Source organism: Mastacembelus armatus, chromosome 8 (genome assembly GCF_900324485.2).
Source record: "Mastacembelus armatus chromosome 8, fMasArm1.2, whole genome shotgun sequence".
Taxonomy (NCBI): domain Eukaryota; kingdom Metazoa; phylum Chordata; class Actinopteri; order Synbranchiformes; family Mastacembelidae; genus Mastacembelus; species Mastacembelus armatus.
The window spans coordinates 970,431-1,113,182 of NC_046640.1; the positions used below are offsets into that span (position 1 = coordinate 970,431).

Sequence of the window (142,752 nt, forward strand, 5' to 3'; positions counted from 1 at the left end):
AGGTCAAAGGCTGTGGAGAAACAGCATGAACTGGGTAGGAATGCAGAAGGAGGAGACAAACAGCTCTGGGAAATGCAAAAGGGTTAATGTTTATCTTTTCTGCTACTTTATTCTCCATCCTCCTCATGTCTTATGTTATGTCATTGCATTTTGTGCAATATTAGATTGCTGCACATCACTCCGCTGTCCCTTCGAAATGTGTAATAACAGATAGCAATGATTTGGTGTGACTGGTAGAATAATAACCTTCAATCCAATAGTGAAAAAAACAGTCAGCTCTTTACAAGTAAAAGTAGCAAGGTGATGTGAAAATACTAACTACAAAAAAAAATGGCATAAAAATATAAAGTACTAAAAATAAAAGTACTATTTCTACAGAATGGGCCATTTCCAAAGAACGCACATGGATTGTAATTACTGATGCATTAATAGCTTAAACGCTGCCTCTGAATGTGGGATGTGGGCGTAATTTTATGACTTTATGTACTATTGCTCTCAAGCATCCCTCTTCAATAACTAATCAATAAAGTGTTTATACTATTATACTAATACGCTATTATAATACATAATACATTTCATTATTTATTAGTTGCATTAATAGAATTAATGGAAGAGTGAATAGAATTAGAAAACAACTTGTAACTACAGTGGCCTGCTAACATGTTGCTTCAACACACACATTGTTTAGACTCAACTCCACACACACGCTCCTGCTGCCACAAATACTATAGTGTTGTATTGTATTGTGCCACTCAAAACAAATGCAACAATTTTCTCCTGCTTGTTTGTTGAACAATAAATACAATAACTGACTAGGAAATTACTGATCCATTAAAAAAATACAGTATATTTAATTAAAAAGTACTATCTAATGGACATGGAGCTGAGAACCACCAAGAGCTGTTAAACACTTTGAGATCCAAACTCACACATCATGGTTGGTATTGTGATGGGATTTGTTGACAATAAGAAAATTGTAGGACCAGCCACCATCCTTTAATTTTCAGCATGCTGACAAGAGGAGCAATACATTATTAAATTATCAGAACAAATCGTGGAATGTTTTAGTTTGATGCTGCCAAGTTTTAAGTGATTGGATAACAAAGGTGTGGCATTTCAAGCAGGTAGAAAACATCAATGTCTTTCTGTGGAAACAGACTGAAAGGTACAGTCCTCATTAGACAGCCTATGCCGTAGTAATGAGCCAGCTCAGGCTGAAAAAGTCACTTAGAAAGACAAGCCTTGTTCAAGACTAAATAATGAGAAGCAGACATCCAGAAAATAATTTATTAATAATTTATTTTCGATACATAATGTATTTGAGGTTATCACCTCATTATATTGCAATAACCTGCTTATATACTGGCATCTTTGTTATTATTATACACAAAATATTGTTTCTAACTCCAGCATTTATTGTCCAAATGTGATTTTTTCACCTAAACACCATTCCTTTAACAAAGTGTAATGTGACAATTAATGGTTTCATTTCTGAATCCAGACTAAAGACATATTTATTTGTCCCAAAAGCAATCATTTCTTCCTCTTGTTGCCTCTGCTGCCTTTTGTCACCAGGTTCACTTATAATGTTGTGGCAAATGACGAGCAAGAACAACTTGATTGTTACTCATATATAAACATTTTTCCCGTCTGCAATGCAAACATCTAACTGCATGTATTTAAATCTGTATTTGCTGCTATAAGGACAGAAACAGAATGCCTGCTGCAGGACTAATGAGAACGCCAATCAGTGTGCAAAAACACATTGTTAGTGCCACTGTTTTATTCCTGTCCATGTTACCTCTTCTCCCCATCATTCCCCCTTTCCTGTGGGATTTCTCCATAATACAACCTGAAATCTGCTTTACAGCTGCTTTGACCCCTGGCTTCTTTGCTGTCGACTGAGTTTAATGTTTGCAGTCTAGAAAGTTAAGTTGTTTGACCTGTTGGTCAACTTACAATCTGAAAATGTAACTCTAAATGCCAGTAGATATAGTATTTACTACAGTAATTATTTTTCAGTATGTGTACATAACATGAGTGTGAGGTGCACGAAACAGCCACATTTTTCCTTGAAGGGAAAACACTACGTGAGTCAGAACAGAATTTCAGGGAAGCTCATTCTTAAGCTTCACTCATAACTCTCTGCTCTGGAGCTTTTGATCATATCACATGATCTAAATCAGCAGACGGAGATGACGAGCAGTAACTAAAATGCTCAGAAATAATGAAGATTTGAGCACCTATGGTTTAATATCTGGACTCCCTCTGACCGAGATCATGTGACTTGATTAGTTTTCTTTTTTTGTCATAAAGTGTTTATTCACCTCTCAGTCACACTACTGTTAAAATGAATCAACAAAATCTACAAATATGAAAGTGGAAAAAAATAGGACAATGGAGTTACTGTACTTTATGCTTTTTCTTCAATGCACAGTAAAAGGTCAGTCAGCTCATTAATCTACACCATCATATTACAACTTAAAAAGACTGTAATGAACTCATTTGAAAAATATTAATATTTGGTATTTTAGTTTTATATTTTAATTATTTTATGACAAAAAAAAACCTGTATTGGCTTTCTGTATTTTTAAAAACCTAAAATCAGCAACATGATTTATAAAGAATCGTTTCTCAATACACTTTATTAACTATTGAGCTGATTTTTCATTGTACATTCTTTTAAAAGAGAAATGCAGGACATGCGTTAAAAACTATAGCAAGAACAGCATGTAGCTCCAGGATAGAAGCTCATTTAGTCTTTAAAGTGACTTAGTTCTGCTGTTGTATTTCTGTGATGTGTACACAAACTCCTCACAGAAACCTTGTCATCTTTGGAAGGTGTAACAAACTAGTCTTGTATTTAAATTATTTTTTCCTACATTATCTGTCTTAATAATCTGTTCACCTAGTAGTACTTGGGAACCATGGATTCAAGAGCACAAACTACTTTCACATTTCTTAGTTGGAAATAAAGAGCAGAAAACGGTTTGCTCTTTATCAGGTTGGTTCTCTTACCTGAAATTCTCTTATTCCAGCTCAATAGCATTCACAGAAATTGGGCTAAATCACTTGTTATAGTTATATAAAAATATTTGTGTCTGATATCGTTTTATGTTACAAAACCTAAATTTCGTACAGGGCCACTGACTATCCAAATGTTTTTCATTTAAAATATGTACCTCCATTTATTCAGATTCTCCATAGAATATTAAATATTCTTAAACAGTGCCATAATAATACAAGATGACTTCAGCTTTAATAAAATACCCAATACCCACTGTCAGCCTCATGCTGTTGTAAGGCCACAGAATCAGCTGCCACATAAACATTTTAAACTGTGTGAGCACAAACTTCACCATTCTAGATCAAATCTCATTGAAACCACAAAAAGCTGGCTAAAGAGTAAATAAATCTTCTCGATATGACTAATAACTCTAGAAAAAGCTAGAAACTGAGCCTGAAGTTAGGATAGCTCTGTTAAACATCCATTTCTCAGGTCAAAAATGAACAGACAAATAAAATCATAAGAAAACTGGGCCTTTGCATTTTATTTTTTCATGTTTTATTTTCATTATAAACTGGGATAAATGAGCACTTCAATAAAATTCTGAACTTTAAAAAACTTGCCCCCTTTTTTTTACCTTTAGTTCCCCTAAAATGTGCATTTCCAACCCTTCAGATACGCTGTTTTCTCTGTAATTTGACATCAGAACTGTATTTGCATTTGGAGGATCCAAAACACTGTTTTTGTTGCGACTGTGAAATATTGTGATTGTGCCCTTAGTTATTCAATTTGCTGTAGGATTCAATAACTTTATTGTCACTGTGCAAGAATAACAAATCTAAATCTAAAGCTAAGGCTGAAGTACAAAGAACTATGGAGAATATTTCAGTAGAATGAAACGGTACAAAAAATATAATTTCATTCATTTTAGCCAAGCATAAAGACAGTGCAGAATAAAAGTGTTTCCTAAAAGAATTGTCTGCTGAATTCTAGAAACATTTTAACTCATGTAGAAAGTTTCAAACCAGTCCCATCATGTCCTGGAGTTCAGCCACATTTTGAATGATAAAACAACATGAGTAGGCACCTTATTGCATGGAGTCTTCACATCCTGCACTGCCACATAGGAACAGGATGTGCTCTAGGCAGCAGAAAGAGAAGCAGGCTAAAGATATTTAGTGAATAAAATCTGACTTTTTCATTTCGATGGATTTATAACACCATGATCCACCGTGGAGAAAAGAAGTGTATAAATGTGCTTCTTATAACAAGAAGTGGAGAAAATACTTGATGAAAGTAAAAGTAAAAATGTCATAGTGTAAAGTCAATTTCCTGCACTGAAAATGTAAAAGAAAAGAGTGTAGGTATTGGCATTTTATACTCAAAGCACACTAAAAAAAACTCCATGCTGAAAATCGCAGCCCTGCCAGTGTTGTTTTATATAATGGGATTATGATTACTGACTCGTTAATGTGTCCACACCATTGTCCTCCTGAAGTTGATTTCAGTTTGAGATGATTTTAACAATTTATTTACTATCATGTGAGGTCCATTCATTTTTAACAAGGTTTGTTTCTGTATGATCTCTTATTTTCAATGTGAAATATTAATTGGCAAAGGGGCCATTCATTGTAGCAGTCTAATAAATGTTGTGTAGTCATAATAGTTCCTCCAGAGTGCAGTGGAATAGAAAGTGGCAGAAAATGGAAATACTTCTGTAAAATAGACATACTTCAAACTGTACTTGTATACAGTAATCCACTAACCTGAGAGCTGAAAAACCTGTGGGAGCTGAAACAGTTTCACAGCAACACAACAGTTGTCACACTGGTTGCTGGAGAACACATGAGTTGATGTGAATGAAAACTGAGTCTTACAGAGCATTGGAGGTTTGGCTGCTGAGGGAGTTTCAGGCATCTTTTCAGATCTGACAAAACAAGCTCTGTCAAAAAGAATAAAATAAGAATCACACAATTTCTTCTGGTTCTCACTCCAATGCTCGTTTCCACATCTTGTTACCACTGTGTACTAACAGTTAGCCTATAATGCAATGAAGTAGACTAAAGAGGACTTTCTCAGTAAAGACACGTTATGGACGTCACCACGAAATATCAACATTTGGCTCCAAAAATATATTCCCACAGCCACACAAGACACATCTCTACTCCTGAGACTTATTATCAATGAGCTACTTACCAACAGCAACATGTGCGCTACATTATGATGATTGGTTCTTTTATGAAAACACAGGTGGCTTTTGTGTCCTTGTCCCACATTCATACATTTAGCCAGCTGTCAAAGAAGAAACTGGATTAACTGGAAAAAACTAATGTTTATGATCTGGTTCTAACTCCGTGATCGTGTCCACATTGTGAGTCTGGATCACTGGGCGCAGCCTGGAGCCCGCTCGGTTCGTTTGTTTCCTTCAGACAACAGGAACCCGTTTTCAAAAACGCTATTTCAGCGAGTGGAACCATTTGCGAATCGGACTCACGGAACCCGAGCTCGATCAGAAACACCGGTCCAGTATCCTGGGTGGGGGGTGCGTGAGGAGGCTCGCGCTGCTTTCACTGAGCACACAAAATGGAGCGAGAGCGTGCGGGGGATGGGAGGGGGTTCCTGTGAGAGAACCACAAAAACAAAGTCCAGGATCACAGGAACACATAAGGGCTTTTCCATCCAAACGAGCCTTTCTGTTTGCGCTGAGACCGCGGCAGAAACAGGAACTGACCAGGTTTCAAACGGCTCTAACAAGTCTGAAAAATTAGGTTCTCCTTGTAGACCCTGTTTCAAAGCGCATAAGGCCCAGACCTCAAAGAGGGAACAGGAGAAATGGGAACAAACACCTGGTATTGTTACATTCAGCAAGTTACATAAATAATTCAGCACACCTGTTTATTGAAATGTGAACTTTAAACTGCGCCTGAAATCAAAGACGCTGTTGGTTCTGGTTCCGGGGTGTAAAGTAAAGTAGTCCAGACTAAATCACACCAAGCCTCCTTCTCTCCTTCAGTCTGGGCCAGTAGCGCCACCCAGCGGTCGCTCGGCCCCACTACACCCGGGCCTGCGCTCTGGTGCGGAAGGGGAATCCGGGGCCTTGAGCCGTCGGGCCTGTGAGGCGCAACAGTCTGGACCTGGCGGAGAAAGTGTCCTCTCCCAGTAAAACCAGAACTTTCTGTATGAGACAGCAGTCTGGAAAATCTGTTTTAATCATGTTCTGACTTACTGCTCTAGTGACAGGACTTAGGAGTCCGTGTAAGACCGCGACGGGGAGCGTCAAATTGGGCTGCTTGTTATTTATTATGAAGAAAAGTTATCGAAACGAATGAGGCATATTATTTAAAAGTGACACACTTAAATAAAACCGTTTATCTTTAAGATTTCAGGACGTGTGTTGATAAGCGCCCAGTCTTCTCGCTCTGTTAAAATAAGGTGACCGGCCCGAACAGCCCCTAATTCTAGGAGCTCCTGATTCACGTTCCCGGTGCTGCAGGTCACCAGCCGTAAGAAACCCCTCACACCATCACAGTGTGTACCCGCTCCTCACGCCGTCCGGCACTCAGACTGGATCACCGAGGCCCGGGACCGCAACAGAAGAAGCCCGGCCATCGAAAAGGTAAACGATTTTTTCACCCGAACAACCGTGAGGGGGGAACCGAGGCTTCGACCGCCGATAAGTGGATATTAATTCACGGCAATCTGCCCTGGACTGGCGCGCAGTGCGTCACTTCAAAGTCTGTAATCAGCCCGATAAAGGCGCGCGAGTGGGCTCGTTCATTTCTGAAAAGTGAATGATAGTGCGCGTTCCCGACACATGCACGCCGTTTGAAGGAATATATTGACAGAGCGGGATTAAAGAGGGAATATCTGTTGACTTTAGTGTGTCACACGGTGTAATACTACTACTAATAATATAATATAAAAAACATATTAATAACAATAATAATAACTTCTTTGACCTGAAAGTTTTTTGCAGCACAGACAGATTAAACCAAACACATCACCCAGAAACCAAAATGTGTTGACCAGCCTATTTTATAATTTAATACAACAAATCAGATTTGACTTAATTATTGTTCAGCTTGAAAAGGATCCCTGTGTTGGTGTCATGTTGACCATTATTTTCTTAAAAGCTCCAGGAAGTGGCCATAGCCCTGCAGATCAGGATAATATTGATGACATTTTGAAATTAAGTTTTTTGCATATGTGATAGTTAGAGCAACGTCTGAACACAGAACTGCAAAGGATGGTTGTGATTTCCCGGGCCTACTTCTGTCTACACACAGCACTCTGAGACACTGAATACCTTTTCTGTATAATAACTATTCCATCAGTTCTTATTAAGACATGCAAATTGAAGTTTCATCCTGAGATTGAATGTTGCTCCAAATGTGAAGGATCTCTGTCTGACAACATGGCTTTCTTTGTTAGGGGGACAGGGGCAAAAGTGCTGTTGGGCCCTTCGTTACTCCTGACTTCTCATCTCCATGGACACAATTTCACTACCAACTAATTGCCAATCCATAATCTGGCTGTTTTGAGGCCCTTGTATGCTCTACCATGTTGGTAATCCTTTCCTGTCAGACATGTGCTTTCCTCTGTGGAGCCAGTTGCCCCCAATTTGGCGTGAAATATTGCTTGAAAGTAAATGTCAATAGAAAACCACAATCAAAATTCACATAACTAATTCACACAAGCCAACAGTGACAAGGTGCCCCCAAAAGAAACTGCTTTATGTCAGGCAAAAAGTTTAAGTCCACTTCCAATATGACATTAATATCAGGCCTGCATCTAAAGTATGCGTGTGACATACACATATTTTGTTCACTATAGTAACTAAATGACTGGGCATAGTCCCCTCACATATATCAAATCACTGACACAATTCACAGATGTGTCCTAATATCATATCATCACAGCACAGCTGTATGTGGTTGTCACTCAAGGTCTCACTTACCTGTTCTGGAGCTTTGACCATGTCACACATCCTTCATCAGCACATGACTTGCTCCTTGTCATGGAACTGCAGGTTCAAACATTCCTTTGTTCTATCCAAGCCTTGCTATCAAACTCAAATTACAGTACCATGTAATATATTTCCTTGTAGTTCAGGACATTTTCTTTAACCATGACAGAAAATGAATGGCCTACTGTTTTGGTTGAAAGAAAAACTCATTATTTATCAATTAATGATAAACTCCAGGTTTAAGATTTGAAATTGTGAGTGTGGTTTTTCTCAGATCTGTTATAAAACAATATTTTTGAGATTGGAACATTTGCTGAAATAAAACATATGAAATCATCTAATTATACACCAACACGGCTTCCTCACTTATTGTGACGTGTGGTAGTTCAAACAAGAAATCATCAGTACATTAATCAGTAATAACTATTCATTGCAGCCCTGAATCTACTGCAAGTTGAAGAGAAGCAGCAGTGATGGTGATAATAATAAAACATTTTATTTGTATAGCACTTTTCTAAATACTCAAAGACACTTTACAAGGAGAGAGAGAGAAAGCAACAATGAAAACATGAATAAAAAAAGAACAGCTTAAAAAGAGAAAATACAATGTCAGTAGAATTGTGGGTATTTCAATGAGCACCATGTTAGCAAGATAATCTAACAGAACTAAACTGTTACTCAATGACTGTTTGCAAAACACTTTAATTTGTGGATTTCTCCAGCCAACAATGACGGGCTGCTTATTGAAACACCCTGCATGTAGGTGTTAAATAGATCCATCCTGGGAGCAGTGAGATGCAGGCATGACATGTTTTTCTACAGAAAAAGCAACACTGGAAAATGTGCAGTGGGGCCAAGGAGGGTGGGCTCCAGAGCTGCAGACATACCGGATTTTGGCCACAGTAGCTTCCACATATAGCTATGTTATGGGCACAAATCACACCCAGATCTGCTGCCGGTGTTATGGTGATCATGTGAGTCGTGATGAGGGGCTGATGTAAGGCAATGTTACATCTTTACAGCCAACACAGCTACAGAGGGTGAAGGGCGAGTGACGGAGACTGTAACAGTAACTGTACAGCACTTTTCATAAAGTGCTTTAAAGTGAAAGGAACAAATATGTTAACAGTCAATTTGGAACAAAAAGGATGGAGACTAATTTTCTAGGTTCCCAGCCAACGGATCATTAACTACAATAACAACAAGCAACCAATCAGATGCAGAATAAAGTGAACTTTCAGCTGTGTGCTCAAACAAAGTAACTGCACCAAACTGTCCTCAATTGGTGCCTGTGGCTGGCTAAAGAAGAGGTCCGGTTCAACAGCAGGGCTGCAGTCTTTCCAACACAGGAGCCAAACTGCAACATAGGTTTTGGAAAACCTTTGTAGAACAACAATCAGCCCAGTTGTTGTGGTCCTTGCTGTTGGTGCTTGGAGACAAGAAGCCAGTGAGAACGGAAATGGTATTCTGAAAGTGTCATGACACCTCCTAATGGACAATATACACAACGTTCGTTCTGGAGCATGTTGAAAGGATATGTAAAAAAAAAAAAAAAAAAACAATACAGTCCACGTTCCCCCTTTCCCTTTACTTTCCAGAAGCCTTGTTAGACAGAAATGTTGGGTTTTATGTTCAAAAACATATGAGCCTGGAGGGAGAACCTTGTCATATTTACTTTGACAACTTCGTGCCCTGGAAACCCTCATCATTCAGGGTTTGGAATACAGTCTTAATAAAAAATAGCCTCTCATTTCATTTAACATATGGAAACGTGGGTGGGGGGGGGACACTATTCATAATGGGGAGGATAGATATTTTCATAACTAGAGCAGGACAGGAGGATAAGGAGAAACTTTTAGTGAGACGACAGATTAGGGGACAGACATTTTAACTTATATCCAGTACATGGCATAGATCATACATGAGGGTCAAGGCAACACATTTTTTTTTAAACCTAACTACTCAGTAATCAATCTCAACTAGTTCTCAATGGTGCCCTTCCCCATTCCCAAACACAACGTTCCAAAGAATGGGTGAGGTGGTCGAGGGGCGTCTAAAGTCCTCCACCTTTGACGGTGGATCCAAAAGGGCGGGGAGGAGGAGTGTGTGTTGGTGGCGGATACAACATGAGGGCTCTTAGGCGTCTCATTGATTGTAGAGGGAGCGCTGTTCCCAGGGCATGGTCTGGATGGTGCGTGGCACAGGGGAAGGCTTCAGCGTGGGTGCTCCGTTCGGATGAAGGGAGTGGCCAATGGGGTTGATGGTGGTAAGAGGCCGCTGGGGAGCCAGAGAAAAAGTGTCCTGGTGCTTTGGCTGTTGGGGGAGGTGGGAGGGAAAGGAAGAAGCAAAACAGAATAAAAGAAAGACCAAAAAAGTATAGTTAGAGAAAGGCAAAGATTTGAAGGAAGAGAAGGGATGGAGAGGAAAGAAAGGAAAGAATAATTTGTAAACTTGTGTCAGTAGAGTGACTTTTCACATAACACCAACTGATACCCTGGTTAAAGTCAGATGCACAAGGAAAAAGTGAATTCAGAAAAACAAAACAGCCAAGCATGCAGCTTTGGACACCAAGAATAATGCAAAAACACAGTGAAGATGTATGTTGACAGATACAGAGCACAAACCTGTAAATCTGCACAAATCGGAGTAATAAAGTAATACATTTTATTTTCCTATATGGTGATAAGGATCCAAATCCTCCTCTTTGGGCTTCACAGGATGTGAAGTGTGTGTACTTTAAGGATCAATAAAGGCCCTGCAATTAATATTTGACAGGTCATCAGACCAATGTCACCATGAACATCTGAAACTCACATCACATTTCTACAGAGCTCCAAACTACCGATACAAATGCTAATTATTCCACTTCACCTTTTATTTACTCAACTATTAGCAGAATGTTGACACAATATTATTATTTGAAAAATATGCAAAAATGTCCCATTAGTCTTGTCATCGCCCAAAAAGTAAATTAGCAAGTGATGTTTGTTTTGGGGCCAGCTTTCACAGTAGCATACAACTAGAGTTGACTTGTGTTCTCTTTGTTCTAACTATGTGGTCAGTTTTTTCTCTCTGCCTGTGTTGAGAACTACTGACCTTTACTACATAGACAATAGACTTTGAGTAAAGCTATACCACAGGTACATTTTTTCTTCATGCGGACCAAGAGCCAGACCTGACTAGACTTTTAACTTGAATGTTTAACGGATTCAAAAATGTAAAAGGACACAGCTACTGAACATTATAAACATCTGATTCTTACCCCTCCTTTTAGGCTCGAACAAACAAAAATGTGTTTCAGTACACGATAAATAGAATTAATGTTCAGCCCAAACTACAACATCAAGATGTGCAACACAAGCTGAGTGAATGATGACTGTGAAAGTGTGAAAGGCAGGACAATGATAACAGCACAGCCCCAAATTAGTAGTGTTAGAGAGCGCCCTACCGCCAAAGGAATTCAACCTCTGCCTCTCTCTTTTTATGGGCACTGTGAGAATTTCAACCTTTACCCTCAGACTGCTATGCAGTGGAAATAATGACATCAGTCGAGGCTATAAAGGCTAAAAATCAATTATTTTTTAGACTACAGCTCTTTAGTAATTGAGTGATTTTAACTACATTAGTTTTTAAGCCACTGCTCTCTAGCTTCCATGTGTGTGCATAGAATCATACACAGCGAGCTGGTGCTAGGCTGTTTCTTTTTGAACTGCAGAACAGACCATCCACTTGCTTGCCTTTGAAGCAGAAGAACAGTAGGATGGAATTTATTTGTGCAGTATTTCATTTGTGGCAGTGCCAGGTTTTGTTATATCCTTTTTGCACCAGTCTGCTCTGGATCAACCCCTGAATTCATGTTGTAGAAACATGGTTAAATCTGTGCAACAACATTTTAAATTAAAACAGCAGACTGAAACCCAAAAGACAGTGTCCACCAGGTGTCTCTACAGATAGCAGCACAACAGTTATCTTTTTCTTCCTCCTCAAACTGTTTTCTGTGGCTCTTCTACCCACAGGAGGAGGACAATGCGCTGGAAGTAGAGGCTCCCAGTGGACACACAAATCATTAAAACATTAGCTCCTCTCTCCTGATGTTAGTAGGCAGACAGGGAGAAGGCAGCTAGCCAGCAGACAGGAGACAACGGGTGTGTGGCGGTTCTCTCTCCTACCATGGGGTTGGCGCTCAGTCTAGTGTATCCCGAGCTCATCTCCTTTACCTCAGGCACCAGGGGCTGGAGCAGAGAGTACGAGGAGGATGGAGTGGCGCTGGAGGAGGCGACATGTTTGTTGGAGGATGAGCTCCTCATGCTCTGCTGGCTGCTCTGGGAGGACACAGAGCTGGGACGGCCCTGCTGGAACACACACAACACACCCTTTCACAGCAACGTCAAAACTAGAAACTGGTAATGATTTCCTGATAGTTCCCCTGCCCCTGAGATCAGAATTCTCTTTGTTACCTGGTGGGGGTCAGGCACAGACTGGCTGGCCACACCGCCGCCTTGCCCACCCTGAGACATCGGTGACACACAGTGGGAGGGCAGAGGTTCCTGCTGGCCGTGTCCTCCATGTTGCGGTTGCATCATGGAGTTAGCGCTGTTCTGCTGCTGCTGTTGTTGCTGACGGCGAGGAGTGGCAGAGAAATTAGAACGACGACCACCAGACTGGATAGAGGGAGAACGGCACCGAAAAAGACAGGAGGAAGAATGTTTTAAGCTAACCTGTGTCTCTATAAACACAGTTGTCACATTCATGCCAGTGATGCATACTGAGTTTGTGATAAGATACAGAGTGGAGCAGAGGTGACAGACGAATGTGATGGACAGTTGTTTTTCTCCATTCTTCAAGTTTCTTATGCAGTGTAACAGTTTATGTATTTCAGCTCTGTCATACATTATCATTACCTTTCACCACCCTAACTGCATTTGAACCTATTAGTATGAGGGGATGAAGTGATCAAGTTGTACACACACACACACACACACCAACACACGCTCATGAATATATAGGTCTATCAAATCTAGAAATCATAGCTATACAGAATGGTGACTGCCAACACTAAGATGAACCTATCTCTAACAACAACAACAACTCATGTTTCCCTTCTGCCTCAAAGCACAGTGGCTTCACAAAGTATGCAGACCGCTTTTGTTTTTACACACTTTGTGCTGTAGATGAAATTTTGCCCATTAATGCAAAGTGTGCAAGAGGAGAACAGGTCTTGTAGGAAAGTTCTGTTTGTGTCTTAAAACTTGGGTCACACTGGCATTGTTCCCACTTCACGACCAGTCTCCCTGCTAAGACCATGGCATATGGACCAAGTGAGGCTTGATTAATACAGATCCAATTAAACAGTTATGCACACACTGATAACTAAGTAAAAATAAGTGTGGCACATTAAAGTTGCAGTATGAAGTACAGCAGACTCTCAAAGACTTTTCCCATAATGCTTTAAAAGCACAAAATCTTTACACCCTACATTTTAAAAACAATCATTGCATTTGTTGAGGCCTCATATTAGCTTTCAGATTAACTGTGATATGGATTTTGCACAAAACAAGGACACTTTGTCAGCCATCAGCTAAAAGCAAGAAAGGACAAAACATAGACCTATTTTCACTTCCACAAGTAGCTTCAAACAAAACGGATGTGTTCAAAACCCATTCATGACCTGTGGACACCCATTTTAAAACTGTGCTGACTGGTTATTGCCTGGATTAACCTAATAGGGGATGCTGTGTAATTAGATTATAATAGCTCAATTTGATATAAATGTACACTAACAGAACATTTAAACAAAAGCAAGATTTTAACTTAGCACCCCGCTAAAAAGCAGGGCCTCCACATTAGGTAAACAAGATGCAAGCTGTAGGGAAACAGATTCTTCCTCCGATGAGCCTGAAAAGTTTTTTCAATGTGAGTTTTATATAACTCTGCCATCGGAGTGGTACGACTGCAATAGATGACAGCCCCCAGGAAAAACTCTGCAGCGAAAGAAGCAGTCTAATGACTATGTTCAAAAGCCACGCTGTAAAAGAGGTTTGACACCTTTTCATTAGAGGCAGACAATCACTAGTTAATTTGCTCCTGACCATCAAATCTAAACCTTATGTACAGGTTGGCTCTTCCTCAGTGCTAAACATCGATCTGCTGACTGTGTCACACACAGACACACACACACACTCACGCTCAAACCAACCTGGTTTTTGGCCGCGGCGCTGCAGCGGTGCTGGGCCAGGTCCAGCATGGTTCGGTAGCTCTTAAAGCAGGACGGGCAGTTGAACCGGTTCTTATGAACCAACCCCATGCACACACAGACACACAAACATACACATATAAATTTGGATTACCATACTTGTGAGGACAATCTCTCATATCTGAGCCCTGACCCTTTCCCTAAACTTAGCCTAACCCTGGTCTAACCCTAACCCCACAGCACACTTTCTCTACAGCAGGGCGACTGTAAAATACTGTAGCTGGAGAGAGAACAGAGGTCCAAGAAAAATGTCCTGCTTTATGTTACATGCACATACAATGCATATGCATCAGAGCAAATACAAAATATGTCTTCCTATATAAACATCTCTCACTCACACTCACTCACTCACACACACACACACACAGCCACTTGTGCAACAATTTTAGCATATAAACAATCAAATAAAATGACTGCAACTAACACTATTTTAATGAAAACATCTGATTATTGCAAATTGCAAAAGAAATCAGATGTTTATAAAAGAACACAAAGAAATAGGCTTTTAACAGTTTTTTTAAGCAACAACGCTTCTGCATCCGATATTCAGATTGTATTACTGAATACCTCGATACAAAAACACAGATCCACATACTTATACTCTAGTCTAAACTTGCACATATTGTTATATATAGAAGAGGATATAACCATATAACTCAGTTTTTTCTTCTTGTCTATGTCATATACAGGTTGAACAAGGATATCCTTTATTGTATGTATTAAATCAGTGGTTGAACTTAAGGCGTGTCAAGCACTGTATAAAATAATTTTCTTCTTTTATGCCTGACAAAAATTAAACGGGCTTGATATTTTATTGTACTTCAAAAAAGCCAGTCATAGTGCAGATTGTGTAATTTCTCACTGTAACAATCAAGGTATCAGCCACTGCACAGCACAAGAATTTTGCCCCCTACAGGCTAACGCCTCCTCTATTATATCATCAGTAATGGAGGCACAGGAGCCCACTGCCTGTTCAAGGTGGGGTTATGGCAGCACTTTGCCATCTCACCATTCTGCATAAAAGGTACATACCTGGGATGGGGCACAAGGTTGTTCACAAATTATACTGGTGGTATAAGTGGCATAATTACTGTGTCTGTGCTGACTTAACATCTGTGTCAAAGGGAAGACGCAGCGAGGGAGTGAAAGGATGGGATGTTTTGATGACATGCATTTTGTGCGACCAGGTTTGTGCCCTCCAACATATACCTTACCACACAAAGGTTGTGTTGTACATACATTTGCTTCTTGGATGCCAGCAGCTGTCTAAAAAGGATACTGGAGAGACAGTTTGCCCTCTTTGTTTTGTCTTGTGTAAATAAGCAAAGCTGGTTATAATGATGCATCAAATCAATGGTTGTTACCAAGATCCCTGTCAAATAGGACAGGACTGCAGAATGATACAGAAGATGTTAATCTTAGCACCACATATGTCACTGGGAGTTCAAATAGGAGTATGCTGAGGGTTTTTTCAAAAAAGCTCATTAACTAGTTAAAGGAAAGCTGTGATTTAACTTTGGTTATCTGTTTTTATGGTTGCAATCATTTCAGCTGCATTTCAACCAACATGATAACTCAGTGGATAACTTTTACCATTGGGACATAAAGACTCCAGCATATAGTGCTAGTGACACCACCTGGGATATCTGGGTGCCTTCAAGCAGGAAGTAGGAATTGACAAACTTTATACTGTTGTGCCGAAGCTCCAGCTGGCAGGGGCTGTTGATACTGCATGTCACAAAGGACACAGAGAGGACATTAAAAACTGGAGAAAGAAAAAAGTGATGACGAAAGTGCTCACATTTTGTTGAAAAACCTGCACAAAACCTGAATGGGATCTCAGAAGATGATGCACTTAAATACATAATAAATTCAGTGCATCTGACAACAAATTTGATTTAATTTATATTTTAATTTAGTGCATGCCATTGCAAATGAAACAGCTTAAAGCTTTAGTTACTGACTTCGAGGGGGTGGAGTTATCAGCTAATGAAAGTAATGAAGGTAATGAAAGCTAATGAGCTATCAGCCCTGAAAGTAGCTGCTAACACTGGCCCTATTACCTGCCCCCGCCTGACTGCTCCCACAGCTCACTGTGCACTGAATTGTCCTTTTTCCCCTCTTATTCAACACCATGTCTCATTTGTAAGTGATTTGTTGTACTTCAGTATGCTGGATGCAGGTGCTGCATGTTTTTAACACTTCACTGGTTTTGTCAATAGTCCTCCCATGTTTTACAGAAGTCAAAATGCTGCTGTGCTTAACATGGTGGCCTCAGACATGTTTTTGCTTTGTGGAAAAGGTTTTAGGTCTCTCATCACTGGACACTAGCAGGACATGATGCAACACATATATCGGACCACAGATTTAAAAAAAACAAAAAAACAAAAACCTTGTGGTTTTGAACCAATGCAGGCCTATCTTTGACTCGTCTATCAATTTTCTGACATTAGTTCACATGCATAGACCTAACATACATATACTGCCAAGAAAAACCCTTTAGTTAACCCAGTTAACTAACTTTCTGCATTAATTTGCCAAAAATATGATATTTTCATCTAAGTTACAACAATAAACAAACAATGTTTTTAAGCTGATAACACACCAAGAACTGTAATTTCTCATGTCATTACTGAACATACCCATTAAGCAGCCACAGTGCTGGAGGAAAAAGTAAGTGAACCCACAGACTAATGACTTCAAGCTAATTCGAGTCAGTACACCTGGAGCTCACTTGATGAAATGAGTTTGGAGGTGTGGTTTAGAGCTACTCTGATTGATATGAGAAGCATGTGCTGATGTGAACTATTCCTAATAAAACATATGATCTGCATAAGGCTGGAATAGAATACAAAGTCATCTTAAAGTGTTTAGGCATCCATCAGTCGACAGTTGGATAAATTGTCTATAAATGGAGACAGTTTAGTGCGGTGGCTACTCTCCATAGAAGTGGACACCCAGCCGATGTGAGTCCAAAGGCACAATGCAGAATTCTCAGTGAGGTAAAGAAGAACCCACAGTAACAGCTAAAGGCTTGAACACATCACTGAAACTGGCAAAAATCTCTGTTCATGAGTCTACCATATGTAAGTCTTTGAACAGGCAGGGTGGCAGAGCACCACAGAGAAAAGAGGGGGGGGGGGGAAAAAAAACATTCAGCACTATGGATCACAAAAAGGGCACAGCTTACCAACATCATCCCAACAGTGAAGTTCAGTGGAGGGAGCATCATGATTTCGGCTTGCGCAGCCTGGACCACTTGCCTTCATTAGGGGAAAATAAATTCACTCAGAATGGCTTCAGAAAAAGAAAAGTCCTTCTGGAGTGGCCCAGACAGAGCCCAGACCTTAACACCATAAAGATGCTGTTAAAGGACCTTAAGAGAGCCTTTTACACCAGACATCCCTTAAATGAGTCTAAAACAGTTCTGCACAGTGGAATGGTCAAAAAATCCTCCTGAACCTTGTGCAGGTCTGATCCAGAGCTACTGAAAGCTATTGCCTGAAGTCAAAGGAGGTTCAACCAACTATTAACTCCAAGGGTTGACACAGTGTGTTTAATGGGTGTGTTCAATAAAGAAATGAGAAATTATAACTGTTTGTGCGTTATCAGCTTAATCACATTGTGTTTATCTATTAGTGACTTAGATGAAGATCAGATCACATTTTATGGCAAATTAGTGCGAAAAAAAAAAACAAAAAAAAAAAAACAGTTAATTCCAAGGGGTTCACATATTTTTTCCACCACTGTATATTTGAGAAAAGCTGTCCTGTATAAGGCTTTTAATATTGGAGTCCCTGATGTTGATATGAACTAAAAGAGCAACCAAGCATATAGAAATATATAAAATATACAGTCTACGGCACATGCTACAGCTGTGGTATTGCTTACAAGTGCAGTGATGCAGCACACAGTGAACAGCACACCTCTCACGCAACTTTTTCCTCCACAGACTCACCTGGTTGGACGCAGCAGCACTGCACCGGTGCTGGGCCAGCTCCAGCATGGTCCTGTAGCTCTTGCAGCAGGAGGGACAGTCGAAGCGGTTAGGCCCATCATCGTGGATCCTCTGGTGGTTACGAAGGTACCGGGCCAGGCGGAAGGCCTTCCCACATAGGTCGCACATATAGCGCTTTTGACCATGAATTCGCATATGATTGCGCAGGGACATATAGTTGGTGTAGGGCTTACTGCAAAAGTCACACCTGAGGTTTGGAGACAGAGGTGTGAAGTGATTAGAGGTGAAAATGGTTAAGGCATTTCTGACATCTAACTCATTTTTTTTTTAAGTAACAGTGGACTAAACTGAGCTTTGGCATCTTTGTTTCTGGGAGGTGGAAATTCCTTATTTGTTTATCTAAAGAGTGGTCAGTCCCTACCTGAAGTCTCCAGTCTTGTGGGTGAGTTTGTGGTTGAGCAGGGAGCTGGCGTGCTTGTAGGCACAGTTGCACAGGTCGCAGACGTACGGCCTCTCGTCAGATTCCATATCGTCTGATGTTGTTGTTGCAGGTGCTGGCGCTTGGGACTCCATTGAGAGACTGGAACTGGAGAGTGATGCTGAGGACAGACTGGAGGTGGAGAGGGCTGCTGAAGATGAAGGGAGCTGATCACACCAACTGATGGTTGAACTTGGCTGTGACAGAGGAGAGGAACACATTGAAGCTGAGCACATAAAGTATATGCATATATCAAGTCATGTGCAGAGAGGCAACAAGCACTTCATTACTGATTGCTCGTAACTAGTATCACATTTATTACATTTTGTCCAATCCCATTTAAATATGAACTAAACACTGTAAAGATAAAAGATAAAGATAAAAAAAAGACTATGTGGAGGCAAATGGCCACCATTGTTGGTGTATCTGGGGGATCGCGGATACGTCAGATAACTGTTCAGCAGAGGATGTGAATTACATGCTCAATAACACACACCTGCAGATTCATGAGAGGATGGACAATGGCAACTATTTTGTATCCTGTGTAAATATACCATGAAAGCTTGTAGAAAAGCTGTTTAGCACTAGGGTTGGGTATTGTTAAGGACGTCATGTACATACCTTGATGTACCTCAAAACAGGGGAGCAGTCGTGGCCTAATGGATAGAGAGTCGGACTTGTAAGTCTGAGTCTCAGAACCGGCAAGAATTGTAGGTGGGGCGGAGTGAATAGCCAGTGCTCTCTCCACCTTCAATACCACGACTGAGGTGAGCAAGTCACCGAACCCCCAACTGCTCCCCAGTTGCCGCAGCAATGGCGGCCCACTGCTCCGGGTATGTGTGTTCACTGCTTCTAACCCAAACTTTGGGAATTTCTGAATAATGATGAATAAAGTAAGATCTTAATCTTAATACAGTTGGTGGTACAATACGATACAATTTGAAACAGTACAATACCAATATATAATGCCATATATTGAGTAGGGTCAAGCTTCAACTGTAGCCACAGCAACTGGCTGCGCCTACAATGGCACAGTTGGCTACGGTCACAGCCAGCTGGCTATTTTACAACTGCATTAAGAAAATCAATAATTACACACACACCCACAAAGACAAAGCAGGTAGCAAACTGTTGCTAGTTATGTTGTCTCTCACAGCAAAATATAAAGATTGTGGCACGACTTCAATATACAGCAAAGGCTTTAATTAAAATGCAAACACAACATTAAAGTTTGGATCATACATAGCCAAACGTTTATGTTTTGTCGCCAGCGCTGACTCAACCTGTCACAAATCCCTTAACATAAAGGTAATGGTCTTCAATTTGTATATGCAACAGTGCACGCCCTACCTCTTGGTGTTTGGACACCCATCCCACAGCTCACACAGCCAGCTTTAGCCATGCACACCTATAGGGCGCCCACTGCCAGTGGCTGTGGCTACAGCTGGAGAAAATGCCACCTGCTGTGTACCACTTAACCTAATAACAGGCAAACACATCTCAATATAGTGGCACCTGAGTTAAACTATTTTGATGAACTTTCTGTTACAATTTATCATTGAGCGCATAATTCTATATAACAGTATGAACTTGAAAATAAATTGCATATGTCAGTGTTCTTACATTCATTCATAAAAAAAGTGCCTTAAGCCTCAGCTTAGGCATAGAAGATTGCACATATTTGTGATCAAGTACAAGTCTTCTCTTACTGAAGTAAAACAGAGTTTAGTGCTTCCAACACAAAACTTGTCCAGTATCCCTCACTGCTGAACTAAGCAGTCACTCACTCACAGCTTACAATTTGGAAAATTCAGGAAATTAAACCATAGCAGTTCAGGAGACAAAATTTCCCACTATGTTGAACCCTGAATAACATGATGATAAATTACATGTAAAGATCATTCTTAGATTCATATTCACTATAAAAGTAGAAGTGCCTTGAACATCAGCTCATGCAAAGAAGATTACAGAAGAGTCACTTTTGATACTGAACAGAAAATTTAGTGTTTGGTGCTCCAGAAAACAAAAAGTGCACTGACTGGACTCACTGGTCAATGACTAGTGATTCACAGCTTAAAAGAATTTACCAGCAAGTTCAGCAACTTACTTATTAGTAAGTTATGCTTATTAGTTCAGACAAAAAACAAAACCCACTGTGATGAACAACAAACAGAACAATATATTAAGCTATGGCCCTTCCTTCCCCTCCTGGTGTAAATGTGGCAGCATAGTGTGTTAGCCTGATCTCAGCACATCACTCATGCTAACCTAGATTTTTGTTTAGAAACAAAAGTTGGTCTACATGGTGGCTATGTGTCACCAAGATGGCGTTCTAACATTCTCACTTCTCCAACCATCTTGGGCACTGCTACGTCTGTTATGTATCTGTGAGTTGATATATCGTAACACGGTTCCGTCATGTTCACCAACACTATAAAGATGTAGATGAAATGATGAAATGCACCCTGGAATCTGTAATCTTCTGTGCACGAGCTGAGGTAGATGGAAGCTTATAGGTGCCGTTTACCTCAGCTCCACATATTCTGTGGAGGGGGCGCTGCTAACTTTTCAGTGTGGTGTCTTGTAGGTGAACCTGCAAGTTGGTTCAAGCTCATGCACAGAAGATTATTTGGTTCTAAAGCCAAAATGTAGGCAAACATTGGCCTTTGAAGACGAAGGTGCTACTAAAATCTCCGATATTTTACTCATTGACTCGCTTCGCTTCCAGTCCGGAAAGATAAATGTGTGTTATACAAAATGGACTGGGCCCCATATACCACACTGGCCGGTGAAGCTACAGTCACCCCCCTATGGCCAGAAGGAGTATTGATATTAGGGGTTTGAAAATTAATAGTTTGTTTTAAGAAATTTCTATATAAATCTAAATATCACTTTTTTTGCAAGGCCTTATTCAGCACCACATGGCCTTAGATGCAAAGCCATATATTTGATTTATTTAAACCAGTATTGAATGTTTGTTCACAAGGCTGCAAGATACTGGCTATACAGTTTTTTTTTGCTTATTTCACTGGGCACCGTGTACATTATAGAGATGGGCATTTCAAGGTAAAATGCTATTTGATATTCGATGGTAGGCTCCAGCAGATCCCTGAGACCCTAAAGAGGACTAAAGCATGTATAGATAATGGATAGATATTCGTTGGGAACTACTGGAATGAAAAATCACAGACCCTGAAGGTCCCTCCCCCACTACAGACACACAGTGCCTGCTCCACACATAAATAAAGCTTGAGGCTGTTTCACTTGCACTGCGATGGTGCAGCTCACATGCATTATCATTAAACAATTTATTCAGTTATTCAGTTGTGCTGGGACTGTTTTTCTTGATGGGACCATATACTTCAGCCAAACTAATGCCTTTGCAGTTCAAAAACTCTCCTGTACACAAAGCATTTTTGTAATGAGGGGCAGTGGTTGCTCTGAACATGACTCATCAAACTTACTTCAGGTGGCAAAACTGTTTGACTGCTGATTTGCTGGACGTCTTACCTTCAAATGGCTGTGCATAGCTGGTGTTCTATGCTAACATAACCTGGCAGGGTTTGCACTACTTGTTTCTGCTGTTTGAAGTCAAATATATTGACCTTGTCATTGCATTTTTTCCAGGCACTTAAAAATGCAAGGGAAAACTGTAGCACTTTGTTTTTGAAGACAAATCCAAAGTTGCAAGAAATACCCAATTTTTTAGTTCTCAATTTGACTATTCAAATATTTGAAAAGGTTCCTCTGGTTTGAAAGTGCACACACATACATATATATATGTATACACACACACACACACTTGTGGCACACATGACTGGCTGAAGTTGTACTACACAGCTATCATTTTACTGCATCTTTTCAAACCTAAAGGCTGCTTAGTCTGTAGACTGAGTGCTCAGTGTAACCTAAGAACACAAATGCAAGTAGACAAAATTAAAAATTTTGACAGAATCTCCATGATGTCAACTCATGGAAAAACTGCTAAGAAACACACTCGGCATTTGGCAAACCACATGTGGCATACAGAATCATACTGGAAACACAAAACACAGACAAGCAAATGAGGAGAGACAGTGAATCAAACCAACAACACAAGTTTTGTAGGGTCACTAAAAGCTGATGGACATGTTGGTCAAACAGCCTCCTGCAATACTGACACTGTGATCTGAATGTCACAACTAAGTTTACCATTATCTCCAAAGGAGTCTGACTTTAATGTCCCGTAGAAAATGTTCATGGTGTGTTAAGACATAGTAAAAACAAATGTTACCCAATAATATACGGCATTACCCTTTTAAAACCCTAACTTACCATTCTGCTGGTTTTTTTTTTTTAAAAACACAAATGTGCAATTTTTCTACAACATATACATCAAACTTTGCTTGGTTACAGCTACAGACTTTTTGCCTGGAACAGAAGACACTGCACACACCCCAGGCTGAGTAGGATCACACAGCATTACCTAAAATGACATACTGATGATGCAGTGTGCACACAGAGCTCAGGTAAACCTAAGGGACACGGAGCAGGTGAGCGACACCTGGTAACTCACGCCAGCTGCCTATGACAGTTCATTCAACAGGGGAGCTAGTCAACACGCCCGTAATTATAGTGTAAATAAACGCCATGTGTGCCAGTGCACAGTAATGGTAGGCTACCCATATCTAATATATTAAATCATTAGTGTGTGGCCTGTGTGCGCTATGCTGACAGCATGGACGAGTCGCAGTCTGCCCTCACAAAGAGGTCTTTCAGAGTCCTCCGCGGGGCGTCTTCCTGTGGGCCGGACTGCTCGTGTTTACTTTGTGCGGTCCGCTAACAATATTGCAGGCCTCATGCAAACACTTCAGCTTTCGCAGCTCGAACAAGGTCCCTGAGGTGTATGGTACGGTCTCCGGCCACTCACAGCCCTACGCTCACAGCACACGCCGCCACCCAGGCGTGTTTTCCCCGGGCTGTGTGTTGGCCGTGGTCCGGAGTTAGCAGCAGCTCGGCCGCAGTGACACATCTCTAAACTCGGCCATGTTGGCCATGCACGTGTAGCGCCACCAAACACCGCGCAGCGACACGGCTCGGCGTGCACAGCTCAGAGCTCACAGTTACCACCAATTATGACCAATTACTCTCAGTGACTCTCCGTTAGCCACTTAGCTCAGCAGCTAACTCAGGCTAGGCCATGAGCCGCTCAGCGTGATGCTCGCTACGCTAGCTGCAAGCTAACGAAGCCGCTATCTGCCCCCTGCGGCTTCAGACCACCGGCTGCTACCAAACGGCAACAGACAGTCCGGGAACGAGAGCGTGAAAAATGTACCGAGGTAACGAGGAGCCACGGCTCCAGTGGCCGTGTGATGAAGCTGCACCTTGGCTGGACTCGCTGGCTTTCTTACCCCGGAGTCGCTGGGATCCTTTTTCCAGAACAATTGGGAGCAGTGGCCGAAGGACTCTGTCGATGTCACATAATTTACTCCGTTTCTGTCCTGAAAGTCTCCGTGAGTGTTGCCGGTATTTGTCCTGGCGTACATCGTCGTTTTCGGATTCTTCGACTTTTTGTGGCTGAAAAGAAACAGGGCCGCTTTGTCGGGATCTTCTTCCGAAAAGAAAAATATTTCTTCTGTGAAACGAGCATTTTGGCGGCGGACATATGGACACGTGCAGGCCATTACCGCCGCCTGCTGGCCTGGAGTGTGAAACGGCACACAGAAAGTATTGTGTTTTTTTTTTAATCTTCTAAATCCTTTAGTATCCCAGCCTGTGGCGTTAGCTCACAACCCAGAGTTTTCTCTATACACGAAGACGAAATCTGTACAACAGACTAATGTTTTTGTTGGGAGAAATTCAGCAGTGCTCTAATATAGTTTGCTGTAATAAATCCATCATCTATACCCTCTTACTCCTAACCAGCGACACAGGGATCTGCTGGAGCCTATCCCAGCTCTCTTTGTGTGAAAGGCAGGGGTACACCCTGGACTGGTCACCAGTCCATCACAGGGCCACACAGAAACCAGGGCGGTTCTAGACATTTTTTTAGTGGGGCGTCATTTCAGCCCCCCTAAAACGATCAACTATCAAACTATCAAAATTTATTGAAAGTATCATTTTTATTTTTTAAAATAAAAATGAAAATAACTAAGAAATGCAGGACATGTCGACTAAAAAGATGATCCGAGTTTCCTTTATTATTTATTTAATTATTTTATTCGCTTTGCTATTTTGCGCATGCGTGATAGAAGTGCAACAGCTTGTGCTGTGTCTGGAGGCGGGAGATGCTGAAACGTCTAGCAACGCATAGGTGGTAGAAGATATTTTCTATCATTTAAAAAAAAAAATCTTTAGCCTGTATTTGTGCATTCAATGTATACAGTGTCTACGGACATTTGCCATCTCAAATTAGCTGTCCATACATACATAGTATGCAGGCCAGCACATGATATGCGGACAAAAAATATAATAACATAGCAAACTAGCCACCAATTAAGAATTCGTAATTGTTTTCAATAAAATCGTGGGCCATGGCTATGACTTACTAAAATGAGGTAACGTTACATTAATAAGTTGAGAAGAATGAATTCTCCATAATAATCACCATCCAGTTCATAATTTAGCAATGTTTGGTCACGTTTTGCAAACTAAAGCAATCAAATTTTTTGTTGACTGTCATAAAATAATACATTTCTTGAATACAAAGTCTTTTTACATTTAGCTAGCTAACAGTAATACTGGTTGATGATAATAATGAGATTATGTTTACATTTATACATTTCAAAGACATGCTTGCTTTTTTATAGAGGGATATACGTTTTTTTTTTTAAATGCTGAAGGACAAGGAGCACAAACAGGTGGAGAAAAATAGTGAGGGCTAAGCACCCCTAAGGATGAAATCCTAGAACCGCCCCTGATAGAGACAAACAACCTCACACTCACTCCTATGGGCAATTTAGAGTCACCAATCAACCTGACATACTGTAATTCTTCTTTTCCTTTCGGCTGCTCCCTTCAGGGGTCGCCACATCAAATCATCTGCTTCCATTTAACCCTATCCTCTGTATCCTCCACACCCACACCAACGATCCTCATGTCCTCCTTCACTACATCCAAGAACCTCCTCTTTGGTCTTCCTCTAGGCCTCCTTCCTGGCAGGTGTAACCTCAGCATCCTTTTACCAATGTATTCACTGTCCCTCCTCTGAACATGTCCAAACCATCTCAATCTGGCTTCTCTGGCTTTTTCTCCAAAACATCTAACATGAGCTGTCCCTCTGATGTCCTCATTCCTGATCCTATCCATCCTCGTCACTCCCAGAGAGAACCTCAACATCTTCAGCTCTGCTACCTCCAGCTCTGCCTCCTGTCTTTTTCTCAGTGCCACTGTCTCTAAACCAGACAACATTGCTGGTCTCACCACTGTCTTGTCCACCTTTCCTTTCATTCTTGCTGACACTCTTTTGTCACACATCATACCTGACACTTTCCTCCACCCGTTCCAACCTGCTTGCACACGTCTCTTCACTTCTTTTCTACACTCTCCGTTGCTCTGGACTGTTGAACCTAGGTACTTAAAATCCTCCACCTTCTTCACCTCTACTCCCTGTAACCTCACCGTTCTACTTGAGTCCCTCTCATTTACATGTACTGTGCTTTACTGTGGCTAACCTTCATTCCTCTCCTTTCCAGAGTAAACCTCCACCTCTCTAGATTTTCCTCCACCTGCTCCCTGCTCTCACTACAGATGACAATGTCATCTGCAAACATCATGGTCCACGGAGATTCCTGTCTAACCTCATCTGTCAGCCTGTCCATCACCACAGCAAACAAGAAGGGGCTCAAAGCCGATCCTTGGTGCGGTTCCACCTCCACCTTGAACTCCTCTGTCACACCTACAGCACACCTCACCACTGTCTTACAGCTCTCATACATGTCCTGCACCAATCGAACATACTTCTCTGCCACTCCAGACTTCCTCATACAAAACCATAGCTTCTCTCTCGGCACCCTGTCATACGCATTTTCCAAATGTGCAAAGACACAATGCAGCTCCTTCTGGCCTTCTCTGAATTTCTCCATCAGCATTCTCAAAGCAAATGTTGCATCTGTGGTTCTCTTTCTTGGAATTAAACCATACTGCTGCTCACAAATACTCACTTCTGACCTCAGCCTAGCCTTTACTACTCTTTCCCAAAACTTCATTGTGTGACTCATCAGCTTTATTCCTCTGTAGTTTCCACAGCTCTGCACGTCTCCCTTGTTCTTAAAAATAGGCATCAGTACACTTCTCCTCCATTCCTCAGGCATCCTCTCACTCTCCAAGATCTTGTTAAGTAGCCCAGTCAAAAATTCTACTGCCACCTCTCCTAAACACTTCCATACCTTCACAGGTATGTCGTTAGGAACAACTGCCTTTCCACTCTTAATCCTCTTCAACACCTTCCTCACTTCATCCTTACTGATCTTTGCTACTTCCTGCTCTAGGAATCAACTCTTCAAAGTATTCCTTCCATCTTTCCATCACACTTGTGGCACCTGTCAACACATTTCCATCCCTGTCCTTAATCAGCCTAACCTGTTGCACATCCTTCCCATCTCTGTCTCTTTACCTCGCCAACCTGTACAAATCCACCTCTCCCTCCTTAGTGTCCAACCTATCATACAAATCCTCATATGCCCTTTGTTTGGCCTTTGCCAGCTCTACTTTCACTTTACGCTGCATCTCCCTGTACTCCTGTCTGTTCTCTTCTGTCCTCTCAGTGTCCCACTTCTTCTTAGCTAACCTTTTCCTCATAACACACTTCGGAACTTCCTCATTCCACCACCAAATCTCCTTATCTGCTTTCCTCTTTCCAAGTGACACATCAAGTCTCCCTGTCTCCCTGATCACTTTAGCTGTAGCTGTCCAGTCATCTGGAAGAACCCCTTGACCTTCCAGAGTTTCAGCTCCTCCCTGAAAGCCACACAACACTCTTCCTTTTTCAACTTCCACCACTTGGTCCTCTGCCCTGCCCTTGTCCTCTTCATCTTCCTCCCCACCAGAGTCATCCTACACACCACCATCCTATGCTGTCTGTCTACACTCTCCCCAGCCACTGCTTTGCAGTCACTGATCTCTTTCCAGTTGTAATGTCTGCACAAGATGTAATCAACTTGTGTGCTCCTGCCTCCACTCTTATATGTCACCCTATGCTCCTCCCTTTTCTGGAAAAATGTGTTCACTACAACCATTTCCATCCTTTTTGCGAAGTCCACCACCATCTGTCCTTCTGCATTCCTGTCCTGCATACCAAACTTACCCATCACTTCCTCATCACCTCTGTTTCCCTCACCAACATGTACGTTGAAGTCTGCCCCAATCACCACTCTCTCACAACTAGGGATACCCTGAATCACCTCATCCATCTCCCTCCAGAATTTCTCCTTCTCTTCTAACTCACATCGTACCTGTGGGGCATAACCACTGACAACATTCAACATCACACCTTCAACTTCCAGCTTCAGACTCATCACCCTATCTGATACTCTCTTCACCTCCAGAACATTCATAGCAAAATCCTCCTTCAGGATAACTCCTACTCCATTCCTCTTTCCATCCACACCATGATAAAACAGTTTGAACCCTGCTCCTAATCTATAGGCCTTGCTACCTTTCCATCTGGTCTCCTGAACACACAAGATAAGACCTGCCTGTAATACATTTCTTTATATCAATGAGATGAGATAAACTTCATTTATGGAAATCCAGGTAGACTTGTAGTTAATCAGTCAGTCAGTAGGCTAAGTTGTTGTAGAGCCTGATGGCAGTGGGGATGAAGAATCTCCTGTATCATTCAGTCCTGCAGCTCAATGAGGTGAGTCGTCCACTGCAGCTGCTTCTCTGCTCCATCAGAATGTTGTTAAGGTGATGGTCAGTGTATTCCAGGATGGACTCTACCTTAGTCTTGGAGAATCCGGGGGCAGACAAAGGTCTCTCTATCCCCTCCCCAGGGGTCCTCGTGGATACAGTCGGACTTGTAACCCAAAAGTTGCGGGTTCGAGTCTCAGGACCGGCAGTAATTGTTGGTGGGGTGGAGTGAATAGCCAGCGCTCTTTCCACCTTCAATACCACGACTGAGGTGAGACCCTTGAGCAAAGCACCAAACTCCCAACTGCTCCCCGGGTGCTGCAGGATTGGCTGCCCACTGGTGTGTGTTCACTGCTGTGTGTGTGCACCTTGGATGGGTTTAATGCAGAGCACAAATGATCTGACTCACTGGGAGGTGTGAAGTGATTTGTGGCCAAGTATGGCCACAAATCACTTCATCTCTCCACCACACCTCCCAGTGAGTCCAGCCTCATTCTAGTCACTGAACCAGCTTTTTGCACCAGTTTGTCCAGCTGCCTTGCATCCTTCTGCTTTATGCTGCCTGCCCTGAACATTGGACACTATTTCAGTATTTTATTTTATGTTGCCTTCTAACCTACTTCTACTCCACTATATTTTATAGAGATAATAATAATCCAAGTACAAATGTATTATATTATATTATATTATATTATATTACAAATGAGCACTAAGGTCATTTTTCTTCATTCTGAATATTTTTACTTGAATGAGTAAAAAGTACTCACTTTTGATACATTTTGCTAACACTTTTACTTACATGACATTTTGTGTACAGGGCTTCTAACATGCAGTACTGAACATCTCTCGTATTTTAAAAGTAGAAATCTTGTAATTGGTTCAAGTAATGGTCATTAAGCCTCTTACTACATAGTATACAGGTACATACAGTAAGTGCAGTACGACGACCAGTCAAAGCTCTGGAGGACAGCAAAAACATTATATTCAATGAGTAATAAGTTAGTCTTGGCTCATGTTGACAGGCTAATATTTGCTAATTGACATTGAAGCCAGAAGTATAGCTGGTATGAATGTGATGTGGATGTGACTTGGTTTGAAGGTATTCAGGCATGAACTACAGTACTGGAGAAACTGAAATCTTCACTCAGTGATGGCAATTGTGGAACAGTTGGTGGATCACTCAGGTTTTTACAGTTTTTGCTCTCAGGACTTTCTCTCCAAATTTCACAAGCTATAATGATGGTAACAGGACTATAGGGACAGTTTAGTTACTGTCATATTCACTGATATGACAGGATCTACTGTAGGACAACCGTCCATGCAGTGAGTATCTTGTGTTCAAGGACCGTTGCTCTGTCACACTATCAATGTACTTAATACTGTAGCCCTGTTGTGTAAAAGTTCCCTTTATCAAATTCTGCTTTTAATACTTTAATTGTTATTGTTATACCGCATGTGCTCATAATATTTAATTCATATTCCTAATCATAATGTATAGAGTTGTATTAAATAAACTTATTTTCTAACCAGTTGTTACAGATAACTGAGCCCTGATAGATCAAACAACCAGGGCCAACTTGGTCATGCCAAACTAAATAGATTTTATTTACACATCTAATTTGTACAACATAATCACCCATATTTTTGTGTATGTACACAATTAAAAGAAATCAACATGAGCATGTGTGTTTTTTCCATCATTTAATATCATTAATTCAGGTTAATACTTTGACTATAACATTTTAAGCATGCTATATATTATGTGTCTACTACACACAGTTTTGTGCCAAATCCTCACAGAGACTTGGTAAGAAGTGGAATGACCTAAACATAAATAGTACTTCAATTCTGTACAACATTTACAATGTATGAAAGCACAATCCTGTGTGAAAGAACAAGCAAATACACAATGAAAAATATTAGGAGGTGGACCATTTGTGCAATATTACTTAATATAGTGCTCACTATATTTAAATTCTGTTCTTCTCACTACTACAAACCTGTGGTCTAGCCTATCTAGTTCAACATGGGTGAAAAATGTTTAAGTTGAATATTTAGATCTAGAGGCACCCTGTGGAGTTTCTCTGTAAACAACACAAACTGTGTGTGTTTTTGAGGCCTAACAACATGGTGGATGTTGTTTCTTGATCATACAACAGTTCTAAAGCTGATTTTAAACACATTAAGTGCTCCACCTTTTACAACCACATTTGACTGGTAGTAAGTTGTTCAGTTTGTTGGCATATAACTGTCATCAACCAGTGTAATAGCAAGAAACTATGGTAAGATATGAATAGAGAGTATGTATGAGACAAAGTGAACAAGATCTGACCATACTCATAATAACACTACTTCATAGCACTACTGGTGGTAACTAACTCCACAGAGTACCTTTAGTGTTGTGTGACTAGCTAAAACATAATTGTCAGTGTTTTCAGCTCTTCACCTCAAGGTTTTGACATTTCATAGTAATAAATGTATTTCTATGAGTGTGAGCCATGTGAATATATCGATGACCAGCTATTATGAACCTCTCAGCACTTAAAAGCAATGAAAGGTTAAGATTTGGCACATACAAGTGGCTACTGGCACCTTTAAACACCTTTACTATGAGTAGTCTTCAGAAAACCCATATATGGTTAAAGTCTTTTGACACTGCACTGGATTGTCTGCTCGATGGAAAAATTACAGACATTCACATTTTGAAAACTACTAAAATAGCATATATTAATCATGTAGTCATTCAGTTCTGTTGAGACAACCAAAGGACACAATCATGTGATCACAGCTAAAAATGCATAACCTCGAGTGTGTCACTAAATCCCATGTTAGTGTTTCTTTCATGTACTACTTTACATGTCACAGGATAAGCTGCTCACAAGCACTGGGTGAAGAGATATTTCCTAAATCTACAAACAGACAATTTCTTTGTCAGTACAGATGGAACAAATGAGACATACAGTACTGTATAAAAGTTTTAGACACTAAAATACACATGCTATGCTTTTAATATAAATTACATAGACAATTAACCGTGTACAAAGTGCAGTAAGGGCAGCCAAACCTAAACCTAATCAGTATTTGCAACACTTAAACCAGCGGCAGTTCTTTCTGGTTTGACCTGCACCTAGTTTCTCCTGGTACTTTGCAGCACCTTGGAGAAGCTGTTGCAGTTCTTCTGTAGATTCAGGCTTACCCTGTGTTTCTGTCTCGTCATGTGATCCCAGATTGACTCCACACTGCCCAGATCAGGGCTATGGGGGGGTCAGACCATCTGCTGCAGGACTGCTGGTTCTTCTTGTCTCTGAAAATAGTTCTTCATGAACTGTAATGGGTACTTTATGGACTTCTTGTGCACAGTGAATCTGGGATCAATCAGACACCTGATGGTGTTGTGTGATAAGAATCTAAAACAACCAAAGTAGCTAAAACTTCTGAACAGTACTGTATATAAATTACCAAACTTTACAAGTATTTCTGGACAAAGCTGTTTCACCTCTGCTTCCAGTCTAAGCCAAGTTAAGGTAACCATGTCATTACTTGCAGAAATGACAACGATATTGACACTTCTCATGCAACTCTCACAAAGAAGCCAAATAAGTCAACTTCCAAAATGTTGAACTATTCATGTATTTTTCCCCCCTTTGATGCATTCATTCCCAAACAGTATGAAAATTCACATGATCAACATAATGTTTATAAGAATATCAAATGTGAGCAACTACATACAGAATGATTAGCATAAAAAAATAGTACCTGCCTCGAAGATGGTGACAAACAAATTCTAAAACAGTATGGACTCCTTGGGCAAATGGTTTGCAGTACACACACACAACACTGGTATGATCCTTTATGCCCTAGCTGGTTTATGTTCTGCACCATCTGTTTCCATCTGGAGCCCCAGACAGTGACAGCCCAGTTATCAATAATTCTAGTGCTGTGTATTTTAACAATTATTACTATGTCTACAAGGAAAAGTGAAAGAGAAGAAAACGATAAAACATTTGTAATGTAATGCAGGTTTTAAGATGTAATTCTGCAGTGACTGGCAGTTTCCTTCACAAATAAGTGTTTGGCTCAGTGGGTATGAAGAATGACTGTTGTGCTGATACTGCTTTACTGTGTATGTGTGCGTACATGCCTTTTTCTGGTTGTGTGGACAAATTTTAGTTCAGTACCATCATCATGAGGACATTTTTGAAAGGGCTGCTTGAGGATTAGATCAGAATCAGGTTTAGGCTAGGGTAAAGGCTGGGCTAGTTGTGGTGGTTAACGTTAGATTTGGGGCTTTACATCTGTTGATTGTCCTCACAGCTACAGAAAAACAAATGTGTTTGCATGGGATTGCGTGTGCACACTGTAGCCTCAGTTGTGAGTAGTAAGAAGATTTGGAATATTTATAATTTGGGCTCCAGTTAGAAAACCCAAATGTTCCATGAAATCAAAGCCTATTTTTGATATTATTTATGGTCAGCATTTTATTTCCACTGGATTCACAGGCAATGATGCAACATGTAATCCATGATTTGATTTTATCTTACTGCCTGTTGTTCATATATTCATCAAAAATGCATCTACAAAACACAATATGGTCATTTTCTGCCTTTCTTGACAGTAAATCAGTTTTAATTAGCATGAGAAGTAAGCATTATGGAAAAAGACTATTGACTGACGTCTTTTTTGAACAGTCAGTTTGGTTGCACTGTAACAGCTAGACCAGCTGTATTTCTGATAATGTAGCTGCTCAAAGTGTTTGCTGCCCCAGAATTCTGAGACCTGTGGTATTAAACTGCGACTGTTGTGACCCAGCACTAATGATGGTGGGGACTGAATTCTTAAAGATTACTGCTTTAACGTATGTGCTAAGAGTCTGGTAATACAAGATTCCCACAACTACAGTAATACTCAGGTGTGTGTGTGTGTGGCATTTAACTCTTGATCTCCAGAATAGAGGGGTTATGATCAAGAATTGCCAGTATGATTTTGTCCATGTATTGCCTCAGACGGAGGTTGATCTCTTCCTGCTCCTTCAAAGCATCTACCAGCTGAGAGAAATAGAGGAAATGCATCAGCAGAGCAGTCATGTCAAAAATGAGCATTACACCCACCCACCAGCAGAGGACTTACCTCATCTCTGGATGCATTGTCAATCTCAGCTGCTAGACACTGGGCCTTGGTATGGCAAGCAAACAGGTTCTTAGCCTCATACAAACTTAGACTGAGAATCTGAGCGTTCAGGTCATCATTCTGGTCCCGTAGCTTATGGTTCTCCTAACAAAGCAAACAGAGAACATTTCCTTTGAGAGCGCATTCTGAATGACAGTAGGCAGTTTTGCTATGGCCAGCATACTGTGCAGTATAGTTTCAAGAGAGTCTAAATATATGTGAGACAGATAATCAATTTAAGCTTTAATCAGTAAGCACATTTGTGTACTATAAATGACTCCAGCTGACACAACGATGAGACTGGGTATTGAATAATCAAATGTAAAACAACACCGCTCATTTCAGCCTTTGCACGCAATTTATGGCTGGGTGGAATATTACAAGAGTTGGTCATTGCAACTCAGAGCTTTCCGTTAACTAAGTAACTGCTTTTAAATTACCTCTAACAAATCCCTCTGTACCAATATGGGCCAAAAATATTATCCCTGACAACAGACCAGTAGAGCTCCGTGCAGCCCAGATGAATTTTCCTTTTTGTGTGGACTTCTGTATAAATGAGCCAGTGCAGTATATCAAACCTAACCCTTCCAGGAACAAAAGGTAGAGACGTGAAAGTCTTGTAAGGATGGGAGAACGTGTGTGTGTGCCGGGTGAGTGTGTGAACCTGTTTCAGTCTCTTCACTTCATGTTCCATCTCAATCTCCCTGGTCTTGGCGTTATACTCAGACAGCCCCTTGCCCTTTCCAGGGTGCTCCATCTCCAGCTTAAACAACTGTAGATATTCCAGCTCCCGGCGCAGATCATCAATCAGCTGCAGGGAGCAGATTAGTTACTTGGTTAGAAAATGTATTGAGTGTTGAGGAAATTCATCTTTTGCCTTACCACATATCAGTGAAAACAGTGCAACACAGTGGCATGACAGAACATGGGTGAGTACAAGTGTCAGGAATGGAGATTGAGCCGATTTTTGCCATCTTAACATCACTGACATAGCCAATGGCTGAGCATATTAAGCTGATTAACAGACAGATGCATCCGCAGGCACCCCAGTGTTCTTGGAATCCATTGAGCACATAAAAGCAAAAGAAGAAGAAGTACGAAGCAGTGGTGTGTAAGCCTGACGCACACCCCCTCTTGTTCCATGTCCTCACAAACAGTGTTCTGATGCCTTCGTATACTGGGATGACATTCTTTTGTTTTTGTCTGACCTTGAAGGTGCATCAAACTCAGGTACAGCAAGTGCTGCCGAGACTGCATGAGAACAAACTTTTTGAAAAGCAAAGATATGTTATGTCTCCTCAGTGTTCTTACTGGGGTTTATTGTCTCTGGTGGCAAGGTAAAAATAGACCATGAGAAGGTGAGAGCAGTTTTCAAGCTGCCTCCATCCTCCCGTCCTCCTGCTTGATGGGCATGTTCTCATGGCCTGCCTCCTTTGGGGGACAATGCTGTCATTTTCCAGCATTACAGTCATTTTACTTCCTAAGTAAATACTTTCTCAACAATGTAGTCAGTATTGTCTGGGAAATATTTAAAACCAGTGATGATTTGTAGATGGAATCCAGTGACTGCCACAGGATGCAGTTCATCAGAAGTGGTTAGTGCATTGCTGTGTTATGTATAATTCAGCGCACATGTGCGAAGAACGCTGTGGATGTTTTAGCACAGTCTTTTGCCAGTGGTTACTGGCTATGTATTCTGGTACTGCTGTGGTTGAACAGTTGATGGAAGTAAAGAGTGTTGTGCTAAGAACAGTGGTGGTTATAAAGCCAACAGCTGGATAAGAGAAATTACATAATTAAGATATGTGCGATCTCTTGCAAACTCTCTCTGTAAACTTGTAGCACAAATTCAGTGAAAGTTGAAACCACTGAGTATTAGCCTTAGTCATCAGGATGGTATTTAAGGACTTGCCTTTTCACACCATTTTCAAACAATTTAATCTTCCATAAGAACAACAGAGAAATAACAGGGGGTATTAGAGCACACTATCAAAATCTGTTTCTGTTTGTGTGTCCTCACAGTCATATCTACCATAGCATTTTTTTTACAATTATTCTTTTTGTTTATTGTTCCTCCTGGTTTTCAACCTTATTTTTACAATTGAACTGACATTACTCTACCTCTTCTTTTTCTTTCATGCAGACAGGTCTTTAGGTCTCTAGATAACCACAGTCATTCAGGATCCCAATTTTGGTTAAACACATTTACTTTGACAAAACACTAAATAGGATGTGATAGCAATTGTTAGTCCATGTAAATGATCAAATGGTCGTGCTTAAAGGTGAACATAATCCCAGCGTCGGGTTGTGTGCACTCTGGAACAGCGTTTCTTTACGGTTTTGGCTGCATTCAGAATTCCCTGTTGCCCCAGATTGTGGCGTAACCCTTACAGTAAGACATGGACATAGATTAAGCTGAACTCCTGTATCTTGCTATTTAGAACGTCTTACCTCCTGCATGGCTTCTTTTTCTTTCTGAAACTCATGGCGATTTTGCCAGAGCTTGTCCACTATCTTCCTATAGAGGTCCATCTCATCTTTTAGCCTCAAACTAGTGTCTTCTAGTTTGTCTGTCATCCTCTGTTTCTCCTGTAGAGGAAAGATGGCAGGGAACAATTTCATCACTTTGTTTCTTCTTGATTAAGGATTTTTAGACAAATAACTCGGGCTAGCATCTGGGTTTGTTTAAGGCATGTCTGATTATCTGTGTTGTACTATTTGCTCAGTAATTAACTTACAATTCACTACATTCTTACTGCTGATAGGAATTACTACATTACTACAAAAATAAGCCCAAAGTTGTAATACACTGGAAACATCCTTTGATTGAGTCATGCTCACCTGGTCCAGTTTCTCTGTGTGTGACTTGAGTCTGCACACATTTAACTTCATCTCTCTGTTCTCGTCTTCTAACTGCTGTACTCTGTGTATTCACCCACAGACACATTTGTACTTTTATGTTTGTGAGGCCCCCTTGACATAACAGAAATCCTAGCCCCGTACTCTAAGCCTTTAAAGCAAGTCTCAACCCTAAAACAGTGCTTCGTAGGTGTGTTAGAAAGTGTGGAACAGCCAAAATGTTTTCACTTTCTAAAAAACATCCTCACTCCCAAGGTCTAAAATTCAAACTGGTCCTCACAAACATAATCATACAAATACACACACACAGGCACAATCAATCAATGTGTCAACACAGCATCCATCAGACAGTGGAATACTGGATAGAATATCATTTAACAAATCAACCGATGAATGTATGTCAAGCCCTGCAAAGTCCTGGATCAGTCTGGCAGCCTGTATGATGGTGGAACATTTCACTGCATTGTGTATTGCTGATCAGGTTACCTGTTACAGAACAGATCTATCTGGATGTTTCTGTCCCTTTCCATCTTGATGTACACTTCCCTGTGCCGCTTTGTCTCTTCCTCCAGACTTTGATCTGCCTTTGCCTCTGCATCCTTGACCTGCTCTTCCAGCTCATGGACCCTGGCATAAAAACGCACAAATGCAGCACAATGTGGAACACAATTTCACATGTGAAAAATTCTCATATTGGTATGTGGGTTTCTGAAATTTCATATGTGGTAGATTATGTAGATTTACAATCATGGGGAATTTTCAAATTTGCATGTGAAATTCAAATATAGGAATAATGTGGTTTTGGTCATGTTACATATAAAATTTCACATGTGTAAATGAATTGTCATGTGTTATTTTTGGCTAGAGTTTCAGTCAGCATAAAAAACGACGATAAAACGATAAAAAAAAAAAAAACAAAGGAGTGGGTTTATTTTCTTACCTGTGTACAAGCTGTGTGTTTTCCTGTTTGAGTTTCGACTTAAGGTCACTGTTGGCCAGACTGTCACTTTCCAACTCTGTCACCTTCTTTTCCAGATAACTGACCTGAGGGAATCAACCAGGTTTTTAAGTCATTCTACAACACATGAAGGTGGGATCTCTATTGTCTGTACACTTTGTAAACACTTTTAGATCAGTAAAGTTCTCAAAAACAAAGAGCCCTCTCACTACAAAACAAGTGTGTAGAACAGTCTGTCAAATCCACATCTGTATCACAATATTCTTACAGTAAAGCCACTTATTGCAGCTGAAAACTACAGTGTGCCTAAACAGTTACTGACAAGGAGCATGGGATTTTTTATGTCAAACTGTCAACAGGATAATTAGAAAGAACAGATGCACTGAAAATGTCCTTAGCTACACAACGTTTATTCCAAGGTTTAAGCCATAAGACATAAGAACGTGTACTTTTTCTGTGATGTCGAGGTCACAGGAGTCAATACTGTCTGTGAAGAGATCCTCTGTGCTGCTGCCCTGACTGGACCCAAACACATTATGGTTGGCCTGGAACAACTGGCTGCAGAGAAGAGTGAACACACATTGGAAACAAAATATATTTAGAAATCATTTATAAACATCATTGCACCCTCAATGAGATGATGATATACAGGAGGTGTCAGCTTTAGAAGATGCTTTTCTACTACAGGACTCTATTTACTACCCTGTTAAATACCGAACCCCTCGCTGTGCTCTGTTAAAAGTGATCAGCTGGTCCTGTGTGTATATGCAAATGGAGATTCACTGCAGCTTTTTTATTTCAAAAGGGTATTAGTGGGAAAGTCAGGTCACTTACCGTCCAAATGCTGTGCTGGAAATTTTTCTATTAGGGCTGAAACACAAGAGAGAATCTTTGAGTCACACAACAAACCACATCATCTGTCATTACTAATCCAACTTCACCTTTATTACTTGCAGTTACTACTATTACTACTTCAGCCAACGACTCTGCAGTTAGTCCTGCTAGTACTAACCCCTGTTACTGTACTTTTGCAAACTCCACTTGCAATTTTGTCAAAAATGATTATGATCATTGAGTGTTTTGTTGTTGTGTTGTAGTAGCCTCACAAACACACAAGATTTGCAATCAGTCAACATTGCAAATCTGATCATTTATAAACCATATCCCATAGACTGGGATATGGTTGCTACAGTAACAGCTCAGGCTTTGATGAGGGTGCAGTGTGTGGTACCAAAAATGAGTAAGAGGGTCGGATTTGGGTGAATGTGTGTGCTTGTGTATGTGTGCGTACGGTGTGTGTCAGAGAGTAGTATTAGTGTAATGCTGATGCAGCAGTTCAAGAGTATCATTTTTTTCCCACCTCTAGTCATCTATCTCCCAGTTTTCTCCAGCTCAGTGTTTGTGACTACGTTTTTATGTGTTCTATGTGTTTATTTGTGGTTTACCTGTTTGCCTTTAGATTTCGGAGTCGAGCCTCCAGATCATTGAGTAGATTCACTTTCTTGCAGCACTGAGAACAATAGATGTCCAGCAGCTCACTATTATACAGCTGTCGCATCTTTTGTGGAGTCTGCCCTGCACTGCAATGACAAAGAATTTAAGAAAAATTTGGGTGTTCTTCAGAATTAGGACTGTCCTACCTTTGATTAACCATTCAGTGTGGGTCCCATCCGCTAGCAGCACTATATATATTAAGGGTGCTTTGATTGATTGGTCACCAATCAATCATTATTGGCCAATATTCCATCTAAATTGTTTGATCTGTGACCTCTATCATGGCCAATCAGTATGTATATGACAGCTCACCTGAAAGAGTGGAAGATTTGTCATGAAATCATTATGGCTCAAGGTGATGGATAATACCTACCATACCATTATATTACCAAGCTCTTAACATTATCACCATGTAATGTGCTGCTCTTTCTTTCTTAGCAATAGCACACCTCATGTTGACACCTCAGCTGGGAATCCAAATTAAATGTCAGCTCATTTTGTCAAAATGATAATTATATTTGTTAATTATTCATTAATTAATTGAGAGTTTCTACTCCTGACTGCAGCAGCAGCTGAGAGGTAGCATCTTGTGGCAGGGATCAGATCTTAGTGAACAGTGAACATGATTTTGTACCAAAGCAGAACAAATGGAATATATAAAAATCACAGAGTAATCATGTGCCTAAAATGTCAAGCCAAGTGTCAAGTCAAGTCAAGTGAAGTTTATTGTCATTTCAGCCATACACAAGTACATAATGAAACGAAACAACGTTTCTCCAGGACCAAGGTGCTACATAAAGTTTATTGTATAACGAGATACAACGAAACTTTAACAGCAATCTCCTGTAGCAGCTACAGCATCGGGTCTATGTATGAAATATAACAAAGTGCAGCGATAAAAACAATACTAAAATAAATACAAGATAACAATATTAAAATAAATACAAGATAAAAACAATACTGCCTAATATAAGCTAGAGTACAAATACAAGATGCTAGGGTACTGTGCATGGCTTGTAAAGTGCAAGAGCAGTTTTATTGTAGTGGTCTAGGTTATTGCACAGAGTAGACTGGGAGTCCTGATGTAGTTAATGTTCTTGAACAAATGGGTAGAAAACCTTACAGCAATTTCCATCAATCAATCACAAAATAATATAATGGGTACATATCCACACAATATAATGTCTGGATATGTCATGTAACCACAAACATCATACTAGAGTACATCTACAGAATGCAGCTGCGCTTAGGAATAGGCTGTGGGAGCATGGATCGCAATCCAGCAACTGGCTATAAATAGACTATGCAATCAGATTGGCATCAGCCAATCACGCTTTAGAAGATCAGTGATCAGCTGCAAAAATGCTGATTGGATCCCTAATATATAAATAAATAAACACATGCACACACATCAGCTTCATACGTTAGAACAGGAGCACAGTCTCCAGATGTTCCAGGTCACGTACAACACATTTGTGTGCTATCAATCCTAACAATATTTTAATTTCAGGTGGAGAATGAATGCCACAAGTGTGTAGGGAGTCAAACATTTTAACTAAGATTTTTAACTAACTGAACTTAGTTATTTAATCTCCAAATGTTTGTGTCATGCTTTAGTTTCAGACACTGAGGAAGAAAAACAGTAAGTGGAAATAAGTGTGTCTGTAAAGCCTGCCACTAACCTGGATGGCAGCGAGGATCCCAGGTCTGAAAAGCCATTTGTTCGAGTGTCATCTTCAGGGCAGGGGCTGCTGGGAGTGAAATCCACATCCTCCCCCTCACCATAGTCCTCAAACTGCTCCTCCCGGGAGATGACAGATGCAGACACTGAGCCAATCAGGCGGCTAGGGTTACAACTAGCATACAACAACAAAGGTGACAGATGAAGTAAAGTTAAAAATATTGTATCAAGGCCCACAAAGAATAAGGAACTTTGACTTTTGAGCTGGTTAAATTGTCACATAAAATCAATTACTACGCTGCATAATCCATCGTCACAACCTCTAATTTACAGAAGAAGGAATTAGCCCTTACAAGGCCACTGACCTGTCTGGCCGAGCAGGATCCAAGGAGTTGGTGCTGTTGCTGTTCTCATTGCTGCTGTCCATGTCACACTCCCCATCAGCACCACAACCTTCACCGTAAACATTGCAATCTGGGTAGGACTGGGTACACATGATAATGGAAGGACCTAGCTTGGCTTCACCATTCTACACATACAAAGAAAATTAAAGATTTTCAAGTCAATGAATGTGGATGTTCACACAAGGGCTTACATGTGCATGATAGGGAGTGCTGGATCTGAAAATGCTTAAATGTGTCGTTTTAGAAGGCAAAGACAAATGACCTGTTTTGTTCTTTAGTTTTAGATTGTTCGAACAATCTAAATGTTACTGAGAGCTTGAAGAACTTGAATTAAGATTTAAACTAAATAATGTGCACAACAGTGGCTACAGTAAACAAAAAAAATTGTTGTATAGAGCTGTACGCTACTTCATCAATAAATAATTGATGATTTGCTTCATACTTTACATTTTTTACCTACAATTTACTTAAAATACTGGTCATTTGTTCCTTTTTGCATTAAACTTGTCTTGCCTGAGGTTCCTGTCTGTCTTCAGAGTTTTAAATGAAACATTAAAGTACACACACAGTTGTTTACTTTAGACTTTGGTTTTTATTTTGTGGGCATACTGTAAATGTGAAATGTTAAACTGAAAAACAGCTGAATCAGAAGAATCCTTTGAGGTGAAGGGTGTTATGAGCCACAAATGCTTTATTAGCAATGACACAGCCTATTGTAAAACCAAGTTACGTGGCTTTTATACAGATAATGAATAATTCTATTCCTTACGTTATTACATTTGCTATAGTGCTTTCTCCTCATTTACAGAGCTGCATACTTGGAATTACCATCACGGTAAAAAACAGAAGAAAGAAGAATGCTTTCCCCTCAGCTAAGATCTTGCCACATAACCCAACACCAGTGTGAACCCCAAAACAACAACACCAGATGGCATAAATCAGTAACAATAGTAATGTCTTCAGTTGTGACAGCCACAGTCACAAGAAGAGATCTAAACAGCCAAGCTAAGTGAAAACATCTGTGTGGATGGACTGAATATGTACAGGAGCTTCAGTATTCTGAAGTTCATATTTTTTTTAAACTATCAGCACAAGGATGAAAACCCTAAAGAGAGAATATGCAAAACAAAATGATGACACAGTAATAAAACACATATTGGGGTACTGATAAAACAATTAGTCCTGAACAAAGCTAAACTAACAGCACAACCTGCAGACACTACATTCAGTCCTACACTGCCACCACTTAGGCTCTGCAGTGACAAAATGACAGACTGAGACAGCAGCGATCGTCAATTCCTCCGACCTCAAAGCAGGCAGTGTTAATTTCTTTAACGAAGTATTTTCGTTATAATTTTCGTCAACGACAAGTTTTCACTGACGAAAATGAGACGTTAACTAAATAAAAATTAAGTGATGACGACAATATATATTTTAGAGACTAAAACTAAAACAAAGCAGATGACTAAAATATGACTAAAACTAAAATTGCATTTTAGTGAAAAGACTATGACTACAACTAAATTAAAATCTGCTGTCAAAATTAACACTGAAAGCAGGAGAGCACAAAAACTTTGCCCTTCGCATCAACCCGCTGGTAGATTTACAGAATATGGCTGTACTCAGCTCATGGACACACACCAGTCAGGAGCTACAAAGCAGAAGCTTAGGAAGATTTGCATGTCCTGTAAGAGCATAAGCATTACTTGTCTCACTGCCCAGATATCGTCTGGTGCACACTGGAAGAGGTTAAGAAGTGGATATCAGAAGGCAAACACTGTCGTAACTGCGGGTGCACTTGGCACAGCTGGGAGGCGTGCACCTTAAAGAATGCATGTCAATCTCCTGCAATGTCAGGAGATTTACTTCAGGGTAATCCATGCCATTGCAAAGGGCCCCAAGTCTACCCTATTACCCCAGGCGAGAGAGCCACGCTTGCCAACTCCAAGCAAGGTGGAAAAGTGTATCTCAAGGTGTTACACATTGTTATCAGCCATGGGTACCCACTGAAAACCTACGCATTCCTGGGTGACCAATGTTGAACGCACTATCTGCAAGTGGCTGCCTGTCAAATAAGCCTGAAGTGTTAGGCTGAGATCCTCGAACTACCAACATTCTGCGAAAATGCTGCCCGTCTCTCTGTATCATCGGGCCAAGTCCACATCCCTGTCACAGCCTTCAAAGAAGTACCTCAAGGGTGCCTTCACAGCAAGTCAAATAACCCTGTCAGAGCAATCTTCTCAAGTCAGAGTGCTGCAGAAGCACCTCAACTGAGAGGCATCCAACTACAGGACCTTCTGTAGATACAGCCAATACTACTGATTTGGTCAGATTGTGTGGATTACAGCCCGGGAGACAATCAGATATGAACCCAAGGGCAGACCCGTAGCTATACACACTACCCCTGGAATGGGTGGTACAGGGTCCCAATGGTCGAGTGCCTTAAGCCAGTGCATGTTACTTCAACACCCTCAAGCTAGCATCAGACACCCTGTATCACCATTCCCAGTGTCTATACCAGCTTGACACATTACGCTTTCAGAGCTGGTGGATAGCAGTACAATCTCGGCTGGATCAACAAGCAGTCCTAGAAGCATGCACAGAGAGGGTGAAGGTTGGCGACACAATACAGTACACCATCACCGCCGCTGAGACCAACAACAGAGGTTGTTATGCTGTTATTGTGGCCCTGGTCCTTCAGGAGGAGGTCCTGCTTATGATTCTAATCGAAGTGAAAGGCATCCTCAATGCCAAGCCCCTGGACTATGTGTTATCAGATGTTACAGACCCAGATCTCCTGACTCCTAATATGTTGCTGATGGGGCGGAGGGGGACATACTTGCTTTAAATATCTTTGATTGCACTTACCAGATGATAGTTAATACCAAATGATGGTGAGGCACTTCTGGGTGCAATTTCTGAGGAATTACCATAACTTCAAGAGGCAGTAGCACGCTGAGCCCCGCCATCACCACTCTGTCATGGTGATTGCTGATTCTCAGTTGCCACGCTCCCATCGGCCTGTCAGAGAGGTGGCCAAGTTAATTCCAAGTGCCAATGAGTGTATTCAGACGGTGGAGAAACTAGTTGGAGACAGGACTTACCTGGGACCAGTAAGTCCTGTCCGGTAATTCCTGTAGTAAGTGATCGTAAGACACGTCACACAGTTATTGGCCATTCTGGAAGACGATGTCAACTCAGAGCCTGCAGTAGCACCTTAGGGAATTTATCTTTTTTGCTTAATGGCTATGCCATTGAGGGGATGACTGCTGTAAATTACCCATCGTCTGCTACTTGTTAGATGTTACCAATCATTAGTCAGGCACTCTCTTACGATAGCCCAGGGAGGGGGTTTCTTGGTGAGATTTTTATGGGGACTAGTTGTTTTTAGTGTCTGTGTATTGTACTGGCTGCTGACATTAATGTGAAGAGAGTAAGTTACAGTATATAATCGCTATTACTAAGTGAGATGATGTAGTAAACGAAGTGCACTGTTTAATGACGGTAGTTCAAGCGGATGTATCATGGGTTAATTTCTTTGTATGTGCCTTTTGGTTCATTCGCTAGTTGATCTAATGCTAGCAGGTTCCTGCATCGGACTGTCATGTTGTGTTTAAGTGCATATAGAGTGCTAGTTATGGTAAACGGTGAGCCCTTATACATATGCATATATAGTTCATACATCAGTGTTTGTGTAGCAGCTCCTCACTCATCCCTCCTGTGTCAATAAAAGGCCAGAGAACTGTTTGTAGGTTCTCCAACTGGAGTCACTGTGTGAGTGAAGCACTCCCAGCAACCTGCAGCATCCTCAGTGAACGCAGCAGTACCGTACCTCAAATTAACATTACATATAGTCTCAAGTGAGAAACTCCAGGACAACAGCTTCAAACACCTGCAGACGGATAAATGATAATAATAACACTTTAAGCGCTTTAAGAACAGCAAGAGCTGACACAAAGTACCATACACCAAAGAAAACAGAAAAACAAATACACATAAAACAAGAATAAATAAAAATGATAAAAATAGGTTATAAGTTTTATAAAAATAAAAACAGTCCATAATCAATCCATCACGCCGGTCCAAAGGCTTGAGTATAAAAATAAGTTTTAAGTTGTACTTTGAACATGGGTAAAGTAGGGGCTTGTCTTATGTGCAAAGGCAAATTGTTCAATAGCCTTGGGGCAGCAGTAGAGAAACCTCTATCTCCACAGAGCTTCCTTCTCGTTTTTGGCATGTCAAGAAGCAGGAGGTCGGCTGATCTAAGAGAGCGGCTAGGAGTATAAGGGTGAAGGAGTTCAGTGAGATAAGACGGGGCAAGGCCATTTAAAGATTTAAAAACAAATAATAAAACCTTAAAATGAACCCTAAAAAACACTGGCAGCCAATGACGTGCAGCCAGGATTGATGTGATGTGCTCGTTTTTTCGCATTACAGTTAAAAGACGAGCCGCCGCATTTTGGACCAGCTGGAGACGTGAAAGGGATGCCTGACTAACCCCAACATACAAAGCATGTAACAAAGGCATGGGTTACTAACTCAAAGTGCTGCCTAGACACTAGAGGTCGTAGTTTTGCCAAACGCCTTAAATGAAAAAAAAAAAACTAGATGTCAAAGTTCAACGCCCTCCAGGTTTTAATGTCATCAAGACATGCGAGGAAACATGCAACTGAAAAACCCTCCTGTTGTTTCAACGGAAAATAAACCTGGGTATCATCTGCATAACAATGGAACAATATGCCATGTTGTCTGAAGATGAAACCCAGAGGAAGCAAGGAGAGAGAAAAAAGCAAAGGCCCCAAAACTGAACCCTGGGGAACCCTGGAGGACAGAGGAGGATTCAAAGCCGGCAAGACCCACAGAGAAAGTTCTAGCTGCCAGGTAAGATCTAAACCACTCCAAAGCATAAGAATAAGAACCCCAAAATCACCAGTATCAGAACAAGTGAAAATATTAAAAACCTTGATTAAAGCTGACTCTGTGCTGGAGTGGTTTTAAACCGGATTGAAAGAGCTCTATGATCTCATGCCCATCCAAAAACGCTTTTTCTAAAATCTTTGAAAAGAACAGCAGTCTATAGTTAGCCAGCACAGATGGATCAAGACCAGGTTTCTTTATAAGCGGTTGCACTACCGCATGCTTAAAATTGGAAGGAACCACACTAGACGATAGACTACTGTTAATAACGTTAAGGACGAATTTGCCTATACAAGGAAAAACTTATTTAAAAAAAACAGGGGGGAGCTGGATCGCGAGGGGAGCCTGAGGAATTAAGAGAGCCAACAACATCCTCTAGTTGTAACATAGATATTGGTTGGAATTGAACAAAAAAAACAGCACAGCAAGGAACAGAAACAGAAGGAACAGAAATAGGCGGTGAAATGAGAGACCTAATGGTGGCAACCTTATCCACAAAAAACTGAAGGAAGTCATTACATAACTCAACAGAAGCTGCCAAAACACGTAGACTGTGGACCATGAAAAACAGAATCAATAGTATTAAAAAGTATGCGTAAGTTTTGACAGTTCGAGGAAATAATATTCGAAAAATGTAGGCTTCTGGCCTCTTTAACAGTGTTCTGATATTTATGCCAGCAGTCCTTCCATATTTGGAGAGACACTTGCAGTTTGTCCTTTCTCCACATACACTCAGCTTTGCGACACTCCTGCCTGAGAGCCCGGGTTCCATCATTGAGCCAGGGGTCAGATTTTACTTTAGGCCGCTTGGTCATAAACAGGGCCATAGAATCCAGGACAGACAGGCAGGAGGAATAAAACCAGGTAATTAAGTCGTCAGGGTGAGCGGACATGGAGGCAGGTGGGGGACCAAGGCACTCGAAAGCAGTAGAAAAGCAACCAGCAAATGAGGAGTTTAATGCCCGGCAGCGTCGAGCAGGAGCAGGGATCTTGATGGTGGGGCTGGAAAACCCCACCTCAAACAAAACCGACATATGGTCGGAAAATACTGGGTGGCCAAACTCCAAGTTGAGCACGAGCAGGCCAAATGAAAAAACAAGGTCCAACGTATGGCCTTGTTTGTGAGTAGGGCCAATAACAGACTGCACCAAATTAAAAGAGAAGTCAGAAAAGTCATTAATAAAATCCTTATTATATCTAGGAGGCCGATAGATGACAGCACAAAACACAGGATTAGACCCACCGATTTCAATAACGGCCAGTTCAAAACTGTGAAATGTAGATAAACCTGGTGGGAAATAGATTCTGGGCGTGAGATCCAACAGCTGGCGGGAAACGGGTAACTTCAGGTGTCGAAGATTTATTCCATGAAGGCAGAGTCGGGGAGCCGCCAGATACCGAAACCGAGGCCCCTCGTCCTCCAAAAATCCTGCAACTGGAACCAGACAGCCGTAGGTCAGGTCCAGAAAGCACCATGACACCGAAAACCAAGGGAAAAAGTCCATATTTAGTCCCAGAGGCAGTTGAGGCATCCAACAGACCGGCCCTCAATCGCACCAACCAACGCACGACATCCACGTCTCCGTCTTCGCCGCCTAAGTAGAAGCATGCGACGGCACGGGGAGGACGACGATCCGGAAAACAGCAGAGGCAGCAGGTTTTGTCTACAATGGTCAGACAACAACACTTCACGGGCAGCCGATCAAAGATTTAGCAGTGTTTGACAGTCATAAACCAGGACCGACGTAATCAATTGAGGGTAATACATTAAAAATAGCAACACAACAGACATGAGGAGAAGCGAGAGATGGCCAGTCATACACACCGGCGCCATCTTGTGAGTCATCTCTAAAATGAATCAAACTGAGGATGACAGAGTGAGGCAAATGATCCAGGTGTTGTCCAGCACGATTAGGTGTGATAAGGGGACAGAGGAAAGGACACCTCAAGTCTCTACAAACAGTACTGTACAAAGTTTTAGGCACTAAAAACACACAGGTGATGCCTTTAATATAAATGACATAAATAGTTTTTCATGTATCAGCTAACTTCATACAGAGTGCAGTAAGGGCAGCCAAACCTAAATCTAATCAGTATTTGCAACACTTAAACCAGCAGCAGTCCTCTCTGGTTTGACCTGCACATAGTTTCTCCTGGTACTTTGCAGCACCTTGGAGAAGCTGTTGCAGTTCTTCTGTAGATTCAGGCTGTCCCAGTGTCTCTTCATGTGATCCCACACTGACTCCATACTGCCCAGATCAGGGCTATGGGGGGGTCAGGCCATCTGCTGTAGGACTCCTGGTTTTTCTTGCCCCTGAAAATAGTTCTTCATGAACTGTAATGGGTACTTTATGGACCTCTTGTCCTGCACAATGGAATGCACTTTGAACCTGGGATCAATCTGACACCTGATGGTGTTGTGTGATAAGAATCTAAAACATCTAAACTGCCTAAAACCTTTGCACAGTACTGTATATCCCTGATTCCTCTGTCCTCACATTTTTTCACATCTTACATGGCATGAACTTAGACACATGGATAAGATTCAAGTGAGGAAAAGGAGGAGACAATTAAAGGTAACAGGGCTCATCCAGTGTAAAGATTGTACCTGGTATATGTAACCATTGTCAGTAACAGATGGCTGGTTGGAAACAGCATTCTGAGGGGTCATCGCCATCTTCAGTATCTCCTCACAACCTAGCAGCAGGAAAGAAAGAAACAAAGAAAGAAAAAGAAAGAGAGAAAGAAAGAAAGAACAAAAGAAGAAAGAAAGTGGGACCAAGACTGAATCAGAATGACACATTCAGAATGTAACTTCACAACCCCTAACTTGTATTAACAATGTGCAAGTCTGAGTACTGCTTGGTGCTCTGTCAGAACAGCAGCAGCAGATAGAAGCTGAACCGTCAGTAGCAGAAGGACAGAGATCTCATGATATTCCACCGAGTAGTAAAGGGCAGGTGGTGAGTAAGGGAAGTCAAAATAGCTCTGGCTACAGCACAGCAGCTGGTTGAGTAAGATAGCAATATAGCCCAAATGCATTGAATTGACATCAGTGCTTTTTGTGATACTACTGTATGTATGTATGCACACACACACACACACACACACACACAAGTCTAGCATTGCATGCTTGTGAATGTGAATTTTGTTGTGTTTAAAGGTGATAATGGTTACATAATGCACTGTAAGACCAAACAGTAAAAAATGGTTTAAAGAAACTGTGTTTTGTTAACTCAAAAAAATAAAACAGTTGATTGATCTCTAATATTCTGAGTCATTTGTGCTCATTTTTAGTTTTAAGTTTACAGAGCTCAGCTCTTCTAAGTCGTTTTTGTCCTTGTACTCAGAAGTGTTGATACTCAGTGTCTGATGTCACACACTTCGCCCGCGAGTTGGTGGAAACTTCCGCCATGTTTGCTCTGTTTGCATTGGAAGAAAAATGCGGAGAAAAGTTTGCAGCCTGTGAATAACTTGGATATTTTTCGCAACTGAAGCTGGAAATAGGCAGTGGAATTATAAGTGAGAACAATTGCGGCAAAAATTTGTGGTATAAATGTAAACGGGAAAATTGAAAGACGGTGTATCTAGCTAGTTAAAGTGTTACTTAAAGTGGAAATTTGGTGGTATTGAATCAACTGCTTATAATGCCTTAGATTTTTGTTAACTCTGAACTTAAAATTGTGCCTGTCTGACAGATGTTTAATGTTCATGCATGTTTGGACATGTTTTGGTTATGTTAGAACTTAATTTAAAGGTTTAATTTGATGCAAAAACATATTGTGCTATGGCATGTTAGTTAACCTTTGGTCTTAGTAATCAGTGCTGTATAATTTATATAACCTTGTCACAGTAAGTAACTTAAGTTTTACTAGAAAAAAAATGTGGTTGTTGCTTAAAAAAAATGATGGACCCTTTCTGACTATCTCAGTTCAAATTCAAAAAGGGTAGATTTAACCTTTTCTTTTTTATTGTTTTCTTTACTGATACATGGAGTGTGTTATTTGTTGCTACACATTAATAGCTAATAAAATGTATTAAAAAGGGTTAAACAGCTCAACATTTAAGTCAGAGCTTTCAATCTGGTATGTTCATGTTGAGCAATTAACATTAATAGACATACATTTCTTATTGTTAATAAAATGTCAATTAATATTTAGTGCACTACATTGAAATTAATCTGAAAGTTGTCTCATAATTAGTTTTAACTCTGCATGCTTACATTGTGGGTAAATATTGTACAGTTTTTAGATGGCTTGGAGGTGCAAACTTTGTACTGCTGCCTTTGATAAAAGGGCACAGTTGCTTGATCATTATCGTTTGCATCATAGCAATTTTTCTACAGTCAGTCCGTTGCCTTGTCTCTATGATGATTGTGTCTGCACATTTCAGTCAGTAAATGCTTTGAAAATTCACTTAACACGGTTGCATTCTGAAACAGTTTTGCAGAGCAAAAATCAGGTGGAATGTTTGTCATTTATCTGTCCAGTGTGTGGATTCAAGCAACCATTTAATGATAAAACTCTTTTCAGTCATTTAAGAACATATTTAAAACAACACGAAACGGTCAACTGTCCATTTAAAAATTGTCACTACAGCACTAATGTTTATTCCTCTTTTAATGCCCACAAAAGTAGGAATCATCCAGATTGTGATGTCTCAGATTATAAGAATGAGATTTTGATAGAAACCGACATCGACCCAATGCAGAGTCAAGGTGAATGTGATGACGCTGGTCCCTCTCAGAATTCTCCTGAGCCGAGTGCTCCTGAGTGTAGTCCTTTAGAATCTAAATATGACTCTGGTGAATTGCATGCTCATTTGAGAAAAAAACATGTCTTCTTTGTTCTTGAAAATGCACAGTGTGCTTCATGTATCAGAGTTGGCCATACAAGACATAGTTGAAAATTTGACACAAATATTTTCATTGTCCAAACCTCTTGTCAGAGACTCTATTTTTAGGGTTCTGCAAAACCATGGTCAGTCCATCAGTGATGCCTGCCTTAATGATTTAGTGGAAGCTGTGATGAAAAGTAATGTCTTTATCAATGCTACTTTGGAAGGTGCAGAGCTGTCCACTGCTAAGAGGAGGAAAACATTTGTGAGGAGTAACTACCCTCTGGTAATGCCAGTGCAATTTACTGTAGATTCCAGGGGACATACAGCAGTGTATGTTTCAGTCCTACAGATGCTTCAAACAATGTTCAGAAATACAGATGTTGACAAAATTCAAGAAGTCAAACCATCACCACCTGGGATCTACATGTCCCATGAAGATGGAACTTACTTCAAAGAAAATCAGTTATTATCAGCAGCTGGTTAGCTGAAATTGTCAATGATTTTGTATGTTGGTGACATTGAACTAGCTAATCCTTTAGGCACAGCTAGAAAGATCCATAAGCTTTGTGCAGTATATTGGTTGCTTGCCAATATACCCAGTCAGTATAGGTCCAGCCTTCACGTCATACAGCTAGCACTGCTATGCAAAGTCCCTGACCTGCAGAATTGTGGTTATGAAAGTGTTCTGAAGTTTCTGAAGGTGATTTTGGCATGAGAACAAGAGCCTGTCATGATCTTCATGTTCAGAGTGTTAACCTGAAACCTTGTAAACCACAACAAATCCCAAAGAACTTTTCAGCCGAACTAAGTATTGATGGAAATGGGCATGAAAATTTCACTTTGCTGAGGTTATTACCACTCATGGTAGGAAGTAAAGTTCCTGAAGGTGATCAAGCATGGGTTGTACTAATGGATCTGAAAGAAATTGTGCAGCTGGTGTTGTCTCCATCTTTCACAGAAGAATCTATCCAGTACATGCAGACTAAAATAAGTGAACATAGGCAGGGCCTCCAAACTGTGTTTCCTGACTTTAGGCTCAGACCCAAACATCATTATATTGAGCACTACCCAGAACTAACAAAGTGTTTTGGGCCTTTGGTTCACCTGTGGACCATGCGGTTTGAAGGAAAACATTGCTTTTTCAAAAGGGTCATACATGACACACAAAATTTCAAGAATGTCTTGAAAACTCTTGCTACCAGACATCAGCACATGATGGCATATCATCTTAGTGCTCCATTATTTTTTAGACCGCACACAAAGGCCTCAAGTTTCACTTCTGTCCAAGTTTCCACTTTGCCAGAAGTAGCGAAAAACTTCATAGAGACAAAGACAGATAGCCGAAACATATATACAGTGGGTACGGAAAGTATTCAGACCCCTTTAAATTTTTCACTCTTTGTGTCATTGCAGCCATTTGCCAAAATCAAAAAAGTTCATTTTATTTCTCATTAATGTACACTCAGCACCCCATCTTGACAGAAAAAAGCAGAAATGTAGACATTTTTGCAAATTTATTAAAAAAGAAAAACTGAAATATAACATGGTCATAAGTATTCAGACCCTGTGCTCAGTATTGAGTTGAAGCACCCTTTTGAGCTAGTACAGCCATGAGTCTTCTTGGGAATGATGCAACAAGTTTTTCACACCTGGATTTGGGGATCCTCTGCCATTCTTCCTTGCAGATCCTCTCCAGTTCTGTCAGGTTGGATGGTGAATGTTGGTGGACAGCCATTTTCAGGTCTCTCCAGAGATGCTCAATTGGGTTTAGGTCAGGGCTCTGGCTGGGCCAGTCAAGAACGGTCACAGAGTTGTTCCGAAGCCACTCCTTTGTTATTTTAGCTATGTGCTTAGGGTCATTGTCCTGTTGAAAGGTGAACCTTTGGCCCAGTCTGAGGTCCTGACCACTCTGGAAGAGGTTTTCTTCCAGGATATCTCTGTACTTGGCCGCATTCATCTTTCCTTCAGTTGCAACCAGTCGTCCTGTCCCTGCAGCTGAAAAACACCCCCACAACATGATGCTCCCACCACCATGTTTCACTGTAGGGATTGTATTGGGCAGGTGATAAGCAGTGCCTGGTTTTCTCCACACATACCGCTTAGAATTAATGCCAAAAAGTTCAATCTTGGTCTCATCAGACCAGAGAATCTTATTTCTCATAGTCTGGGAGTCCTTCATGTGTTTTTTGGCAAACTCTATGCGGGCTTTCATGTGTCTTGTACTGAGGAGAGGCTTCCGTCGGGCCACTCTACCATAAAGCCCCGACTGGTGGAGGGCTGCAGTGATAGTTGACTTTGTGGAACTTTCTCCCATCTCCCTACTGCATCGCTGGGGCTCAGCCACAGTGATCTTTGGGTTCTTCTTTACCTCTCTCACCAAGGCTCTTCCCCCACGATTGCTCAGTTTGGCTGGACGGCCAGGTCTAGGAAGAGTTCTGGTCGTCCCAAACTTTTTCCATTTGAGGATTATGGAGGCCACTGTGCTCTTAGGAACCTTGAGTGCTGCAGAAATTCTTTTATAACCTTGGCCAGATCTGTGCCTTGCCACAATTCTGTCTCTGAGCAACTTGGGCAGTTCCTTCGACCTCATGATTCTCATTTGCTCTGACATGCACTGTGAGCTGTAAGGTCTTATATAGACAGGTGTGTGCCTTTCCTAATCAAGTCCAATCAGTTTAATTAAACACAGCTGGACTCCAATGAAGGAGCAGAACCATCTCAAGGAGGATCAGAAGAAATGGACAGCATGTGAGTTAAATGTGAGTGTCACTGCAAAGGGTCTGAATACTTATGACCATGTGATATTTCAGTTTTTCTTTTTTAATAAATTTGCAAAAATGTCTACATTTCTGCTTTTTTTCTGTCAAGATGGGGTGCTGAGTGTACATTAATGAGAAATAAAATGAACTTTTTTGATTTTGGCAAATGGCTGCAATGACACAAAGAGTGAAAAATTTAAAGGGGTCTGAATACTTTCCGTACCCACTGTAGTACGTCGAAAGTCATCATAAATGGTACAGACTATACCAATGGAATGTTTGTTTCTGAGGACTTCCAAACTTCAGCAGGATTGAAAATATACTGCTTGTGAACAACTCTGCATTTTTTCTTTGCAGGAACTACGAGTGCTGGTACATTGAGCGTCTAAGGTCATTTGAGTTAACATCATCAGACAAGTTCTCTGTACATCAGCTGTCAGAGCTAAATGATACAGTAAATCTCGCAGCCTACAGTATTGATGGACATTTGATATTAACACAGAAACGATATGTGTTGATCAGAGACTTGCAAAATTAAAATCTTTCTTGAAGTGTGGATCTATACAGTCTCTTGATCATTGTGTAGAAAGAAATCTCAGAAATTTTACTGTATCACTGTCCACCACTGATTGTATGTTGCCAGTATACATGTAACTTATTCACCAGTCTCGTTTCTTCTTTTAATAGAAAATGGCAGCTCAAAACTTCCTTCTTCATGTCCATACCTCCACAGACATTGTCAGGAAGATGACTTTATCTTCACAATCAGCATCTGTGGATGAGCTAAAAACAATGATAAAAGAAAGATTTAAGCTAGATTTTGACTTTAGCTTATCATACCAAGATCCTGACTTTGACTGGCAGCTGTGTTCCCTTGTAGACATTGAGGAGCTTCCACAGAAAGCTGTACTAAAAGTTATAAGATCTGAGAGTGATGCCAGTTCAATAGCGTCAGACGACACAATAATATTGCCCCATGCCATGACTCCAGACAGAACTGAGAGATGGCCTGATGTTTTTCCAGACCCCACATTTTCCTATGAGGTAGAACTCATACTAGGTGAGGGAAATGTCACATATGAGAGACTGGGGAAAACTCTCAAATTATCTAGGGCACAAAAACATGACATTCTTGAGACCCTTGCAGCCAAAATGCACTGCTTCAAAGCATACCCCAATGATAGAGAAGTTTCAAAGGTAGCAGAAGCACAGGATCTCAGACAGGATGGTATGGTTGGAAAAATAGTCTGAAGTTTAAGATGGGAAACTACCGTGCAAAGTTAAGTCGGGCTGGATTTCACGAGGTAGCTGTCAATTCTGGGAAGAGGAGTAGAAACAACCCAGACAAACAAGCTCCCCACACTAACATAAAAAGACCAAAGAAGGCAGAAGTGAATTTTCTCCCTAATTTCCCAAGAGGTCAAGATGCTGCAAGTCTTGAACAATTCAGAGTACAAATTGCAGATGAAGTTAAGATGAGTGAGAAAAATCTTCCATTGATCACAAAGTTAATGCAGATGACGTTTGCCCTGCAGCGGAAAGAGATCGTCAGTGATGACCTACCTGTTGAGGAGATTCTTGAACGTTGGCCTGCCCTAAAATTGGAGTCACAGGTGAAAATATTTTTCTTAGTACATGTGCATGCCCTGAGACTTTGTTTTTTCATTAACACTGGTGTTACACCATTTGTAGATATTAGATTTTAGTTTTTCTACAGGGCCACACTTACATATACTTTGTTTGTGCAGATCTGTGCTGAATTTCACAGAATCACAAACATGAATCTGAAGAACCACTTCTATGCTGTGTTGGATCAACATTCCCCTCGCCTTCAGAGCTTGTTGAGGAAGAAAGCTGCTCGCTCAGGGAAAGTAGCTGAAGCTTTGAATCATCTGATCATCTGTTCAGGATTTATGACCTTCCAGGTACTGTAAGTTAGTTACACTTATTGGTGTATGACCAAGATGTTTGTGTTTTAGTTTACCATCTCTGAAGACATGGAAGGGCTCTTTCTTGTGATACATAGTATTGTAAACCGATCAGTCACAACATTATGGCCACTTGTACAATCTAATGCAGAAATCATGACAGAGCTATTGTATTGGATTGCATTAGATCGTACAGGTGGTCATAATGTTGTGGCTGATCAGTGTATGGTTGTGGTTTTCAGCATCTGTACTGAAGCTAAAATATTTTTTTACACTCAAGGAACAAGTTGACATCCATCTGAGACGTGCTGCTGTCCTCCGTGCTCTGCCTGCATAATCTGCATGAGGATGACTTGAGATTTCTGAGGCTGTGGGATGTAAGTCAGCACATTTATCGTTGCAAATTTGTTTGCCATTCATCAGTTTTTTGTGTTCTTTGTGTGATCCACCTGTGGATCCTAGGGTTAAGGTTACAGTTATTGATTTTATAATAGTGTTACTGACTACAGTGTCAGTTATTAAAAGTCTCCATAGCAATACACAGGATGTACAGGATTGGAATAATATGATGCATATCTGGACAAGATCAGTAATTGTAATTTTTTTTTTTTTTTTTTAGTTCTCTCCACTGCAATCATTGGTGTAGAGGCCAAGGATTTGACCTCTACAGCTACACCTGTGTTTTCTTGAAGTTGTCACCTGTCTGTCACAGGTACATCTTTTTAGCAAACAGTCTTTGGTAATAGCTTAGTCAAGCTGGACTAAGAGGTAACACTTCTCTGTTATTGTCTTCAGATGGTGGAGACTGATGAACCGAACACTGATGACATACCAGTGGGGCTTCTGTCAATCAGTACCACCACCAGTGCAACTGATGTCACATTTTTTGTCCCAGAGAGAACTGGAGTTGTGCTTGAGGGTAACATAGTTATTGAATGCACCACTCTTGCTGATGCATTTGTCACACATTTTGCTCTCATCTAAGTTACCCAAAAGACCTGGCCAACACATTTGACTTCATCCAGAAAGTTGTGATGGGCCTGGATGATGGGAAGTTGAGACCCAGGGTGTTGAGTCTTAAAAATGAACTTTTGGCAGTGGAGTAATCTCACTAGGGATGCACCGAATATTCGGCCACCGAAAATCTTCGGCCGAAAATGGCCCAAAGGTGCATTTTCGGTTTACGGCCGAAAGACTTTTATCACCGAAACATTACGGCCCGAAATGTTGTGATGACGCAAACAGAAACCGCGACCTGCACGTGATTGTCTGAAGCAACATGTCTGCGGTGTGGACGTACAGTGGGTACGGAAAGTATTCAGACCCCTTTAAATTTTTCACTCTTTGTGTCATTGCAGCCATTTGCCAAAATCAAAAAACTTCATTCATTAATGTACACTCAGCACCCCATCTTGACAGAAAAAACCAGAAATGTAGAAATTTTTGCAAATTTATTAAAAAAGAAAAACTGAAATATCACATGGTCATAAGTATTTGTGTGATTAAACAATTTATGTAATCAGTTTCAAAAGAAATTTTAAGTACTTTAATTTGTAATTATGAGTTGGAAGTAAGCAACGTTTTAAGTTACAGCAAAGTTTGTACAGCTTTCAAACTTTAAGTAAACATGACGCCAACAATTTATTACTAGGAAACTAAATATTTTTGTTAGATGTAATAAATATTTAAATACAGTAAAGTTACATATCCTTAATTTTGATTTGTACTGCAGAAACAAAATAACTAGTAAAAAGTACTTAATGCAGAAAGCTTCTGTAACTTACAAAGTCTAGTTACTGTCAATTAAAAATACCCAGTAAAAGCTACCTCATAAGGAGTGTTTTTATAACTTACAAAACTGAGTTATCATCACTTAAAGATTTTTATGTAATCAGTTTCACCAATTTTTTTGAGTTAAATTAACTTATCGGGTTTTACAGTGTGGTTAGACTATCTTCAATCTAATTAATAGTTTGTCATTTAGGGAAAACATCTATTGCTTCATTGCCAAAAGTGAGATGATACAGCTGGGCTGACTTTGTCCAAAGGACAAATAAAGGTTGGTATTCAGTGCACATCTACTTTTTTACCTTTGACAGCAAACACTCCATGGCAAAAGTCTTTGAAGTTGATTTTCCCATGAGCATTAGGATCCAAGTACCTGGTGAACTTCTTAACCTGAAAAAGACAGAAGTCAACTTAATTTTATTTATATAGCACAAAATCACTAGGTTTTTCTCACAGGTCTTTGCAATATGACACAGTATGGAAACTTCTATTCTATGATCCTCCAGAGAAAACGAGTCAGTTGAGCATGAATATTAGGTATCAGTATCAATAGAGTATAGGTACAGTCCTCTCTTTTCGTCCTGACGTAGTGCCTTGTAGGACCTTACACTGTGGGGATGGAAACGTGTACACTTTAGCATTAAAATTTAGGGTGAAGAGTTGTTTTAAGCTGAGGATAAGGTTAGGTTAGGTAAGGGATTTAGTTAGCAGGTAGCCATTAGGTCTTAGGAATATAAGTAAAAGTCCCTCCAAAGAATCAAGATCCGTGCCTGTGTGTGTGTGTGTGTGTGTGTGTGTGTGTGTGTGTGTGTGTGTGTGTGTGTGCAACGAGGGAGCAGCAGTGTGGATGCAAAACAATCACGTGGAATAAAGATGTTACTTCATTGTTAAATACTGTTTTCCAAATGAAACAAATGTAAATACAGGCCTAGGGCAGAGTACCATCTCATAGGCTGTTTTAGGCAGCCTGTCCATCTGGACCGTTTCATTATTTAATAACCAACCAGTTCGTCCACAGATTCCCCTGTGAAGTTCTCATCGCCATGGTAACAAAGAATACTGAGATGAGAGCAACTGCGAGAAGGGAGGAGGAAGAAGTAGCTTCCTCTCAGTATGACTGAGTTATTTTTAGTGGTGTATTAGCTCAGCCATGACAGCTTAAAGAAAAATCCACTCACACTGTTAGATATCATTTATATTGAAGGATCAGTGCATCTAGAACCTGCCTTATATGCTTCTACGTCCCATTTCTCTGCTGGGTTCAATTTCAGTCTTAGCAAAACACAACAATTTCCAAATAACATGTTAGAGCAAGTTATTTCAACGCAGGTAATAAGGTACTCAATGAATTTGTGTAGCATGTTAAGGAAATTAGTGTATCCCTTCCTGTGATACTTTATTTAAAGTGTATGTTTAGCCAATTTACTATAAATATTGTACACATCATTAACATTATTGCAACCCATTTCCCAAATGGTACCACAAATCTTATCATTAATTTCCAGTCCTTCCAGGCAGCCACTGGCTGTTTCAGCAGGGTAGCCTAGTAGCCTGACAAATATTTATGCCATTTACATGGCCAGACTTCTTCCACTAGGAAGAAGTGTGAACTTACAAAAAAAAAAACAGTATAATATTTTATTCATTTATTGGTAATATGGTTGAAACACCCTTCTACTGAATCTGAGGGAAAAAATGTTCATCTTGGGTGACAATGGTGCAATGGTTACCACTGTTGTCTAACACAAAAAGGTTCCCATTTGAGCAGGGGCCTTTCTGAGTGGACTTTGCATGTTTTCCCCACATCTGAGCGGGTTTTCTCTGGGTATTCCGATTTGCTCTCACAGTCCAGACATATGCAGGTTAGGTTAATTGGTGACTCTAACTTGCCCATAGGCGTAGACGTGTGACTGGCGATCTGTCTAGGGTGTATCCAATCTCACACAAGTTGGGTGATCCCACCCCTCATGTGACCTATAATAGGATAAGTGGTCTAGATCATGGATGTGTGCAACGTTCACCTCCACAGGCCTGTGGATCCCAAAAATAATGAAATGTTCCTACCAGACCAGAACATTTTCTTTCAGCATTGAATTTACAGTTCACAAAACACTTTTATGTCAAGCATAAACAGTGATATGTCTTTGCACTGAGGCAGCTGCACTAATGCACAGGCCCAAGTCAATAAATTGTGTTTTTAATAGTGACTATCTGATCTTGATATTTTCTTTATTTCAGTGTTTAGAGTCATCTCATGCTTGCAAGCTTCTAAAAGTGCAAATATTTATGCATTTCACCACCAAACTGAAATTCCCTGTAATAACTCAACAAGCCAGAAAAAAGTGATTATAATCTCTGGTAGGGTCCCCCTTAGATAAGTAGTCTGTACTTGGGTATAGATACAGACTACTAGGCATGAGTACAGTCAAACAACTTTATTATTGTTTTGTGAGTTCATGCAGTCGCAAAGGTGCAAAGGTTGCATGTCTTGCCCAAAAATGCTCTGACCTATGAACAGAGGAAGGTGGGGATTAACCTGTCAACCTATTGACTAGTGGACAACCTTAATTAAAAGGACACAGGACACTCATTTGAAGACAGTGATGTACATATTTTGGACAGAGAAGATAGGTGGTTTGAGAGAGGAGTCAGAGAAGCTATATATATATATACATATATATATATATATATATGTTCAAGTAGAAAAACCCTTCCTTAACAGGGGTGGAGGGCTCAGACATAACTTATGTTCAATCTACCAGGCTGCCCTTTCATCTGTTCCCAGGAAATTAAGGAGCACATCAAACGTCTTCCAGGGAGGACACACTCTGCAACAAGTGTAGTGGAACCCGCTTGGAGGATAAATATTGAGACCCCTAACCAACTTCTCTTTAGACTGAAGAAGGTACTCGCATGAGTAGTCAAACGTTTTGACTTAACTACCAGAAGTCCAGTTGCCCTGATTCAGCTTCTAGGGAACTTCACCTGAATGACTGAGAAGCTTCATAGACAAACAGCCAAACCTTCTTAAAACTTCAGAGTTGGCAGAAACAGCATTGTCTGAAACATTTGTTGCCAGGGCTAATGCAAACACTGTGGCATAGTTACAAAGTGCCTGCTCCACATGACAAGAACAAAACAGTGTGTGATTAATTGTAATAGACTCTATTCTAACATATTCATGGCATATTGAAAATCGTAAAATACAGAAAAATCCATCCACAGTGAATCAGGCCTAGACCAAATCACCATCAGTCACTATTCACAATTTAATCACGTAGTTGTGTTCATAAATGTATATACCCCATAACATAACATGTCAAACACGTGTCTGCCCTTTTAAAATCATAATGACCACTGCAATGACTAAAGACTCTATCTGACCACTTTACTTAATAAGAAATGTTTTCTGTGTACTCATTTTAAGTCAAAATGTGCCAGGGGTACGTAAATTTATAAGCATAGCTGCCTCTACTGTATATGTGAAGACTTTCACTCTTTAAGCAATCCATGAACTGGAACATGTTCATTAACACATGTTTGGAAGGAGCTCTCTCCAGCCACCACTACAAACACACTGGCCCTCGCACAGATGTAGAAAAAAACAAGAATAAAATAAAAACTAGTTAAGAAAAGTGCTTGGCTCCAAATCTACAGTTTTTCACAATTATTGTAGGCCAGAATATCAAATTGCAGAATCACAAGATAAGCAGTCAAATGATAAATCAAGAGTTATTACTGACCACTGGGACCCCTGCTAGTCCCATGTTTATTCCAATGTAAAGTGCCCCGGTCTCCATCAATCCATTATCTATACCTGCTTATTCCTAACCAGGGTCCCAGGGATCTGCTGGAGCCTATCCCAGCTCTCTTTGGGTGAAAGGCAGGGGTACACCCTGGACAGGTCACCAGTCCATCACAGGGCCACATAGAGACAAACAACCTCACACACTCACACTCACTCCTATGGGCAATTTAGAGTCACCAATCAACCTGACATACATGTTTTTGGACTGTGGGAGGAAACCAGAGTACCTGGAGAAAACCCACACAAGCACAGGGAGAACATGCAAACTCCACACAGAAAGGCCCCTGATGGGTTGCAAACCAGGAACCTTCTTGCTGTGAGGCAACAGTGCTAACAACCAAGACACCGTGTTGCCAATGCCCTAGTATCATTCCTGCTAAACCTATGAATGGCACTTCGCTATCCATGGTGCTGTAGCTAAGCTAAGAAATTAGCTGTAATCAGTGTTTTTCCAAGTTCAATACAAACGATTTTCTATGGAAATGAGCTTGGTCTGTTGAAACCCCCGCTGGATGATGGAGGAAATCCGCTCTACAGCTCTTACATGCCACGGGGACGACACGACAGTATCATCACTGAACAATCATCTGCATTATACCTGCCATCCAGCAGCACAGCAACTATGCTGCTGCATAACATGATACCCGACAATGAGCCCCTACCCGAGCTCACCTGTACGTGTCCACGCACAGTCCCGTTAGGACAGGCTGCCCGTTGTCAGCGGCGCGTAAGGTTTGAGAGGTAACTATATTAAGACCTGGTCCTGTACAGCACCTCACCTCGTCTCCTTGACCGAACTGAAGACCGAGGTCCACCAAGTGCTCCACCCGGATGAAGCCATCAGCATCCTTGTCACACACGTCGAAAACCTCCTTGAGCCTCCTCAGAAACTGCAAGAGCTGCTCTCGGTCGGGGAAAACGTGCCCTTCCATTGTGGAGTTGGCTTTGTCGGCGGGGGACGTGTTTTCCTGATCAAATGAAACGTGAGAGAATGACAGTCGCCATAATTGTGCGGCTCAGCTCCACCAGAGGGCCGCTGCTGCTGCTGCCGTCACGGAAAAAGGCGATGATTTACGAGGTGGACGCGAAGTATCGTGTCACAGGTCGTTTGCTCATTAATGATCCAGGTGTGTTAGCCTCCGCAACCTGCTCCATGCAGCATTTAATGGTGGTCTATATGAAGCTTGTGCCTCCATGTCATGACAAAGACAAAATAATAGAAATGTATTTACATTTTTTATACCAGCTGCAAAAACAACACTTCTACCAATTAGTAGAGCTTTGAAGCACAGCAAGTGACTTTAGTATATCATCATTTTGATGTAGCAGCCTAACTTAAAATTGTCTTTTAGTAATTACGATTTTCTCAAAGGTATAACATTATACATCGGAATTCAATATACTATATTTTTGACTTATATAAATTTAACCTTAAAACCGAAAATTTCCACATTATAATAATACAATGTTATTATAGATATGTACACAACAGTCAAAGCAGACAACGCATTGTTTTATTAGAAAACAGTACATACAAAACACACCTCTGTACAAAACATCATCATTATGTCCCAGTCCTGAAAACAATCACTCATTCCAACAAGTCTAAGCCCAGTTTAAAATGTTCAAATATTACTCCTGTGCTTTGCTTTGTAGTAGCCTAGCTCTTCAAAGTGTTTAAAAGTGACAACTTGTTTAAAAGCACAGACAACAGAATATAATCAACTGTCATCATATCCCTAAGTTGTCATGTGCCATGTTAAAAATAAAATGCATTTAGGGATACCAAGGTGAAGAATCCCAAATAAAGTTAACTACAGAAAAGACAAGTCTGTCTTACAAAGCTAGGTAGAAATGCAAATTCACAGTTTTGTCAAATCTAGATGATTAGCCTTGGTTCCAGCAGAGACTCCCAGCGCTCTGTCACCTGTGGGAGGAAAAGTAAAGACAAACTAAGATCACACTCAGATATAAAGGGGGGAAAAAAGTCAGAGTACATAATGCAGGAAACTGAGCCACCACTGTTTATCATGGTGCGCTGCGATTCATAACAAATTACAAACTTCTCACTCACCATTGTGCTCATTACGTGTTGGATGGACTAGTTTATTTTTTATTTATTTAACCACAAAATAACTCTTTGAGATTAAAAATCTCTTTTGCAAGAGTGTCTTAGGTCTGTTTCCTAGGTATCTTCAGGTTTTTACATGTCAGAATTCAAATAATTACAGTCTTTGGTCACAAGATTTCTTTACACTGTCTGTTCCTAAGGTAAGAACAGAGCTGGGAAAGAAGGTTTTTAAATATGCTGCTCCCTCTGCTTGGAACAGTTTGCAAATCAATCTGAAATTAAAGGAGCTGGTCTCATTGGATACATTCAAAGAAAGTTCTGGCTGTAGATGTTTTAACTAATGGATGCTTTAGAAACACTGCAGAATACACTTGTTGGTACCTTGTATTGCATGTATGTTTTATTGTGATGTTTTAGTCTTATGTTTTGCACCGTTTTATTGAATAAATACAAATTTATTGTATGAATGAATGGTTAAATGTCTATTTGTAACTGATCTCTGTAATGCTGCTGTCTTAGCCAGGACACTCTTGCAAAAGAGATTTTTAATCTCAATGAGTTTTTTCCTGGTTAATTAAAGGTTAAATTAAAAAAATAAATTAAAAATAGCATCCACTGACAACAACTGCAACCTAAGGCATATGCAGCTGTATTTGTCAATCCCTCATTTTTCTCTTGTTTGGACAACTGATTCAAAGGATAGGATCACTGGATAAATAGGCTCAGTTGGCTCTAGTCCACTTTTTGGAAAAAAGTCACTGAAGGGGTCTTAGTTTGCCAAATACAGTAAGAAAATCATTATGTTGGCAACAATACAAACAACCCTAACCTATCACCACATTTTGATTCAAATGCTTCAAATACTCTGGTGCACAGAAATAAGCAACACCACAATTTCCTACTGACTACCACCCACTTCAAATCACTGTGAAGGGTCAAAATTCAAAGTACAAAAATCTCTCATGAATCATTTAAAACTGTTTTAACTGCTCTGGCAGAACCTTTTACGTTAATGTAAACTAAAAAAAAAAAAATCAGGGAAGAAAAAAAGATATAAAGAATGGCCTAACTATATGTAATATGAAAAGAGTCACTCATTGTGAATTATGCCCCAAATCTGTAGGTCTACCAAGTCTTAGCCTCTTTCAGTTCATTGTCTTTATGTCAGCCATCCCCCGGTGGCCAAAAAACTCTATCACTAAAGCTTTAAGTCACACATGGATCTTCCTTGTTGGCCTTGAAAGACAAGCTATTTTGAAAATCTCCTGTTTTCAGTCGATAATAGGAGCTAGAGGCTAAGGCTTACCCAAACACCTCTGGACACAGCGTACTCCACTCTCTCTGAGCCATCCGGGTTCTGATAGACCAGGTCAAACTTCCCAGGCTCAACAGGAGCTAAGGAAGAACCAGGAAGTTAAGGATAACCACAAATTTCCATTGAAAACCAATGGAAAATGTTGTCTATTGTACATTTTAAAAAAAAAAAAAAAAATCCATGAGTTCACTGGCATTTCCAATTCCCAAAGGTTTATGTTTGATACTGAAGAAAGTCCATGAGAAGTACAAAAGAATTTCCTCCATCCTATAATAATTAGAATACCGTATATCCATAGTGGGCCACAGATAGCCCTATGTAGACTATTAATTCCACCAGTGTAATTTTTTTTTCTAGGTATAGGCATTTTCCACAGTTAGCTTTGGAAGGAAAGACAGTCGTGTGCTAATATGATGACATTTGGACCAGGCATTTCAAAACATGAAACAGTGAACTAATCCCCACCTTGAGAGGCATGAAGGAGTTCCAGCTCAATCTGTTTGGTAGCTGGGTCAAAGCTCACAAGTCGTCCCTCCTAAAATATACAGCAAACATTTGTGTGTTGATTCCAGCATGAATGAAGAGTTCAGACATCCTCAAGATGATCTCTCCAGGTTCCTTCCTAAAACGTCACATCAGTAGTCATGATAGATGAACTCTCACCTTATATTCTGATATCTCTGGTGTGTAGTTCTCAGTTAGCTCCAGCAGCTGTGAACACACACATGCATGCACACACAAAAGAATTGTGTTAGGAAATAAATCTCCTAACTAGGTGCAGAGTTAAAGATCTTATATTCACAAGAGAACTGTGTTCATCAAAGATGGTTCATTATTGGTTAGACGTGAAAATGTTAACAATTAATCTTAAAACTTAGTTAAAACTGACCAGTAAATTGGGCTGCAACGTACGCTTCTTTTCATAACATGTTACCACCATGAGTCAGTTCTATGGGCTTCTTTCAGTTGTCTCTGTACTGTGCCAGTTACTCTCCCAGACATTTTGTTTTCAGAACTGCATGGAGTTATTGGCAAGGGGAAATACGCTCTTAACTAGGTAACTACCATTCAGCTGGGACAATGACAAATGCTATTCTTTTTCTGAGCTCAGCAGACTCAGAAGGTGCCTAACTCAATTAACAAAACAGTGGAATCATTGATTCTTTTCGTCGTCTGTGGGTCTCACGTCGTAAAGTTTTTCATACTTAGCTTATACTCGTACAACAAAGTTTCTTTTCACCTTTACAATGTGAGTACAAAACACGTGTCTTCTACACTGTTTATGGAAGTTTCTAAGCACCAATGTCTTTTCACTGAGATCCATGAGGAAGTCAACATGAAAAATTGTTTTTGTGCCTGTATAAATCATAAAAGTAATGAGTGGAAAATGTTCATTTTTCTCATTAAGGAAACCTCACAGTGCTGAATTAGCTGCTAGCTTTGGTGATCTGGTCAGGGCCATTAGGGTTTTACAAAGACCATGATGATTCTACTCTGACACCGCCAGAGGCTGGCTGTTTAATGAAGTGGGTAACAATCCATGTCTGTCGTGCATTTAGGGTTGCACTTTGGAAATTGGTGACAGCTGGCAAACTGCTTTGAATGACTCTCACGTTGCTATGCTTACATATGTAATTTCCAAAAAGACAAACTAAAAAGACATGCAGAGTCTCTTTTCATAATCCTGACTATCTGATCAATAATACTGATAAAACCTTGTATTGACACAGCAATCATCTCTCATATGAAGTGTTACATTAATTTAACACAGTCTAATAAGGCTGGAGTAGGCTCACCTTGAAGGCAATCTTCTGCCCCACCTGTGGTGGGGCGGCCAGCAGGGGCATAGAGCTGTAGTCCTGTCTGGGGGGACTTTCTGCTTCATTCTACAAACGGAGCAGACACATGTAGAATGTCAAGAGACTGTTAATCCTGGTTCCTTTTCATAAAGACTCTTCTGTAATAGACAGGTAATACAACACAGACGTGCACACAATAGATAGAGTAAGACTAAGAAAACATTGTGACCGAGGCAGCTTCTTTTGATACTTATAATTCTATATTATACTTAGAATTCTAGTCTACGTGGATCATAAATTGTTGGGGGCGCTTACATGTAGCTTGGGATATAAAGGTTTCAGTCCTTTTAGTACATCATCTATATACTATATCCTCCAATGTAATATAAAGACTCATCCCCTTTTAAAATGAGTAAACATGAAGCATTTAAAATATGCTATTGTTAATGCTCCATCTGGTACCACAGTCATTACAAACTGCATATTTACCTGGTGAGAACAGAAAACATGCATTTTATCAATTAAAACATCCTGCAGAAAGTACTCTAGTTTGTAGTCATGACACCACAGACATATACATGGTCATACATACATACATATACAGACCTGGACAATCACTGATGTGTTGGTCAGCAAGTCAGTGTGGTAGGATGGCTCTTTGACTCCATCAAAGCTGAATTCAAAGCTTTCATTGTGGCCTCTGATGGCCCCTTTACCATCACCTCTTCTCCTGTCTCCAGGACCATCACGCCTGTTTTTTGCATGGCTGTTGCCTCTCCAAGACGACTGACTACCCACACCAGGCTGTGGCTGCTGCGTGGGTCCCCGAACAACCAGTTCGATCTCCTCTTCAGTGTCTGAGCTACAGGGCTCCACAGCTTTGTCATGAGGAGGCACAGCTACACTGACAGCCTGTTTCTGTGTGCAGATTGTTGACTGCAGGACTGAAGGAGCATGCTGAAACTTTAGGCTATCTTTTGTTTTACCTTTGAAAGGCATAGAGGTTGAAGGTTTGTTTTTTGGTGTGATTTTTACACTGCTACTAGAGTCTGAAGAGCTATCTTGTGTCTTTGCTTGAGTTGCTGGGGGCTTCTTGGTGCTTTTAACAGGCTGGTTGACACTACTGGGGATTTTATGGGGAGAAGCAGTTGGTTTTGGGGTTGTAGCAGAGCTATTTTCCTCTGTCTTCATCCTCTTCTTCTTCTTCTTCTTTGTGTGCTTTCTTTGTGACTTCTTTTTCCTCTCATCACCTGAATCCTTCCTGTCATCCTCCTCCAGGCTCTCCTCCTTCCCTTTTTTCCTCTGTTTTTCCTTCGGTTGCACATTTACCCCATTTTCTACTGGCCCATCCTCATCCGTGAGTCTTTGTCTCTTTCTGCAGTTCTTACTTGATGTATCTGGAAAGCTGCTGTGCCCATTCACCTCAACCACACAGTGCACCTTCACCCTAATAAAGGGGAACATATTTTAAACACAGTGTTTGACACCTTGCATATCAAGGCAAACATACCAATACCAGTAGTGAGTACGAAAGTTCATTCTTGACTTTAGAAGTAATACTTGACAAAAGGAAACCTTAACTCTAGGTTGACCTCCTCACATCTCCAGAGGTATAAGTCACATGAGAACTGGACTTATAGTCTCATATAAACACAAAAACCATTAAGAGCAGTTCAAATCCCTAAAACAAGTAAGTGAAACTTGAGAAAAATGTGACAAAACATCAAATTTGACCAAGTGGAAACAAAAAGAACCAGAGCTGCTGACAACACCAGATGATCCCTTTTCAGACGCACAAGGCCAAAATCTGATTTTGGTGTTTTATTACTGCTGGTTTTATAAGCACGAGCCAGACACAGGTATCAGTTGCTCTTTGTTGAGTTAATGTAAAGCAGTGTTCATTTTTAAAAAGATGTATTTTAAGGATGAACATCTTGAGTTTTATTTATGTATCATTTAAACACAACACAGTGCAAACTAAGACAATTAACTTCAGGAAATAACTGCGTACGAAAGCACACCTGACGCTGTCGTTGTCCCGCACTACATATATGCTCTCCGTGTGTGGAAGGTAGCAGTCTTCTACGAACAGGTGGAGGATGCTGCCCCGGCTGAACTCGAACCTGTCTCTGATGATGCTCTCGAGATCCGCCACCACACGACACGCGTTCAGGTCCACGAGCAGCCAGCACGAGCGACAATCAGCAGCGGCGGGCGGCGGGTAATCAAAGTGCAGGCGCACGCGGATACAGCTGTTAGCAGCCATGACGGTTCCTGCACGCGCATGTGGCATTGATAAGGTAAAAATGATGCACACACCTGGCCAAACCGCATGCCCCTGCTCCACCAACAGGAAGAACCAAACACTCTTCCGCTCAGAGTTTTCAAATTAAGAGTGTCTAAATCTGCTGCACTCTGAAATACCTCTCAATTCTACTCACCGCTTTAATCGAAACACACGCCTATGCAGGGGCAATTTTAGACTCTTTGTAAGGTGCTCAGGCACACCCATTTCATCTCAGCGACTCTAAAAATTATTAAGCCTAATGTCAGATTTCACAAACATATTGTTCCACCACACACAAACAGTAGGAGAAGAAGGGGGTAGTGATGGATTTCGTGGTGGAGATTAAATCTAGTTGCTGCCTGTTGTGACTGTGAACACTGGGTCATTGTTACTGTGATTTAGAAAGTGTGTGTTACAGTCCCATGGTGTGAATACTGTCAAAAAACGTTAACTGACTGAGCTGAGCAGTTGCCAGGTAATGAGCTACTGTAAGTGATGCACTTTATTATTTCAGTGTAAGTGGAGATAAAACACCAAACCCCTGCAGTATTATAAAGCTTTGCCATTATTCTTCTTCATTAATAAATGAAAGAAAGTTCATGTTTTATGTTACATTAAAGGCAGGATTTTGTTTTCAAAGAAAACAATCAGGTTCAGAAAGTGAGGTCAAAATGACATTACCTGACTGCATTACCCATAACAACCCAGTATTTAATTAGACCAATATAAATCTTTGTGGTTCAATTTATTAGATTATAGATTCTGTGATTGGATGACAAGTTTTCAGTTTGGTTGACAGCACAGAGAAGGAGAAAGGAGGACAGTGATGGAGACAAGGGGAGAGAGCAGTGTTTAGTCACAACCCTATCAAACTATCATGGCATGACCTTTTAATTTTAGACAAATTAGAAAGCTGTCTTTCAGTCGATGCACACAAGAGATTTCTGCATACCGGGGACAGGCCGGAGAAACAACCAATAAGACTTAATTTCTTGTCCAAACAAGGTATTAAACTTGTAGCAACCAAAACCAAATCAGTGTGATCATCACCATATTGGAGAAATGTTCAGCTATGATATGTGCAGATTATATGCAAATGCCTCTTCTCTATTGTTCTGTGTGTTATTGGTTTTACATTGTATACCAATAGCCTTATATTTAATTTATCTAACTTGTTATGGACATGGTGTGTGTGCATTATGTGTCTTATCTGTCTAGTTTAAGTGCTATTTTGTTAGTGGTACATCGGTAAATGGTAACATATGTATTCCATTATAAACAAAATATGGAATAATACTTGTGAATTTGAGGCAACACACATTTTTAAGGTCATTGTTATTTTCTGCAGTCTCTTTGTAAAATGTCAAGTATTGGGTTAAGGTACAACAAGGCTGAAATAGTCTTACATCTAGGAGTAGTGGTACCACAATGGCTCTTTATGACTCTATTAAGAAGAAGAAGAAGAGTACTTTATTAATCTCCAAGGGGAAATTCAATTGTTACAGCAGTTATTCTTTTTTTGGTGTGTGTGTGTGTGTTGCGCGCGCGCACACATTATTGTTTATATTGTGTAATTATAGAGTCTTATGGCCACAGTTCCTCATGAGGTGGGTGGGCAGGATTGTCCAGTATGGAGTTGATTTTGTCCACCATCCTCCTCTCTGCCACAGCCTCCAGACTGTCCAGTTACAGTCCAACATGAGATTTAAAAATTCAAGCTGTATTTTAGGGCATCCCAATTAATCGAATTTCCGTGGTCGATATTTTACAAATATCTGGTATTTCTTTTTTTTTTCAAACCTTGGACTTTCAGTCTTTTATTTTGAAGGACAAGTCTTTTACTGAAATGTTCATATCAGCTGGCCTAGACTCTTCTTGGGAGCTCATTCACAACACTGCCCTCTGTTGGGGTGGAGGTAGGAGCTCTCGTTCAGAGACAGTGACTGTTTTATGACGGCACAAAAATTAAGATGTGACTCGATTTGCTCATAATAAAGTTAGAAAAACTGAGTTTCCGCTATAAATGATTTTTAGAAAACATAATCTTTTAACACCCCAATAAGCCCACTCCCGCATTACATAAATATTTTGTCTTTTTTTCTTTTGTGTCCTAATTTTGATTTGTTAGCCTATCTGTTTTGTCACATGTCCACCCTTTTAGTCTTGTATTCATATAAGCATCTGCTTAAATAAACAAATAAATAACATTTCCATGTGGAAAGAGGAACTAAATATGCGACGTCAGTCAGCTGACTCCGGATGTGGTCTTGTGATTTGTCCTGACAAAGCAGAGCAGAGCGGGTTCGACCAACTCAGTCTTTAACAATGGGTCTGGCAGGAGCAGCTCCTGGGATCGTGTTTCTTCTTGCCCTTCTTGTCATTAAAGGTAAGATGCTGATCGTCACAAACATGAAATGGCTTGTAGTCGACCAAAACATACTTCATGCCTGGACTCAGCTGACTGCTAAACGAAACTCCTTTTTTGTTTTACTTTTCATTCACAGTAGCTAGTCACACCTGTGTTGTCTTGCTGCTTGAGTAGAATTATGAGAAGTGACATTATGATTGAATTCACTTGAACGCTATGCAGGACTTCCCAGTTCCCTGACCGGCAAAGAAGCCTGGAACTATGTGGAAGTGAGAGAGGGGGCTCACATGTTCTGGTGGCTTTACTATGCTGACAGCCAGTCTGCAGGATACAAGGAGCTGCCTCTGGTCATGTGGCTCCAGGTACGACATAGTCAGCACCACTGATTTCTGCAGTTTAAAGATGACAGGACCACACCAGTGACTCTGCATGTTTTTACAACAGGTCACAGATATTCATGTTAGGCTCAGAATATATCATATTTTAGCTTAGCCCTCCCCTGAATTAAACAAAGCCTGTGGGGAGTTCCTCAAAATGTCTGAGGAATTGAAGTGATCTACAGGAAAGAGTGGGTGGACACCACTATGTCTACAAAAGAAAGAATCTCGGCTGGGGCCAGACAGCATTTGTAAGCCATGATATGAGCTGAAAGTTGGTTAAATATTAATGTAGCTGCACAAACGTTTGTACATGACACAATAACTGTTTACATTTGTATAATTGATAGTTCATTCAGAGTTGAACAAAGATTTTGTTTTGTTATGTGTGTGCAGCAGGAGTAATATATCTGACTTTTCACTTTCAAAGACTTGTGCATACAACTGTATATATTGTGTATATATATTTATTAAATAGCACGTATGCTTTTGATATTTTAACACAGTGAGGATGACTGTCCATGTGTCTTTAGGGTGGACCAGGAGGATCAGGAAGCGGCTTCGGGAACTTTGAGGAGATTGGTCTTTTAAACAGGGACCTAGAGCCCAGAAACACAAGCTGGGTGAGATGGTTATTTGACCTGTTGTTCAGTCAACGGTTTAGTGATCAGACGATTTTTGGAACATTACAGAGCTCAAAACATTACAAATCAGCTGGGATTTATTCAAATGTGGCCAAACAATCTATTCAGAGGTGTCACTTTGTTTTTGGCCAAGTCAATTCCTGCATTGTGTGCTGAACTCCTTTAACACCTTACTCCTTTTGTAGTGTTCCAAATAAAGAGTCTTAAAATGCTGATTTGTTTTGTGTATGTCGGCTTGTACAGGTTCAAGCAGCCAGTGTGTTATTTGTAGACAACCCTGTGGGCACTGGCTTTAGCTACACGGACAGACCTGATGGCTACGCTACCAATGTGGACATGGTGGCCTCCGACATGCTGGTGCTGCTCAAACACTTCTTTGCAGAGAGGGCTGAGTTCCAGGTTTGTTGTTCAGATGTTCTCGCAACAGTCCCGCTTGTTTTATCGTAGCATGATGTTCTAATTTTCCACAGGAAACCATCTGAACAAGTTAGTGCTGGGTCATTTTTAGTTCAAAGCTAAGCTAACTGAACTAGCCAGCTAGCCTCAGGCTGGTAGCATCTGGTAATAGAGCTCTGTGTTGGGCAGCCATGTTTTTTATAGCACTGTACTGTGTTGATCTCCTCAGCTATTGACTGTAATAAAACCAAGCCTCAGGTGAACACTTAGTATGTTGGCCTGTGTGAGGCCACACCTGACACTCAGGACATGCACAATTCACTCAAATTCCATTTTATATGTGGATTTTTGTCTTGTCGGTGTTGACTATACAAAGCCATTTTTTCATTTTCATTTTTTTCATTTTATTCAATCATAGTTTAGGCTTCATGCTACTGATATATGTAAACTGCTGGTTATTGTATTCTTTGCAGAGCATCCCCTTTTACATCTTCTCTGAGTCGTATGGAGGAAAGATGGCAGCTGCTATCTCCTTAGAGCTCACCAAGGTGAGTTCACTGTTTTTGAGTTCGACAGCACATTGACCCCTTCAGGTCTATGTGAGCTCTCTGGTTTTGGATTGTCCAGCAGCTGTCACATGATGGACAAGTAGACAAGAAAATCGTTTAAAGTACAGTTAAATGACTTGCTTGCAAAAACAAGCCTTTCTGCAGCAGCAAGAGTAACACACTTCAGTGTTAGTGTGACCCATATTGCCTGCAATAAATATGTTTTAGTTTTTTCATAACCTGTGAGTTTAGGAAAGTGTGCCAAGCCTTCAGTGTGTATTTACAGTCACAGAAGGTTTACTGTGCATGAACTTGGGCAACAACCAAGATTGTCCATTCACTCAGTGACGAACCAGCAGCTCACCATATGCTCCCCACCTGAAGTCCCACCTTAACCACTGTTTCATTCATATCTCTTTGTCTTCCAGGCCATAGGACAAGGGACAGTAAAATGTAACTTTGCTGGTGTGGCCCTTGGAGACTCATGGATTTCCCCAGTGGGTCAGTGTCACTGAGTTTTACACATGTAGACTCAAAAGAGACAGCAGGGTTTATTTTTAACTTTTTGGTGGATAAATAACCAAAGTGCTCACCCTGACTTCATCCACAGATTCTGTCATGACATGGGGACCATACCTGTACACTACTGTAAGTCACAGTACAAATGTAGAATACAGCATGTCTGGTAGATTCATGGGATCATGTGTTGGGATTCACCTCAGTGTGTTCTCTCTGCTGTGTAGTCTCTGCTGGATGATTACGGCATGGCGGATGTTAACAGTGCAGCTGAGGCGGTGAAGCAGGCTGTGGAGCAGCAACAGTTTCAGAAAGCCACAGAGCTGTGGTCAGTGACTGAGACTGTAGTGGAGCAGGTTGGTACACACAGGTCCTGCAGCTCAGAGTATCTCCACACTTCAATCTGATGCGAACAGGTTCACTTTTTCATATACAGGGAAATATTAATAGTGTATATCAGTAAATTCAGAAGGATGGTACATTCTTATAAATGGTATAGTCTTAGGATGTCTGGCATGAACAACTTTATGTATTAATTCCACAGTATCCTTATTGGATTAAGGTCTGGGCTTTGACTGGGCCACTCCAAAAGGTGGATTTTTGTCGCTTAATGTAACTAGTGAATCTATTTGAACTGAAGCTTCTTGATTAACTGTTGTGCTCCTCTCTCTGTGTGTGTGTGTGTGTGTGTGTGTGTGTGTGTGTATGTGTGTGTGTGTGTATGTATGTAATGGTCTATGAGGAGCCAATGATGATGAAAGGTGATAGGTATTTTTCCAGTCTCATGTTAAGATAATTTTACCATCATCTGGATTAAACCTCATACTCAGGTCAATTTAAATTCAAATAAATTTTATTTGCACATTGCCAAATCACAATAAAAAGTCATTTCAATGCACTTTACATATAAACCCAAAATATTCCTATATAAACATTGTACAAGTTTAAAATTGGCATTATGTGAATAATCTCTTACTGCAGCTCTATTTTGGTTTTTCATCTCAGAACACCAATGGAGTCAACTTCTACAACATCCTCACCCAGGAACCAGATGAGAAACAACTCCACTCTTCATCAGGATTGAACTTCATTGGTGAGATGTTGTCACAACTGCATCTGATCGGGAAATATCAAAATGAAACTGCTACATGGGTTTGTTGACATGGAAGAAATGGGGGGAGTCACTCATTTATCAACTGGAGTCCCCCCCCCCCCTTTCACCTCCCCTCTCCTTTTCACCTCCCCTCTCCTAAGCCCTGCAAATCCGACGCCACATCAGTCCCCTCCATAGACGGTCACTGAGCGAGCTGATGAATGGACCCATTAGGAAGAAACTGGGCATCATCCCCCAGAATGTCACCTGGGGAGGTACTGTATTTAAGTGAACCTTGTCCTTTCTGCTTTGATTGTGCTTTGACACATCTTTGATCCTAATTTTCTACCCCTTTCTTTCTTTGCATTCTCCATATGAATTTTCCACTCTCCTGTCTTGGCTGTGTAACCAGGCCAGGCAGATGATGTGTTCAGCAGCATGGTAGGAGACTTCATGAGGCCAGTGGTGGACATAGTTGACCAGCTGCTGACCAATGGAGTCAATGTCACAATTTACAATGGACAGCTGGACCTCATAGTTGACACCATGGGTAACTTAAGCATCTTCTTGTTTGCCCGTAGCAGCAGTATTGTGTCCACCAGCTGGGAATCAATGAATCTTTACTCACAGGTCAGGAGCAGTGGATGAAGCAGCTTAAGTGGGAGGGGCTACCTGGATTTAACAAGCTGAGGTGGACCGCCCTGGATGACCCAGCCTACCCGGGCATTACCGGAGCTTTTTACAAAACCTATAAGAACTTTGCATTCTATTGGATCCTCAAGGCTGGTCACATGGTAAGACACTGGCTGCACAGGTATAGCATGCAAAATATCTGGGATGTGGAATACAGCTACAATGCTGTGTTTCAGATTGGAATCCCATTAAGCAAGCACTTCACAATCACTTTGGTGTGTAGATAATATAACAAATTACCATTCATGTGCTGTATCCTGTTATTTGCTGACTAATGCTAATAATCCACTGTTCTTTATGATAGCTTGTATAATGTAAAATAAAAGCTCTAACAGTAATTTCAAATTGTTTCTGCTACCATTAATTAGTATGCAGATCATATACTTCTATCCAAAAACATTAAACGTTAGTTTGATTAGTAATTGTAAAAGAATTAAAGTTTAAATATTATAAAGAATTATTTTTCCTGTTTTGACAGATTCCCTCAGACCAGGGACCAATGGCCTTAAAGATGATGCAGATGATCACCCAGCAGCCCTGACCCACCCACTCTGATGCCAGCTGGAATGGCTCTGACAATCATAATTTTTATAACTCACTTTCTTCTAAACCAACAGAAAAATCCAAGTTGTGCTTGATTGGAATAATAACCTGTGTAAATTTCAGCCCCAATGTCAATAAAGATGTTTTTTGTAAGCACCGAACTCTATTACAGTATTAATAATTCCAAAGATGCTCTTTCTTAATTTTAAAATATCTGTGAGGCTTGAAAAACAACATATGTTGCCTGTACAGTCCATACCTTAGGTAGTCAATGACTACCTGAAGTGTTGGACCCACAGACATCACCACTTTGTGTCTCTCTGCTGATATACTCCGAGGAACAGCTCTTTCTTTTTCTATATGATCAGGATATCTTCCCCCAGTGTGTTTTGACAGATCTGAATCTGTGTTTGTTCTGTTGCTTTTATCAGTATTGAAATCCTTAATAAATGTGTGGTGGTTGGTGAAAGATGATAAATTTTGGGTCTGTGGGATCAAGTATTGTATATGTCTGAATGAACTCTTTAATGCAGGACATGAAAAAACCTGAGTTCTGAGTCTCAGGGCTTTTCTATTATACTTTTCAATGGCGTGTGGCCAACGTGCATTGAATATAGCATTGGAAACAAGTGAGGAAAATAAGGATATATTTTAGTGTAACTGAAAGTATCCTCCATTCCCCAGTTACACAGGTCATACCAGAGCACATTCTTCTGCAGATAGTTACATCAGGAGAAGCTCAAAATCCCTGTTGGATAATAATTTGTAACCTAACACCGATATTTACTAACATTCCTGCTTTTATGATCAATTAGTCAACATTACAAGGACAGAAACAGATTTAAGGACAATCACGTTGTCCTTAAATTAAAATCTATTAGTGATTCAATTCAGAAATTCTGACAGATGCTTGTAGTATCACCTACGAGAGTCCACAAGATGCTGCTGGTGAGCTTTACCTGAAGTCATTGTGTGAGGTCCTCTGCATAGCTGAGGCTTCTTCTTCCCCAGTGGCTTTCAGGGACCAAGAAACCCATCCTGATCACTGGCTCCACCACTAGCTCCAGCAGGCCAGGGGGCTCTGGCACTGCCAATTCTGTTACCCTGAAGAGATTTGAATATGCCCGTCCCACCAGAACCAGCTGACCCAGTGGAATTTGAGGATCAGGTCCTCTCAGTTGTCGCCAGTACACCTTGAAGTGGCGTACAAGCTCTGTTGGGTAGTGCCAGCGCAGGGTGGCATTGAGGCGCAGACTGGGAGAACTGGACTGTGGTGAGGTACCAGCACCACGCAGCCAAACCACGTCATAAATGCAGAAGCCCTGAACCAACTCAGCAGGAGCCTGCAGACTGGCTGCATCCAGGAGCTTGCAAAGAAGGGACAGGGGCAAACAAAAGTGATTGAAAAAGTAAGACATGTACTAATAATGATTATAATAAGAAGTTTTTATCTGCATTTTTTATAATGTACATTGTACTGAATGTACTCCCACTGTCTCACCATAATCTCTCCCACCCTACAGCTGAAAGGTGTGTCCTGTAGCTCTCCCTTTCGCTGGATTTTGACACAAAGTTCTCTAAGAGCACAGCCAGGGAGCTCCAGCTGCGAACAGCTGTACATGGTGACATGAAGAGAACAGAAAGACCAGGACATTACACACTTCTGTGATAGAATCCACCAACCCAGCTGTTAAATGTTTGTATACACAAAAAATGGTTTAGCCACTTCAATCTTAAGGAAACTGAAACATTTCTACTTGAATTAGTCTACACAGGCAGAGAAAAGCTTGTGTTTTAATACGGCTTTATGCCTGTAAATGAGTCCTAGAGTGTCTTTGCACTTTAAGTCAATTTTCTTGCATTTTATGCAAATAAAGTGTTGGCTGTATATGTGCCTTACCTGACAGTCCAACCATCTGGATGCATGATTCCACACAGTCTAGAGAACTGGTTCACCAGATGGTGCCCCTCATCCAGTACCTCAGGAGACATGCTGGTAACTGCAGGCACAAAAAAACATGTGGAGTTGGCAATAACTAACGTTAATTAACATTAAAGCCAGGTAGATGTTCTAGATTGGGTTTGTGTGGATGCCAGTGGAATTCTGCTGACTGCACCTGAGTCTAACATACGTAGATCTGAAAAGAGGTTGGAAACTGCTTTTGTTTTGTAGTGCGTTCCCACTTCAGTTCACCAAAACCTCTACATTGCACAAATGTGCACATTTTAATCTAATGAAGGCCAAGTTGTTAAAGGGGGAATGGACAATCACAAGGTTTTATTGTTCGGATAATTAACACCCTGAGATTGCAGTGTGAGAATACTACTACTACTTCTACTTCATTTGTGGGCAAGTTTCATTCACATAAAATATCAGCCAAGAGCTAAAAAACAATGTCAACAGCTCCCTGAACTGTCACCGTAAAGTCTTTGCATAATACTAACTGGTTGAGATTGTAGGAGAGAGTTTAAACAAGAGTGCTAAAAAAAATAAAGCAGTGGCCAAAACAGCCTAACCTTAATCACTATTATGGATCCAGCTCCAAAAACACTGAATCCTACACTTCCTATAACGCATCTCGATAGTGTGACAGTTCATTATGACAGAGAATGAGTAGTACTCTTTGTGATAAGTAAATTGAAGTTTATATAAAGCTGATGTAAACTAATTTATTGGGGCTCTCCATACAGTAACACCTGCTAGGAAAGGTACTGGCTCCGGACCCTCACGGTAACTCTGTAAAGAATAAGTGGCTATGGAGAATTGATGGATAGCAATAAACTCACGTTTAACATCCTGGCTGTCCATGTCTGCTCCAAGACTGGCATCTGTGGTCTTCAGCTCCAGGGAGACTATAATCCCAGCAGAAGGCTTATAGATGAGGCTCACCAAGGACTTGGATGGCAGAGGTGCATGGAGAGAGAAGATCCTGGGACATACAGAACACACACAACAATTGCAAGATCGCTTTTTTCCACTGAGAAAAGGTGACTAGAAAACACACACTTGGCACAAACTGGAGATGTGGCCGAGACAGAGATAAGACCGTCCAGCAACAGTGAGCAGCCTCCATTCCAGGCGTCGTCTGGGCAGCCCCGGGTTCTTAGCCAGCCCTGACCCTCTATATCCAAATGGTAATACAGGGGCTGGACCTCCTGGGCAGTCAGGTTGAACCAGCTCCTCTTTGTCTCATGCTGCTTACACACAAAATAAGACTGAAGTCATCCAACTGATGAGTCAAACAACTGAAACTTTATTTAAGCATTTCATTGAACAAAGATATGTTAACATTGGAGCACAACCAATGCAGTTACATATTTCACCAGCCTGAAGCATAGAGGGGCTTCATCAGCTGTGTATTAGTTCAGACACACACTCACTGACATCAGGAGATATAAAAACTAGTGTGATTGGCTCTTTTCTGTGCTACATTTTAGCTGATACTGATGCATTAGAATAGACCCAGCTCAGCCCAAATACGAATCCTTAGGATCTGCTCAAGTCCTTTCTAGAAGACATGCTGTGGTTTTTACTGTGAGATAATGAATTCAGTACCTGCCCTCTCCAGTAGACAGTCTTCCCAAAGCCCTGGCAGAAGGAGGAGATGAAGGGCAGAGTCGAGACTGGTCGGTGGATGTAAAGATAGTCTGACAGAAGAGCCCAAAATCTGCAGGAAGTTAAAGAACATTTGAGTCTATTCATCCACTCTCACTAACACGCACTGATATTTGTGTACTATGGATAATTTAATGTTTAATGAGTGTATTTTCGTCCGTGCAGATGTGTAGATCTCACTTGTCCTGATTCTGACGGAATTTGGTCTTATCATCTTGGGTCTCATACACCCAGCCTGGGGCAAAGATGGCTGCAGAGAAGTTGTGCTTGCGAATGATTTCCAGTGCCTGTAGACAACCAAAACAAGAGGATGTGTAGTGTCAACGACCTGCTACTGTTTAACACTTATTCATAAACCAACATGCATTATCAAATACCTTATTTGTTTCAAACATTCCTCCAACCACCTTGCCTCGGGCGAACACGTCTACCCCGATGAAAACGTCAGCCTGGCGGCCTTGTACCCCACTGTAGCCCCTCATCCAGTCCAGGTTCTGCTCTGTCCAATTGTAGTTAGTGAAGAAACCATCACAAGCATCAAAAAACATCCTGTTATGGAGACATTGAGATTAACTGAGATAAAGAGACCAAAATAATGGCTGTCCAGTTCATTTATATTGGGTTCTTTTACTTAGTGAAAGTTGACAGAAGGAAATTTTTTTTACCTATTGGATTCGTTGAGTTCATTCTGCCATTTTAGCTGTCCATCCTCAATCACACTGTCGTACCACATAACCAGGCTGGTGGGGATTCGCTCATGCATCTGGTCTGTCAGGTAACGCAGGAACAAAGGTGTGTTCTTGAGTGCTACCTCCTGCGAGCAGAGAACATTACACACAATCATCTGGATTACAGCACAGGACTGGATTGCATATTACAGTCAAGATCAGGCTGTCTGCCAAGCGGAACTCAAATAAACGCTGAAGTATATATACACAACAATATACTGTATGTTTAAGATGAGGCTGCTCTTTAAGTATGGTCCCGAATTCCATATAAGAATTGTGCAGGCCTGATCCGCAGCTACAGGAATGCTTGTTTGAAGTTACTGCTGCCCGGCCACTAAGGTTCACTTACTGTTTCCACCAGCACTGTGCTGTTAAATCGCCGTGTTCAGCAAAGATATGGGGTGTTAACTAGATATGTGTTATTATCATGATCACATTATATTTGTCTATATCTCATCAGCTGAATATTGTGAGGGAAATTAATACCTTGACAGACAAATGTCTGCCACCTCCCTGTGTCCTATGTTAATTCAACAAAGACTTCTAACACGGCTTTGTAGTCACAAGGAAGCAGACGGAAAGTCAGGGAGACGCTAATTATATTATGTATGCCATCCGACCGGCATGATTTACATGTAAGTGACTGATGTGTAAATTAATGCTGTTCAACTGATACAAAAGCTGATCATTTTCTGTGCTCGTGGTCAATCGGTATTGACCCGTTCTGCAGAACATATGCTCTGTTGTGACTCTGTTGCTTTGCCCATTGCTTTGCCTATTAAATTTACCATCCTTTGACCTGAGATTTGCCTCCAAGTGTTTTTTATCCACAACAAGTATCTCATCACATTTTATGATCATTCACTGCAGAAACCAGGTCACATTATTTTTCTTGTCACAAAGTGTATGTTATATGTAGTATGGTGGTGAATCTTCAGCTTACGCTGAGGGCGTTCTCAATGTTAATGAGCCAGCCATCAAAGCCATAGTAAAGGCTGATCTGGACAAGTTTATCAGCTACTGCCCGGTACGACTCCTCGTCCTTCAGGAAGTCCTCACACACTGTGGCTCCATCGGTCCACTCTGTTATGAAAGTTCCTGGGAAGAAGGCCAATCACAGTGAGAGATTTTACATTTCAGGGAAAACATGCATACATGGATGTTGAACTGTCCTAACCAAGTCTTGATGCTCATTTTAAAAATAAAAAGTAAAGGATTACTAAATTAAATGTGTTATTTTGAGCTTTGTCACTCACCAATAACAGGGACCCCATGTTTATGAGCAGCATTGGTCCACACGGCCGGAGGAATAGTCACCAGGTTGTGTGTGAAGTAGTTGAATATGTCGATGTACTGCCAGTGGTAGAAGGCATATGGGGCTTCTGCACTTGTCCCCTGGACAAACCTTGACAACAGAGGGAAGCATGGCATGGCATGGCATTATGGTACATGGATGGACTGCAAGTAGAAGGTGAAGGCAGAATAGAGGAAAACAAAAGTCTCTAGTAATAAATGAGAGTCATTAATTTAAAGTATAAGATTCCAATGAAAAATTCATCCTGACATCAAGTTTTTATGTCTGTGAAGATTCTCAGTCGTCCAGGGGAAATTATCTAGAGGTTGAGTCATGGCAGCTGGACTTTCAGATTTTTTAGGGTCAAAATGTTTTCAACATTCATCCAAGTGGCTTGTCAGACTGATGAAGCTAATGGATGAGTGGTGAAAACATTTCGACCCTAAAAAAACCGAAAATCCTGTTGCCATGACTCAACCTCTAGATGCTAAGTTTTTATTTATCCATAAAAATGCATCCATACCTGTCATCTAGGTAGCCGCCCATCATGTCATGAGACACCAATGTACGACATGGACAATGACCAAGAGGAGGCTCCCGGGGTGCCAGAGGGGCTACTGCCACATTAAAAGGGTTTGCCTCGCTTAGTTTCCACGACCGCAGCTCATCTAAAGTCTGAAGGCCACAGCTGATTGGTTCGGTAGTGTCACTGTCATAATGTTTGGCTGGAACACAACAGGAAACAACATGTAAAAGAAGGTTATTGTGGTTTGAGGCAGCTCAGATTGTCTCAGATGGTCTTAAAGACAACCTCCACAGTCCATACAGTCACCCAACCCCAACCTGGTAGCACTGAAGGGATATAACTGATGACTTCATGGACACTGCTTGAATCCATAGGTAGATCCAAACAAGACTCCAACCTGGTGAAAGTAAAAGGTGGAATGTTAAATACCAACAACAAAGTCAGAGTTTTATTGTAGCCTGTAGAGTAAAATATCTATGTCCTTGTCCTCATTTGACTGGATAATAGTTGTTTTTTTTTCTTCAATACATCATCTGAGGATAGACGCATACAGCCTTCAGCTCAAACTGTTCACTAATCTGCCCCAGGTTATTGTTCCAACCTGCCTTAGGACATCAGTGATCAACAGTGTCCTGCTTCCATGATTACTACCCAGTTTCTCACCAGTACGCTTACAGGCAGAACTGATGTACAGCTGACACTATCAGGCCTTCTCACGTCACAAAAAAAAGGACTTCTATGGGAGGCTGCTCTGTGTTGATTTCAGTTCTACCCTTATTACATACAACCTTACAAGGATCACTAGACTGAAGTAAGGCTTCTTCCCAGATGCTGTCAAACTGATGAACTGCTCCACATTGCTATGCTTAGTCTTAAAACTATGGACCAACTCTGGATCACACATTTCTTATTTATTGAATTGAATGCTTCTATCGGTTTTACAAAGCTTTTATACTGATGAATTACTTATTTATCCCACCTATACACTGCAATATATGGTTCTAAGTTGTACTTATGCGACAATGTTTTGGTTGCCAGGTTGTGAAAACTATTTGCCTTACTTTCTTCAAAATGCCTTCAAAAGCATAATCCATTCACAGGGCTCGCAAAAATTTCAAAATCCCTGGTAGCCCTTCGGGCAGACACTCTTCAGTTTTTGGTAGCCCAAAATAAATTTAAGTAGCCCGACTAAAAGAGAGATTATTTTTAATGTATAATAATGTAAAAGAAACAAAACATCAATCAAAAATGTGTTAAACACAAATTACAACAACTGTATAAATTAGTAAAATTACAATAATCAACTTAAATATTTGTTTCTAAGTGAAAGTCCATGAAACCAAAAAGCTGCGCTTTCTTTTTGTCTCATAGTCTGATTTTTCAGATGTTTTCCGCTTTGTGGTAGTCAGCTTTTCTTTGGCTGTTACTTCTTCACCCTGACCTGTCTTATTTGGCTCAGCAGAACTAAAATACTTGCGCAAATCCATGTGCCGCTTATTTTTACACACGCACACACATAACGGTCAGCGGTTTTTGAAATTCCCTCCACCTCTATCACACGTTTAAGCTCAAGTGACAAGTGAAAACTTGTCACTTGAGCTTAAACGTAGGCTAATAACTGACAGGACGATGTCAGAGGAATTGGTGCGCAACTATTCCGTCACTGACCGATCAGTGCTGCAGTTCGCGCGACCGCAAAGTGAAAGTAAAAACAAAAAACAAGCACGAATTCAAACGTAATTTCAATACTTCACATATTGACAGTGGTTCCCCGATGCCCGAATATTATATAATTATCCAACTATATTTAAGAAAGAATGCAGAAGCATTGAAATATATTTTTCCTCCCCACATGATAGCCCAACGGGCATGGCTGAGAAAGATTTTGGTAGCCCGACTGGAAGACACAATAGCCCCGAGGCGTCGGGCTAGCGATTTTGCGAGCCCTGATTCAGTAATAAATGGGCAGAGCTGCAGGCTTGGTGCGTCTGACAAAGTAAGAAATCCATGAGCAATTATTTTATTATATTAACATATGTGTCATCGTTCTTGACGAACAAATGCCGCTTTCCTGTTATGTGAAATACTAAACCATAGCACGTTAATTGTCTAATCAAAAAGCAAAGGACATTTTTGATTTTATCCAGTTTTAGACACGGGTTTCAGCAGCAGTTACCGGCTGGCTGCAGCTTTGCTCTGCTTGGCGTCACCGTCTTCAGCTGCCTTTCGTTTCTGCAGCCGAGGCCTATCCCCGTTTCCATCCATGCTCGGTAACACTTAACGGCTGTTAGTGAGAAAACAAGGGAGTTACACCACAGAAACACAAGCCTATTGGCTTGGTCAGGGTTAAATGCCAAAACTCGGAAGAAGATTGTGACGGAAGTGAGATCTGTTTCCGTCTTCAACCTTCTTCGGTGGTGTTTTACGGTTCATACCAACCAGCAAGAAAGAAACGCTGCAAAAGAGAACACAACGGAAGTGGGCCAGGCCGATAGGGGGACCCCGAACTGAGGGATGCTATGAACAAAGTTGACGACGTTTAGATGTTCCACCCCGCAACCACCCCTCCCCCTTCCCATGTCTCCCACCGTTGTATGACACTTGTATCAAGTAAACAAATGTAATAGAACATTTTTAGCACATATTTACGGTGGCCGACAAGGGCAAACGCGCTGCAAAAGAGAGAACACAACGGAAGTGCGCCAAGCCGATAGGGGGACCCCGAACTGAGGGGTGCAATGAACAAAGAACTTTTACAGAGGCGAGAGAGACACATGTAGTGACATAAGTCACGTCTCATTTTGGAGGCTGCGTAATGACGCAGGTTATAGTGTTGAATTGCAACAGAATGATTGTTTTCATGTGCTAATATGTGCTAACAATGTTCTGTTACATTTGTTTACTTGATCAAAAGTGTGAGCACAACACAACTTTTATAATACTGTAAAACATGACGGCCAAGTGTTTAAAAAATAATAAATGTAAAACGTACTCTAATGCCCCGCTAAATTCACAGCCAGCAGACATTCTTTTGTCACTTTCCCTCCACACACACTTCTTCTCTCCTCCCTGACCCATCTCCCTCTAGCGCACCCTACCGACTCCCCAAAGAACACCCTGAACAAGACAACAACCTGTAGTCATTACAGCACCTTCAGATCTCCCACCCTGCAACAACCACCCCCGCAGGGACTATTATAATCGGTCACTGTGCACGGGACGACTTCGCTGGGGGGCGATTTCAGGCATCGTCTAGCATCATGACGTTACTGGGCGTGAGACCTTTCCAAAAATGTTTGATATGTGGGTGTCAGGTGGGCGTGGGCCCGGGCCCGGAAATCGTTAGGATTTTTAGGCCCGATCAAGGACCAGGGGTTCAAGCGCAGGGACTATTATAATTGCTGAATGGGTAAAAGATGAATAAGCGGGGGGCGGTTTCTGGCATCGTTTACCATCTCCCCGCACCCCACCATGACGTTACTGGGCGTTAGACCTTTCCGAAAATGTATAGTATGTCGGTGTCGCGCGGCCGTGGGCCTGGAAATTGCTAGGATTATTTATTATTATTATTTTTTTTGTTATTATTCTTCTTCTGCCGAAATAACCTCAAATTTGACCCCCTGAACGTGTGTGAAAACTCACCAAAATTTGCAGGCCCCTCAGAATCGCGTGAAAATTTGATATTTTATGGGTTTCATAAACGACCTCAAAAGAATGGCTCTGCGGCGCCCCCGACAAAGGTCAAAATACATGCTGACATTTTTTTCATCGCCCAGTCGCCATACCTGGCACATCTCTTCTTCATATCAGGCCAAGCTGCAGAGACGTACCTCTGCAGCAGTTAAAATCCCACACACCTCACCTTTCCGGGTGCAAATTCTCTAAATAAATGTCTGCTGCTGCTGCCGTCCTGCATTTCTGTGTGTCTGTATGTGTCTGTATCACTGTGGCCACAGAGACGTGACCTCTGCAGCAGTTAAAATCCCACACACCTCACCTTTCGGGGTGTAAATTCTCCTCTCACTTAAAAGGCTCCACGTGGATCCACAGTTTGACTTTGGCATTGAATAAATCTTGTGTTTTCTGAGAGACAATACTGTTTTCACTGTGATGTGAAAAAAATGTGAGCTTTTCATCTGTACTGTGGCCTGCGGACTTATTTCTGTTAATGTCTTAATATGTGTGTCAGTGTGTTTTTGTGTCTCAGGACATCTGGAAATGTGTGTTTACAACTGTTGCACTGTCAGTGTCTCTGGAGCGGTTTCACTCTTTCGAACAACAGACTTTTGACTTGAGTGTTGTTTGGGAGCACATCCTCAGTTTTGCCAAAAGATGGCAGTAGAGCTCTATGTACCACATTCTTTCTGTGACAATGAATCAACAGACTTGACTTGAGTGTTGTTTGGGAGCACATCATCAGTTCTGCCATCAGGTGGCAGTAAAGCTCTATTATCCACGTTGTTTGTGTGGCAATGTCTGATATCCAGGATTGTTTTTCAAAGGGAGTTTTAAACTTAAAGGTGCAATGCTGAATACATGTCTCCGGCTGTTGCTCCTGCATTTATGTGTGCCTGTATGTTTGGCTGTATGTGGTCTGAATTCTGCGTCCAGTCAAATGAACATTTAAAATGGTACATGTGCAGGTTTGCTGCTCTGCGTGTGTCCACGGGTGTGTGCAACGTTTTGTGTGGCTGAATGTGTTTGTTGATGTCTTAATATGTGTATCTGCGTGCTTTTTGTCTCGGTACATCTGGAAATGTGCAGCTGTGCTTACAACTGCTGCTGTTTGAGGTCGGCTGCACGGTTTGAGCTCGGCTTCGGCCGCGGGTCGCTCGCGGGGGCGGTGCGCCGGGGGAGGCGGTCCGCTCGAGGCGAGGGCCGCTTATCGCCGCTTGCGGCTATATTTTTTTCTTCTTCTTCTTCTGCGTTTTAACCTCTAATTTGACCCCCTGGACATGCGTGAAAACCAAAATTTGTATATAATTCAGGATCGTGAAAAAATTTAATATTTTCATTTCATAAACGAACTCAAAAGAATGGCTCTTCAGCGCCCCTGAGAAAGCTGAAAATTAGTGATGGGCAAATGATACCGAGGCTTCGGAGCTTGTGTCACTCTTCCTGAAGCGGAGTGATTCGAAACACTGTGTTCGGAGCTTGTATCAAAACACCAGTGTCACGTGACTGATGACGTTCGCATCGCTGTTTCGCTTTGCGCTTCATTGCTTCAAAATGTTTCAAAGCTTTTCATTGGCTCATAGTCTTTCAGTGTGTGTCATTGGCTCATGGCGTTTCAATGCATTCTGAGGCAATGACAGCTTGACAGGTTTGACAGATTTGAGTGATCATTTTGATCTCAAGAGGTCTGAACTTTTATTGCTGTCATGGGATTGAAACAGTGCCAGTTCTTCATTCGTGCTCTTTAGAAGTTGCTATGGCTTCAGTTGTCCACCAGATGTCACTGTCACTGACGTCTCGAAGCTTTGAATCTTTTTCGGCACAATTGTCAGGAAAGCCTCAGAGCTTCATGAGGCTTCACTTGCCCATCACTACTGAAAATATATTGCGCCTATGGGAGCCCCACTGACATTTTTTCCATCGCACAGTCACCAGCTTTGGCAAGTGTCTTCTTCATGTCAGGCCAAGCAAAAAAGCTTATCATGTCAAGGTCATATGACCAACAGGAAGTCCACCCGCTGGGAGTTTATCTTGAGGTCAGTGAGTTTGTTGATTTTGCTCACCTCGAACTTGAACGAACTCCTCCTTGGGCTTTTCACCAAATTAGCTCATTTTTGGTCAGCCTCCTCTATATGAGAGGGGCTGCAAAAGTTATCCAAATTTCGTAATTAAGTTTTACGGTTTTCCCTTGGCGGTTGACATTTTGGCACCTTCAAGGTGTCGCAGATCGTGCATGGTTGGATTGGAATCGGACCAATTCATGAATTGTAGACCCTGGGGGCCTGAATCCAGGTGATTGAACAAAATCACAGTAGGCGCTATAGCGCCCCCTGTATAACAATTTGAACATTTGCAAAAATTTGAATGGAGAGCCAAAATTTAGTTTGTCAGATATGGACCAAATTTTGCACATAAATCCTTTAGGGCATCCTAATCCACAGTTTGACCTTGGCATTGAATAAATCTTGTGTTTTCTGAGAGACAATACTCTTTTCACTGTGATGTTGTGAAACGTCAGTTTTCGGTCCGTACTGTGGCCTCTGGACTGATTTACAAAATCCCCCACCTCAGCTTTGGTAGTTCTGTCAAATGCAAATTTAGGACAATAAATGTGTAGGATTCTTGTTCTGCATGTGTCCACGGGTGTGTGTAATGGCGTGTTTGGCTGATTATATTTGTCAATGTCTTAATATGTGTGTCTGTGTGTTTTTGTGTCTCAGTACATCTGGAAATGTGTGTTTACAACTAGTGCACTGTCAGTGCAGTGTTTGTGGAAAACTGTATCAAGCCAAGCTGGGGTCCTGTTTTAGGAGTGTCAAAACCATATATAATAATGAAGGAAGAAAGCTTGAGCTGGCTTTTACTTTGCTTGACACTTGACTTCACAGTATTGTTTGGGAGCACATCCTCAGTTCTGCCATCAGGTGGCAGTAAAGCTCTATTTTCCACGTTGTTTCTGTGGCAATGACTGACATCATGGGAGTTTTAAACTTATAGGTGCAATGGCTGAATAAATGTCTGCTGCTGTTGCTCCTGCATTTATGTGTCTGTATGTGTGGCTGTATGTGGTCTGAATTCTGCGTCCAGTCAAATGAACATTTACAATGATAAATGTGTAGGTTTGCTGGTCTGCGTGTGTCCACGAGTGTGTACAACGGTTTGTGTGGCTGAATATGTTTGTTGATGTCTTAATATGTGCGGCTATATTTATTATTATTGTTGTTGTTGTTGTTGTTTTTCTTACCATTGTTATTACGAAAAACGGCCCTGTATCACACACCTTCTCAACCTCCTTTCATATTTATATTGCTTTCTGTCATTTTTCATAGGCTACGTTCCTACTACCATGGGCCCTTCATTTCTCCGTCCCACTATTCCTGACATTTCTATTGTATTTTTATAGAAATGTTTTTTCACAACTTTTATACCCAACACCACACACTCCAAGAACACAAACCAAAAAGAAAAGTCTAGTATTCCCCCCCACCTCATGTATATTCCACCATTGAATGTCACTAACCTTGTGCTCTCTCTCTCCCCGAGTTTGTGCTCTCTCCCTCTCTCTCTGTTCTCTCTGTACCTTCTGCAGGTGTCCCTGGCCCTGGAGCTGTATATCGCTGATGTGCAGTTACTGGTCCCACCAACCTGCAGTGTCTATTTGTTGTTTATTGTTGCTGTTCTTTTCTCTCTGCTCTATCCACTCACCCCAACCGGTCGAGGCAGATGGCCGCCCAAACTGAGCCCGGTTCTGCTGGAGGTTTTTTCTTCCGTTAAAGGGAGTTTTTCCTCTCCACTGTCGCCAAGTGCTTGCTCATAAGGGAATTGTTGGGTTTTTAGTTTTAGTTTTTGTAAAGTGCCTTGAGATGATTTGTATTGTGATTTGGCGCTATACAAATAAAATTGAATTGAATTGAATTGAATTGAATAGTATTCTGACCAACTACAATGTGCTAATGTGCATTTTCATTTATTTCAGTAAAAACTCAAACAGAATGTGTTACAATAACCCACTGGACATACTTTCGCTCATTTCACTCACTTGAATAAGAGCTGAATGTGCTTTGCTTGTAATACTTATAATGTAGGCCTGAATGTAGGAATATAAGATAACGCTATGGAAAGACAACCACACACTACTGATGCAGTGAAAGCTGGATCTCGCTCCCCAGTCGCTGCGGTGTCCTCTCTGAACTTGCACCGGTTGGTGGCGCCCTGCGCGACCGTCTATGTGGCCCATACTTAAAAACGGCCCTGGTTCCTTTTAAAAGAAATCACTACTGATTGTGGTACATTTTCATCGCTTCCTATTGCACTTAACCCGATTTATTGACTTTGTTTAGTCCATGTTTATTTTTTATTTAAGGAAACTGGTACAGCTGATCGAAAGGTGTAGGGCCAGCTGGACAAAGGAGCAAGTCTTTTGTTATTGTGTAACACCAGACACGTTTAGTTTGAGGAGATTGGTCTCTGACAGCAAACCCATGAAAACAGCTTAGGGCAGCAGGGAGGAAAGAACTAGTGGAATTGTGGTGTGTGGTGCAGTAGTGTGTGGTTACTTTTGTTCGTACATGAAAATGAGAAGAAATGTGGAATTGCAAACCAGTGACATCAGCTCCAACCTGCTACTATATTAATATTATATACTAAGAAAAACCAACCAACTACAATGTGAAATGCGAAGAAATTTCCTCTCAGATCTCAGAATCGTCTTTATTGCCAGCGATGTTTTCACATACAGGATTTTGATACAGTGGCTCACAATGTGCTCTGTCCTATGAGTATGTACACAAAAGGGAAAAGAATAACAATAGAAAAATAATAAATCAAAATCAAAATAGGAAGTAAACAAATGATGAAGATGAAGCACTTCCAGGTGAATATTTATAAATATTTACAATTTAACTGTTATTGCACAGACACCTGTATTGCACTGTCACCAATGTTGCATGTTTAGCTGATTACTGACAACCATGGATTAAGTGTTTATCAGAATGATGGCACAGGGAAAGAAACTGTCCATATGTCTGGTCGTTCTGCTGTACAGTGTTCTGTAGCACTGTCCAGAGGGGAGGAGTCAAAAAGCCTGTGATCAGGATGTGAGGGGTCTTCAGAAATCTTCTTTGACCTCCTCTGGACCTGTGAGGTGTACAGGTCCTCACTGGAGGGCAGGCTGGCACCGATGACACTTCCTACAGCCCGAACTGTCTGTTCCTGTTGACCAAACCGCACAGTGATGGATGAGTCAGTTTTAATGGTTCCTCTGTAGAACTGTACCAGCAGCTCCTGGGGCTCCAGGTTGGACTCCCTGAGCTTTTGACATTTGACTAGCATCTAAAATCATGGCTTGTGGTAGGCCTGTTATGTCATTTCCAAAGATGATGAGTATGAGTTTATATGAATGACTGTTTGTGCAAATGGGTGAATGGACAAATAGTGTAAAGCACTGATTGCATTTATGTCCAATAGTGGTCACAAGAATGGCTCCCCACAATTCAAACACAGACTGACATTGTTTCCTTAATCCTTTTACTTCATGAAATTGCATTTAAAGTTTTTTTCTGCACAATCAACTTTATCATACTTTGTAACATAACAACTGTAACATACTTTGCCGTTAATGATTTCATACTTTTCTGTAAACCAAGGAATCAACACTTTTCCTTGTGTTACCCGTACTGGTATCTGTTGGCAGCTCTGTACTGAAAAGCTCTCAGTCAGCGTACCACCTCACTACGCAGCATGGAAGTGACGTCAGACGCTTTCAGCAGGTTGCTAGACTGTAACGGAGGGGAGGCAGCAGCAAGGAGACGAGCTGAGCGAAATCTCGAGCGTTACCTCCAAAATATCCGTCATCATCCTTTGAGTTTTAAAGTTAATCTACAACAACAACCGCAAGAGCAAAAAGTAGACACTTTAACATGTTCAACAACCGCGGTATTACTACAATATGAAGGTAGTAGTATTTTAAAATAAGTGGCGAAAGATTGTGAGAGCTGACTTTCGAAGCCAGCATAGCGAATAGAGAATCGTCGCCTGAAGCCAGCCTCGGTGTTAAATGCTTCTGCATTTTCAGCCCTGAAATAGACATCGTCGCTTGAAGGCAGTTTCGGTGTTAGATGCCCTGAAACAGACTTGGTCTTTAAAACCTGAACGTTTTGGATATTTCGGAGCTAGCGAGCGTGCTTGCTAGTCGACCGCAGATTGTTTATCATGGAGCTGAGAGTGGGAAACAGATACAGGCTGGGGAGGAAAATTGGAAGCGGATCATTTGGAGACATCTACCTCGGTAGGTTGCCGTTAAATAAAATGACTGTCGTGTTTGTGTTTTGCCTTACAGCGGGTGAAACGGGGTAGCAAGTGTGTGCCAGCTAGCTTTCCCTAACGGATCAGCTGTTTAGGGTTAGCAGCTGAGTTAGCAGCATCGCTAGCGAACAGCTAGCATTGAGAAACGGTGTTTATTGAGAGTAAAAGGTGTATGTTTTGAAGGTGCTAAATGTGGGGACCCCTTCCTGGCAAGGTGTGAAGTGATTGACCAAATGAACCGTGTGAAGGACAGGAGCAGAAGCTGTCGGCTGCTGTAAAGCTAAAACCCAGTGGTAGCAAATGAGTGGTTGATATTTGGAGTTCCTATTTAAAGCACAATAAATGACCAGGCCGCGACTTTTAACAGGTAAATCCCACCTGTCTTACCTACTGATGCCGCACAGCTACCCTCCAACACCATCGTCTGGGTCAGTCTAGTCTTGTGTTCAGCTACACCCATGCTGCTTTTTTAAAAAGCACACTTGAGGGATTTATTTCTCAATATTTAGCTTAGCTTCTGAGACTATACATGTTTCTGTGTGGCAGGTCAGTCAGTGTCATCTACTTGTTCACTGCTAATATGGCCACAGAGTGGAGTATAGATTAGTCTTACCCCTAACTGAAAGACATGCATTAGCTGGTTAAATATTAGTCACAAAAGGGTGGACTTGGATCGACCACTACCAGTGATGCTGTTATCTGTTATGGTGAGTTTTTGGAAACCGATAGTGAGAGTAGGAGGTGCCTCAGTACTGGCCTCTATGCATTTGTGGTGCATACACAGAAACTTTAAATCTATAAAGCTGGAGCTGTTTAATTACAATGCTCACTGAACATGTTAAATGTCAGAAGGACTTATTACACAATCTATTACATAGCATCATCTGGCGGACATATTGGAGGTCCACATATCTTGGCAACAGTGTTTGGGAACAGCTGATCATCTTTCTGAGCTTAAGACAGCGGAGAAAAGAAATTAATTCATGAAGCGTGGACTGATGACTTCACACTGATATGTAATCAACATTAAAGTCTACCTTTAGGAACTCGCACACAGTATGACTTAGGAATGATATGCATGAGCAATATTGTTGGTATTCAGGATGAAAGAGTTTACCAGTTAATTCATATGCATAATGATGTAGTTTGTTTCAAGTATTGAATAAATTATTAGTCACATGTCCATGTGATGTCAGAGTTCTGCCCAGAACACTGTGAATCACTTCAATGATCTTAAAAAGAACAAGCAGCAGCAAATCTATATATTTGAGAAACTAGAGCCAGCTAATGAGTTTGGTATTTTACTTGATACATTATTGATAAATAGTTGGGTGTTACGTTGATTAGTTGATAAATAAATCAACTGATTGAATCAGCATTACCATGGAATGCAGTGTATTCAGATAATATCAGTGCTACTTGATATTGGAAAAAAATGTGCTTTTTAATATCACAATATTAAAATACAGAAAACAAGACAAAATACCTGTTTTTTGCTGACATCATCTCATCTCTTGCCAAAACAATGACATCCAAGTGATATTGCTTTTGGTGATTTTTTTTTTTTTGGGACCTCACTCATTTTAAGCTTGTGGTCAATGACTAGCCGGGGCAGACATGCTTTGGTTGTTTGGTAAATCTTGGTAAATATTGTTGTTGATTAGCTGTGGTAAATAAGAACAGTGAGAGTTTTTATTTTGTATCAAGCAAGGAAAAAGTTGCAGCATGACGTTGTAGGCCCTAAACGTACTTCACACAAGTGCACACACACAAAGGCTTTGAGCTTTGCAAGATTGGTTCATGCACTGTTGCATACTTGAGTGCATGACCTGATAATACTGCACGACAAAACGGCGAGTATGACAGACCATTACAAAGCTTGACCCCCTTCACTTTGGCTTAATTTGTCCTCAAAACAGTATTTGCGTATTTGTTTGAAGTATGTCATAGGCTATAATATACCAACTTGATATTGCATGCCCTGTGATGTGACTATGGCAGATGAACATATTGCGATATATTTTTTATTCAGGGTAGAATCCAGTGTTAATTTTGACAGATTTTAATTTAGTTTTAGTCATAGTCTTTTGAATAAAATGCTATTTTAGTTTTAGTCATATTTTAGTCATCTGCTTTGTTTTAGTTTTAGTCTAGTTTAATTAAAATTACACTGAAATTAAACCCAATAGATTTTAGTCGACTAAATCTACAGTAGATTTAGTCGACTAAAATCTATTGGGTTTAATTTCAGTGTAATTTAGTAAAACCATTGTAATATATAAAATATTCTAAATTAAAATTAAATGATAAACAAGTTTCATTAAATATATATGGAAAATGGCCTTTCCATAAAAGACCAAAAATTAGATATGCATCGTTTATAACTTGCATATGACATTCTTCATTCTTTAAAGCAAAAGTGCAACTCCAAAATATTTAAAAGAAAAACTGTATTTAGCAGTAATGCCATTGCATCAAAGATGAAACTGACCCATATAATCTTCTTTTTGTTTTCTCCAGCTGTTTTCATTTCATTATAGTTTAAGTCAGACAGAAACCCAGTGTAGGCTATGATGATGTCGTGTACTCGTGTGTCACTAGGTGGATCAGTTACTTTTTAAATGTGCGTGTGCGTCTAAGAAGATTAATTCTGATTGGATCTTTTCTAAAAAATGTCCCTCACTCACATTTTCGTCTTGTTTTTATTAGTCAACGAAAATGTCAATATATTTTTACTTAGTTTTGGTCGTCATCACTTAATTTTTATTTAGTTAACATCTCGTTTTTGTCAGTGAAAACTTGTCGTTGACAAAAATTATAACGAAAATACTTCGTCAACGAAATTAACACTGGTAGAATCAAGAAATAAAAAAGTCTCTGAATTCACCCTGATGGGCCCAGCCAAAGTCCCGGTTTAAGCTCTACACATCACCTGTGCAGAGACCTTAAGATGGGGCTGATATGCTTTCCATGGGATTGCTTATAAAAAATAAATAAATGAAACATTGGCTGATAAATAGCTTTTCCTCTTTTTCCTCAAATATCAAACTCAATATCAGCCTTAAAAAAACACCTCTACCAGTCAGGCTTCACTGCACGCTTAGCTAAGTTAAGTAGAGACTTCATGGCTAGGTTGATCTGCCTCAGTCAGTTCTGGGTGAGATGGCAAATTAATCGGCCTCTGAATGTTGCTTTTAAGCACAGGAACTGGAAGGTTAATTCATGCATTAATTGGATCTGGTCTGCCAACCACATGATCTGTTGTTTGGATATGTGTAGTGAGAGCTGCCAGCTACTTACATAAGCTCTTTGTGTTTTTGTCTTGCCTCTCTCTCTCCCCTCTGAGTGCCTCGAGACTCAACCTTGCTGTGCATGTCTGATGGCTGTGCTTTGTGATTATAGGAAGTTATTTTATATTTGTGACAATCAAATGAAATTTACTCTCAAACAAGATGTAACCAAAAGTAGGATTCTGTGTGTGCAGATTAAATAAAAGCTGGTCAGTACCTGATATTAGCTCTGTTTAACAGTATGTCCCACATTAATCTCTTACAAAGTGTAAGCAGTATGTTATCTCACACCATGCAGGGCTGTGTGAGTGGTGGATTCTTCTTGCAGAAGAGATGAGACCAGCTCATAATAAAACCTTGTGTGCTGTGATTGGGATACAAATGTGGACTGATCGATATTCAGATCTGCTACACAAGCTTGGAATCACCGTCATGACTGTCAAAGGACAGTTGGCATAAGCAGTTAGGTGTCAAGATGTATTTTCAAAAATCCTCCTGCTGATGCTTCATCATAATACAGCCATGCTTCAAACCCATGGATCTAATACTCACACTGGACACAGAGCTGTCAAAGAAACATTTAGTTGCCAAGTGGCAAACTTACATTTGAACCTTAGAATGTGTCATGCACAGCTTGTACTATGTCGACATAAATCTGCTCAAATGAAAACTGGCACCTGGCACTTCAGTGTTTTGCCTAATATCTTATTTCGGCTTTAATTTGCAGAAGCACGGAGTCTGAAGAACAAAATGTGTTCAAACTGCTTGTATAGACAGATAAAGTGAATGCATGCTAAAAGGGATGGGCCCGCTCATACAAGCAAAGCTAACATTGAGATTGCTTTAGAGCTGGAACAACAAGAGAACATGCTCAGACTAATGCTGTTGGTGAGTCAGGTTTTAAGCTGACGCATTTGCTGCTGTCGTTCTGCTTGTGAAACTTTGTGGTTTCGTTGTGTGAAAACGTATGATGTCTGTAGTGGTTATCTCAACGTCACCTCTTTACAGTTATGAAGAAATGGAGCTCATTCATTATATTATTCCCAGCAGGACGTTTGCGTTTGTTCAGCATTATTTGTTGTAATTTAGATTTATTCATTGTAAATTTGAGGTTTGACACTTACTATTTTATCTCTATTGCATTGGGATGCAGTTTTGAGGGATTTGTCTGAACATGTTTTGCCACCAGCAGCAGTCATGATAAACACACACACAAACAAAAACAACGCCCCCTCTCTGAGAAGATCAGCTAGGGCCTGCCTTCCCCAGAAAAATCTGTCCAGGCAAATTACATTCCTTTGATGACACACAGATATGTGTTGTTATGAAGGGCCTTAGCAGACATTGTCACTGTGCTTGCTGACTGACTGATTGGTTGGTTAGTCACGCACAGAGTGAAACCACCATTCTCTAAACGTCTTTGGGTGTGTTTCAAAGTGTACTTAGACTAATATGGAGTAGTACAGTATTCGGTCACCTCTACACTGTAAAGTATGCTAAATCCATGGGTGAACAGCATACTTTAAAGCATTAACCTCTTACATCAGTGTTAGACTGCAAGCAATGGTTGTTTGCATTATTAATTCATCTATTGATGCATTTCTTAGTAATTTACCCTATGAAATTGTAAATGCCTTTTTAGTCAAATTAATTCTTTTAAGTGCTTAATCAATCCCCTACCTAGTGTATTATTCACATTACAGCAATATGAAGCAGAATAATCAAGAACTATACATGTGCCTGTTCGCAGGCATGCTCATTCGATTGACATAATACGAGTTGTAATTTTTCACTGATTTTTGTTAGAGATGCACCGACTGACCATCTGGTAATCTGAATTAGCAGATTTTTCACATGACCGGCCAGTCAGTCTTATCTCTTGCCAATTCTGAGCCGATCCTTTTATTGCCTGCAGCACAGGCAGTGACGTCATAGCCACGCGTACACTCACAGTCGTGTGTAAACGTGGTTGGTGTGAAAGTTAGTTTCTGCGAGTGAAGATGACACAAAGATCGCAGTTTGTAACATTTGTAAGGCCAAAATACAACATGGGGGAACAACCATTTTTGTTAGTAAGCCTACTTTTAGTTATTTTTTTATTTCTAACTTTTTCAAGGCGCAGAGCACGTTATTTTATTGTTAGTTATTTTGTTTGTAAGATCCTGTAACCTTTATTAATTCCTTTTATTATAAAATAAAAAATTTCAGAGGAAAAGATTTTTGTTAATATAACTCTACTATATTAGTTACAGGAACTCATTTTTTTTACCTTTTTCAAGGCACAATTACTTTGTTGTGAGAAGATCCTGTAATGTTTAATAATTTATTTGATTATAAAATAAAAATTTCATTGAAGAAAACATTTCTGCATATGATTTCATTACTGTTCTTTAGAAATAAATCAGAATCGGCAGGTCACACTTACTTTAAAAAAAAAAAAAAAAAAAACGGGAATCAGCCAAAAAAAATTGCAATCAGTGCATCTCTAATTTTTGTTGATCAACATAAATAGGAAGCAGTAACTGATCCTGCATTATTGGTGTCATGCCATCCATTAGACACCTTCTTTCGACTGTAATGTCAGTCTGTAGCACACTAACGCACGGTCCACAAATGTTCATGCCTTTTCCTTCCACTTCACTGGAATTTATTTTAAACATTGTACTTCATATAAAACTGCAACTTCTTAGTGAACAAAATAAATACATGGTGCTTGTTCACTTTCAAACTGTCAGATCCTAAAGTCAATGATATATGCCTTGTCATATTTTCTTGTTTTTGCTTTGAAGTGAAGACTTTAACGTTATGTTTAAGTGGGTGCTGTCTTACATTGGCAGCTTTTGCTTTGATCCATCAAGATCTCTGAATTTTCATGGCGGCGTAGCAGCCCATCTGCCACTGTTGGTCCATTTGTGAGTTTCTTCCATGTGAAAACTTGTTTACGCTACTAAAAATGACTTTTAAAAATGCCAGTTTGTGGTGCTTCATTGGCTTAAGTTAGTGTTTGACGTATCACTATGAATGTCGCTCATGGTTCATATTGTTCTGAAAAGTACCTATTTCAAAGTAGGAGCTCTTCTCAGTTCCTGTGGTTCCTACACAGAAAAGGGGAACTTCCTCCAAAGGTTCTAAGAAATATGAAAAAGTTTGGGAAAACTTTAGGAGCCACTGATTTCAACTGTGGTCAATCTCAGGGTTTGAACAGTTACACAGAACAAACTATTTCTCTCTGTAACAGTAAAGGTCAGTGGAATTTTGGAAAAGCAACCCTTTTAAAGCACTCAAACTGCTTTAGATATGGATCTGGTTAGAGGCACATCAATGCCATTTAATTCGGTTGAATCAGCAGCAGAATTGCTTTATGCCAGCCTATGCTGTTGTTTTTCTTGCATTGTAACAGAACTTTTCCACAGCACCTCACATGTCACATGGCCACAAATAGACAGGCCTTTCTGCAGCATTATTTTAATAGTTATTATTTAAACATCACCTTTAAACTGGCTTATGGCCCTGTTTATGTGCCCTGCACAGGTTGAGGACAGCCCATCCAGATGACATCATACAGCGAAATCAATAATGCTCCATTGGTGCTGCTGACTGCCTTCACAATTGAGCTGCAGCCCATATGAGATGGTGTTTGTGTGACATGGGATTATGTAACCTGGTTGTTCATTTGGAACAATATCCTGTTGCCATATTTAGGAAGAAACCAGCTGAAGCATTTTTTTGTCAGATCACACAGAGCAGCAAGGAGTTCCAAAATCCTTGCAATCAGTTAAAGAACTTAAATGAAACTGTAATGATAGGTTTGAGGAATTTGGGCTGCACATACAAGTAGCTACATGAGCAAAGAGCAGGGTTCTCCGTTTTGGCTACCTTTGCTGTAGTAACCATTGAAATTTTCTTATGTATCCAGGCAGGCATTCTCCACTTAAGTAATTTGTTTTTTTTTTCCAGCTTATGCAAGCTATCAGACTTGTTTCACACAATTTATATGCTGAGCTCCAGATTAAATACTGTTTCATTTAATAACTGATCTAAATATTAGGTTATCTTAGCAAAATACATTGTTCATAATGTCTCACCTTGCAATTAACATGTCTGTCTGCTTCCATCTAGGTACTGATATCTCTGCTGGGGAGGAGGTAGCCATCAAATTGGAATGTGTGAAGACCAAACACCCACAGCTCCACATAGAGAGCAAAATTTACAAGATGATGCAGGGAGGAGGTAAAGTATACTCTAGCACTGTGTACATACACTCCCTGCCATGTAGGACTTGGTACTTCACATAAATATTTACAGGCACCTAAAAACATACACTAGCATCCATCCTTTAACTGCTGCATAGTAAGTTAACTGAAGAGCAAACTTGGAGTAGGTACTGGTAAATGGTGTGTGTGCAATGTTTTTTTTAGATTGATGGTTATTTCTTCCCTGGCTGCTGACACTGCTGAGCTGAGTTTGACCTTCCCCTTTCACGAATACAGACAAACAAAAAACGTCACAGGGTGTCATTCATTGTGAATAGTGCAGGGCGGTACACCAGTTCAAACCAAGTGCCGGTGTTTATTTTTGTTATGATATGAATTTTTAACACATCTCAATGCCGGTGTATGTCACAAGGGTCAGAACGTGGCGCGAGACTGTTTTAGAGGGGCCCCTTTCACTGTTGCACCGCTAAAGATGAGACGGAGGCAACACAAACAATTTGTTCCACAACCTAAGCCGCAATCATTTCTTGGAATATGAAGAATGCAAGAAACTAAGGTCAACGTCCTACACATCAGCAGGTGTCACTGGAAAGGAGATGTCAGATATCACTTGAAGACACTTTTGCTAAAGGGACACCCTATGGCAAAAAAAAACGGTCAGGGGCCGCTGGTGGTGTAGCGATTAGCGTGTCCATCCACGACTGTGGAAATGCTGGTTCAACTCCCGGACCGGCCGCTGTGTGTTCTGCAGGTCTCCCCTTGCTCTCTCCCTGCATATCTTGTCACTCTCCACCATCTTGTCAAATAAAGGCAAAAACTACCCAAAAAAATAACTTTTAAAAAAAAAAAAAGAAAGGAAATGGTGGATAGAAAATGTTAACACCCACTCATGCATGAAAATATAACATACCCTCATATACTGTGAGATCGGTATAATTTTTGAAAAATACTGTAATATAAATTTTTGGTCATCCTGCCTAGCACTAATTGTGCATTAACAACATTCTGGTACCACCTACCACGACTGGGAAAAGGTGGTCCTCTCTCTGATCTAAATTGAACAAGCTGCCTGGGCTTAATAAGAACAGGCTAAGAGTCAACAGCTAAGCCTTTTTTTTTTTTTTTTTTTTTTTTTAAATAAAGATAGCACCTTGGTGCTCTGAGCTAAATGCTAATGTGAGCATGCTACCATCCACAAAGTGGTAAGCAGATGTAATGTTTTCATGTTCACCCACTTTGTGAAGCATTTTCAGTGGTGGTAGAACTATTCATATTTTGAAATAGCAATAGCAATTGTAATAATCAGTAAAACCCCTGCATTTTGACATTGTAAATGGCTGATTAGGGCTAATTGTAGAACACTTTCTATACTGTTAAATGGTTATATTTACTGTCCATTGCTTTATTTTACTTGCTCAGCATAGGTTTCCCCTTCATCAGCGAAGTAACTAGTAACTACACAAGTCCTCCTCTCACCAAAGTTAGTAGGATCCGACTAAGTCTGGATCAAAGTGGTTGATGTACCAGCAAAACGCCATTGCCATGCCTGCAGCTACATTGCTAGCATGGCTAAAAAAAAAAGCATATGTGTCATTCTCCAGTGTTGAGGTGCTGGCAACACATTGAAAATAACCTCCCAGTTGGAGTTGGGTATGTACATTTTGAGCTCAGCTCAAAACCATCCCACAAGCTTCCAGCAAGGGAGAGGCAAGAAAGAACCTGTCACTCTGGGTGTGCATGTGTGCACCTTCATCAGCAGAGAGGTTTTATATGGTCCTATACCCTGTACTGCTCTGGTGGCCAAAAACGGTGTGATACTTATGTTTTTAGATTAGTTTTAGTTTGCTAGTTGTTAAATTCAGTGTGGCCTCAGTAAATATGTTCTGTGTTCAAGACGAACAGTCTACTTGATGAATCTGTTCTGTAAAAGAGACATTTTGTCTCTATAAGGATAACTGCGCGCGCGCGCACACACACACACACACACACACACGTATTTTTGTTCCAGTGTGGTGGGATTTATTAGGACATGGTGGCTGACCCAGACTGCTGGATGTATTTGTGTTGTATGTATAAAAATAGCTGATGCAGAGTGTGTGTGTGTGCGATGCTAGTGCTGAGCAGTAGCATTTTGTTGCTGTCTGTCTTTAGAAGGAAATGCCAGATGGTCTCTTTGGCTTGGCAGTATCAGCCAATTACCAGTTACTACTAAACCAGCTGGCCTCTTGTGTGTGGGGCCAGTGACAGTGTGTACATGTTCCAGCCTTTGAATTTTATATTTATTCTCTACAGTAGTGTCATACTGGCCTGTATCAGGCACTTTGTTTAAAAACCTGACCATGTACATCTTAGCTATAGTAAACTTTTGGTGTTCAGTTCTACCTAAAAATGAAATGTTCAATCGCTTTGTAAATGTTTTGATTGATTTGTTGCAGAGGTTTCTGTGATCAATTAGCAGTGATGCAGCATTTCAGGTGCTAGCAGCAAATACTCAAGGTCTGTCCAATACATGGACAAGTCACCGTCATGGACATGGTCATGATATGGCATGGGTTCAGCAAGAATACAATCAGATGTTTGTTAGTGGGATTAACATGTTGATACCAATTTTAACACGAAATAACTATTATTTCTGAGCTGTGACATACAGGAATTTCTGTAGCTTATTTGTGATTTAACCTGTGCTATTCTCCTTTGCCAAATGTGTGGAGACATGTTTGCTTCTTTTAAAAAAAAAAAAAAAGAGCTGGTACCGACATAGCACCACAGATTAGTTTGAACGTTCCTTTTACTACAGCACTAAACGTTTTTCTCTGTATTCTGCTTTGTCCTGTCCTCCAGTGGGTATTCCAACTATAAAGTGGTGTGGAGCAGAAGGCGATTATAACGTGATGGTGATGGAACTCCTGGGGCCCAGTCTGGAGGATCTATTCAACTTCTGCTCTCGGAAGTTCAGCCTGAAGACAGTCCTGCTACTGGCTGACCAGATGGTAAGAGCCAGTGAGGAAGAGAAAAGGGGTGGGGGAGGGTGGTGCAAACAAAACAGGAAGCTGATGGTGGTATGTAGTTGCTGGAGTTACTGTTATTGTGAAAAAAATGTGTCCTGAAGACATGTCTCTTGTATGTCTCCTGTAGCTCTCTTGGCAAACTTGAAAGCTGTAAACATGTCCATCACTCAGACCACTGGCTCCATCTACTCTAAACCACTACATTAAATTTTCATTGCCTTGCAGCATGGTACATAAGTGGGTCATAACAGGAATGGTTTTTCAAGATGCACTTATTCATTTTCATGCAGAGAGTTACAGGGGAACACTCTTGTGGCTGTAAAGTAAATATAAAGCTACTGCCAGCAGCTGGTTAGCTTAGCATAAAGACTGGAACCAGTTAGTCTGTGTTTATCCATAATTAGTTACACCAACTCCTCCAAAGCTCACTGATCCGCACCTTTTTGTTGACTCCATGCAAAAAGGAAATTTCAATTTCAAGTGCTTTTAGTTTTGTATTTTAGGATCTGTGTCCGATTCTTCCCTCTAGATCAGTCGTATTGAATACATCCACTCCAAGAACTTCATCCACAGAGATGTGAAGCCAGACAACTTCCTGATGGGGCTGGGCAAGAAAGGCAACCTGGTCTACATCATTGACTTTGGCCTGGCCAAGAAATACCGTGATGCCCGCACGCATCAGCACATCCCGTACCGCGAGAACAAAAACCTGACTGGCACAGCCCGCTACGCCTCTATAAACACACATTTGGGCATTGGTAAGACCTGTCCATGTGGAGTTTATAAAAATACTGACTCATGCCCTAAATGGGTAAGTCACTCAGATCCTTCTGGCCTGCTGATTTTGTTGTCTCCCCATTTACAGAACAGTCCAGACGGGACGATTTGGAGTCACTGGGATACGTCCTCATGTACTTCAACCTGGGTTCTCTGCCCTGGCAAGGCCTCAAAGCCGCTACCAAGAGACAGAAGTATGAACGAATCAGCGAGAAGAAAATGTCCACACCCATTGAGGTTCTCTGCAAAGGCTACCCATGTATGAGTCTTCATTTTTTATTAGTTCTGTGAAGAATTTCTTGTCCTAATGGTGTTTCAAAGTTTTTCATTGGTTCAGCCTTAGCACAGCGTTTAGATGGAGAGGTGGAAATCATTGTGGAGTAGTGTCTGTTGTCTATGTTGGAATAGTGCCTGTTTGGGGAAACTTCTCATCCTCTTCGTCTTCACAGCGGAGTTTGCCACCTATTTGAACTTCTGCCGCTCTCTGCGGTTCGATGACAAACCAGACTACTCGTATCTCCGCCAGCTCTTCAGGAACCTCTTCCACAGACAGGGATTCTCCTACGACTACGTCTTTGACTGGAACATGCTCAAATTTGTAAGTTGTACTTATGTGACTGCCATACTGAGCAGATTCTTTTCTCTTTGAAATGTTTTTGCTTCCATGTTTAGGCTTTTTGGCAATACAGCTTCATAACCCCCAAGAGCTGGAGGAGTCGACTTTTTGTTGCTGGAACAACCACATTCTTAACTTTAACACTACTGTAAACCTGTTGTGTGGCAAGCTAATATCAACTCAAAGTTCCATTTACTAGCTTTTTCTGAGCTTTCATCTGCAGTAGATGCAGTCACTCTACGCAATATGTAATTCTATAGAGACAACAATGCTGCCAGTAGTTTACCATAGTAAGTTTGCATGCATGTCATATCTGATCTTTTTACCCTGACTGACATGGTATATTGTTTTCAATAGGCATATTCATTTGCAGGTGTGGCTTGATAAGCATTAAGCCTTAGTGTGTGTTTCAGGGTGCCAATAGGGCTGTGGAGGATGCAGAGAGGGAGCGCCGGGAGCGGGAGGAGAGGCTGAGGCATACCAGGAACCCTGGGGCCAGGGGGATGCCCTCAGCCTCAGGAAGAGCCAGAGCAGCGCAAGAGGTTGCAGCCCCCTCCCCACTCAACCCTGCCTCACACACAGGTCAGCACACTCGCACTCTGTCAACAGAAAACAAAGACAAAAGTCCCCTTTCTTATCTTGTTTCCACATATTTTCAACTGTATGTTCAGTATGACACTGTTACTTTTAGTGTGTCATAAGACTTATGTGACTTCAGACTTCTAAAATGAACTTAGTGGTCACATTTCTTGTTTTCTAATTTGATTTCCATATTCTAATTGAGAACTTGTATTTGAGTTAGTTTGTAATTTCTTTTAAATGTTTTAATTTGCTTGTTTTCTGATAAAAATTAAGTATTATTTTGTACTACAGCCACATCATTGTTAGCTAACCATTTTTTCTAATTTAGGGTTGATTTTACTTCAGACATTAAAGTTACTAAGCCACCACCGTCTCACCACTGACTGTACTTTTTCTGTCTTTCAGGTATGGAGAAGGAGAGAAAAGTGAGCATGCGCCTTCATCGTGGAGCACCTGTCAACATCTCCTCTTCAGACCTGACAGGGCGCCAGGACACATCCCGCATGTCCACCTCACAGGTAAACAAAGACAAAACTGTGCTAAGTTGCAACTCGTTTGGTGAGAGCTGAAAAGAACAAAGGGAGCACTTAATACTACATCTAAATAATACTAATACTAAATCTTGTAAAATAAATCTGCTCTAGAATAAGATTATAACTGATAAGTGGAATAACCTCTGCTCAGCTAACAAATCTTAAAAAAAGAAACCATACAGGATCACAAGAACAAACAATGTGTATCAGCACAACCAGTCCTTTTCAGGCAGTACAAAGCACTTCCCTTTCATATACACCAAATGTTTCTGTTCCTTTTTTCCATTTTCATGTTCAAAGGGAAGCAACCCATCACTTTTGCAATAACAGTCTGGTTTGGAAATTTGTCTGCAGAGGACAAAGGTATACTGAACAAGGTCCTGAATATGGCTTCAAAAATCACTGGGTGTGACCTTCCACCTTTATCAGAAATCTATAATGTTAAGTTACAAAAAAAAAGGCATAAAGATTTTACAGGATCCCTCCCACCCAGCATGTAGCCTTTTTAATCCTTTACCATCATGCAGAAATCTACCAAGTATCCAGAGAAGAACATCCCGATTTCAAAGAAACATATCCCCAGATTTTTCTTTTAATTTAGCATTGGGAGCCACTTACTATGCCATTTACTTTAGGGAATGAACCATATGTATTTGTGAATTGTGTTTTATTCATTTTAGGAGTGAAGGGTGCCTTGTAATGTGATTGAATGGACTAACCAAAACAAATTCCAGTAAACTATGTTGACTTGGCAATAAAGCTTTGAATCTAAATCATAGCAGCAGTTTTGTAATATCAGAACATTAGGGTCATCATCTGTCTTTTGTTAGACGGTGTTTCTTTTACCATCCGTCTCAGCAGCAGTTTAACAGCTTCATTATGTCCTCTGTTCCTTTTTTTTGCAGTTCTTTTGGTTTGAGTAAATTGATTTAAAACAATAATGGGGTAATGGAAAATACATTTGAGGTGGAGGGGTCTACAGTGGTATGGCACACAATGCCCCATGATAAGCTCTGCATTCATGTAGATGAAGTGCTCCCCCTAGTGATCAGAGTCATCAATAAACAAAGATGTGACAAGAGCCCAGCTCATGAATAACCTAAATTCTGCTGAATAGTTTAAATCATTTGCATGTATTAATATGCAGGACTGTAGCAATTTCTTGTGTATGAAAGTAAACCCAGACACATTTTTACTATGGGGCCCACTAGAGAGTTTCTTTTATTTTATGTGTCTTCATGGATCAGTTCACTCATCTTACAAGAAATTTATATATGCAAAGTGTGTATATACGTATATTGAGCATATTCAAGTGCTTGATACTGTTGCTGTACTGGGCTTTAGGGGTGCTGATCAATGAGAGTTTGTTACCTAGATGAGCCAGGCTAGCCTTAATTAGGGTTCCTGTTTGTGCTAAGCTAAGCTAACCCCCTGCTGATTTAACAGAATGCTATCAATCCTTTAATCTAATTCTCAGTAAGAAGGTCAATAAGCATAATCATGTTGAACTGTTCCTTTATGTTGTCCTTACTGCTTGTTAATATTGATCATTGACATAATCATAACAGCCTTTTATCTGCCTTCTTAAGGCTCTGTCCCGGGTCACACCCAGCGGCCTCCAGTCTGCAGCTCCACGGTGAAACCCTTCCCCCATTGACCTGTGCACCATGGAGGCCTCAACATGCACCACCTGCAGTACACACACACACACACACACACACACACACACTAGACAAGATGGCACAGAAGAACTGCCAACAAATGCACAAGTCTGGATGTGTTCATGTTCACTTAACAGGAAGAGTTGCAGCACCGCGTGTGCGCGTGCGTGCATGTGTGTGCGTGTGCATAAGAGAGAGATGGGTGGGTGAAGTGTAGTTGAGATGCATTAACCACCTTGGCAAAGGAGCAGCCACAGCCTTCCTTCTTCTCGCATTTTCGCATGGAAGATGTGGAAACACTCCCCCTCCTTTTCCTTATTGTTGATGAAGCCATGGAGTCACTGTTCTCTGGCATCTTTTTTTTTTATTTATTTTTTTTTTTAACTGTTTTTAATCTTTGGTTTTACTTTTTTATTCTTTCATATTATAACAGTTCCACTGGTCAGATTTTACAAGGTTTTGAAGACGAGAATGAAAAGTCTTAGTTATTAAACAGAACTCAAGACACGTGATCCATCATGGCAGAGTTGGACAGTGCCTCAACTTTATGTCCTGAAAGACTCCTTGTTAATATCTTTCTCTTTTTTGGTGTTTGAGGTTTATCTTTGAAGGTAGGATAACACCGTTTATTTTTTTTTTTAAGGGACACAAGGCTTAGTGCCATGGTGTATTTTCAAACATGACCCCATATTATACATTTTATTTTTGTCCTCCTCAGGTGCATTAGAAGCAGGATGTTGTAGTAAATCCAAAAACACGCAGCACACCATTGTTTTCAGGTGATGACTGCAGTGTGCTGCTTGGGAAAGCTGTGATTGGAACAGTGAAATGGCTGTGAAGTCAATTTTGTCCACACTGAATGGATGAGATGTCATTTTTAACAAGGTGCATAGTGATGTGTTTTTGTGTGTGTGCGTGTGTGTTTGTGGTTCTGTGTTAGGATTGTACAAGCTCAAAGTGGTGGGGATGAACATGCTCAATTTTCAGTTCTTAAAATTGTTGTCTCCTCGACCTCACTCAGGACCATCTGTCCATTATGAGTCCATTTTGAGTCAAAATGTGGTCGGCTCCATTATGTGCCATTACACAGTATTTTACTCCAGTTTGCACATTCTGCAAATTTTACTCCTCAAAACTTTTCAGTCATGATCAGTTAGAGCACAAAAAGATGAGCGGAACTGAAAACTCAACAGGCTTAGTGTTGGTCAATGAAACCATGCCTGGATCAGCTCTAATCCTGATTTTTGAGACTTATTGAAAGAAGGAGGTTTTGGAGAACTGTGGACTGAGTGTTGTCTTAAGAAAGGAGGTCTTTGCTGAGTCCCAACAGTACTAGAACCACAGGCTTCATGTGGCTCTTGGTGACCCACTTGCTTCTGTCAAGAGAACAATTGATTTGAGCAGTAGACCTGCAGGGTTTGAAGTAGAAAATTCTTGATGTAGTTGACTGGTTGCAAAGTATTGTAGGCCAATTTCTGTAGTTAAAGGGGGAACAGGTTGTAGTGGTAATTTGTACATTTGTTCTGTTATGGTGTACTGAATGTGCCTATTCTGTCTACCCAGTCTACATGAGCCGGTGTATGTTTCAGATGAGTGTATGTCGGGACTGGAATTGCCTCACTCCATCAGGCCGTTTTCTTGTTGAAAATATATTTAGTCTGGGCTTGAAAAACAAAAAAGTGATGGATTAACTTGTTTGACTATGATACATGCAAGTACACTTTACATGGGATAATGGTTTACTTTTCAATCTGTCATGTTTTCTTTAGTCACTTATTCCTTGATATCTGTCAATATTTGCTTTTAGCATGCAGTGGAGATGCCTGCTTGTACCCCACAATGCATCTCTTCACTGTGTACTCATGGGAATATTTCTTTCCACTCCCACCAGATTTTTGTTATTTGTAATGCCACTGTATTTGTGTATTTTAAAATTGTGTAAATAAATTAAGTACTTAACATTTGTTGTCTTTATTGTCTGCACTAGGTGAGATGAAAAGCTCTGGCTATAGTAAGATCATTTTGAGTCTGTTTCCATAGGTTTTGTGTGACTTTTAGGTGAACGGATGCCTTAATTGTCCTGAGAGTGGCACTAGAGGAAAAATAATGGCAGCCCTTCAAAAACCTCAGTTTTCTTTGGAGCCTCTCATCTGTTGGGTAAAGTCTGTAGCAAGTCATTAGTCCTGTAAAACATGTCTGTTAGTTATTTACTGATCTGACTTTGGTTTTTCTTGGTTGGGGTGGGGAAGGTGGCTAAGATGACTTTAAGTTAACTGTCTTTCATGTGTAAATCTTTTGGTTTATGCCAGGGAAACTTACCCTGGCCCAGAACTGCAGCTAGCTCTTTGCATGAAACTAATTCTTAAAATTTGGTTAGGGACTTTAGTTTAAATGTCTTTCAAGTTATTGTAGAGTTTCTCTATACCACCTACCTGTATTTTGTCACTTGAAGTTTAAATTCGTTTCAAGCAGCGTAATGTATTGTTAGTAAGGCTAGTAGGCAGAAGTGTAGTAGTCTCACTTCTACTTAGATGAAAACAAAAAGACTGATTTCTTTGCTTAAAATATAGACAAATAACGACACGCCCTTTTGTAACTCTCTTCTCTTATTATTTTATTCTCTTATTAAAGACTGATAAAGACCCTTAGACTATGAATAACCCAAATCACCGTTGGATCATGATGTTTTAGTGGGGTTAGTGTAGCAGGAGAGGCAGGTCAAATGCAGCTGTCAGTTCAGGGGTGTAGTGTCATACACGTCTGTGGACAAAACCATTTTATTTATTTATTTATGAAATGAAGTCTGCCTATGAAACTAAAAATAAATAAATGCATTTTTCTGCAATGAGATGTTAATGGCATGAAGAATAAAGGGGTGTTCCTGCACAGTTATGGAAGATGTCGTGAGCATTACACTCATGTTTGGAGAAATCATAAAACCTAAACCAGCATGCTGAGCAGTCCCGGTTGCCAAAGACCAAGACCTGCTGAGGGAGAACCGTGAACCTGAGGCACTGGGACCCAGCGTCCTAACGCCTGGCCCTCTCTGCCCTGCTGCGGCTCTGCAGGCAGACGTGCTGAGGAGGCAGGACGCTGGAGGAGAGGCCGCTCATCTCCCGGTAAGAAACTATAAACACGTTTGGCCCGGTGACTTGGCGGCTGCTGCAGTCTGTCCTCACCTGTACTGGTCAGTGGCATCATGGGACTGATGCGAGGGAAGCAGGAAACCGTCGGCCAGTCCTGCAGCCATATGTTCAGATAAGGGGATTGTAACGTCCGTCACATTTTGGATGCATGTTGTGTAGCACGACGCGGAGCCAGTCGACCGTGCGCATCGTGCCAGCGGCGGCTGGAAGACCGCTCCGTCTTAGAGAAGCCGAGCACGATGGCGTTAGTTCACCGACAGGTCAGGATTTGCGGTTTTAGTCCCAATACTTAAACGTTTTCACTTTAAAATGAAATAATCTCTTCACGCAATTTAATGAGAAAAAAACCACATGATACCAGTGGTGGTAAGGAAATTATATTTAACATTGCTTAATGCTTAATATCACCAGTCGTTTCTGTTTTTACATGTGCCTCATTCATTACTTAAGATTTTTCTACACTCATATAGACCCAGCATAGACCCCTTTAACTGTTTATCCTTTTATTTCCACCATCGTTGTGTGTGGCCTGATGGGTGGGATCAGAAAGCTGAGCGTAATTCGGTTTGATACACGATAAAGGGATTCAACTTGGATGAACCCACAACACAGTGCAGCCCACTGCAGCATAGTGTTGCTCCAGGCCAGAGACAGGATCCCCTAGGACACCGTCCCTCATCAGGAGCATGCCCAGACATTTCTGGGAGCGCACGCAGGTCCAGACACACTTATCATTAAATTACATTACATTACATTACATTATATAACATTATGAGCTGCTGCGATGAAACTGCAGCCTGTGATTTCACTGCGAAGATGAATAATTACAATACAAAGACTTACGGTGGTCGAACGTGCAGAGCGCAACGAAAACTGAAAGAAAACAGGTTTTGGGGCATATGCGGGTCTGGTGTTTGGAAAGACATATATGGATAGGTGTGTGTTGCATGAATGTGTTTTAATCAGTTTTAAACAACAGTGGAGGTCTATGGCACAGATGAATAAACTAATCCAGGTTGGAGATTGATATGGTAACTGTGAGTAGATGGAATTCATTTTTGGTTTTAGTGTAGGGATTGTTGGGAACTACTAATAATATACAAATGAACAACCTTATTCTTTAACTTCCCAATTATGACTTGAACAATTTTACTCTCAACAATAACAAAGTTATTTAATAAGCAAACAGTTAAACAGGACAATAAGTATTTTCTTTACACTGTCAGCAATTGTCAACTGTTTTGGTTTAGCAGGAATAAACACCATGTTACTCACCCTGGTTTCACAATCTATTATGTAAATAAAATAAAATAAATAGAATTATCAAATTAATTGAAATAGTTGTTAATGCAAAGTACCTCATGAGCTCCTGGCACAATAGAAATCCTCATTAAAGTGTAGTTTGGTTGGGAATACATAGTAATTATAGTGTGGTTCTTGGCCAGCTCTGCTCCATTTCTGTGCAGCTAAGGGCAGGGATTACAGCAGCCAGGTTCACTGTAGAGTCTTGTGCGGTCTGGAACAGCCGAGCAACACTTTGCTACTGTGAGCTCAACTGGTGAGCCGTCCCTTAACACAATTGAACATGTTAAATCTATTGGGCCATAATGACCGCCAAGGTGAAAAGGCATATTCCCTTCAGTTATATTCAGCATTGGGCTGGGAAGCTGTTTCAGGACTACTGTCTGCTCTAACAAAACCAGAGTGGACACCAGAGATGTTTGCTGATAAGCAAAGCACCACTAAGCAGTTGAACTCTGACACATGTAAATGGGCACTCAGAGGATGTTTTATTTAAAAAAAAAAGCATATATTTTAGCAGTTAACTGTTTTCTGAAGCTGCTTGTGATTTAAAATGCACCATATTGCTCTAGGGAGACGCCTAGCATGGTCTCGATGGTCTGTATTTTTTTTTTTTTTTTGTTAGGCTGCTCACGTCACATTCCCGTCAGTGTAAGGCTTGAAATGATCATGTTACCCAGAGACTGGCTGTTCTGGGTTTTGGCCTGTGTCCAGTCTCCATTTCTACCGCACAGATTGATCCTTCAGCTTTAAGAGATTGTAAATTCGCTGATGGAGCCACCATCCACCTCCTCACAGCAGCTGTGTGTATTTGATTTGTAGAAATCCAGAAAAATATCTTTTGGGATCTTTGGGTGATACAGAATTTACTAAAAACAAACAAACAAGCCTGATCACCACACACACATACAATAGAATAGAGTACATGTCCCTGTAGGGGTGTGCTTAGCTCAGGGTGGTTGTGGTGGTAAAAACCTTGTCTGGCTCCAGAGATCCAGTGGAGCTACAAATCACTGGGGCCACCGACAGTGCAGGGCCACTACAAAGCATGATAGTATACAGTGTATCAGTAAATCACCTGTTGTTCCTGCTACTACTGGCTTATATAGCAACGGTCCGTATACTGGAAAAAATCAGTATTCAGTTTCAACTACTGAGTGTTTTAATTAGATAATATATTTTGGTCAGAAATAGGCTAAAATGGGATAAAAGATGTTTTAGTCCCTCAGCACCTTTATTTCATGCTAGTTTCTTTTCCATTTTTCACGTCTTCCACAGTAAAAAACACGGTTGGAAAACTGAGTGCAGAGGGAGAAATGCAATCTTCAGAATCACACGAACGTTACAGAGCTTCGCATGTAGAAACCTATGGAGACCCTGCCAACCACCTTCTTCAAAAATGTTTTCAGTTGCTTGAAATGGCTGTTCTGAAAATTATCAGTGATTCACTCCTATCAGGCATTTTGCCCAAATCACTGAACAGATTTTATTTTGGCAAACCACAACATCACAACACTGAAATCATGCTACACTTCATTCAAAATGCACATCAGTCCTTTCGTCAGTTTGCAAATATGACTGGCCTAAAACCAAATGACCCCACCCACCTGTGTGTAAGGACCTTACTGGCTGACATACTTATATGATTGTTTGCTTTTTAATTTGTTATTTTGTTTTGTGAACATCTTATTTAAAGGTACAATGCGCAATATTCAGAGCAGTCTATTAACAGGAGTGAAATATAGTATTTATAAATATGTTGTCATTAGTGTGAAATCGTCTAAATCTACATAAGCTCAAATCTACACAGGGGGTGGGTTGTTTGTTTTTTGTTTGTTTTCGATGTTTTAAACAGGGTGTGCCATTATCAGAGCTTGTATAAATGATACTTAGTGTCTTTAAGTGGACAAAATAGCAGGGTGGAGAGTCTGCTCAGTTCAAATTATGAACTGAATCTAATAGATTTACTAAATCCAACTGCTTATTCTCATTTTCAATCTTTTTCTCTGTCTGCCTCCACTAAGACACAGGAATAAAACACCATGGGAGGCGTGGTGGTAGACGTGGGTGCAGCAGGAGTGAAGGCTCCAGATGGAGGGTGGGGCTGGGCCGTGTTGGCTGGCTGTTTTGTCATCACAGGCTTCTCTTACGCTTTCCCAAAAGCAGTCAGTGTCTTTTTCAAAGAGCTGATCAGAGAGTTTGGGGTGGGATACAGCGACACTGCCTGGATCTCCTCCATTCTACTGGCAATGCTTTATGGCACAGGTAGGCTGCTGCTTGCGCAACAGAGCCTACACATACATCAGAGTGTTATTGCAGATTTGCAATTTCACATTTTCTTGTTAAGCTAATTTCCAGTTTGTATGAGAATACGATATTCACAGACCTTCCTCTAAATAGATTCCTTCACAACTACAAAGCCAGGAATGAATGAAATTTATGAACAAAGTGGGCCTGTTCTATCAGACCTAAAAAGAAATGGTGTGACATTTTGGTCAGAAGCTTTATTCACTTTCTTACCACTCTTGTCACTGCTCAGTATGGAGCTGGAGCCAGTTAGTTTAGCCTCACATAAAGATTGGAAACTATTGGAAACAGCGGCCCTGGCCATGTGCAAAAGTCAAAATAAAATCCACCAAGCAGCACCTCCAAACTTCACTAATTCTGTTTGTATAGAAACCTAAATGTAGCGGTTAATGACAGATTGTGGTTCTACAGGGAGTGTGTTTAGGCCAAAAATGAGTCTGAGACACAACTCCCTAAGTCCCTCTCATGTAGTGCTCCAGCTGAATAAATGAAACTCCTGACTGATGATTTGACTTCACTGAAACTGGTGTCCTCAAGTCAACACAGCAGCAGAACAAGGAATAAACTGCAACTTTGATTGACTATAATTTACTCACAAAGCTAAGGTTAACAGAAATACAAGATGCACTTACTAAGCTGTTGCTTTTCTGACTTGCCTAGAGCCAGATGAAAAAGTCAACACCATAGTCTAAGCTTGAAAAATTGCAAACATTGTCTTATTTACACTCTATACACTAGTTTAGGTATAGGTTCCAGACAACCCAGACACACACCTGACTGAGCTCTTTACACTTTATCCAGGTCCTCTGTGCAGCGTGCTGGTGAACTACTTTGGCTGCCGCCCAGTGATGATGGTGGGTGGTGTTTTTGCATCTCTGGGAATGATCCTTGCCTCCTTCTCCACCAGCATCATCCACATCTACCTCTCTACTGGGGTCCTTACAGGTCTGACTGTAACTGACTGCTGAAAACTCACCAGTAGAGTAGCCTATTGCAACTTTTGAGCTTTCCTAACAAGAAGTAGAGATAATTTTAATCTGTAATGTTTGTTTTCCGTTCCAAGAAATGGTTACATGAGCATTAATAATGTTAGTGTACAGTACTATTATCCTGTATTTGTGACCATAGTGGCTTCTGTTCAGCAGCGGTTATATAGCCTTTCTTTCATCTAAACACAAACTGTGTGATTGTTAAGGTTTGCTTTCCTTTGTTGCAGGTCTGGGGTTAGCCCTGAACTTTCAGCCGTCTTTGATTATGCTTAACCGCTACTTCAGTGAGAAACGTCCGTTGGCTAACGGGCTGTCAGCAGCAGGAAGCCCCGTGGCCCTGTGCTGCCTCTCACCACTGGGCCAGGTCCTCCAGTACCACTATGGATGGAGGGGGGGCTTTCTCATCTTGGGAGGCATTCTTCTCAACTGCTGTGTGTGTGGTGCACTAATGAAGCCTCTGGTTGACTCCAAGACCGTCCAGGCCAAGGACCATGAAGAGGATAAAGAAGAGGGAACAAAAGGAGCAGAGAAGAAGAAGAAGAAGAAGCCCAAGGCCAAACTGTTGGATTTCTCTGTCTTCAAAGACTGTGGTTTTGTCATCTACACTGCAGCAGCATCCATCATGGTGCTGGGGCTGTTTGTGCCTCCAGTGTTTGTTGTGAGCTATGCTAAGGAGCTGGGGAACGAGGACACCAAATCAGCTCTGCTGCTCACTATCCTGGGCTTCATTGACATTTTTGCACGGCCTACGTGTGGCATGATTGCAGGGCTGAAATGGGTGCGGCCTCGCTGTGTCTACCTCTTCAGCTTTGCTTTGATCTTCAATGGAACCACTGACTTGGTTGGGTCGCAGGTATATGAGTACTTGCTTGTTATGAACTTGAAAAAATATGTGTAGTCCAAACACAGTAGGTTTGGTCTTCGTTCACAATTTCATATTTGTTCCCAGGCTAAGGACTATGCATCTCTAGTAGTCTTCTGTGTCTTCTTTGGGGTCTCCTATGGAATGGTAGGAGCACTGCAGTTTGAAGTTCTTATGGCTATAGTTGGTACAGAGAAGTTCTCCAGTGCCATTGGCCTTGTCCTGCTTGTGGAGGCCATTGCTGTGCTGGTGGGGCCACCTAGTGCAGGTCAGTAAGCACCAATAGTACAACATGCACACACTGGACTATAGTACCCACTTTATTTGAAATGGTTTTACTGACAGTAGTACATGGATTTGAGCTGTTTATGAAGATTCTCAGTTGTCCAGGTGAAGTTATCTAGAGGCTGATTCATGGCAACTACTACATGGCGACTTCAAGTTTTTGGGTCGAAACATTTCACTACTCATCCAAGTGGCTTCATCAGTCTGAGATAAAGCTGGTATGGAAACTCCAATTTATCTTTCAGGTTGGTTTCACTCCACCCATAGTCCTAATAGGCTCATTAGGTGAGATGTGTAAATGGGGTGAGAGTTGACAGTCAGAAACATCGATGTGCCATGGGCTCCCCTATGTCTCCCATCATTGCCAACCTGTACATGGGAGAAGTGTAAAAGAAAGCTCTCACCTCCTTCACAGGGAAGGCACCGACCCATTGGTTCAGATATGTGCATGACACCAGTCATGAGGCAGCAGTACTGGCCATCCTGTTACCTCCTGTGTCTCTCTCCTTTTTCCCTATGTGTGTTGTTCTGTCTCGTCCAGTTGATTACTTGCAGGTGCGTCGCCGGAGACCAGGAGGTGCTGAAGAACCCCACCTGTGACTTACCTTCACCAACGACCATAAAAGCCCCAGATCTTCACAACCACAGTGCCAGTTCATCCGTTTACCAACGCGGTAGTGAAATTATAGTCTCCTTAGCTATTCGCTGTTGTTTGATTACTTACTTACCTCGTTTTTTGCTCTCTCTCAGATCGTCTGCCTCCCGGTGAAGCCGGTGTTCCTGCTGCCTGTGGGTTGAACCTTGCACCTCCTGAGTTCCTGTTCTTACCTGGAGTTCCTTCGTTCCCTCATTAGTTCGCCGGTGATTTTCTGTTGAATAAACTCTTAGTGAATTTGCACTTGGGTCCAGTTCTCAATCCTGACAGAACGAACTGGCCAAAATGGACCCAGCGGATTCACAATCCAAATCACCAGTAGGTGGCTTCTCAGTTCAGGAAGCTCTGTCCTGACAGGGAGCCCTTCTCGGGGAACATGAGCAGGCTCTTCAAAGTCTGATGAAGATGAACCAGGATCTAATGGTTCAGATAAACCAAATGCAGGAACAATTAGTTGCAATGACTCACCAGTTTTCTTCCGCAGTTGCCGTCCCTGTGGCGGCTACCTTGCCGGCAGTTTCGCCTCCTCCAGCTCCTTCAGTGCCACAAGGGATCACTTGGCCCGAGCGACCCGACCCACACATCGCCACCCTGGCACCCTACCATGGCGACCGTGGGAGCTGTCGAGGTTTCCTCATGCAGTGCTCGGAACATTTTGTACGTGCGTATCCTACAGATGAGTGCAAAATTTCTTTTATTCTGGGATTACTACAAGGAAAGGCACTTGCCTGGGCTGAAGCGGAATCCTCCTCAGTCACACTAGCTGATTTAACCCTAGAACAATTCAACACACTGTTTCGGCAGGTATTCGACCATCCTGATCATGCCGGAGACGCGCCCTGCGGCTACTAGCACTCCGACAGGGGAACCGGAGTGTATTGGATTATTCAATAGAATTTAAAACCTTGGCAGCAGAGGCAGGGTGGACAGGAAAATTGTTGAAGGAACTATTTAAGAAGGGTTTATCAGAGCAATTGAAAGACAAGTTAACCTGTTGGAATGATTCATCTGACTTTGTTTCTTTTGTTCATTTGGCCATCTGCATGGATAACAGGTCAGAGGTGTCAGGAGAGAGCTGGGCGGAGCCGATCTCAGTGCCCTTCACCACCTCCCTCTTCTCTCCCAGCTGTACAAGCCCTGCCCCAACCCTCACCAAGCCTCCACCGGCCTCCTAGGGACTCTGAGGAACCTATGCAACTCAGCTGAGCCAGGTTGAGCCCCCAGGAGTGACTGTGCCGCATACACTTCCATGTGTGCCTATATTGCGGTGAGTCAGGCCACATGATCAGGACATGGGAGCAGCGGTTAAAAGGGTCGATTCGCCAGTACCCCCAGGTTCACTGGCGAGGCATGCTCCGGGAAATCTGGGTAACCCCAGTTTATCGGTGTCGGTCGTCCTCGTTGTCGACCAGCGGACATGTCCCTTGTCCACTCTGGTACATTCCGGGGCGGTCGACAATTTCATTGATGTTAAATTGGCACATCAGTTACAGATCCCTCTTTAACCATTAGCGCGCCCCCTACAAGCAGATGCCCTGGATGGTCATCTGCTCACGCACGTCACTCAGAGTACCTCGCCCCTCACGCTACTGCTCTCAGGAAATGACAGAGAGCAGACGACATTTAAGATTATTTCGGCCCCGCGATCCCCTCTAATTCTGGGACTCCCATGGCTCCGGCAACCCAACCCCCATATTAAATGGGTCAGACTCTACATTCTTTCATGCCTGGAGAGGGAGTCGATGGAAAAATATATTGCAGAATCGCTCGCATTAGGTATAATCTGCCCTTCATCGTCTCCCGTCAGCTCAGGTTTTTTTTTTTTTTGTTACAAAGAAAAGACTTTGCACCCTGTATAGATTACAGGGGAATAAACTCAGTCACGGTCCGTAACCGGTACCCGCCCCCTCTGCTGGCATTGGCGTTCAAATTGCTTCAGGGTGCCACAGTATTTTTGAAGCTTGACCTGTGTAACACTTACCACCTCATTCGAATTAGGGACGGGGATGAGTGGAAGATGGCGTTGAAGATGCCCCTGGGGCATTTTGAATACCTGGTGTTGCCGTTCCGCCTCACCAATGCCCCCGCCGTCTTCCAAGCCTTTATCAACGACATGCTGCGAGACTTCCTAAACCAATTTGTTTGTGTACTTGGACGACATCCTCATTTCATCGCGCACGCTGCAGGAACCCCAGGGCCACGTTAGGCAAGTGCTGCAGCGACTATTGGAGAATAAATTATATGTCAAAGCGGAGAAATGCAAGTTCCGTCAGGAAACAATCTCTTTCCTGGGATTGATTATTGAGAAGGGCGGGATGCGAACTGATCCAGATAAGTTGCAGTGGCCGAGTGGCCCCGACCTACCACTCAGGGACTCCAACAATTCCTGGGGTTTGCCAACTTTTATAGATGTTTTATCTGAAATTTCAGTAGCGTGGTCCAACCTCTTACAAGACTCACCTCTCCCAAGGTTCGGTTCCTTTGGTCCCCGGAGGCGGAGGCGACGTTTAAGGACCTGAAGGTCCGCTTTACCTCAGCTCCCATTTTAATCCAGCCAGATCCCCAGCGCCAGTTTATTGTCAGAGTGGATGCCTCAGACGTGGGAGTTGGCGCCATCCTCTCCCAGCGATCTGAGTCCGATAATAAATTACATCCCTGCGCCTTTTTCTCTCGTCGTCTGTCTCCAGCAGAACGGAATTACGACATGGGAAACAAGGAGCTGTTGGCCATTAAATTAGTTTTAGAAGAGTGGAGGCACTGGCTTGAGGGCGCGGAACAGGACTTCATAGTGTGGACGGACCACAAAAACTTAGCCTACATCCAATCCATTAAGCGCCTTATGGCTAGACAGGCCCGGTGGGCCTTGTTCTTCACTCGATTCAATTTCACAGTGACTTACAGGCCAGGGACCCGTAACATAAAGCCAGATGCCCTCTCCCGGCAGTTTGCCCTGTTGGAACCGGACTCAAAGCCCAAGCCCATGCTTCCTCCCAGTTGTGTAATAGCAGCACTCACTTGGAATATTGAGGACCAGGTAATACAGACCCAACCCACAGAGCCTGATCCCAGAACCGGATCTTCTAACCATCTCTATGTCCCCAGTTGTGTTTGTCCATAGGTGCTCCAGTGAGTCCATACGGCCAAATTCATGTCACCCCGGGATTGCTCGCACCAGGGATCTCTTGCGGCAATGGTTCTGGTGGCCACCTTTGGACCAGGACATTAAGGATTATGTGGTGGCCTGTTCAATCTGTGCTTGGGGAAAGGATTCCCACGGACCAGCGGCCGGGCTACTCCAGCCCCTTCCAATACCCTCTTGGCCATGGTCCCACATCGCCTTAGACTTTGGCACTGTTCTGCCTCCATCCCAAGGTAACTCCATTGTTTTAAGCATTATTGACCGCTTTTCTAAGACAGCCCATTTTATTCCCCTCTCCAAACTCCCCACTTCGTTGGAGACGGCTAACCTGCTCATCCAGAACATTTTTAGGTTGCATGGCATTCCTCAGGGCATCATATCCAACTGGGGAATCTAGTTCACATCCCAAGTCTGGAAGGCCTTCTGTCAGAGCCTGGGGACTTCGGTGAGCCTGTCTTCCGGTTTCCACCCTCAGACCAACAGCCAAACGGAGAGGCAGCCCTCCGTTGCGTAGCAGCATCAAATCCCACATCCTAGAGCATGTACCTACTCTGGATAGAGTATGCTTGCAATTCCCAGGTGAGTACTGCCACTGGCCGGACCCCCTTTGAGGCCTCCCTTGCTTACCAGCCACCCCTGTTTGAGGCCCAGGAGCAAGAGGTGGCGGTTCCATCGCTGAAACACCATCTATGGCGTTGCCATCAGATGTGGCGACTCATGCGGGCTGCTCTCCGACGTACGGCCGAGCAAAACCAGCGGCTGACGAATCGCCACAGGAACCCAGCTCCCTCCTATCGGCCAGGTCAACCAGTGGTTATCCACACGTAACATCACCTTCAAAGTGGAATCCCGCAAGCTCTCACCCCGGTTCATTGGTCCTTTCACCATGCAGAAGATCATTAACTCATTAGCTGTCAGCTCCCTGCAACTCAGCTCCCGGTCTATCCCATGTTCCGTGTTTCTCAAATCAAACCCGTCTCCACCAGTCCCCTTTAACCCCCCCCCCCCCCCCCCCCCCTTCCCAGACTCATTGGCGGTGCCCCAGCCTACACTATCAAGAGGTTCCTGGACGTTCGACCACGAAGGCGGGGACTTCAGCACCTGGTCGACTGGGAGGGCTACAGACCAGAGGAGCGGTCTTGGGTCCCACGTTTGGCCATCCTAGATCCTACGATGGTACGGGAGTTCCATTGGCGATACCCTGACAAGCCTGGCGGCTGGCAGATCTCAAGGGTTTCGCTTCGCGCTTCATTGCTTCAGGGGTACTGTCATGAAGCGACAGTACTGGCCATCCTGTTACCTCCTGTGTCTCTCTCCTTTTTCCCTATGTGTGTTGTTCTGTCTCGTCCATTTGATTACTTGCAGGTGCATCGCCGGAGACCGGGAGGTGCTGATGAGCCCCACCTGTGACTTACCTTCACCAATGACCATAAAAGCCCCAGATCTTCACAACCACAGTGCCAGTTCATCCGTTTACCAACGCGGTAGTGAAATTATAGTCTCCTTAGCTATTTGCTGTTGTTTGATTACTTACTTACCTCGTTTCTTGCTCTCTCTCAGATCGTCTGCCTCCCGGTGAAGCCGGTGTTCCTGCTGCCTGTGGGTTGAACCTTGCACCTCCTGAGTTCCTGTTCTTACCTGGAGTTCCTTCGTTCCCTCATTAGTTCTCCGGTGATTTTCTGTTGAATAAACTCTTAGTGAATTGGCACTTGGGTCCAGTTCTCATTCCTGACAACACCTGGGTGAAAATCAAGATGCAGGAAGTTCAAGCCTTCACAGATCACATCACCAGAGAGGACACTAAAGAGAACAGGCTGGACTTTTTGGACTGTGAGGTCATGGTAACCTAGAGATAGAAGTCTACAGGAAACCCACACACACAGACCACTACCTTCTTTTTGACCCCCATCACCCACTGGAACACAAATTAGGAGTCTTCAGGACTTTACGCCACAGATCAAACATCACTACCTTCATGGAGGCCAAGAGAAAGACAGCCCTCAGAACCTGTGGCTGCCCTAAGTGGACTTTCAACAAGGCAACATCCACATCAGGCAGAAAAACAACAGACACAACAGAGCCTCAAGATCCACAGAGCTAAAACCTGGTCATTCTCTATGTAGCAGGTGTTTCAGAGAGGCGTAAACAGATTTTTGGGAAACATCAGATACCAGTTAACTTCAAACCCACCAACACTCAACACTGAGACAGAGACTGGTTCACCCTAAAGACCAGACACCAAAACAAAAGAGGAGCAATGGTAGTGTATACTGTCCAGTGTAAAGATTAAAGAGAGCACCACAGTCAGCTGGGCCCCTCCATTTAAAAGAGACAGGACCCTCATTTGAAGAGAGTGATGTACATATTTTGGACAGAGAAGATAGGTGGTTTGAGAGAGGTGTCAAGGAAGCTATATATGTTCAAGTGGAAAAAACCCTCCCTTAACAGGGGTGGAGGGCTCAGACATAACTTATGTTCAATCTACCAGGCTGCCCTTTCAGGAACACATCACATCAAATGTCTTCCAGGGAGGACACACTCTGCAGCCAGTTGGTGAATCAGACGTGTCACATGAGTCGACCATTAGATCCTAAAGACCCTCACCTGAGCTCACTTCTGTTCACCTAACAAGCCTATTCAGGCCAGGTGTGAAGTGAAACCAACTCAGGAGTGTGGGTCTAATGACACTCACCCCATTTGCATATCTCACCTAAAGAGCCTATTTGGACTATGGGTGGAGTGAAACCAACCTGAAGGATAAATTGGAGTTTCTTTCTCTCAGACTGATGGAGTCCAGTTGCCATGACTGAGCCTCTAGATGGCAAAGGACAAATTATCTAGGGGAATCAAAGAAAAATACCTGGACATAACAAATACTCAATACCATTCAGTTAAATTCAGTTCAGTTTATTAATCAAATCACAATTCAGTCATCTCAAGGCACTTTACAAAAAAAAAACCCCAACAAATCCCTTATGACAGTGGAGAGGAAAAACTCCTTTTAACTGAAGAAACCTCCAGCTGAACCAGGCTCAGTTTGGGCAGCGATCTAACCCTAACCCTTGAGCCATTCATTGCCAATTGAAATGAAGCTCAGTGAGCTGGGTGATAGGAGCCTGGTTGTTGATCTGGTGTGCCAACAAAAGGAGTTTCTACTCTGCAAGACTCTTTGTTGTGCTGCTCTTTCCTTTGTCCTTGTCCCTGCATCTACCTCTAACAGGTTCATAACTGTCAGCCATAACTGTCATCAAACCACACTATCAGACACAAGCTGAGCCCAGCACTCTGATCCCTGCCCAACTCAGTCTTGAAAATTGATTTTTTTTTCACTTTCTGCTTTTTTATTTTGTGTATAGTATTTTAAACTGATGCATTACATAGATTTGTATATCATCAAGGACAGAAAGAGCTTTTAAATGTGTATGAAAAGTAGCATGACAAATTCTCATAAATAACCATCTCTCTGTGTTTCTGTCCTACCATCTATTTTCTTGTCTCAGGCCAGCTTCTTGATGCCACCAAGAACTACATGAGTGTCTTTCTTCTGGCAGGAAGTGAGGTGGTCCTCTCAGCTGTGGTTCTAGCTACGTGTAACTTCTTGTTTATTAGAAAGAAGCCAACAGACAAGCTTGAGAATGTCACAGTGACAGACGATGGAAAGATGGAGGTGTGTGACAAACCTGCAGAGATTAATGAAGAAGAGGAGAAAGGAGAAAGAGAGGAGCAAGAGAAGGAGACAAAGAAAGAATTAAAGAAGGAGAGGGAAAAAGAGAACATAGAGGAGGTCAGGCCAGGGAGTGTAACAGTGGACTCTCAGGAAGTGGAAAGGTTCCTAAAAGAGTCCCAACAAAATGGTGATTTAGGCACCAGTCCTGAAACATGTCTGTGACCAGGATTATATTTGCAGGCTATACTTATTGCCACAGGAAAGATTAAGAGTTACTATATGTCAGCAATATTTTATTGTTAGATGTTTTAAAGTGTGATTGTTAATACCAGACAATAGAAGAACTCAGTTAAGCACTGCCTTGTGTATATAGTTTTTATTACAAGTTTTATTTTATTGCAGCCACCAGAAAATAGAAGTTGGTGATATTCTACATTCCTAGTGTCAACAAATCCCATGAGAAATGATAATTGATGGTGGAATAGAGTATTTTGCATTATCCCTGTTAAGTAGACAATAAAAGTAAGTAAATAATAAACCACTTGTTATATAAAAGAGAGGCACAGTTACACTCACCTCTGCACTAACTAGACAGGACAGGAAATAAAAATGAGTGTGCACACAGTTAATAAGCTACAGTAGCTTCCTCCAGTTCTCAGCACAGCACAGCACAGATTGACATCATACAGTGGGTACGGAAAGTATTCAGATCCCTTTAAATTTTTCACTCTTTGTGTCATTGCTAGAGATGGGCAAATGATACCGAGGCTTCGGAGCTTGTGTCACTCTTCCTGAAGCGGAGTGATTCGAAACACTGTGTCGAGGCTTGTATCAAAACACCAGTGTCACGTGACTGATGACATTCACGTCATCACTGTTTCGCTTCGCGCTTCATTGCTTCAAAATGTTTCAAAGCTTTTCATTGGCTCATAGTCTTTCAGTGTGTGTCATTGGCTCATGGCGTTTCAACGCATTCTGAGCCAATGACAGCTTGACAGGTTTGACAGATTTGAGTGGTTTGGTGCCATACCAGCTATATAAGATGCATCATTCTGCTTCAGGATTTGGAGAGTGAGTGAGAGTATTTTGGCAAGTTTCACGGCGAGTCCCACCAATAAGCGACGTTCTAAAGTTTGGGATCATTTTGATCTCAAGAGGTCTGAACTTTTATTGCTGTCATGGGATTGAAACAGTGCCAGTGCTTCATTCGTGCTTTTTAGAGGTTGCTATGGCTTCAGTTGTCCACCAGATGTCACTGTCACTGACGTCTCGAAGCTTTGAATCTTTTTCGGCACAATTGTCAGGAAAGCCTCAGAGCTTCATGAGCCTTCACTTGCCCATCACTAGTCATTGCAGCCATTTGCCAAAATCAAAAAAGTTCATTTTATTTCTCATTAATGTACACTCAGCACCCCATCTTGACAGAAAAAAACAGAAATGTAGAAATTTTTGCAAATTTATTAAAAAAGAAAAACTGAAATATCACATGGTCATAAGTATTCAGACCCTTTGCAGTGACACTCATATTTAACTCACATGCTGTCCATTTCTTCTGATCCTCCTTGAGATGGTTCTGCTCCTTCATTGGAGTCCAGCTGTGTTTAATTAAACTGATTGGACTTGATTAGGAAAGGCACACACCTGTCTATATAAGACCTTACAGCTCACAGTGCATGTCAGAGCAAATGAGAATCATGAGGTCGAAGGAACTGCCCAAGGAGCTCAGAGACAGAATTGTGGCAAGGCACAGATCTGGCCAAGGTTACAAAAGAATTTCTGCAGCACTCAAGGTTCCTAAGAGCACAGTGGCCTCCATAATCCTCAAATGGAAAAAGTTTGGGATGACCAGAACTCTTCCTAGACCTGGCCGTCCAGCCAAACTGAGCAATCGTGGGAGAAGAGCCTTGGTGAGAGAGGTAAAGAAGAACCCAAAGATCACTGTGGCTGAGCTCCAGAGATGCAGTAGGGAGATGGGAGAAAGTTCCACAAAGTCAACTATCACTGCAGCCCTCCACCAGTCAGGGCTTTATGGTAGAGTGGCCCGACGGAAGCCTCTCCTCAGTGCAAGACACATGAAAGCCCGCATAGAGTTTGCCAAAAAACACATGAAGGACTCCCAGACTATGAGAAATAAGATTCTCTGGTCTGATGAGACCAAGATTGAACTTTTTGGCGTTAATTCTAAGCGGTATGTGTGGAGAAAACCAGGCACTGCTCATCACCTGCCCAATACAATCCCTACAGTGAAACATGGTGGTGGGAGCATCATGTTGTGGGGGTGTTTTTCAGCTGTAGGGACAGGACGACTGGTTGCAACTGAAGGAAAGATGAATGCGGCCAAATACAGAGATATCCTGGAAGAAAACCTCTTCCAGAGTGCTCAGGACCTCAGACTGGGCCGAAGGTTCACCTTTCAACAGGACAGTGAACCTAAGCACACAGCTAAAATAACAAAGGAGTGGCTTCGGAACAACTCTGTGACCGTTCTTGACTGGCCCAGCCAGAGCCCTGACCTAAACCCAATTGAGCATCTCTGGAGAGACCTGAAAATGGCTGTCCACCAACGTTCACCATCCAACCTGACAGAACTGGAGAGGATCTGCAAGGAAGAATGGCAGAGGATCCCCAAATCCAGGTGTGAAAAACTTGTTGCACCATTCCCAAGAAGACTCATGGCTGTACTAGCTCAAAAGGATGCTTCTACTCAATACTGAGCACAGGGTCTGAATACTTATGACCATGTGATATTTCAGTTTTTCTTTTTTAATAAATTTGCAAAAATTTCTACATTTCTGTTTTTTTCTGTCAAGATGGGGTGCTGAGTGTACATTAATGAGAAATAAAATGAACTTTTTTGATTTTGGCAAATGGCTGCAATGACACAAAGAGTGAAAAATTTAAAGGGGTCTGAATACTTTCCATACCCACTGTACATTGAAATATTGTGGGGAACTCACAGTAGCCTATTGGGAGATGGATTTACACATTGTTAGTAGTCCTGGGCATCAAATGATCTTGATAACTAGTAAAAACAAAACAAATTCCCACAGCAATATGTTAAACTGATGAGTAATTTACAATTCACGTCTGTTTTGTTTTTCAGCCGACCTATTCATTTGCACAATTACCCAACAATATTACAGTAATGTTTTGTCGCTGGCATGTGAAGGGTAAACAAGGAGGGTGGAAAAGATAGAAATAAACAACCAGGAGGAGAATCTGGCCTCCTTACAAGATGAACCTGTGGTATAGAGAGGTCACTCAACATGAATAAACTGGGAATCATTCAGATTTGTAATGCTGGATAAACAAAGTAATGACCACTTTAAAATAGAAACCAGACTAGAAGCTATTTGTCACTTTATTACTCACATTTTTATAGTTTATATATACACTGCATTTAGAAAGGATTCAGACCCCGTTCACTTTTTTCAGTTTTGTTATGGTGCGGCCTGATATTATAATTATTGAAATTCATTTTTTCTCAATCTATACTCAGAGCCACATAATGACAAAGTGAAAACAGAATTTTAGGAATGTCTGTAAATTTATTAAAAAGAAAAAACAAAGATCACATTTACATAAGTATTCAGACCCTTTACTCAGTACAAAGCACCTTTGGCAGCAATTACTGCCTATAGTCTTTTTGGGTATGGCACAACAAGCTTCGTACAGCTGGACTGGGGGGTTTTCTGCCATTCTTCTTTGTTAATCCTCTCAAGCTCAGTCAGGTTGGATGGGGACCATCAGTGGACAGACATTTTCAGGTCTCTCCAGAGATGTTCAACAGGGTTCAAGTCAGGGCTCTGGCTGGGCCAGTCTAGGACATTCACAGAGGTGTCGCTGAGCCCCCACAGCCTGATGATGGTATTTGGCAGGTACAGTGACTGGTTTCCTCCAGACATAACATTTAAAACTGAGACCAAACAGTTCAATCTTGGTTTCATCGAACCACAGACTCTTGTTCCTCACAGTCTGAGAGTCCTTCAGGTGCTTTTTTGCAAACTCCAAGCAGCTGTCATGTGTTTTCACTGAGGAGAAGCTTCTGTCTAGCCGCTCTGCCATAAAGCCCAAATCGGTGGAGGGCTGCAGTGATGGCTGCCTTTCTGGAACCTTGGCCCATCTCCACACAGGATCTCTGAAGCTCAGTCAGAGTGGCCATTGGGTTCTTGGTCACCTCTCTTACTTGGAAGAGTGCTGGTTGTGCCAAAAGTCTTTGATTTGAGTATTATGGAGGCCACTGTGCTCCTGGGAACCTTCAGTGCAGCAGAAATTTTTTATAGTCTTCTCTGATCTCTGCAGGCAGTTCCTTTGACCTCATGGTTTTGTGTTTGCTCTGATATGCATTGCCAGCTGTGACACCTTCTATAGAGAGGTATGTCTTTTCAAATCATGTCTAATCAATTTGATTTACCACAGGTGGACTCCAGTCAAGGTGTAGAAACATCTCAGCAAAGATCAAGAGAAATGGGAGGAGCCTGAGCTAATTTTCACATTGTTGCAAAGGATCTAAATACTTCTGTAAATGTAATATTTCAGTTTTTAAAAAAATACATTTACAGACATTCCTAAAATTCTGTTTTCACTTTGTCATTATGTGGCTCTGAGTGTAGATTAATGAGAAAAAATGAATTTAAACAATTGTAGTATCAGACTGAACCATAATAAAAGTGAAGGGGGTCTGAATACTTTCTGAATGCAGTGTATATTTTTTATTGGTTTGTACATAGTTAACTGCCTTTACTAGTGTGCAATAACCAATATGTGTAGCCTAACATGTTGACCTTTTGTGTGATGGTTATTTAAAAGTATTATTGCTTTTGCTTTGTTGATGCATAAATGTTAGACCATGTTGGTTGCAGAGAGAATCAAGTTACTGATTCCAAAAGAAGTGATTGTGTAGAAATATTTCTTTAGAATTCAGTCCTAAACTGAATATACCTCAAAAACATCAAATGAAATAGTACCAGTGGAGTTTCCAGGTATTCAGTGTTTCTCACTAAAACACATTGTGTGTGTGTGTGTGTGTGTGTGTGTATCCTTGGGGTCTAGAAAACAACTTGAATGCAGTTTGGGTATGCAGTGGTGTGCACAAACCATGTAAAGACAGAGTATATTTTTGCAGACAGATATGGCTTACTGCTGCTTTAGTAAAGTGTGTTTTCCTCAAACTCATGTTGCCTACATGTGCTGTATTGTCTGTACTGAATGTGTGTGTTTCAGCAGAGTATTAAAGGACAGTTTTGTTTATTTACATCATGCCTTGTTTGGGTTCATCAACATTGTATAAAATGTAATCAACCAATGGTGTAATGACAGCTGAACATATAGAAGGAAGACCCAGGTTATATTGCTTTATGCTTTGGCAGCTTGCCTTAATATCAGACTCCTTTTAACATAGTGTACTTAGAATCTGAATCATCTTTACTGGCCAAGTTTGTGGACACAAGGAATTTGGCTCAGGTTCACTAAGCTCTCTCTATGTACAAGAATGAAATAAAGTTAAACTTTAAAGAAGTTTGAAATAAAGAAAGGAAAAGGCTAGAAAAAGATTTATATTTTTATATATACAGTATATACAATCTGAACTATTGCACTATGAGTGAAAGGATTTAACTGTAAAGGTACAGATGTGCAAATATTTATACAGTGATTATTGTACAGTGGTTTTCTCTGCCACTTTATGACATTAGAGTTCATCAGATTGACAGTCTGGGACAAGAAACTGTCTCTGTGCCAGGTGGTTTCAGGGTACAGTGCTCTGTAGTGCTACCAGAGGGGAGGAGTCTGAACAGGTTGTGCCCAGGGTGCAAGGAGTCTGCAGAGATGCTCCTTCACCGTTTCCTGACCGTGGGCCAGTGGATCTGGTGGATCTCTCTGCAGACCAGATTGTCTGTTGCAGTCTGTTCCTGTCTAGTTTGGTGGCCGATCCAAACCTCTTCCTGACCTGCTGAAAGGTGTGGATCCCAGAAATCTGAATTACATGGTGGAGATTACAATCACAAACAGCCTAAGATTAAAAATAAATTGATGTTAGCAAATACAGATGCTGAATGGTCTGAATGTGAACATTAAGATAACTGGTTGTTAAAACTGTAACTTAGAAATTGTGTGGTTACAGCTCCATGCTTTGAACGCTGGCAAACATTAGCTGACTTAGCTGCACACCTGCGAGGTAGTGAGCTCACTGATGCACTTGAATATTTGAGTGTAAGTGGAGACAAAATAGCAATAACATGCTGAATTATAAAGCATTTCATTAAGAAAATGAAAGAAGTTTTGGTTTTCCATAAACCGTAACAGTAACTTTGCTCCACATGGCTAATTATCAAAGCCCCACATCCTTTTTATGATCAAATCACAGATATTTGCTTTGCAACTACACAAGAATGTACACCAATCAGCCATAACATTATGACCACTGACAGACAAAGAGAATAACAGATTATCTTCTTACTATGGCACCTGCCAGTGTGGTGGGTATACTAAGCAGCATGTGAGCTGCTTAGTATACTGCTTACTGCTTACTCACTGATGAGTCATCATGCTGATGACCAGGTTAAGCTGCTGTCGATTAAACTTTCAAATTTCATTTATGCTTCTCAAAAAATCCCATTTTGTTTGAATCCTTATTGCAAAGATTGAAATAATGTACACTGGTCTCTATGAAGAGAAACATTCAGTGGGAAGGATGTTGAGTTTGTTTAAGAAATGATCTCTAACTTGTCCTCATGGTCACAGTTTTCTCTCCTTTTAATATGTGTGTCTCTGAATGGTGGACAAATGTGTGTTTCTCTTCCTGACTGTAGAGCTATAGAAGCAAAGCCACACCAGTACTAACCTACTGCTGCATAGACTCCTGTGTACATAGGGTTTGGCAGGTGCTCATAATGTTATGGCTGATTGATGTATATTTACATTAGAAATTTGTGCTTCCATAGATGGATATATGTTTTCTTTCTCAAAGAAAACAACCAGGTTCAGGTGAGAAAGTGAGGTCAAAATGACATTACCTGACTGCATTGTCCAAAGCAAACAATACTCAATTAAAATAACATTATAAATCAATATGGATGAATTGATACCTCTTGTTAGATTATAGATTATGTGACTGGATGTTAGGTTTGCTATTTGCTTGACAGCACAAAGAGGGAGAGAAATGGATTGAGCGCTGGGCATGATGGGCACTGGGCACCCCAGAAAGTCTGATCCTAGAATCGCCCCTGCTAATGACACCATTGCAAAAAAATGGACATTAAGGAGGACTTCGTCCAGTAGGTGGCAGCAACACAACATAAAGGACACGAGCCGCACTAAAATCCCACAAAGGAAGAAGTTTCCTACCGACGGTATTTGGTGGTTGCACAGAGTTGGGAAGTGCTGCTGCGTCAGGGATATTCTGCAATTGTCCCCTTTCACAGGTGAAACACCAGACTCTCCAGGTATATACTCAGAAGTACAGTTAGCACGTGACCAGAGCAGTGCACGATGAGGCCAGAGAAACACACCCGCGGTAACTTCCGCTAAACTTCTTATAGTCGTGTCCAACACGTCATGACGTGACATGTGTTTGCTAGCTAGCTGGTTCTATGCTCATGTTATTAATATTATCAATAGATGCTGTCTGCCTGCATATGTATTAGTAATAATTATTATAATGTGCACCACGGGCAATGGCTTTATTGCACCTGAGGTGGAGGTAATAGCGTTGACTGAGGTGGCTGCTGTTTCTGCAGGTAGGTTGTCAATGCAGTCTCCTGTCCTCCTACCTCTAGTCAAGATCAGCTACAGGTGTTTTTATCTAGACCTGGTCTGATGTGGACTGGGTGGGAACCAAAGTGGTGGAGTCATTTCCCCGGACAGAATGGCATGTGTAGGTACAGTGTTGTTTCTGCTCCTTACTAATGTGTAGTGGGCACCTTAACACACTCATTCTCTGGACAGCAGCATGACACAATGCACACACTGTGGTGTGAATATAAAACAAGCTGAACCCATGACTTAGTAAGTCCACCGTCTCTAAAGGGGACACAACATTATACTTTGCTGTGGTAGTTCTACTTACAGCAGCTGACTGGACACAACAGTGGTATTTGCATTTAAATTACGACAGACAACACTGTCATGTCCATGTTCAGCACCCAGGATTGAATCATTCCACAATATGTTAAACCTTTCAGACGTAATAGGGTCAGATAGTGATTAGGTTTATACCTATTCTTTTTCACCAAAATAAAACTTCATGCACTGGTTCTATCTAAAGTTTCTATTTAGTTTTCAACTTCAAGCTAAAAGTCCTTGATTAACTTCTGGTTCTTGTCTTTTAGTCTTTACTTTTTTAAATTAGAATTTATCTGCCTGTTTAAAGATACAAATATAAGCCAGGTTTTGTAGTTTCTGTTTGGACACAGTTAAGTCAGTAAAATTACACTCATTGTGTCAAATGTGAATCTGAGGGTGGTTGTCTGCCAGCTGCAGTGCAGTTCATCGGTGGTCAGTGTTGCTGTTTTGTCTTTTTATAGCAAGCACATTTTCTTGACAACTCTAGTTTTTGTTTGTTCATGTGTTTTCTGTCTTATTTTAGTAAAAACACTTTTCTTTACATCTGCATATTGTTTTTTTTCTTAACCCTATCCCTTTAATGCTAAGTCCTAGTCAAAACAAAAGTTTATCAGCTTAATATTATGTTTCATTTCAGCATGATAATCAATGACTTCACTAGTTTTTACAGTTTAGAACTACTAGAAGCTGTCTGTGTACGTCTTTTCGCATCATATCACTGGTCTACAAATTTTGGGAAATTATCGACCTCTGAGATAAAATGTGCTAATTTGCACACCCCCTCCTAATTTTGAATGATTTTGAGGTAGTTTTGACCTGAAGCTGCACCTTGGAAATTGGAGCCAATTAATACTCAGGACTTCATTTTCCTTTATTAGTGACCCAATTCTGGTCAAATTTATTTTTGCTGACAAATACTGGAAAACCTTAAAAAGAAAATGCAGCTTAGTCTAGTTATTATTGTAGCACACACCTTGGCATCCCATACAGACTGTGCTTTAAACATCAATCAAGTCATCTCTATAATTTGAAAGAGCATACTCTTAACAGTGTATTTCTGGGAGGAATGAGGTCATTTTTGAGGTCAGTTTTGGCATAACAAACAATAGAAACGAAATGCCTGATTACAGTTGAATATTGTTGAGCTCACAGTTGCACTAATGAAGATGAAGCAGAGGCATTAACGCCATCATTTGTTCTGAAAGAAATGATGTCCTTGTCCTTCAAGCAAAGATGTAGGAACAGTTGGTTACGCTATATGCAGTGTTATATGCTTGGTAGTAGATTTGGAGTTTGGATATCTGTAATTTAGGAAGCAGTTTATTTGCAATTATAACCATCTGCTACTGAAAATTTGGTCTCTACATGAACAAGTAAAATTAATTGTTAAATCAGTTAATCATTGAACCTGGAGCACCTTGTCAATAATTTTACACCTGAATAGGGCTTATGTGTTACTGCTCATTTGAAACTAACTTAAAAATCAAGAAATACACTTCTATTTTAAGATTTTTGTTACCATGTCAAAAAACACATATCAAATAAGAAATGGTTCGACTAGATCAAAAGTTACGGTTGCAAAAAGTCCAAGCACCACACTTAAGAGGAAATTCCTGAAATTTTAGTGCCAGACAAAATCCATAGACTTTGTAACGTTGAAAGCAGCAATTTGTTTTCAGCTTCCCAACTTGTCTCTCCTCTGCTTTCAGGTCATGGTGTGAAATTCAACACAGCTTATAGCTGCTTTCAAAACGTTTGACACCAAGACAGGAGGAAATTTGGGGCTTTTTGTGCAACCTGGTGCTACAGCAAAGTCTAGGTGTGTCTTTCTACTGTATTTAATGGACTGCATTTTTTTATTGAGCATTGCTGTGTCATCAATTATTTTTTTGCAATTCATTTTTGTGGTCCTTTGAATAGCGAAAGCAACCATGATGGCCAAGCTCCAGGGCTTTGAGTTCTGGAGGAAGACCCTAAAAGAGGCACACTTTGTGGTGGCACCCATGGTGGACCAGAGCGAGCTAGCCTGGCGTCTGCTCAGCCGTCGCCATGGAGCTCAGCTCTGCTACACCCCCATGCTGCACGCTCAGGTGTTCGTCCGTGACGCCAACTACAGGAGAGAAAACCTTTACAATGAGGTTTGCGAGGAGGACAGGCCTCTCATCACACAGGTTAGGTGTACACAGGCTAGACCATTTACAGAAATGTTATTGCAGTATTGTTTCTTGTGTAATGACGGCTGTAAATCACAGTGTTCTGTTCTGTGTGTCAGTTTTGTGCCAATGATCCAGAGGTTTTCCTTCAGGCTGCTCTGCTGGCCCAAGACTACTGCGACGCCATCGACCTCAACCTGGGCTGTCCACAGATGATAGCCAAGAGAGGTAGGCCATTTGTACAGAAATTCAGCAAGTTCCTGACATCCCTAGTGGTCAGAAAAGACATTCCAGCTTTGCAGATGACATAGGGAAAAGAAAACAAACCTGCTCTAATGCTTGTTTCTAAGGGCACTATGGAGTTTTTCTTCAAGATGAATGGGAACTATTAGAGAAAATGGGTAAGTCTTCTCACACAACAGAAGCACAATAGAAGTTTCAGTAGTTTAGTAACCTAAAACTAAAATGCCACTCTTACTTTACAGTCAGGTTAACCAATGAAAAGCTCTCAGTGCCCATCACATGTAAGATCCGTGTGTTTAAAGATATTGAAAAGACAGTCCATTATGCCCAGATGCTGGAGAAGGCTGGATGTCAGGTATGATGCTAATTTTCCACTGCTGGTCCTCTATAGTCAGTTCTGGTCATACAGTCACACAGCTCCTTTAACCGTATGCTCCCACATCAGACCCTGTTACTTAATTTCTCTGTTTATCTTGTAGTGTTATTTGTAGTTACTTTAGGTCATTCTTTTTACCATTGTTGCTGGTTGTCCCTGTTAGAAACATCTTAAAGTCTGAACATTTGAATATTTATTTCCCAGTTGCTGACGGTGCATGGCAGAACCAAAGACCAGAAAGGTGCCATGACAGGAATAGCTAGCTGGGAGCACATCAAGGCAGTACGGTGAGCTACCACGCCTTGTCTAATTCTTCACTGTATTTAGTCAGAACACTTGTCCAGCCCTTTCACTCGTCCCAGTGTAATCATGTAATACTGTGAAATATTTTTGACATTAATATTAAAACAAGTCAAATGAATCATACAGTAAAACTACACATTTGCCATATCCTGCAGTATATTATATTGAGATGAGTTGCTGAATGTGGTGTTTTGCTACAGGAAGGCAGTCAATATTCCAGTGTTTGCTAACGGCAACATCCAGCACCTGAGTGACGTAGAGCGCTGCATTCAGGAGACTGGAGTGCAGGGAGTTATGAGTGCAGGTTTGAATGCATGCTCTTTTATTTATAACAAGTGTTTTGCTCATCGCAAACATTTTCCTTAATCATTAATGATGCTCAGATTATACAGTGTTAACTGTATAATCTCCTGCTAACTCTTTTTCTTCTTTCTTGTGTTAATTTTAGAGGGGAACCTCCATAACCCAGCAGTGTTTGAGGGCCGTAGCCCCCCAGTGTGGGAGATGGCTGAAGAGTATCTAGAGGTGGTAAAGCAGTACCCACCATGCAATCTGTCCTATGTACGAGCGCACCTCTTCAAGCTCTGGCACCACACGTATGTCTGTGTGTCCTGGTCTCACTTTGTGTCTGTGTACATATGTATATAAGCTACATATGTAGCTTATTAGGCTGAATACGATACCCCAAATGTATCAGTTTGCTCCGCTGGGTAGTTTTGCAGTTGTTCCAAATTCATGGTTGTCCTCCTCATTCAAGCTTTCCTTGAAAAAATGAAACATGAAAGTTGTCCCTCGAAGTTGTAATTGTTAATATTTCATTATAATCTGCGCACAGTCTAGCTTACTAAAGCGGTGGCGGTGGTGTACAGCCCGTCGCATGCAGCTATTCAGCCAACAGCTCACTGTGGCTGCTGCTTGTTGCATTTTTGTATGACAGATTTTTAAACTGTCACAAAGCGACCAGATCTTGGTTAGTAGGCACATTTCTGATGTGCCAGCCTCAGTACAGACACATTTCATTTTTTGTGACTGCTTCATAATACCTGGTTTTTGGTCATTTCAAACTAGTTTGTAAGTTATTGAGCAACCACAGAGCAAATGTGACCTGAGCAGCCACACTGGATGGTGAGATTAAAAAGCTGGCTGTCACATTGACCCGATGGCACATCCAGGACTGATCACCAGTCTATCATAGGGTTGACACATAGAGACAAACACTCAGTCACATTCACACCTATGGGAAAATCAAGCTCGCCTACATGTGACTGTGGAAGGACTGGTTGTTCATGTGTGTCACCAATAGTTGCATAACAAGTGAAAAAACATGCAATAGCTCAGTTTTACTTATACTTATGAAGCAAATCGTCATACATAATACATTTTAATTTTGATTTTTTTGCTGCTCAAATCATTCATGTTGCACAGTATTTAACTCATAGAGGTCTGAACAATTTGACCCCTCTGCATGCTTTATATGCTGAGTTGCAATTGCGTTTCTGTGTGAATGTAGGCTACAGATCTACCAGGATCTGAGGGAGGAGTTGGCTAAAGTGAAGACCCTTGAGGGTTTGGCTGAAGTCAGCAAACAGCTGAGGCTGCGCTGCCAGGTAATGGAGAGACAGGCACCCCTAACACTGCTCAAAATGACCACTTATGACAGCCTAGACATATACAAACATCTATAGTCTGTCGGATGTAACTGATGTGTAATACAATCTTCTAGATTCAGCTTGTCAGAATGACATGAGACCTATGCAACCAGACCGGTAAATGGTCTTATATATTCAATTCAATTCAATTCAATTCAATTTTATTTGTATAGCGCCAAATCACAATACAAATCATCTCAAGGCACTTTACAAAAACTAAAACTAAAAACCCAACAATTCCCTTATGAGCAAGCACTTGGCGACAGTGGAGAGGAAAAAACTCCCTTTAACGGAAAAAAAAAACCTCCAGCAGAACCGGGCTCAGTTTGGGCGGCCATCTGCCTCGACCGGTTGGGGTGAGTGGATAGAGCAGAGAGAAAAGAACAGCAACAATAAACAACAAATAGACACTGCAAGTTGGTGGGGCCAGTAACTGCACATCAGCGATAAACAGCTCCAGGACCAGGGACACCTGCAGAAGGTACAGAGAGAGAGAGAGAGAGAGGGAGGGAGAGAGCACAAACTAGGGGAGAGAGAGAGCACAAGGTTAGTAACATTCAATGGTGGAATATACATGAGGTGGGAGAGAAGAGGGGGGAGGGGGGGTTAGGGTAGGGGAGCTCAGTGCACCGATGGTCCTCGGGCAGTCTAGGCCTATAGCAGCATAACTAACTAAGGGATGGTTCAGGGTTGCCTGAAGCCAGCCCTAACTATATGCTTTGTCAAAGAGGAAGGTTTTAAGTCTAGCCTTAAAAGTACAGAGAGTGTCTGCCTCCTGAACCCAGGCTGAGAGCTGGTTCCACAGGAGAGGAGCTTGATAGCTAAAGGCTCTGCCTCCCATTCTGCTTTTGAGAACTCTGGGAACCACAAGTAGGCCTGCACTCTGAGAGCGAAGTGGTCTATTGGGATAATATGGTACTATGAGGTCTTTAAGGTATGAAGGAGCTTGATTATGAAGGGATTTGTATGTGAGAAGAAGGATTTTAAATTCTATTCTATATTTTACAGGGAGCCAATGAAGAGAAGCCAATATAGGAGAAATATGATCTCTCTTGCTAGTTCCTGTCAGGACTCTGGCTGCGGCATTCTGGATTAATTGGAGGCTTTTTATTAAGATATTAGGACATCCAGATAGTAATGAGTTACAGTAATCTAGCCTTGAGGAAACAAACGCATGGACTAGTTTTTCTGCATCATTTTGAGACAGGATGTTCCTAATTTTGGAAATGTTGCGCAGGTGAAAGAATGCAGTTCTAGAAATTTGTTTTATGTGTGAGTTAAAGGACATGTCCTGGTCAAAAATAACTCTAGGTTTTTTACAGTAGTGCTGGAGGCCAGGGCTATGCCATCTAGAGTAGCTATAATTTTAGAAAAGTTATTTCTGAGATTTTTAGGCCCAAATATAATGACTTCTGTTTTCTCCGAGTTTAAAAGTAAAAAGTTACTGGTCATCCAGGCCTTTATGTCAGTTAGACAGGCTTGAAGTCTGGTTAACTGGTTTGTGTTAACAGGTTTAATAGATAGATATAACTGAGTGTCATCCGCATAGCAGTGGTAATTAATAGAGTGCTTCCTAATGATATATCCTAAAGGAAGCATGTACAGGGTGAACAGAATCGGTCCTAGCACAGAACCTTGTGGAACTCCATAACTAACTTTTGTTCGTGTGGAAGGTTCATCATGGACATGAACAAACTGGAATCTGTCCGATAAATAGGATTGGAACCACTTTAACGCTGTTCCTCTGATACCAATCACATGCTCCAGTCTCTATAATAAGATGTTGTGGTCAATGGTGTCGAATGCTGCACTAAGGTCTAGGAGGACAAGTATCGAAACAAGTCCATTATCTGAGGCTAAGAGAAGATCGTTGGTAACTTTCAACAGTGCTGTTTCTGTACTATGATGTGCTCTAAATCCTGATTGGAAATCTTCAAATAGTTCATTCCTGTGTAAGTGGTCTGATAGCTGCTTAGCAACAGCTTTTTCTAGGATTTTAGAAATAAATGGCAGGTTGGATATTGGTCTATAATTAGCCAAGACTCCTGGATCAAGACTAGGCTTTTTGAGTAAAGGTTTGATTACTGCAGTCTTAAAGGCCTGTGGTACGTAGCCTGATACTAGAGATAAATTTACCAAGTCCAATAAAGATGAGTTCATTAATGGCAGGGTGCCTTTAAGCAGTCTAGTCGGGATGGGGTCCAAGAGACACGTTGATGATTTCGATGAAGCAACTACTGATGTAAATTCAGAGAGATCTATAGGAGAGAAGCAGTCTAAACATAACTGAGGTCCTACAGATGATTCAAGAGCTACTGTAGTAAAAGATTCATTTATTGCAGGTATAGGAAGCATCTGCTGAATTTTATCTCTAATAGTTGTGATTTTATTTGTAAAGAAACTCATAAATTCATCACTGCTGAGAGCTAAGGGAACACTGGGCTCAACGGAGCTGTGACTTTTTGTCAGCCTGGCTACAGTGCTGAGAAGAAACCTGGGATTGTTCTTATTTTCCTCTATTAGTGATGAATAGTATGCAGTTCTGGCTTTACGGAGAGCTTTTTTATATGTTAGTAGACTGTTTTTCCAGGCTAGAAAAATTTCCTCTAAGTTTGTGGAACGCCACTTCCTTTCCAGCCTTCGTGATGCCTGCTTTAAGGTACGAACATGTAAATTATACCATGGGGCTAGTCTTCTCTGAATCACTAACTTCTTTTTCAGAGGGGCTACAGAATCAAGCGTTTCACGCAGTGAGGTTACAGCGCTGTCAACAACATGATCAATTTGGTAGGGAGTGGGATTAAGGCAGCTGCCCTCCACTATGTTTATACTTGGCATAGATGCAAATAGAGATGGAATCATTTTCTTAAATTTATTAACAGCATTGTCAGATAAACATCTGCTGTAGTGGAATTTTCTTCCAGACGCTGCATGATCCATCATTTTAAATTCGAAAGTTATTAAAGAATGATCTGACAAAACAGGATTTGGGGGAAAAATTATTAGATGTTCAATTTCGATGCCATAGGTCAGAACAAGATCAAGGGTGTGATTAAAACAGTGGGTGGGTTTATTAACGTTTTGAATGAAACCAATTGAATCTAATATAGAATTAAATGCAATGCTGAGGCTGTTATTTTCAACATCTACATGAATGTTAAAATCTCCCACTATAATGACTTTATCTGATCTAAGCACTAAATCAGACAGGAAGTCAGGGAATTCAGTTAAAAACTCTGAGTAAGGGACAGGTGGACGGTACACAATGACAAGTAGAACTGGTTTTTGTGTTTTCCAGTTTGTATGTGAGAGACTAAGAGTGAGGCTCTCAAATGAGTTATAACTGTTCTGAGGATGAAAGTTTAATAATAAGTTTGAGTGGAAGATTGCAGCTACTCCTCCACCTCGACCTGTACTTCGAGGAACATGATAATTTTTATGACTGAGGGGGGTTGATTCATTCAGACTGACATATTCATCCTGCTGTAACCAGGTTTCAGTAAGATAAAGTAGGTCAATTTGGTGATCAGTTATCAAATCATTTACTAACAGAGATTTAGATGAAAGAGACCTAATATTTAATAATCCACATTTGACAGTTCTGTTTTTCTGTTCAATAAGAGGAGTGGTCTTAATTTTTATTAAGTTTTTATGAATAACTCCTCTTCTGTTAACTTCTGATTTATTTGATATATGTATAGAGCTGTACACTCAAGTGTATTCAAAGTGCTTTTACACTATTTGTCCATCTTTGCTCACACAATCATCAATCAAAGGGCACATCAAGCAAAGCCAAGGATTGAACCACCAACCCTCCTGAGCCACAGCCACCCTGGATGGATGAAAGGTAATTGTTTTAGATGATGTTCTATACCAATAACTACATATATGTTTGTACAGGAGGAGATAGCCAGAGGTAAGGATGCAGAAGTCAAGGAGAGTTGCTTGCCCTTCCCTCACTGGATCTGCCAGCCATATGTCAGACCAGTGTGAGTTAACAGTTTTTATTGTTCCCTGCAACATCTTTTCAATAGGGCATCATAGACCTGAATATTACCAGAGGGCTTTCTTACTGACAGATGATTTAAAAAATACATTTTACAGGCCAAAGGAGCCGGTTTCCAATGGTAACATCCAGGGTTCAGAAGTGAAAAAGGCTGTGTGTCAGAAGAGGGCACTAGAGGATTGTGATGGATCTGCTGACACACTCTCCAAAAACAAGCAAAAGAAGAGATCCCGCAACCCTAACAAAAACTTCTGTCCCAGTCAGAAACGTGAGTCTACCATCACTTTCTGCTTAAATTGCAAGTTCCTTGTTTGAAACATTCAAAGTCTGACAGCATCCCTCTTCTTTCATTTCACAGCCAAGTACATCAAATGTGAACAGTGTGGGAACCCAAAGGTAAATAATTAGTTAACAGGTAAAAGGTTAAATTAGACAGTTCCCCTTAATTTTCTTGTCAGAAAAAGTTTGCTTGTCAAAATATTTTTCACACTTGTCTCCCTTTAAATATTTGTCGATGAAGTGCTTTGTCAAAGTGTTTGCTTGATTGATTTGTGTAGGCTTGAAACATCTTTTACAGATGGGTTTTGTAGTGTCTGTGGGCTTGTCCTGACCGTTGGCTGCATAAGTGCAGTAATGCCATATTTCACTTTGTGCATCTGTTGTTTGCAAGCCCGAGATGGTTGGGAAGTGCACTTGTAGTTGCAGCCATGTCTCTCTTTTTTTCCACCATAAAAGCTGCCTGCAGCTTACAGAGAGGCATGATTTTAAAAAAACAAACAAAAAAACAAAAACAAAAAACAGTTAACACCCCACTCTGTCTGGAGTGACAACAGTTTTGCAACCACACAACGCTGCTCACTGTTGCACAGCAGTATAATTTTGGATATACAGCTCTCATTAAAACTGTTGTTCAATTAGCAATAATTACAACGTGAGGTACAGTAAACTATTTAACTTGTGGTATTGCGATAGCTTTCTAGTATTAGTATTAGTATGCTGTGCAACATCAATTACAATGTTTTTCACTTTACCAAGGACAGATTTTTGCTACACGTTTGATTGCCAAACTAAACCTTTATTTTCCGTTTGTTGTGCAGGGAAATAAGTGTGTCTTCAACCTGTGCCGAGGCTGCTGTAAGAAGAAGGCCTACAAAGAGGTGGCAGACTGTCCAAGTAAGTACACACATGCACATTCACACACACTGTAAGCAGATTGAGCAGTACTGTGCTGTTTTTTCTCACAAGGTCATTATTTTATCACTAATATATTACGCTAATCTCAAAATCAGAAGCTGACTGGCCAGTTTTCTTTTGATTAGAGAGAGGGGAGTTAGTGGCAAAGCAGGGAAGCATTTCTTTTTTTATTCAGCTGGTTTGGAGGCACAGCTGGTGCCTGTGCCAGTGAAGCTTCTCAGTTCAATTTTTTTTATTTGTATAGCGCCAAATCACAATACAATCATCTCAAGGCACTTTACAAAAAAACCCCAACAAAAATCCCTTATGAACAGCACTTGGTGATAGTGGAGAGGAAAAACTCCCTTTAATGGAAGAAAAAACCTCCAGGCTCAGTTTGGGCGGCCATCTGCCTCGACCGGTTGGGGTGAGTGGATAGAGCAGAGAGAAAAGAACAGCAACAATAAACAACAAATAGACACTGCAGGTTGGTGGGACCAGTAACTGCGATATACAGCTCCAGAACCAGGGACACCTGCAGAAGATACAGAGGGAGAGAGCACAAAGTTAGTTAGTTTCAGTGACAGTGGTTAAATATACAGAGTTGCTGGCAGCATTAATTGGTTGCCTTGTGTTTTGCAGCAGCTAATTTCACTTCTTATGTGCTTATTGTAAAAATATTGGTGTTCAAGATACTAAATGCTTAAGGGATTTGTTGGGTTTCTATGTAAAAGGATTGTATTGTGATTTGGTGCTATACAAATAAACTAAATTAAAGCACATCATTTTAAATAATGCTAGGTTTTTTTTTTTTTAAGACATAAGGTTTCTTCCCTTTATCACCTTACCACACTGCTTTTATTTAAGTATTCACATAAATGAACAGTCTCTGGGCTTTTGGACAGTTTGTCAGTCTAAGTAATTTCAAGACATTAATTGGCACAAAATTGTGGAATTATTAAGTTGATGGAAAAAATAAAGTAATGAATGCTGAATATACTCATTTACCTGAATTTGACAGGCCATGGGCTGAGGTTCAAGACCAAGGCAGAGAAACGGAAAGCGGAGGAGGACGAGAGGAAGGAGGGCTCAGAGACAGAGAAAAGCAGCAGCACTCCTCAGTCTGTCCCACATCAATGTACGTCGCCACAGGAGCAGCCACAGCAGTCGCTATGAGAAGGACTATGGCTGTCTTTACATGCACACACTATTGCTGTGCAAGTGGCTCTAAGCTGTCACAACCCAAAGTTAAGACACTCACAACACCCACAAAACATTTGAGATGGAAAATGAAAGTCAGTTCACATCACATTCCAGTCATCCTGGTCTTCGTCAGATTGTCCTAGCTGATTACAAAGAGTTAAGTCTGTCATAGTAAACACCAATACAGTAATACATTGTCTGGACTTCTTTGGATTTGTTTTGCTGCTAACAACAAACAAGTTTTCATGTTTACTTGGGCAACAAAGTGATTGGATGGTAAAAAGGTCAGGTAAGCAAGTTAGTGTGTGCATGTACAGGTAACCAGCAATTCATCAGGTCATACAAGATATACTGCATTATACAAGAAACTAACACAGCTGCTAAGCAATCTCAAGGATGAAGAGACTTCTGTACTGGTCTGGTGGTAAATTATGGACATGGATCCTCAGACCAAAATATTCTGCTATCAAATATTTTTTTTATGTGATGTGGATTTCCAGGATGATAAATAGCTTAGGATTTTTTTCAGCAGAGGAGTTGGGAAGTTTACTTATGAATGAATTTGTTCTTTTCTAATACTATCATTTTTTGCCAGATTGTTTTGTTTTTTTTTAAGATTCTATGACTGTAAATTTCAGGCATAAAATTGGCCAAATCTGTCAATGC

General features: G+C 41.2%; 8 protein-coding genes across 22 annotated transcripts in view; 4 read left to right on the plus strand and 4 right to left on the minus strand.

The window, feature by feature from the left end:
* Positions 1 to 9,931: 9,931 nt before the first annotated feature.
* Positions 9,932 to 24,287, minus strand: LOC113141307 (zinc finger protein 646-like). Of its 4 annotated transcripts, none has more exons than XM_026325638.2 (7): positions 24,053 to 24,287; positions 18,606 to 18,859; positions 18,185 to 18,431; positions 14,170 to 14,259; positions 12,431 to 12,634; positions 12,143 to 12,322; positions 9,932 to 10,286 (listed from the first exon to the last, which is right to left on the minus strand). In XM_026325638.2, the coding sequence occupies exons 1-7, from the start codon at positions 24,185 to 24,187 to the stop codon at positions 10,119 to 10,121; spliced, it is 1,278 nt and encodes a 425-aa protein (XP_026181423.1). In that variant the 5' UTR covers positions 24,188 to 24,287; the 3' UTR covers positions 9,932 to 10,118. The 4 variants fall into 4 exon arrangements, with proteins under 4 accessions (XP_026181423.1, XP_026181421.1, XP_026181422.1 ...); XM_026325636.2 differs by having other exon boundaries at positions 12,143 to 12,346; XM_026325637.1 differs by having other exon boundaries at positions 12,143 to 12,325; positions 24,053 to 24,286.
* An 8,496-nt stretch (positions 24,288 to 32,783) lies between these two features.
* On the minus strand, positions 32,784 to 62,026 carry rab11fip4a (RAB11 family interacting protein 4 (class II) a). Its single transcript, XM_026325367.1, has 15 exons — positions 61,874 to 62,026; positions 57,589 to 57,676; positions 48,581 to 48,669; positions 41,017 to 41,180; positions 40,653 to 40,814; positions 38,922 to 39,056; positions 38,311 to 38,346; positions 37,926 to 38,034; positions 37,459 to 37,562; positions 37,005 to 37,145; positions 36,501 to 36,582; positions 36,111 to 36,248; positions 34,324 to 34,470; positions 33,621 to 33,764; positions 32,784 to 33,538 (listed from the first exon to the last, which is right to left on the minus strand). Exons 1-15 carry the CDS (start codon positions 62,024 to 62,026, stop codon positions 33,422 to 33,424), a joined length of 1,809 nt encoding a protein of 602 aa, XP_026181152.1. The 3' UTR covers positions 32,784 to 33,421.
* A 621-nt stretch (positions 62,027 to 62,647) lies between these two features.
* coil (coilin p80) lies at positions 62,648 to 68,630 on the minus strand. Its single transcript, XM_026324683.1, has 7 exons — positions 68,301 to 68,630; positions 66,886 to 67,726; positions 66,277 to 66,366; positions 65,144 to 65,191; positions 64,946 to 65,015; positions 64,472 to 64,560; positions 62,648 to 63,021 (listed from the first exon to the last, which is right to left on the minus strand). Exons 1-7 carry the CDS (start codon positions 68,570 to 68,572, stop codon positions 62,974 to 62,976), a joined length of 1,458 nt encoding a protein of 485 aa, XP_026180468.1. The 5' UTR covers positions 68,573 to 68,630; the 3' UTR covers positions 62,648 to 62,973.
* A 2,190-nt stretch (positions 68,631 to 70,820) lies between these two features.
* On the plus strand, positions 70,821 to 75,902 carry scpep1 (serine carboxypeptidase 1). Its single transcript, XM_026324684.2, has 13 exons — positions 70,821 to 70,952; positions 71,157 to 71,296; positions 71,845 to 71,934; positions 72,199 to 72,354; positions 72,825 to 72,899; positions 73,328 to 73,400; positions 73,510 to 73,547; positions 73,643 to 73,771; positions 74,421 to 74,508; positions 74,670 to 74,783; positions 74,921 to 75,058; positions 75,139 to 75,302; positions 75,680 to 75,902. Exons 1-13 carry the CDS (start codon positions 70,892 to 70,894, stop codon positions 75,740 to 75,742), a joined length of 1,329 nt encoding a protein of 442 aa, XP_026180469.1. The 5' UTR covers positions 70,821 to 70,891; the 3' UTR covers positions 75,743 to 75,902.
* engase (endo-beta-N-acetylglucosaminidase) lies at positions 74,251 to 84,340 on the minus strand. Of its 2 annotated transcripts, XM_026324682.2 has the most exons (15): positions 84,085 to 84,340; positions 82,226 to 82,305; positions 81,906 to 82,107; positions 81,345 to 81,493; positions 81,032 to 81,186; positions 80,026 to 80,174; positions 79,738 to 79,909; positions 79,541 to 79,647; positions 79,301 to 79,412; positions 78,752 to 78,939; positions 78,532 to 78,674; positions 77,645 to 77,744; positions 77,246 to 77,357; positions 76,704 to 77,111; positions 74,251 to 74,531 (listed from the first exon to the last, which is right to left on the minus strand). In XM_026324682.2, the coding sequence occupies exons 1-14, from the start codon at positions 84,171 to 84,173 to the stop codon at positions 76,710 to 76,712; spliced, it is 2,160 nt and encodes a 719-aa protein (XP_026180467.1). In that variant the 5' UTR covers positions 84,174 to 84,340; the 3' UTR covers positions 74,251 to 74,531; positions 76,704 to 76,709. The 2 variants fall into 2 exon arrangements, with proteins under 2 accessions (XP_026180467.1, XP_026180466.1); XM_026324681.2 differs by having other exon boundaries at positions 74,251 to 77,111.
* Positions 84,341 to 91,351: 7,011 nt separating this feature from the next.
* csnk1da (casein kinase 1, delta a) lies at positions 91,352 to 108,228 on the plus strand. The gene is made up of 9 exons (XM_026324548.1): positions 91,352 to 91,869; positions 99,296 to 99,406; positions 102,232 to 102,380; positions 102,928 to 103,156; positions 103,264 to 103,434; positions 103,625 to 103,773; positions 104,205 to 104,373; positions 104,779 to 104,891; positions 106,496 to 108,228. The coding sequence occupies exons 1-9, from the start codon at positions 91,794 to 91,796 to the stop codon at positions 106,544 to 106,546; spliced, it is 1,218 nt and encodes a 405-aa protein (XP_026180333.1). The 5' UTR covers positions 91,352 to 91,793; the 3' UTR covers positions 106,547 to 108,228.
* A 4,829-nt stretch (positions 108,229 to 113,057) lies between these two features.
* On the plus strand, positions 113,058 to 123,247 carry slc16a3a (solute carrier family 16 member 3a). Of its 4 annotated transcripts, XM_026325237.1 has the most exons (7): positions 113,058 to 113,280; positions 114,124 to 114,267; positions 114,539 to 114,771; positions 114,823 to 115,164; positions 115,261 to 115,441; positions 122,753 to 122,919; positions 123,037 to 123,247. In XM_026325237.1, exons 1-7 carry the CDS (start codon positions 113,058 to 113,060, stop codon positions 123,139 to 123,141), a joined length of 1,395 nt encoding a protein of 464 aa, XP_026181022.1. In that variant the 3' UTR covers positions 123,142 to 123,247. The 4 variants fall into 4 exon arrangements, with proteins under 4 accessions (XP_026181022.1, XP_026181020.1, XP_026181021.1 ...); XM_026325235.1 differs by having other exon boundaries at positions 114,539 to 115,164; positions 122,959 to 123,247; XM_026325236.1 differs by having other exon boundaries at positions 114,539 to 115,164; positions 122,753 to 122,895; positions 122,956 to 123,247.
* A 6,976-nt stretch (positions 123,248 to 130,223) lies between these two features.
* dus1l (dihydrouridine synthase 1-like (S. cerevisiae)) overlaps positions 130,224 to 142,752 on the plus strand; it is a 13,026-nt gene continuing 497 nt past the window's right edge. The window contains exons 1-16 of one of the 8 annotated variants that reach the window (XM_026326068.2): positions 130,263 to 130,432; positions 130,656 to 130,796; positions 132,690 to 132,799; positions 132,901 to 133,151; positions 133,253 to 133,361; positions 133,484 to 133,534; positions 133,619 to 133,731; positions 133,957 to 134,039; positions 134,256 to 134,359; positions 134,504 to 134,651; positions 135,566 to 135,662; positions 139,605 to 139,693; positions 139,809 to 139,978; positions 140,069 to 140,106; positions 140,808 to 140,883; positions 141,905 to 142,752. The exon at positions 141,905 to 142,752 is cut by the window's right edge and continues 497 nt beyond it. In XM_026326068.2, the coding sequence (XP_026181853.1) occupies positions 132,912 to 133,151; positions 133,253 to 133,361; positions 133,484 to 133,534; positions 133,619 to 133,731; positions 133,957 to 134,039; positions 134,256 to 134,359; positions 134,504 to 134,651; positions 135,566 to 135,662; positions 139,605 to 139,693; positions 139,809 to 139,978; positions 140,069 to 140,106; positions 140,808 to 140,883; positions 141,905 to 142,059 (1,473 nt within the window). In that variant the 5' untranslated portion in view covers positions 130,263 to 130,432; positions 130,656 to 130,796; positions 132,690 to 132,799; positions 132,901 to 132,911 and the 3' untranslated portion in view covers positions 142,060 to 142,752. Of the gene's footprint in view, positions 130,433 to 130,655; positions 130,797 to 132,689; positions 132,800 to 132,900; positions 133,152 to 133,252; positions 133,362 to 133,483; positions 133,535 to 133,618; positions 133,732 to 133,956; positions 134,040 to 134,255; positions 134,360 to 134,503; positions 134,652 to 135,565; positions 135,663 to 139,604; positions 139,694 to 139,808; positions 139,979 to 140,068; positions 140,107 to 140,807; positions 140,884 to 141,904 lie in introns of all 8 variants that reach the window. The other 7 variants (XM_026326067.2, XM_026326069.2, XM_026326070.2 and 4 more) reach the window with 7 other exon arrangements.

Bases quoted from the DNA above. Each gene is read 5' to 3' on its own strand.
- engase (XM_026324682.2), bottom strand. From the start codon at position 84,173: ATGGATGGAAACGGGGATAGGCCTCGGCTGCAGAAACGAAAGGCAGCT. The intron at 80,175-81,031 runs GTAAGCTGAAGA...CTCTGCTCGCAG, and splicing joins ACATTGAGAACGCCCTCAGC to GAGGTAGCACTCAAGAACAC. The intron at 79,910-80,025 runs GTAAAAAAAATT...TCTCCATAACAG, and splicing joins GAACTCAACGAATCCAATAG to GATGTTTTTTGATGCTTGTG.
- csnk1da (XM_026324548.1), top strand. From the start codon at position 91,794: ATGGAGCTGAGAGTGGGAAACAGATACAGGCTGGGGAGGAAAATTGGA. The intron at 91,870-99,295 runs GTAGGTTGCCGT...GCTTCCATCTAG, and splicing joins ATTTGGAGACATCTACCTCG to GTACTGATATCTCTGCTGGG. The intron at 99,407-102,231 runs GTAAAGTATACT...CCTGTCCTCCAG, and splicing joins CAAGATGATGCAGGGAGGAG to TGGGTATTCCAACTATAAAG.
- scpep1 (XM_026324684.2), top strand. From the start codon at position 70,892: ATGGGTCTGGCAGGAGCAGCTCCTGGGATCGTGTTTCTTCTTGCCCTT. The intron at 70,953-71,156 runs GTAAGATGCTGA...AACGCTATGCAG, and splicing joins TGCCCTTCTTGTCATTAAAG to GACTTCCCAGTTCCCTGACC. The intron at 74,509-74,669 runs GTGAGATGTTGT...CCCTCTCCTAAG, and splicing joins ATCAGGATTGAACTTCATTG to CCCTGCAAATCCGACGCCAC.
- LOC113141307 (XM_026325636.2), bottom strand. From the start codon at position 24,187: ATGTACGCCAGGACAAATACCGGCAACACTCACGGAGACTTTCAGGAC. The intron at 18,860-24,052 runs GTAAGAAAGCCA...CCTCTGTCACAG, and splicing joins AGGATCCCAGCGACTCCGGG to CCAAGTTCAACCATCAGTTG. The intron at 12,347-12,430 runs GTAACAAAGAGA...TTGCTGTGAAAG, and splicing joins CTGTGCCTGACCCCCACCAG to GGTGTGTTGTGTGTGTTCCA.
- coil (XM_026324683.1), bottom strand. From the start codon at position 68,572: ATGCCACATGCGCGTGCAGGAACCGTCATGGCTGCTAACAGCTGTATC. The intron at 67,727-68,300 runs GTGTGCTTTCGT...CCCCTTTATTAG, and splicing joins CGGGACAACGACAGCGTCAG to GGTGAAGGTGCACTGTGTGG. The intron at 64,561-64,945 runs GTGGGGATTAGT...GTTCTTCCTTAG, and splicing joins ACTCCTTCATGCCTCTCAAG to CTCCTGTTGAGCCTGGGAAG.
- slc16a3a (XM_026325234.1), top strand. From the start codon at position 113,058: ATGGGAGGCGTGGTGGTAGACGTGGGTGCAGCAGGAGTGAAGGCTCCA. The intron at 113,281-114,123 runs GTAGGCTGCTGC...CACTTTATCCAG, and splicing joins GGCAATGCTTTATGGCACAG to GTCCTCTGTGCAGCGTGCTG. The intron at 114,268-114,538 runs GTCTGACTGTAA...CCTTTGTTGCAG, and splicing joins CTCTACTGGGGTCCTTACAG to GTCTGGGGTTAGCCCTGAAC.
- rab11fip4a (XM_026325367.1), bottom strand. From the start codon at position 62,026: ATGGAAGGGCACGTTTTCCCCGACCGAGAGCAGCTCTTGCAGTTTCTG. The intron at 37,146-37,458 runs GTAAGAAAATAA...TTTTTATGCCAG, and splicing joins AACACACAGCTTGTACACAG to GGTCCATGAGCTGGAAGAGC. The intron at 34,471-36,110 runs GTAAGACGTTCT...TGCTCCCTGCAG, and splicing joins AAAAAGAAGCCATGCAGGAG to CTGATTGATGATCTGCGCCG.